At 44.2% G+C, this 144,179-nt stretch overlaps 3 protein-coding genes across 3 annotated transcripts in view; 1 reads left to right on the top strand and 2 right to left on the bottom strand.

The window, feature by feature from the left end:
• Nucleotides 1-12,001, bottom strand: part of LOC149440765 (uncharacterized) — a 77,219-nt gene extending 65,218 nt beyond the window's left edge. Inside the window, exon 1 of the mRNA XM_089658169.1 lies at nt 11,836-12,001. Within this exon, the coding sequence (XP_089514295.1) occupies nt 11,836-11,923 (88 nt within the window). The 5' untranslated portion in view covers nt 11,924-12,001. The remainder of the gene's footprint in view (nt 1-11,835) is intronic.
• A 19,477-nt stretch (nt 12,002-31,478) lies between these two features.
• Nucleotides 31,479-75,267, top strand: LOC149440764 (uncharacterized). Its single transcript, XM_089658168.1, has 6 exons — nt 31,479-31,765; nt 34,241-34,594; nt 41,956-42,285; nt 57,584-57,679; nt 60,516-60,944; nt 71,395-75,267. The coding sequence occupies exons 1-6, from the start codon at nt 31,684-31,686 to the stop codon at nt 71,448-71,450; spliced, it is 1,347 nt and encodes a 448-aa protein (XP_089514294.1). The 5' UTR covers nt 31,479-31,683; the 3' UTR covers nt 71,451-75,267.
• A 9,004-nt stretch (nt 75,268-84,271) lies between these two features.
• LOC149440763 (uncharacterized) lies at nt 84,272-139,692 on the bottom strand. Its single transcript, XM_089658174.1, has 9 exons — nt 139,555-139,692; nt 113,405-113,758; nt 111,599-111,925; nt 103,829-103,921; nt 97,667-97,967; nt 95,917-96,029; nt 92,490-92,825; nt 87,138-87,428; nt 84,272-84,482 (listed from the first exon to the last, which is right to left on the bottom strand). Exons 1-9 carry the CDS (start codon nt 139,637-139,639, stop codon nt 84,451-84,453), a joined length of 1,932 nt encoding a protein of 643 aa, XP_089514300.1. The 5' UTR covers nt 139,640-139,692; the 3' UTR covers nt 84,272-84,450.
• Nucleotides 139,693-144,179: the final 4,487 nt, after the last annotated feature.

Genomic DNA, 144,179 nt, shown 5'->3' with positions numbered 1-144,179 from the left:
GAAAGAAGGAAGGAAGGAAGGAAGGAAGGAAGGAAGGAAGGAAGGAAAGAAAGAAAGAAAGAAAGAAAGAAAGAAAGAAAAAGGGGGGGGGGGTTCTGGGGAGGAGAGAAAAAGAAGAAGGAAAGAAAGAAAGAGGGGGGAGGGAGAGAGAGAGAGAAAAAGGGAGAGAGAAAAAGAGAGAGAGAGAGAGAGAGAGAGAGAGAGAGAGAGAAAGAAAGAGAGAGAGAAAGGGGGGGGGCTGGGGAGAAGGAGAGAAAAAGAAGAAGGAAAGAAAGAAAGAGGGGGGGGGGAGAGAGAGAGAGAGAGAGAGAGAGAAAGGAGAGAGAGCAAAAGAAAGAAAGAAGGAAAGAAAAAAAGAAAGAAAGAAGGAAAGAAAGAAGGAAAAAGAAAGAAAGAAAGAAAGAAAAAGAGAAAGAAAGAAAGAAAAACGGGGGGATAGAGAGAAAGAAAGATAGGGGGAGAGAGAAGGGGGGGACACCTGCAGTGCTGCAGGAGATGAGGGGAGACGATTGCGGGGGGAGCATACAGGAGCCCAGAGCAGCAGGAGATGAGGGAAGCTGGTTGCGGGGGGGGGGGGGGGGGAGCATACAGGAGCCCAGAGCAGCAGGAGATGAGGGAAGCTGGTTGCGGGGGGGGGGGGGAGCATACAGGAGCCCAGAGCAGCAGGAGATGAGGGAAGCTGGTTGCGGGGGGGGGGGGGGGAGCATACAGGAGCCCACTGCAGCAGGAGATGGATAGGAGGGGCAGCCGGGCGGCACATAGAGGATTCAGACTGTGCATTTCTCTCCTGCAGCAACTGATTGCCTGCAGGAGGGAGAGGAGGAAAAGTGGGCATTCAGTGGCAGCAGTTGAGAAATGCACGGTCTGGTTCCTCTATGTGCTGCCCGCCTGCCCCTCCTGGTGGCCCCGACCCACCGGGCAAATGTCCTGTGTGCCCTATGGCCAATCCGGGCCTGTCACCAGGTCAGGGGGTTCCCTCTTTGTGCCTCTTGCCAGTGTCGATGTCAGCTGCTTTATCCAAAGCCGGGATCCCAGCTGACACTGCATGTTAACCCTTCCGTCAGTGTCTTAGGGGTCAGTTCACACCATTAATCACACTGGAAGTCGCTGTGTGCTGCTGTGCGATTCTAATGTGATCCTTTGAATGGTCTGAAATCTCTCTGGGCCACACCAAGCTTAGTGCATACAAAAACACACAGCAACCGGTATGCATGGTACTACTGTATCATCTAATCCAGTGCATGCAAACACACTACATTTGTGACACTGCCATCCACTGCAGACTGCAAATCACTCCGACTATGGCCTGCATAAGAACTTTGTGTTTTCTTTATGATGTTTGCGCTGAAGATAAGAGGATTTTTCTGTTATGTTTTTTCTGGAGTTGAGTGAATTTCATGTTGCTGCTTGGCTTGCATTTAAAGACCAATCAACAGTTTTATATTTAGTCCTCATGCACACTGGATGTTTCTACTGTGATGGATTTGGTAAAATGCCTATTCTGTTTCCTGTTTAAAATATACACTTTATACATATTTATTTTTATTCTTTTATACTTTTTCATATTTCTAAATATATGTGTTGTATATATATATTTTGTCTGCTGGGCTTTGCAGTCCTCCTTAACTTGTTTTGTTCAGAGTGATGTTCTCAACCCCTCCCTTCGCACTGAGAGGATTTTACTTAGATTTTGAGTATGTGAGGGGGAGTAAAAAAAAGATAACGGGCGAGAAGCAAGCTTCAAGTTTCTACATTTCTCCTATATTTCAGCCAAGCAAAATGTGCCTTTTAGAATGTGACTGTATTTACGTAATAGTGACGTAAACTCTATTGTTCTCTATGTATAAAAGGTTAAGCACCGCCCTGCAATAAACAGAGATGAGATGATGTGAAAGTGGTTGTACTGGACAGTTGTCCGTGTAATTATTTTCCGGTGTGCACACAATCCATATCTCAAAATTAGGAACAGCAGCAGAAATCCTACCCTGAGCCCGATTGTGGTTCTCCCAACCTTTTTAGCTGGCTGCCGAACGAGGGGTCCCAGGTTCTGACCGATGGAAGTCCGCGCGAGAGACTGAGCGGCTGGCCGGGACAGACCAAAAGGGATTTGCGCACCCCTGAGAGTACGGTAGGTACTTTTTATACTTACCACTGTACGATTTGTTTCTGTCCAGTCTTAGCTGCCAGTTTTGTCAGCTTCCAGAGGTCATCGAGAGCGGCAGGTAATTTTTATTTCTCGCCTGGGGCTGTTTAACGAACCTGCCATTGGATCTCTGCTGACTGTGTATTTGTTCAGTGTCTGTCGTCCTGTGCGACTGTGATAACTCAGTAGACTGAAAGATAAGTTGCAATGAGATTTCTGACCAGGTGAGCTGTCGGCCCCTGGAAGACGGAACCTTGAGATAAGCGTCTACAGACGGTGACTCGGGGTTGACGGTGTGAGACCCCTGAGGGTGTAGGTGTAATGTCCTGTTCTGAGTGTATTTGTGGATTACTGTTTGTTCTGAGATAAGACAGAAAGCAGCGGAGGAGGGATATTAACCTAATAGTTGCCCACGCTGCCTCTGAAACCGTTAGCTGAGACTACGGTGAAAGAACAGAACAGAGTGAGAAGAGCTTGGATACGAATTGGGTGGCCCAGAGAGAGGGGGGGAAGATGGGTCAGAAGACAGCCAAGCCAGAAAGGATTGCTAGCATGTGATATTGTGAAGAGGAGAGAAGGAAGTGAAGCAGTTAAAAAGTCATCTAAAGTAGCGAAAGTTTGTAAGCTGAAGGTCAGCGTTGCCTGACTTCAGCCGGAGGACTGGCATAAATTATTGCAGCAACAGAGAGGAATGTTATGTGATAAAGGTTTGCTGAACGTGACAGAAGTTTGGTACAGAACTGGAAAACTGTTGCATAAAGAAGGATAGTTGGAAGAAATTCAAGAAAATGGTGATTGTACATTGTATGTGTATCACAAAATTAAAAATGGAAGTGTGCTAAAACCACCGCCCTATGTTGGAATGTGGGGCGGAGGAGGGGAGGGACAGCACTGCCCTTCGTCTAACGCCTACTTTATTCCCACCACCCCAGCCCTGTCCAGTACACTTCCCACCAGCAGCCATCTTGCTGCACCTGTATTGTCACTTCCTGTCCAGCCCAGTGCACTTCTGCCTGGCGGCCATCTTGGTACACCCGGAAGGCCTAAATAAGGCATATACCCAGTTCTCCCTGTTCTAAACCAGGATGGTTCCTACCACACTCCCGTTTTCCCCAATATGGAAGTATCACCTTCACAAGCCGGATACATGAATGACAATGTATTCGAGTCGGATGATCAACAATTGCAAGCGACAAGGGCGCCAATAGATTTGACTCCCAAACCCATACACAGTGGGTTACAACCTAAACAGGAACAGTACACAAGACAGCCCCGACATTCAAGATTACCGAAAGGGGCACCGGTAATGTATGTCGCTTTTACTCCATCACAAGCAGCGGCTTTAGTGACGAGTCTGCCTGACCCAGAGAAACAGCCAATGCCCTTTTATCACAGGGTAGTGCAGATACAAGAAACTTACTCAGCTGCTTGGAAAGACCTGCTCAGTCTATGCCAAATTAAAGCAGGACATGTTTTCTGGCCAGTTATGCAGACGGCCTTCAATGATGCCTGCCTGACAAGTGTTATTTCCTATTCTTCAGGCGTGGAGTTCTGTGCCCAGCTCCACGACTGGGCAAAGGAGAAATTGGCGGATCAGACTACCACAATTCAAGACATCACCCAAGATAAAGGGGAGTCTGTGGAAAAGTATTATGCCAGACTCATACAGGCCTTTGATGATCTGGGCTTCTCTCAATATGAAAAGGCACACACACACATGCTCTCAACTGCTTTTGTCTCAGGGCTCAAAGAGGATATCAGGAAAAGGTCTGATGGTGGCCCGCCCTGAATACCGCTCTATGAAGATGTCTGACTTACTGTTGGTGGCCAGAGGCATAGAAAACCAAAAAGGGTAAAAAACCAGCGCCCCTTATGGTGGTCAGTGACGAAGATCCCACCTACACTCGTCCACCACCATTGTCCAATAAGAGGGAAAGGATCACCTGTTATAACTGTGGGAAACGGGGACACTTTAGAAGAGAATGCAGAGCCCCAAGATATCCCAGAGAAGACAGGGACCCCCGGGAAGGGCAGCGCGAACATCAACCACCACGCCCCAACTCTCGTTAGGAAATGGGCAAACCCGTGTCACCCCTTATGGCAGTATCCTCGAACAAGACTGGGGGACCGTGTAGCTGTAATCCAGGATATTCCCCAACCTAAAGCAGCTAAACAACTGCATGCCTTTCTTGGACTCATATCCTACTGCAGGGCATGGATCCCTGATGCATTGGTCCTTATGCAACCACTCTATGATGCTCTCAAGTCTGTGCCATTTACCTTGTCAAGCGAGGCCCTGGACAATTTTATTCTGCTGAAGCAAGCAATATCCACCGATCCTGCCTTGGGAATTCCAGATTATGAGAAAGCTTTCAAACTGTTTGTCTCAGAAAAGCAAGGTCAAGCCACGGGGGTCCTAGCTCAAGAATATGGAGGGCAAACCAGACCCATTGGGTTCTATTCTTGCCATTTGGACCCCGTAGCTAGGGGTGGTTCTTCATGTCTAAGAGCTGTCTTCGCTGTTCAAGCACTGTTGGACAAAACTTCAGACCTCGTTTTAGCACACCCCCTGCTTCTTCTGGCACCGCATGACATTGCTGCCATCCTGAATCAGGTACAACCCCAACACCTGTCCACGGCCAGACATCTACGGTTGCAAATCTCCCTCCTCATTCCTGACAATGTGACCCACCAAAGGTGTCTCACCCTCAACCCAGCCACCCTTCTGCCATTTTTCGAGGGGGGAGAAGAAGGCGAAGGTGAAGAAGGAGACCCCTGCACTACTCCACATGACTGCCTTGAAATGATGCGTATGGAAACCACACATCTCCCTACAGTGAGTGAAATTCCTCTGGAAAACCCTGATTACACACTTTTTGTGAATGGCTCCAGATATGCAGATGAAGGAGGCAAGTACCACACAGGTTATGCTGTGACCTCGGAATTTGAAATTCTACAAGCAGGAGCATTATCACCAACTTTATCTGCCCAGGAAGCAGAGCTTCAAGCCCTCACTACAGCGTGTAAAATGGCAGAAGGAAAAAGAGCCAATATTTACACAGACTCAAGGTACGCCTTTGGAGTAGCTCATGACTTCGGTATCATCTGGAAAGCCAGAGGCTGGAACACCGGTAAAACAAGGCCCAGCCATCAAGGATTTAATGGATGCACTGCTCCTGCCTGACCAAGTGGCTGTCTTGAAGGTTAAAGCACATGGTAAACTGAATTCTCAAGAGGCCAGAGGGAACCACTTGGCGGATGTAGCTGCCAAAGAAGCAGCAAAAAAACAACGAAAAACGTCCGAGGTGGCCGAAGAGGAGAGTGAGACCTCAGCACAGATACGTTTGGTGGTGCATGTGCCATCTGACAAGCAATACCTGATCTCTATGCAAATGGCTGCTTATACAGAAGAAAGGCTGGAATGGAGTGATAAAGGAGCAGACTACGATGGAGAATTGCATTCGATGAAAGGAAAAACTTGTTTACCGAAACATATGTATCCAGCAGTTGTCCAATGGGCACATGGACATGCACATCTCTCTAAGAACTTAATGAATTTACTGATCAGCAAGTATTACTGGGCTCCAGGGATAACTACTTTAACCAGAAATTACTGCGCCTCGTGTGTAGTATGTGCAAAATGCAACCCAGGGAGGACGGAAAAGACACCGCAGAAACATCTGGCAAAACCCCTTATCCATTCCAGAGGGTACAGATTGATCATATACAGATGCCAAAAAGTGGCCGATATGAATATGCCCTAGTGGTGGTGGACATGTTCTCTGGTTGGCCGGAAGCCTATGCTGTTACAAACATGACAGCCAAGGTCACGGCTAAGAAACTACTGAGTGAGATAGTCTGTAGATTTGGGGTCCCAGAGGTGATAGAGAGTGATCAGGGTCCAGCTTCATAGCAACCCTTACAAAAGAGATTTGGACAGCACTGGGGGTCGTGTTGGCCCTACACACCCCATATCACCCTCAAAGCATTGGGAAGGTAGAAAGGATGAATGGGACTCTAAAAAACAGGATTCTAAAGATGGCCCAAGAGACTAACATGAGTTGGCCAGACAGTTTGCCCATTGCTCTGTTTAGTGTCAGACACACCCTCTGGGGGAAACATGCCCTGTCCCCTTATGAGATTTTGTTTAGCTCAGCCCCAAAACTTGGCTGTTACTTTCCGCAACAGTTGCAATTACAATCTGATGTGTTAGCTGATTATGTGACTGCATTATCACGTGAATTAACCCGTATCCATGTCCAAGTGTTTTCTCCATTCCAGATTCTGAGTCAGATACAGGAACTCACAGCCTATTACCCGGAGATTGGGTATTAGTAAAGACATTTATGAGGAAACATTCCCTTGAGCCAAGATATGATGGTCCATTCCAAGTTCTGCTGACCACAGCCACTTCTGTCAAAGTGGCCGGGAAGAACACTTGGATACACGCCTCCCACTGCAAGAAAGTCCCAACCCCTGAGGAAAAGGTGTCATCTACACCATGACAACTATGTTGTATATCCTTTTTCTTATGAGTCTGACAGAGGCTCAACAGGTGAATTTCACCGAAATAGGTGACACCACTATATTTTGGTACAACTCATCCAACACTCATGTAGCTATTTTCATCTTTGATTTCTGTAGTATAGATCCCATGTGGTGCTATGACCATAATCCATATGATCTTGACACAACGAGCATGTTCCGATAGTAGTGACCAGGTATACATATGTGTCATGGATGATTACTGGGGACCAAAAGATTAGAACCAGATTGGAAGGGATTTGGACTGGTGAGTATGTTCTTGCAAAGGTCATTATGCCTCTCCATATCCTAACAGAAAATACCCCTGACACACACTGACTCAGCATCTAGGCACAGGAGGAAGCGAACAGCTCCCTCCGGAAGTTTTGATCCACATGTGTATATAGATGCCATTGGAGTCCCAAGGGGGGTGCCTAATAAATTTAAAGCCAGAGACCAAGTAAAAGCAGGCTTCGAATTTCTGATCCCCATAATAACTGTTAATAAAAATGTAGATTGGATAAATTACATATATTACAAGCAACAGAGGTTTTTGAATTACACCAGAGATGTCCTCCAAGGAATCGTTGACCAGTTAACCCCTACATCCTATATGATAAAGGAGGTGTCTGTAAAATGATAGAAGGAACCGAAACATGTTGTACATATATTCCTGACAATACTGGCTTGAATGGTAAGGTTACTCTGGCTATAAAGAAATTAGAAGATCTGTCAGTGGAGCTGAAGAAGAACTCAGGTATTACAGACCCGTGGGATCAATATTTTAGCTGGATGAGTGTTTGGCAAAAAGTGCTCGCCCAAATAGGGGTAACGGTAATAATAATTCTAGTTCTTTTCGCTCTGATTGTATGTTGTATTCTACCATTTGTAAAGGAGTTAATAAGCAAGGTTGTAGACAACAGCACACCTATATTTCTCCATCAAGAAGAGGAGGACCCTTTTGTGATGGAAGAGGATAAACCTTTTCACTCCTCTACGGTCCCTCCCCGTCAACAGCAATTTCACAATTTTGTAGGCATCTGACTTCCTTATGTACAAAGTCTGTGGCAAGGGAGGTGATGAAATAGTCATCATCTGTCAAACGTGCAGCATAAAAGAGTTCCAAGGACAGATGAGCTAGGCTTTATAGGGACAGAATAAAATAGTCATTTTAAGGGGGGACTGTGATGGATTTGGTAAAATGCCTATTTTGTTTCCTGTTTAAAATACACATTTTATACATATTTATTTTGTCTGCTGTGCTTTGCAGTCCTCCTTAACTTGTTGTGTTCAGAGTGATGTTCTCAACCCCTCCCTTCGCACTGAGAGGATTTTACTTCGATTTTGAGAATGTGAGGGGGAGTGAAAAAAAGATAACGGGCGAGAAGCAAGCTTCAAGTTTCTACATTTCTCCTATATTTCATCCAAGCAAAATATGCTTCTTAGAATATGACTGTATTTACGTAATAGTGACGTAAATTCTATTGTTTTCTATGTATAAAAGGTTAAGCACCGCCCTGCAATAAACAGAGATGAGATGATGTGAAAGTGGTTGTACTGGACAGTTGTCCGTGTAATTATTTTCCGGCGTGCACGCAATCCATATCTCAAAATTAGGAACAGCAGCAGAAATCCTACCCTGAGCCCGATTGTGGTTCTCACAAACTTTTTACTACAGCGGCTGTTTTTGGCTTTTGGCATTTTTTTTCTACAGCCAGTAAACTCCCCAGCATGTTATCCTACGTGTCCCTCTCCAGCATGTTATCCTGTGTGTCCATCCCCGGCATGTTATCCTACGTGTCCATCCCCAGCGTGTTATCCTGTGTGTCCATCCCCGGCATGTTATCCTATGTGTCCATCCCCAGCGTGTTATCCTATGTGTCCATCCCCGGCGTGTTATCCTACGTGTCCATCCCCGGCGTGTTATCCTATGTGTCCATCCCCGGCATGTTATCCTACGTGTCCATCCCCGGCATGTTATCCTACGTGTCCATCTCCAGCATGTTATCCTATGTGTCCATCCCCGGCATGTTATCCTACGTGTCCACCCCCAGCATGTTATCCTATGTGTCCATCCCCGGCATGTTATCCTATGTGTCCATCCCCGGCATGTTATCCTATGTGTCCATCCCCAGCATGTTATCCTATGTGTCCATCCCCAGCATGTTATCCTATGTGTCCATCCCCGGCATGTTATCCTATGTGTCCATCCCCAGCATGTTATCCTATGTGTCCACCCCCAGCATGTTATCCTAAGTGTCCATCCCCAGCATGTTATCCTATGTGTCCATCCCCAGTATGTTATCCTATGTGTCCATCCCCAGTATGTTCTCCTATGTGTCCATCCCCAGTATGTTATCCTATGTGTCCATCCCCGGCATGTTATCCTATGTGTCCATCCCTGGCATGTTATCCTATGTGTCCATCCCCGGCATGTTATCCTATGTGTCCATCCCCAGTATGTTATCCTATGTGTCCATCCCCAGCATGTTATCCTATGTGTCCATCCCCAGCATGTTCTCCTATGTGCCCATCCCCGGCATGTTATCCCATGTGTCCATGCGCACATAGGCTTTAATTGGCGTTTTATGGCTGGGAAAAAAACCAGGACTAGTGGGTTTCAAGAGGAATTTTTTAGCTGTAAAAATGCTCTACCACTAAAAAACATGGTAAAATGCAGCAAAAGGTGGTAAAACACATCAAACCGGCATTTTTGGACCATTTTTTAGAAATTTTTTAGGGTTAAAAAACTATAAAAGCGCAAACGCTGCAAAACATAGCTAGACATGAATGCAAAGATGCTAAAAAACGCTGAAAAACTTGCATTTTTAACGTGACTTTAACAGCGTTATTAAAACACCCCGTGTGCATGAGGACTTAAAGCGGAGTTCCACTCATTATGTAAAAAAATAAAAGTCACTGGTGCGACTTTGATTTGACTTTACATTCACTGGACTAAAGTTGAATCAATTTACGTACCAATGCAGTGCAGGAACTACTTTGAAGTCACACAGATTTGAATGGTACTCATTGGGAAACGTGGGGTGGGACTTGTCATGCGACCCCCCCAAAATCACATGGCAAGTCGTACAAGTGTGAATGGACTCCAAGTCACCGGTCACACTGCTGCGATTTAAAATCACGCAATTCGTGTGCAATTTCAGTACGATTTTAGGTGCGATTTCTGAAGACTTTATTGCTACTTGTGACGATTTCTTGCAATTTGCAGTGCGATTTCCATTACATTCTATGTATGTGAAATCCCAACAAAACTGCAGAAAAAGTAAGGCAAGAACTACTTTAGAAATCACGCCGCAGCAATTCGCACATGTTAAGACACCGACATTCACATTCATTAGATTTCAATTCGCAAATCGCACAGGTTTGACCGGGCACTAAGTCTTGGTTCACACCACTGTGACCTGGAAGTTGCATGACTTAAACTGCGACTTCCTGACAACTTGAGTACTACTTTGATGCAACTTTGAAGTGACTTTGAAGCGACTTTCAGGGAATGCCTGGGTAATCTTCCTGTAATGTTGTATCCAAATCACATCAATATAGATGGGGAGCCAACTTAAAGGTGACTTCCATTAACCACTCCCCGTCCGGCCTATGTATATAAATGGCTGGACGGTGGCAGTGCAGGAGCGGGTTGCTGTTCATAAACGGCGCCCAATATTTTGGATTGTGCACACTCCCTGGGAGCGCGCAGCACCGCAATCCAGACACAGCGGAACACCAATCGCTGTACAGGACCTTTGTGTTAGGTCCCGATGATATGATCACTGATTGGCCAATCAGTGATCACATAAATAGGTGTAAGCAAGATGTCACTTCTAACATCACTGCTTACTACATGTGAAATTTGTGAATGATTACAGAGATCACGTGGTACAGGGCTATTCACAACAGTCTTGTACCATGTGACAAGCTGTGACCAATCACAGCTCACACAGTATTTCTCAATGGCTGCAAGAATGCAGCCAGAGAGAAGGAGAAATGATTGCTTTTACAGCCTTTATGGGTGTAAAAGCAATCAGTGTAAAAAAAAAATCTTCATTACCTCCCACAAGTAGCACAGTGTCACCATGGTGACATTGTACTGCTAGGGTGACAGTATGATAAAAAAAACCCCCATAAATAATAATATAAAAAAAAAATAAAAATGTAAAAACTTTTTTTTGAAAAATTATAATTTTTATAAACTAATTTGGGTTTTTTTTTTTACTAAAAAGATAATTGAATACATTTTGGCCAAGATTTATAAGAAAAGATTATTTATTTGCTAAATCTTATAAGAAAAACACAAATTGTTTTCAAAATTTTTGGACTTTTTTATTTATATAGCAAAAAAAATAAAAACCCCAGTGGTGAATAAATACCACCAAAATAAAGTTTTATCTGTCTCAAAAAAATGCTGAAAAAATTCAAATGGGTACAGTGTTGCATGACCGTGCAATTGCCATTCAAAGTGCGACAGCGCTGAAAGCTGAAAATGTGCCTGGACTGGAAGGGAGTAAAAGTGTCCGGACATGAAGTGGTTAAAGTCTATGGGCACACGTCGGATAGAAGTCGCCTTGAAGTAGTACAGGAACCTTTTCAAAAGTCGGAGTGACTTCAGTAGTGCTAAGATGGTTCTCATTGACTAACATGGGATGTCGTGCGACTTGGGGGTCTCGCAAGCCGGATCCTAAGTCGTGGCAGTGTGAACCGAGTCCCTAGTCACGCCGATCCGACTTCCAGTGAAGTCACATGATTTTAAAGTCGGATGTCATACCGACCTGAGGGGCAACTTGCAAGACATCTGCGGCTTGCAAGACACAGAGATCTATGAAAGTCGCACCTGAATTAGCGCATTCACTACTTTATAAATTGGTGCGGCAAAGTCGGAATCGCACCGATATGACTGCTCTAATGGGGTGTGACTTGCCATGTGATTTCAAACTCGCATGGCAAATCGCCTGGCAAGTCACACTCGCTGTAACTGAGCACTAAGAGATTTAATGTTTCTAGTTACAGATCTTTTCTTTTCTTTAAAACGGATATTTACTTACTTCAAGCCTGAAAGCAAACAGAACAAGTTCCAACAAAAAGTGACATTGTAACTCTTCACGATTGCTTGCAAATTGCTGAGCTCAGACAAGAAGAGACGGAATATCACTTACCTGCTTCTGAGCAGAAGAACAGAAAGAAGAAGAAAAGAGTCCCAAATACTCGTGAGACTTGAGATCTCTGTTTCTTTTCGTTGTCCATTTTGGCCAAGGATCTCCTCCTAAGGAGTCCAGATTAAATCGCAGTCGTGGCACTTCTCATCCTAACACGATCCTTCATGAACATGATGTTCATGTCCAGCTGGAAATAATCTGGAAGGAGTTTTACTTTCACTTACAATGTAGTTACTGAGTGACTTCTGATAACCAACAGGCAGCATTAACCGCAAAGAAATATTTCCTCATAGCTGTAACTATAACTACGAAAAAAAAAATTCCCAGATGTCAGAAAGTAATGTTAGGTAAGGATTTTGTGATGCACCTAGCTCAGGGCTAAATATCTGACCTACCCTGCCCCGTCCCTAATTCATCAAAAATTGTCTCATGAAATGACACTGCCTCACTGAGAGTGGTACAGGGCACACAGCAGGGCACAGGGCACACAGTACGGCATGGGGCACACAGCAGGGCACAGGGCACACAGCATGGCATGGGGCACACAGCAGGACACACAGCAGGGCACAGGGCACACAGCATGGCATGGGGCACACAGCAGGGCACAGGGCACACAGCAGGGCACGGGGCACACAGCAGGGCACAGCAGGACACACAGCAGGGTACAGGGCACAGCAGGACACACAGCAGGACACACAGCAGGGTACAGGACACACAGCAGGGTACAGGGCACAGCAGGACACACAGCAGGGCACACAGCAGGGTACACAGCAGGGTACAGGACACACAGCAGGGCACACAGCAGGGTACAGGGCACAGCAGGACACACAGCATGGCATGGGGCACACAGCAGGACACACAGCAGGGTACAGGGCACAGCAGGACACACAGCAGGACACACAGCAGGGTACACAGCAGGGTACAGGACACACAGCAGGGCACACAGCAGGGTACAGGGCACAGCAGGACACACAGCATGGCATGGGGCACACAGCAGGACACACAGCAGGGCACGGGACACACAGCAGGGCACAGCAGGACACACAGCAGGGTACACAGCAGGGTACAGGACACACAGCAAGGTACAGGGCACAGTAGGACACACAGCAGGGCACACAGCAGGGTACAGGGCACAGCAGGGTACACAGCAGGGTACAGGACACACAGCAGGGTACAGGGCACAGCAGGACACACAGCAGGACACACAGCAGGGCACAGGGCACACAGCACGGCACAGGGCACACAACAGGGCACAGCAGGACACACAGCAGGGTACAGGGCACAGCAGGACACACAGCAGGGCACACAGCAGGGTACAGGACACACAGCAGGGTACAGGGCCCAGCAGGACACACAGCAGGACACACAGCAGGGTACACAGAAGGGTACAGGGCACACAGCAGGGTACACAGAAGGGTACAGGGCACACAGCAGGGTACACAGAAGGGTACAGGGCACAGCAGGACACACAGCAGGGTACAGAGCACAGTAGGACACACAGCAGGGCACACAGAAGGGTACAGGGCACAGCAGGACACACAGCAGGGTACAGAGCACAGTAGGACACACAGCAGGGCAAGGGGCACAAACCAAACATATTGTTTAGTGTTGAGGCCAAGTCATTCCATTTTATTCTCATCTGACCAGAACACCTTTTTCCATGTGGCCTCAGAACCTTTACGGTGAATTTTTGCAAAGCTCAGTGGTGACGGATGTGGCTTTTCTTGAGGAATGGCTTTTTTCTTGCACCCTCCTATACAAGCCACATTTGTGGAGGATTTGTGATATTGGTGCCACGTGCACATAATGACCGCTTTTTGTCCTCAATTCCTGCAACTGCTTCAGAGTTGCTGTAGGCCGCTTGGTAACCTCCCTGACCAGCTTCCTCCTGGCTCTTTCATCCAGTTTGAAGCGATGTCCTGATCCAGGGAGTGTCTGTGTTGTACCAAATTCCTTCCACTTTTTAATACTAGATATCACTGTGCTTCTAGGCAGGGATAAAGCCTTTGGCATTTTTCTGTATCCATCTCCTGACTTGTGCCTGTCCACAACTTTATCCCGGAGGTCGTTTGACAGTGCCTTGCCACCCATAGTTGACTGTTCACTTCAACTGCATTACCAGGGACTGAAATGCTCCAGGAAAGCTCTTTTCATGCTGTACTAATCAAAATGACCAGAGCTGATCACAGTTGAAAGCCAAATGGCTTTGTGTGCCACTGATAAGGTGATTAGCTACGGCTGGAAGTCATTTTTAGAAGGGTGGTGGGGGGATCCTTTTTCCATCTCAGTGATTCTGTTTTTGATTTTTTTTTCTGAAATGTTGGTGTTCTATCTTTCACTTGGATTTTATAAAAATACCACTGGATAAAACAAAAACTGTGTCTGTCTTCATTTCAAGCTGCAAAGCAACATAATGTGATTGTTCTAAAGGGGGGTGATTCTCTTCTATACCCACTGTACACCCAATTAACAACCTTTTGTAAGAAAGTAAAAAGAAGAAGCAAATGAAAGTCTCCAAAACAGCTGTTCTGTGAAGCCCTCAGAGGATTGTTAGAGAACATTAGTGAACAAACAGCATCATGAAGGCCAAGGAACACACCAGACAGGTCAGGGATAAAGTTGTGGAGAAGCGGAAACACCTAAATACTCCTGCACTTGGAGAGTAGGTCCAAAAAGAGTGGACTGCAGTCAAACCCTGGCCCTCATGGGATGCACTTGCCTTGCTGTCCTTACAAGACTGGGGAAGTCTACAGGTACTGCAATGATAAACAAACAGAGGGCACACTGGCCTTGTGCATTATCCTTTAAAAATGAACTTTAATGTATAGAATAGTAAGTATTATACTCACAAGTGGATAAAAGTATATGTTTATACATGTAAAAGCAGCACAAAGCAATCTGCAAAACATTAAGATGTAACAGAATGATGGAATCTCAACAGGTTGACACGTTTCGAGGACTTATCTTCTTCCTCAGAGCCCACAAGACTGCTGGCTGCTCCCAGACTGATATAAGGTGTATGGTGTCAAACACACCAATCAGTGGGGGGGTGTTTCCAGACCGCCCGTGGACGGGGATGAACCCTGTGTATCCCATAGCATTAAATGACGGTTCCTATGGGTATTTCTCTTGCAGGCTGTGAGGAGCAAACCTGGCCCCAAGACAATGACACCATCATCCAATCTAAAAGTGATGCACAATAAAAAAAATAAAATAATACAACAAAGAAAGATTGGTCAAGTAAATTGGGCTTATCCATGATCTGAGTGCAGCTCATCCTTGCCAATATTCGTATTGAGCCTATGACCCTTCTGATGTGGTGATGGTTTAGTGGAGCGGTCTCGCTAACACGAGACCGCTGGGTCATGGTGCCAGGATTCCAAACCGGGGGTGGCCAGATATGCTCATAGACAGATTTAAGGAAAAGTGATACAACCCAGAGGAACTCAGCAAAGTGAAAGAGGAGGTAGGTCTTCTAAATAAACAACATATACTGCAAGAGAAAAGAAAAACATCAATTAAAATGGGGGAGAAAGCCTATATCACAGGGTTTAATAAACAATATAAAATAGAAGGGTATTTTAGAAAGCACTGGCCCATCCTGTGCAAAGACCCCACACCTAACGCTATACTTCCAAAAAAACAGCATTCATATACAAGCAAAGTCCCTGGTCTCAGAACCAAGCTGGTACATACAGTTGCAAGAAAAAGTATGTGAACCCCTTGGGATTACGTGGAGTTTTGCATGAATTGGGCATAAAATGTGCTCTGAACGTCATCTAAGTCACAACAATAGAAGAACACAGTCTGCTGAACATAATACTACACAAACATTAGATGTTGCCATGGTTTAATTGCACATAACATGTAAACATTCACAGTGCAGGGAGGAAAAAGTATGTGAGGCCCTAGCTTAATGACTTCTCCCAGAGCTAATTGGAGCCAGGAGTGAGCCAACCTTGACTCCAATCAGTGTGATGATATTGGATGTGTTGCTGACAGCTGTCCTGCCCTTAAAAAACACACACCTGTTTTGGGTTTACTGGTTTCAAGAAGCACAGTCTGATGTGAACCATGCCTCGCAGAAAAGAGCTCTCAGAAGACCTACGATCAAGAATTGTTGACTTGCATGAAGCTGGAAAGGATTACAAAAGTATCTCCAAAAGCCTTGATGTTCATGTGTCCACGGTAAGACAGACTGTCTACAAATGGAGAAAGTTTAGCACTGTTGCTACTCTCCCAAGGCGTGGTCGTCCTGTAAAAATGACTGCAAGAGCACAGCGCAGAATGCTGCATGAGGTAAAGAAGAATCCCAGAGTGTCAGCTAAAGACCTACAGAAATCTCTGGCACATGCTAACATTTTTGTTGACACATCTACAATAAGGAAAACATTAAACAAGAATGGAGTACATGGGAGGACACCACGGAGGAAGCCATTGCTGTCCAAAAAGAAGATTGCAGCACGTTTGAAGTTTGCAAAAGAGCACCTGGATGTTCCACAGCACTACTGGCAAAATATACTGTGGACAGATGAAACCAAGATTGAGTTGTTTGGGAAGAACACACAACACTATGTGTGGAGAAAAAAAGGCACAGCACACCAACATCAAAACCTCATCCCCACTGTGAAACATGGCGGAGGGAGCATCATGGTTTGGGGCTGCTTTGCTGCCTCAGGGCCTGGACGGATTGTTGTCATTGATGGGAAAATGAATTCCAGAGTTTATCAAGACATTTTGCAGGAAAACGTACGACCATCTGTCCACCAACTGAAGCTCCGCAGAGGATGGGTGATGCAACAGGACAATGACCCAAAGCATAGAAGTTATTCAACAAAACAATGGCTGCAACAGCACAGAATACACCTTCTGGAGTGGCCCAGTCAGAGTCCTGACCTCAACCCGATTGAAATTCTGTGGCATGACCTTAAGAGAGCGATTCACACCAGACATCCCAAGAATATTGCTACACTGAAACAGTTTTGTGAAGAGGAGTGGTCCAAAATGACTCCAGATCGTTGTGCAGGTCTGATCTGCAACTACAGGAAACGTTTGGTTGAGGTTATTGCTGCCAAAGGAGGGTCAACCAGTTATTAAGTCCAAAGGTTCACATACTTTTTCCTCCCTGCACTGTGAATGTTTACATGTTATGTGCAATTAAACCATGGCAACATCTAATGTTTGTGTAGTATTATGTTCAGCAGACTGTGTTCTTCTATTGTTGTGACTTAGATGATGTTCAGAGCACATTTTATGCCCAATTCCCAAGGGGTTCACATACTTTTTCTTGCAACTGTAATATTCCAAACCCTCCCAAAAAGCTCTCCTTCTTTCAGGAGGGTTTTTTTTAATAGATGTGGTAAATGTGTCCCAGGTAGACATACTAAAAATCTGCCAAAGAAAATTACCACATTTATGTCCCACCAGACCTATAAGCAATATAACGTGACGTCACCACGTGAGCGTAATCCTGCAAGAGGGGGCGGTCTGACGAAGAAGCTGATGCTTTGATACGCGTTACTGCCCCCTCTTGCTGCATTATGCTCACATGGTGACGTCACTTCCGCCCGGCCACCATTTGTGTTCCAGCCTGGTTTCCATCACAGCTGCGGGACTCTGGACACTACCAGCATGGAACCAGGAGACCAGGTCCCCACAGCAGCCTTGGCTCCTAGATGGTATTCTGCCCTCTCCACCAGCCTTTGAAGGATGACGTCTATCCTAAGATACATGCCTTTTCTCTATTGCTATCTAGTGAGTTACCTCAGTTACCTTACTTAATAAAAATAACCTTTTAATACTGCACTTAGTATGGCGCCCCTCTCTCCTTTTCTTCTCCAAAGCTGCAGTTTAGCCAATTAATTGGATAAGCGACTGTAAGGTATAAATACCATCTTCAACATGGTGGATTTTGTACATCCTGAAGACGATCTATGATCGAAACGCGTCGAGGGTTTGATGATGCAACTTCCGCCGAAGTCACATCCGCCCTGTGGAACGCACGCCGCTTGGAGGATTAACCACCATAGCGGCAGCCATTTTCTTACTGCACAGCAACACCAGGTGCCGGATTATGGGCACTTTTTTTTGTGAGTGTAATTTTTGCAGTAATTTCCCCATAATTAAAGTAAAAGCAGTTTTGCAGTTTTATACTACGGGATGTCCCCTTTTGTTTCTTTATACATGGTGACTTATTATCTACTCTGCTTGTGGAGGAGAGGAGAAAGTTGGCATCAGATACATTTCACTCTGAGGAAAAGTGGCTACCAATAGCAACATTGTTTCACTGGGATAGTCCCAAAAGTGCGAATGACCATTCTAGAGATAGATGGACGTTGGATGATGGTAGGTGACAGTCCATGTGGGGCATTATTCTGAGCACAGTGGAGCACCTGTTGTGTTGCGAAAAGAGATCACAATGAAGAAATTGACAGTTGAACATCAGCACTTTGCACTATTTTCACTGATTGGGACTGAGTTTATTTCATTTTGGTTATATATTTTATACATTTCATGTTGATTTTTGCACTTATGCGAGGTCCATATGGCTATTTAGAGCAGAGAGGAGAGCAGAGTCCCAGTGTCCAGGAAGCCACATAGACAATATGAAACTACAAGTCCCAGCAGTTTAGAAAATGAAGCACAGCACATACAAGACTATTTTTCTCAGCAGTTCTAACTTCCTTCTAGGAAGACTTGCAGCCCTCAGCTCCTGTGTGTCCATCACAGGAGTACACTTAGAAAAAGGTCTGAGCCTTTCTGCCAGCATAGGGGAAATATATTGTCCCTTCAATTCAACCAAATCTCAAAAGAGAGAGAGAGAGAGAGAGAAGGTAGAGGAGAGAGAGAGAGAGAGAAGAAGGAGGGGGGAGAGAGAGAGAGAGTGAAGAAAGGGGGGGAGAAGGGAGAGGAGAGAGAAGAAGGGGTAGAGAGAGAGAGAAGGGAGATGAGAGAGAGAGAGAGAGAGAGAGAAGAAGGGGGAGAGAGAGAAAAGGGAGATGAGAGAGAGAAGGGAGATGGGAGAGAGAAGGGAGAGGAAAGAGAGGGGGAAGGAGAGAGAGGGGAGAGAGAGAAGGGAGAGATAGAGAAAAGAGAGAGGGTAGAGAGAGGGAGAGAGAGAGAAGAGAGAGAGAGGAGGGAGAGGAGAGAGAGAAGGGAGAGAGGAGAGAGAAGGGAGAGGGGAGAGAGGAGAGAGAAGGGAGAGAGAATAGAGGAGAGAGAGAGACATGGGGGGGGGAGAAAGAGAGAGGGGGGAGAGGAGAGAGAGAGAAGAGAGAGAGGAAAGGAGAGAGAAGAGAGGGAGGGGGAGAGGAGAGAGAGAGAAGGGAGAGGAGAGAGAGAGGAGAGGAGAGAGGGAGAGAAGGAGGGGGGGAGAAGTGTGAGGGGGAGAGAGAGAAGGGGGGGGGGGGTAGAGAGAGAATATATTCCAGGGAATCAACACAGAGCTGGCAGATAAAGTCAGGTCAAAGCCTTCCATTCACCTGGAACAAAACACTCCATAATGCCCCAACACCTCTATGACAACAAACACCTCAACAAACAAGGGGTCAGTCACCTGGCAAGAGAATTCAAAGACATAGTACTGAATAGAATAAAACAATTACCTATAGTCAACCCTTTGATTGCACCAGAATTTTTAACCCCTTCCTGCCCAGTGCCATTAGTACAGTGTCAGTGCTTTTTATTAAAAACATATAAAGTAAGTGAGCGCCTTCCAGTCTATCAATTCCCAGATTACAGCAGCTGTACACAAAAGGCACCATATAAGACCTCTAAAACAGATAAAAAACATAAACGTGCAGCGCTGTTAAAACCAATAAATAAATACATATATAGACATGTAAAAAAGTGCACACAAATATATAAAGTGACACTGTGCATCTATGTATGTGCCACTAGAATATGTGGCCAATAAAAACGTGAAAGAAAACACTGTGTCTAAAACATATGTCCAGAGTGCAGGCGTGAACGAGATCTCAAATGATCTTCTGGTATCCAAAAGACACAGATTGTGGATAAGGTGAGACAATTAAAGTGTAGATTGCGCACTCACCAGATACGCAACCTTTTTGCGCATTTGTATGATAATAAGGACATCAGACATCTCATCAAAAAGGTCTGGTCAGATCTGGTCAATGCCTCCTTCGCTATCCCACGGTTTGCACTTAGCCTTCCTAAATGGTAACCACTCTGCGCATGTACCCGGCTCCCACAGGAGCTCAGAAAGAAACAACAGAGGAGGCCAGTAGTGCAATATTGCCTTAGGATGTTTATTCCACACAATGGGTATGTATACAGCAAGAAAGCAAATAAAATAGATTACTGACCGATTGTCAACAGCTCATGGCCAGGACACCCTATGACTAAGAGCACTTGCTCAAAACGCGTCAGGGTCGGGCTGTAGCTGTTTTGACGCCTTACCGCCGGCACCACAAGGGGTCCCGGCGGCAGCTTGCAATCGGTCAGTAATCTATTTTATTTGCTTTCTTGCTGTATACATACCCATTGTGTGGAATAAACATCCTAAGGCAGTATAGCACTACTGGCCTCCTCTGTTGTTTCTTTCTGAGCTCCTGTGGGAGCCAGGTACATCCGCAGAGTGGTTACCATTTGGGAAGGCTAAGTGCAAACCGTGGGATAGCGAAAGAGGCATTGACCAGATCTGACCAGACCTTTTTGATGAGATGTCTGAAGTCCTTATTATCATACAAATGCGCAAAAAGGTTGCGTATCTGGTGAGTGCGCAATCTACACTTTAATTGTCTCACCTTATCCACAATCTGTGTCTTTTGGATACCAGAAGATCATTTGAGATCTCGTTCACGCCTGCACTCTGGACATATGTTTTAGACACAGTGTTTTCTTTCACGTTTTTATTGGCCACATATTCTAGTGGCACATACATAGATGCACAGTGTCACTTTATATATTTGTGTGCCCTTTCTTACATGTCTATATATGTATTTATTTATTTATTGGTTTTAACAGCGCTGCACGTTTATGTTTTTTATCTGTTTTAGAGGTCTTATATGGTGCCTTTTGTGTACAGATGCTGTAATCTGGGAATTGATAGACTGGAAGGCGCTCACTTACTTTATATGTTTTAGTACTTTTATTTACCTATTAGAGTTGAGCAGCCTTTCCTTCATTCTACTAAAATGGTAGATATATTTGAAATGAGGTCATTAAGACCCAATATATCTGACGATGTTTTTACGGTTGATGAGGAGGTTAATGATATAAAAGGGATGTTTATACAACTTCGTAATCTGACCTCGGCGGAGGTCAGAACACTTTGGGACATATCCTTTTTAGATAGGTATATTAAGGAACAGATGGTCCCTCGTTCCTTAAGATGGAATATTTCCCCTGAAGTAGGAGATACCAATGGCATATCAGAATGGTCCCAGTATTTCAACCTAGCAGGACTAGATCTGCTCAGATTTTTAATTACACGAAAAAGGAAAAAATTGAATTATTTGGACGTAGAGATTAATAAAATTAGAGAAAAACTTGTTCCATTTAAAGAAAAGGACGAGTATAAATCAGAGTCCAATAAACTTAAACTTTTTCTGGAACATATAGAAAAAGAGCAGAAAATAAAAAAACGAAAGAAATACATACGTGACCACAAAGATTACGCTGAGAACAAAATCTTTAAATGGCAAAAAAAAATGGATGAATTGGACGGGGGATCCTCTATACCCATGGATACCACGCCACATACATCCAAACCTAAAAAGAAGCAATATGGATGGCAGGGTTCTAAAAAACGGAAACAAACAAATTACAATCAATACCAGCCACCTGCGAGGGTGCAATTTAACCAGAGAACCAGTATACCTGTCTCTAATCGGTATGAACCTCTGAGATCCATATCAGACGACAATATTGGATCCAGGGGTTACGAATGGTATCCTAACCAAGGACATAGGAATAACCAATTCAAGAAACCGAATAAATCCCCTTATTATAACAATAATAATAAATTCCCAAACAATAACCAAGGAGGATCTTACAGACAGGATAACTGGAGGACACAAGAACCCAGAACACCAAGGAATAACAATGGACGGCAGCAATATGCCTCACCATATAGAAACACTTACCGTATTTTTCGCCGTATAAGACGCACTTTTTCTTCCCCAAAACTGGGGGGGAAATGTCAGTGCGTCTTATAAGGCGAATATGGAGCGGCCGGTCCGGTATTTCCACCGCGGCCGTGTCAGAATACCGGGCCGGCCGCTCAGCTCTGCAGCGGGACCTTACCTGTTCCTCTATCCAGCGGCGTGCTGTCTTTCCGGCTTCTGTAGTGTGGGCACTGGGCATGACAGCCGGGTGTCCAGTGCGCATGCCCGAGAAGTGGTGCGCTTTGTGAATGGTAACGCGGTACCTGGGACACATGACAGATCCCAGAAGCCGCCGGACCAATCACAAAGCGCAAGTGCTTCTCGCTCATGCGCACTGGGCACCCGGCTGTCATGCCGAGCGCCATTACAGAAGCCGGGAAGACAGCGCGCGGCTGGATCGAGGAACAGGTAAGATCAAAAACTCTGCGGAAGTAAGAGCGGGTACCTGTCAAATTCAGGTACCCGCTCCCCACCTCCCCACCTCCCCAAAGGTCAGCAGTCATCTGTACTGTCCGCAGTCTCTGGTCATCCCTGTGCTGTCCGAGTCTCTGGTCATCCCTGTGCTGTCCGCAGTCTCTGGTCATCCCTGTGCTGTCCGCAGTCTCTGGTCATCCCTGTGCTGTCCGCAGTCTCTGGTCATCCCTGTGCTGTCCGCAGTCTCTGGTCATCCCTGTACTATGTCTACAGTCTCTGGTCATCTCCTGTACTGTGTCTGCAGTCCATTAGTTCAGAATTTTTTTTCCCTGTTTTCTGCCTCTAAAACCTAGGTGCGTCTTATGGGCAGGTGCATCTTATACGGCGAAAAATACGGTACCATCCCCCATTGGCTAATAATACACCACATCAGAATGGAAATAGAAATAATGCTCCGGTTCATTTTTTAGAGGAAGGGAGCTCACGCAAAAGAAGCGTTCGAGCAGAGGAAAAAGGGGAGGAAAAAGGGTCAACAAACCCAAAAAAGAGGAAGTTTTGAAAGGTAAGGGGATTTTTAACCTGAGTGGAAAAACTTTAACCACACAGGAATTGAATATCCTAGACAAGGGATTAAAATATGCACCGGATAATAAGCTAGATAAATTCCGAACATATATAGATCTACACAAAATTTGTTAGATCAATATCCCTAAAAAAACACTTTTTCCTAAATCCTATAACCAGGAGTACCTTAAATGTAACAAACTATTCCAATTTGAGTAATGCATCCTTGTTCAATCCTCCTCCACAATCACAAAATTATATAAATGCATTTAAGGAAACGACATTGAAGGATTTGGCAGCAGTTAAAATAAAAAATTATGGGAATCATCAAGGGTCTTTTAGAGCTATAGACTCTCTCTTAAGTCAGAAGGACTTAGTTATAAGACCTGCCGACAAAGGTGGCGGAGTGGTACTTCTGAGTAAAGAAAATGATGTTAAGGAAGTCTATAACATTCTTGGGGATAAAGATACATATTGCCCCTTGCCAAAGAGTCCTTTGGTAGCATATAAGAAATCCTTGAAAGATATTATTGCTAGGGGCTATCAGGATAACGTAATAAATAAAAAAGAAAGGGATTTCCTGTGCCCCTCAGCCCCAAGATTACCTATAATGTACATTCTCCCAAAGGTACATAAGAACCCCGAAAATCCCCCCGGAAGACCAATCATCAGCGGGATTGGTTCTCTGTGTTCGAGAGCCGGGGAATAATGTCAGGGCAGGGCTGTGGAACAGACAGGTAGGCCTAGTGGCAGGGTAACGCACTGGCTGACGACAACCACCACCAACAGACTGAAGTCCCTCAGGGCGCGGAGTCTAAGTCCCAGGCTGCCCTTCACCAGGGCCCCTGATGGTGGGGATGGACTTGACGCAACCAGGGACCAGGTCGCGGCCCCCGAGACACCCCAGCTGCGGTAATGGCCGCCGCCAATGGCGTGTAGCTGGTGAGAATGACAATAGCGTAGTCAGACAAGCCGGGTCAATAACAACGGGACAAAACAGTACAGAACAGTAGACAGAGAATCACAGGTCACGGGCCGGGTTCAGCAACGGAAGGTCAGATCAAAGGGAAACACAGAGAATGGTCTTAGTACAAGCCGAGTCAAATACCAGAAGAGTCACGAGAGTATACACAGAGCTGTAGCAAGACAAAGACACAAGACACAAGTGCAAAGAGCATGTGCAGATCCCAGGCTTATATGTACTCAGCCACACCCCTCTGGGGGATGGACCTCAGAGACCTGAAGGCATAAAAGATTCCCATCATGCTCAGCAGAAATCCAAGATGGATGCTAGCACATGGAGTAACATAACCTCTGGGAAAAGGTAGGACCTTGACAAATACATAGATTATTTCTTACAGCCGTTGGTATGTAAAACACCCTCATACCTGAAGGATACCAAACAGGTTTTACAGGATATAAGAGGCCTCTCCATAGACAGTGATACATTTCTAGTTACCGCTGACGTAGCGTCTCTATACACCAGTATTGATCATGTGGAGGGTATGCAGGCTGTTAAGTTTTATCTGGATGAGTCCACTTTATCAGTTTTACACCAGGGTTTTATTTTAATGCTTTTAGACTTCGCCATGACCAGAAACTACTTCTGGTTCGACTGTATTTTTTATCTACAGACAAGAGGTGTGGCTATGGGAGCCAAGTTCGCTCCGAGTCTGGCCAACCTATTTATGGCCAGATGGGAGGAGGATGTCATATATGCCAGGGATTGGCCAGAACTGTGCTTTTATAAACGATATATTGATGACATCCTCCTTGTATGGAAAGGAGATGAACAAGCCTTAACCTCTTGCCGTCCGCCTGCTGTTTATAAACGGCAGGGCGGTGGCAGTCCAGGGTCGGGTTGCCGTCCATAAACGGCACCCGCCTTTTCTAGCTGTGCGCGCTCCCTGGGAGCGCGCACCACCGCGATCCGGTGCCCGCTGTGTCCTCCGGACACAGTGAAACACCGATCGTCGGACGGGACCTCTGTACGAGGTCCTGATCATGTGATCACTGATTGGCGAATCAGTGATCACATGCAAAGTAGTAAGCAACATGTCACTTGTGACATCATTGCTTACTATGTGTGAAATCTGTGAATGATCACAGAGGTCACATGGTACAAGGCTATTCACAACGGCCTTGTACCATGTGACAAGCTGTGACCACTCACAGCTCACTCAGTAATTCTCAATGACTGCAAGAATGCAGACAGAGAGAAAGAGAAATGATTGCTTTTACATCCTATATGGGTGTAAAAGCAATCAGTGTAAAAAAAAAAAAAAAAAAATCTTCATCACCCTCCACAAGTAGTACAGTGTCACCATGGTGACAGTGTACTGCTAGGGTGACAGTATGTAAAAAAAAATAAATAAATAAAAAATAATAATATAAAAAAAATAAAATAAAATGTAAAAAAAAATGTTTAAAAATTATAATTTTTGGTTATAAACTAATTTGGATTTTTTTTTTTTTACTAAAAAATAACGGAATAAATTTTGGCTAAGATTTATGATGAAATATTCTTTATTTGCAAAATTTTATTTAAAAAAACACTTTTTTTCAAAATTTTTGAACTTTTTCATTTACATAGTAAAAAAAATAAAAATCCCAGCGGTGAATAAATACCACCAAAATAAAGCTTTATCTGTCTCAAAAAAATGGTAAAAAATTCATATGGGTACAGTATTGCATGACCGCGCAATTGTCATTCAAAGTGTGATAGCGCTGAAAGCTAAAAATTGCCCTGGACAGGAAGGGGTAAAAGTGTCCGGACAGGAAGTGGTTAATAAACTTTTTTGGGACACTCAATAACAATACCCTGAACATCAAGTTAACATTTGAATATAGTAAGACCAGTGTCAACTTTTTAGATTTAACATTGATGAACCTGGATGGTGTGATTGTAACATCATCTTTTTTTAAAACAACAGATAGAAATGGGTATATTCCCATTAATAGTTGCCACCATCCCTCATGGCTTTCTAATATACCAAAAGGACAATTTCTTAGAATAAGACGAAATTGTACCTCCTTAGACACCTACTTAACCCAAGCCAATATTCTAAAAAGTAGATTTTTGGAAAAAGGATATGAGGAAACGCACCTCACTCATATCATTCAAGATGTGGCACATATGAATAGACAGGTGTTATTGACTAACAATGTATCACAAAAATCATCAAAAGTCTGTCCTTTTATAACCACATTTTCCAGGCAGTATAAAACAGTATCTAAGATAATACACCAGAACTGGAAGATTTTAAAGGCTGACCCGGTTTTAACAAGAATTCTACCAGAAAAACCAGAAATAGTCTATAGAAAGGCACAGACTTTGAGAAATCTGATTGCCCCGAACATTGTTAACCCTCCACAACCGGTCTCTTTGTTTGGTGATATGAGAGGTTTTTATCCATGCAATAGGTGCGTTATATGCACCTATAATGGAAAAAGGAAGCGTAAAATTGAGAACTTTACCTCCACTACTACAGGAAAAACCTTTCTAATTAGGAACTTCATTTCTTGTTATAGCAAGCATGTGGTGTATCTCTTACAGTGCCCATGTAAAAAACAGTACATTGGACGCACGACTAGAAGATTGAGAGATAGACTTAAGGAACACGTTAACAATGTGAAAAAGGGCTATAAAGATCATTCATTGTCCATGCACTACAGGACACATCACAACAGAGACCCGTCATCCCTAATATTTATAGGTATTGATATGGTACAACCCCATTGGCGGGGTACTAATAAGAAGAGAGCAGTGTCCCAAATGGAAACCAAATGGATTTTCCAGATGGATTCCATGCGTCCAAAAGGGTTGAATATAGAACTAGATGTGAATTGTTTCATCGATAACAGCTGATGAATTTTACACATACTTACATTTATTACAATTCCATATCTTTATATATGAACATAGAAAATTTGAAACATGTTTTGATTTTGAATTTGGTATTGAATCTGTCTGGTGATTTCTAATCATGGCGAAGTCTTTTTTATAAATTTTTTATATATTTTATGTTTTTTTATATTTTTTTACATGTTTTTATATGTATCATTATACGTTTACTTCTATACGTTTACAATTGACAGATTTTATATATGCATGTATATATGCATTTTTACAAGATATTATAAGATATGGGATATTCATATTTATCCTTTTTTATACACTGTTCAACAAATTTTTATTTTTTGCCAGTTTTGGAAACAAAAGGATCCATTTCTTAATGAATTTCACATTCTGAGTTCAAATATAACAATGAAATTTGTCAATTGGCTCTAGTTTTTCTGTAAACGGAAAGTTTTCTACTATAGGCGTAATGACTACATAATGCACAATAATTATATAGATAGATGTCTTTCCACAAATATAAAGCAAGTGATATTGACTACATAACAAAGCCTAAATGGCATAATATATTGCATAGGATTACCAAGAAAAATTATAGCCATAAGCTAAGTTGAATCATTTTAATACTTAGGATTCTCACTAGTTTTGTCTTCAGTTTGTGTCGGTTTTGCTTCTCTTGGCTTTTCTCTTGTATTCGAGGAAAGGGCTATCTCTTACAACTGCACGTGACTACACGCTTCAGGTTCTTCCTCACTTGACTCAACCACAAAGGATTCTGGTGCTTTAGGAATTGGTAGCCCCTCTCCATGAGGAACTGGACGTATTGCCAATGGAATATTTGGATAGTGCACAGATAACTTTTTCTTCTTATTTAGCCCTTTTACAATTGGAGGCACCATACAAAAGTAACAATTACTAACATGATCTGTTGGCTCTCTCCAAATCATTGGCACAGCAAAAGGCATAGATGCCTTTTTTCCATTCAACCATTGCTCCAGTGCCGTCCCACAAGAATTGCAGCATATATCTGGTGCCCAGCTCTTGTCCTGGTCTCCTATCTTGCAGCCAAAATACAAGTTGTAGGCTTTCTTAATCATTCCTGTTATCCTCCTTTTTTGTGAGATAAAAGTTATTTCACCGCAGATATAGCAGAAATTATCTGCTTTATTCACACAAGTTCGAGGCATTACTGAGTAGCCTATATAAGCATAAAACGAAATGTAAAGACGAACTACAATCAGCTACAGATACTGCAGCTTTTATGCAGTGAAGTGATGCAATTAAAGGCTAATATTGCATCATCTCAGTATACATGCAATTTTCTATTGGTCACCAGTATCAATTGCGCAATATGCAGCTGAAGTTGCATCATAATTTTGAATGGCTTACGTCATTAGATGAGTGAATATATCATGGAAACTAGAGCCAATCAACATTTTTTACGGTCATTTTCGTTTTCAGCACCCCAAAATTATGTAAGATTAGCTAATTTTATGCCCAAAACTTTTTACCTGTTGAACAGTGTTATGTATCTTATTTTTATTTTTATATATCTTATAATCAATGTGCTATAGATCATAAATAATAGCATACATGCATATACATATACTATTGTAGTATGCCTATAGGTACTGCATAGTTACATATGTAGTTTTATTAGATAGATAATATTTTCAAATCATACGAATGCCTTTCTGAAATGCCACACAATAAGATATTTAGTGTGACATATATCTCTTTGCTTTGATGTATTTATGAATATCCTTTATATCAAGTACGATCATGTTGCAATAAGTCATATAAAAAAATCTTTTTGCAAGGTGTAATAGGTGTAACATTACCAATATAGGATCACCTGTGCTATACGTAGCTATATGCTTAGATATAATTTTAATTTTAAAGTATTATTTTATCCTTGGACCGGAACAATAAAGTCCTTTTTAATAAGGATAAATTAAGTTTTCTTTTATGTAGCCATACATGAGAGAATTGCCGTTTAATTGGTATACCCCCCTTTTTCGGTATTTATTTATTTATTTGAAATTGGGTCCAGGACTTACACTGAATTGTAATATCTCCATGATAACATGCTTTTATCTGGTGATCCTATATGATGGTATAGCGATGTTTCCGGGATCTGACACACGCTCGCACATGTGCAGTCAGTCCGGACTACGCCAAAATGGCGCCGCTAGTAAGGACACTTATCTCTGGGAAGATGGCGCGTGGCAATGATACACCCACCACTCCCACTATTTAAAGGACAGTGCGGCGTCAACAGCTCATGGCCAGGACACCCTATGACTAAGAGCACTTGCTCAAAACGCGTCAGTGTAGGGCTGTAGCTGTTTTGACACCTTACCGCAGGCACCACAAGGGGTCCCGGTGGCAGCTTGCAATCGGTCAGTAATCTATTTTATTTGCTTTCTTGCTGTATACATACCCATTGTGTGGAATAAACATCCTAAGGCTGGCCATACATTATACAATTATCTGCAGATTTTCTGCCCAATTTCCTTTAGATTTACCTTCAACTATGTAGTGCAAGGGCCGGCCTAATTGGATACAACTGAAAGTGTTGTTTAGGTTTGTCCTCCTATTATATGGTTTTTGGTAAATCTAAACCAAAAATCTGCAGATAATTGTATAATGTATGGCCAGCCTAAGGCAATATTGCACTACTGGCCTCCTCTGTTGTTTCTTTCTGAGCTCCTGCGGGAGCCAGGTACATCCGCAGAGTGGTTACCATTTGGGAAGGCTAAGTGCAAACCGTGGGATAGCGAAGGAGGCATTGACCAGATCTGACCAGACCTTTTTGATGAGATGTCTGAAGTCTGATGTCCTTATTATCTTACAAATGCGCAAAAAGGTTGCGTATCTGGTGAGTGCGCAATCTACACTTTAATTGTCTCACCTTATCCACAATCTGTGTCTTTTGGATACCAGAAGATCATTTGAGATCTCGTTCACGCCTGCACTCTGGACATATGTTTTAGACACAGTGTTTTCTTTCACGTTTATATTGGCCACATATTCTAGTGCAGTGGTTCTTAACCTGGGTTCGATCGAACCCCAGGGGTTCGGTGAGTCAGTCTCGCGGGTTCGGCGGAGGTGAAGACCCACACCCGACTCATATGATTCGTGATGACATGCCCCGCTTGTCCATCATTGGCTGCAGGTGGTCACGCAACATTGCTTAGCCCAGTGGTCGGCAAGCCGCGGCTCACGAGCCACATGCGGCTCTTTACACGCTTTAATGCGGCTCTTGTGTGCCGGGGCGCCCGCTCCCCTCCCTCCTCTCGGGCAGCAGGGACTCTGCAGCGTGATCCAAAAAAAAAAAACAGCCAGGGCAGCGCGCTCAAATGCAATGATTGGCCAGTCTCGCTGCCACTCACATCCTGATAGCCAGTGATTGGCTGTCAGGATGTGTGTAGGCGGGGCAGCGTGACGAACGTGAGAGGAACTAGGCTCCTCTCACAGTCCGCCCTGAAGACCGGAACGGCGCGGGAATACAGCGAGAGGAACGCGCGGAGCAAAGGTAAGTGAATTGACACAGGGGGGACTTGGCTTACTACTTGCTACTTACTTACTACTACTATATAAGGGATTAATTAATATGGGGGATGAATTACTATATGGGGGATGAATTACTATATGGGGGATGAATTACTATAGGGGGGATGAATTACTATAGGGGGGATGAATTACTCTATGGGGGATGAATTACTATATGGGGGATGAATTACTATATGGGGGATGAATTACTATATGGGGGATGAATTACTATATGGGGGATGTATTACTATATGGGGGATGAATTACTATATGGGGGATGAATTACTATATGGGGGATGAATTACTATATGGGGGATGCTGGACATTTCGAGGATGCTGGACATAAAGACGAAGAAAAGGAACAGACTTTGTTGCGAAAATGACATGAGAGTGGCACTTGCCAAGGTAATGCCGCGCATTTCTGAACTGGCCTCTGAAAGACAACAGCAGAAGTCACACTGATTTGCGGTAAATATTCATTATTTTGTTTTTGTGTGAAAATCATGTTTTAATGGTTTTGTTCATTTTGTGCACCTATGTATAAATATATACCTATGTTTTGAATTTTAAAAATCATATTTTATTTTTCCAATTAAGAAGGGTTCGGTGAATGCGCATATGAAGCTGGTGGGGTTCAGTACCTCCAAAAAGGTTAAGAACCACTGTTCTAGTGGCACATACATAGATGCACAGTGTCACGTTATATATTTGTGTGCACTTTCTTACATGTCTATATATGTATTTATTTATTGGTTTTAACAGCGCTGCACGTTTATGTTTTTTAAGTGCTTTTTATTATAGCACTGATCACTGTATTGGTGTCACTGGGGATGTCAGTGACACCAAGTCAGCCCCCCCCCCCCAGTGTCAGAATGTCGCAGTCCCGCTATATCTATAAAATAATAAAATATTATTTATTGTGTGTGTGTGTATATATATATATATATATATATATATATATATATATATATATATATATATATATATATATATATAGATAGACACACAGGTGTCACACTGGCTGCCCTCCAAAACTACAAGTCTCATGAGGCATTGCAAGATTGACAGCTACAAGCGTGATTTCCAAAGGCAGAGGCATGATGGGACTAGTTTCGCAACAGATGGAGGGCCACCAGTTTGACACCCCTGAGGGAGTGTAATCTTTGCCACTCATCTGAATTTCATTTGCTGTCTGTTGTCCAATCCTTGTACATTTTCTTAAACGAGGAAATAAAAGTAGGATGATATTGCACTTCCTGATCGACCTCCAGTCATCGTGGTGGCGGGTCGGTCTATAGCTGAGCTCGGCAAAACGCTTTCAGCAGGATGAGATCTGCAGAGACGTTAAGAGACGTGATTGCTCTAGGATTAATATTGGCAACCTGCTCCCTCCAAGAGAGTCCAAGAGGTACAATGTGTAATCTGTCTCTGATTGTTAGAGTGCGGTCACCATGGGCCACCAGGCTGGCCATACACTACACAATCTGATTGTACAATCTTCTTTAGATCTACAGTCAGCTTTGTAGTGCAAGCATCTGCCTGATCTGATAGCAAGTGAATGAATTGTTTAGGTGATTTCTTCTATTAGGCTTGTTTTTTTTAGATAGGTGTTAGTGCTTATGGAACGTTGAAAAGCAATCTGTGGCAGATCGCTTTTCAGAGGGTGGTGGACCAGCGGCTGGCAGGCATTCAGACACCTATTATTTTTCTTAAACTTTTTTCTTTAATGTCCGGTCAGCTCCCACCCTATCTGCCTTTGGGCGATCCTTGAAAAGGAATTTATTCAGGGAAGCCTACCCCTCCTCCACCTAAGAACTGTACTAGAATCACCTCTGCGAAATCATCCTCCGCAGCTATCCCCTCCCCCTTCCTTTAGATTGTAAGCTCCACGAGCCGGGCCCTCCTATTCCTTCTGTACCCAGGGGCGGACTGAACATTTGGGCACTCGGGCACTGCCCGAGGGCCTAGGGTCAGTAGGGGGCCCCATGAGATGCCCCTGGTACCTTTCATAGGCTTTTTTGGGTGTGGTTTGAGTGTGGGCGAGGACACAGGGGCCCCATGATCCCCTATTGCCCGGGGGCCCCATGAGCTGTCAGTCCGCCCCTGTTCTGTACTGAAATGTATTGTAATTGTATTGTCTCCCTTATATTGTAAAGTGCTGAGCAAACTGTTGGCTCTATAGAAATCCTGTATAATAATGTATAGGTGCGTATGGCCACCGTGAAGCTGGCCATACACTATACAATCTTATTGTACAACCTCCTTTATGGTGGCCACGCACGGTTCGATAAATAATCCATTTATTTTCACATCAGTCTCTTCCGCTCGGAATAATTGATCTGTAATTGGAAACCCATTCAATTGATATGTCACACACGGGGAAGGAGATTTCGATTGATAGCTAAAATAAGATCGGAACTTATATAAATATAATCGTTTTCATGAACAAAGTATCTTAGTGTTGCCTGATAAAAAAAAACGGTCAATAATTCATCTGGCTGGTCACCTCATTTTGATTTGGTTTTTTTTTTGGGATTTCATCATTTTGATCGAATCACAGAGCGAATGGATTAAAAAAACGAAGCATGTATGGTCACATAACTGTACAATGTGAATGGTCCACATTCTTACCTCCGATAACAAAGCTTTATAAGGGAGGGACTGGGAAGACCAACACAACAAACACCTTTCTCCTGCGCTAGGAAAGGACTCAGTAGACCCAATAGGAATGTACTGGAATTTTCTGGAATATGCACTGCTTGCTGCCCTCAACAGACCGGGGTGGTCCAAATACACTGGATACAAATGGAGAAACAGAAAAAGGGCGCACCGACCTAGTGCATTATCGTTTAAAATAATTTATTAAAGAAACAAAAATAAGTATCATACTCACAATGGACATAAAAACACAGTCATCTCAAACTGAACAAGATGTATGATCCAAACAACATCTGAGTCCATACGATGGAACCCTGGATGACCCTGGACCCTGGTTGACTCTGAGGAAGAGGTTGTGTCCTCTAAACGCGTTAGCCAGTTGGTCATCCAGGGTTCCATCGTATGGACTCAGATGTTGTTTGGATCATACATCTTGTTCAGTTTGACATGCCTGTGTTATTATGTCCATTGTGAGTATGATACCTATTTTGTTTCTTTAATAAATTATTTTACACGATAATGCACTAGGTCGGTGCGCCCTTTTTCTGTTTCTCCATTTGTATCCACTGGGAAGACCACGTAATATAATATGACCACGTTACATAATATGACCACGTTATATAATATGACCACATTACATAATATGACCGCGTTACATAATATGACCGCGTTACATAATATGACCACGTAATATAATATGACCACGTTACATAATATGACCACGTTACATAATATGACCACGTTATATAATATGACCACGTAATATATTATGACCACATTATATAATATGACCACGTAATATAACATGACCACATTATATAATATGACCAAGTTATATAATATGACCACGTTATATAATATGAACGCGCAATATAATATGACCACGTTACATAATATGACCACGTTACATAATATGACCACGTTGTATAATATGACCATGTTGTATAATATGACCACGTTATATAATATGACCACGTTATATAATATGACCACGTAATATAATATGAAAATGGGGACACAATCTGTTAACTGGGGATGAAATTGGTGACCTTTTTTCCAGGGACTCCAGAAACCAGGGACGTCTGGCCACCCTACCTTAGGGCCACTTGTGGGCCAAGACTGAGACATCCCAGAACTGCCCTGATTGGTGTATTATATCAATACGAAGGGGCAGCTGGATTGTAAGGATTTGTATGTCAGTTATACACTTTGTTTTATTGTTTAGAACTACCAACAGAGGAAATTCGATCGCCTATAGAAGCCTGTCTGGGGCAGAATGTTACAATCCCGTGTGTTCTGGCTAAACCTGCTAACCAGGATCTGGATCTGAATGTGTCCGCTGTGGCTGTCCGCTGGAGCAAAATATTACCAAATGGAAGTGAGCAGATTGTATCTACATATTCAAATCTCAATCATACACAGGAAAGACCCGGATCTTTAATAGACGAGAAAGAACTCAAAAGAGGAAACGCCAGCCTCACCTTACACCATGTGCAGGGAAATGATGGGGGAGAATATACCTGCACAATTTTTATCTTTCCTCATTATGCATCAGCTAAAAGCACTGTCACCGTATTAGGTAAGTGACATTTACACTGCAAAATCCAAAAAAGTACAGATACAATGTAATATGGCAGCGGGCACAGCTGACCTGCTTCTGAAATACTAATCTCCTGACAATCAGGGGGACTTCCCAGTCAGTATAAAAAAAATAAAAAAAGATAAAACCCAACCCCCCCCCCCCAGAAAAAAAATATAGCAATAAAGCCATTAGATCAGCCAGTTAGCTAGCATTTTCAAAGGGAGGAATTGCCAATGGCAGCCTGAAGGGAGAATGGTCCAAAAGTTCATATATTCCCCTTTAACCACTTCCAGACTGGACACTTTTACCCCCTTCCTGACCAGGGCAATTTTCAGCTTTCAGCGCTATCACGTTTTGACAATTGCGCGGTCATGCAACACTGTACCCAAATGAATTTTTTACCATTTTTTTGAGACAGATAAAGCTTTATTTTGGTGGTATTTATTCACCACTGGGATTTTTCTTTTTTTTGCTATGTAAATGATAAAGTCCACAAATTTTGAAAAAAAGTGTTTTTTTTTTAAATTTTGCAAATAAATAATATTTCATCATAAATCTTGGCCAAAATTTATTCCATTATCTTTTTAGTAAAAAAAAAATCCAAATTAGTTTATAACCAAAAATTATAATTTTTTTTTATTATATTTTTTTATATTACTATTTTTTATTTTTATTTTTTTGTCTACATACTGTCACCCTAGCAGTATAGTGTCACCATGGTGACACTGTACTACTTGTGGGGGGTGATGAAGATTTTTTTTTTTTTTTTACACTGATTGCTTTTACACCCATATAGGATGTAAAAGCAATCCGTTCTCTTTCTCTCTGGCTGCATTCTTGCAGTTATTGAGAAATACTGAGTGAGCTGTGATTGGTCACAGCTTGTCACATGGTACAAGGCTGTTGTGAATAGCCTTGTACCGGATCGCGGTACCGGATCGCCTTGTACCGGATCGCGGGGCACCGGATCGCGGTGCTGCACGCTCCCAGGGAGCGCGCACAAGCAGGGTGCGGGGAGGCCGTTTATAAACGGCCACCTGACCCTGCACTGCCACCGTCTGGCCGTTTATATACAACGGCCGGTCGGGAAGCGGTTAAAGGAACTTCTGAAAATGCATAATGTCTTCAATATTAACATAATTGGATAGAAGATTGAGTGTTGGCAGAAAAATTAAGAGTCTGCCCAAATTTTATGTATTTATTTTTAAATTTATTTTTCTGAGTTTAGATCTATGTTTCAGTTTACGGTTGACTGACTGCACTCCTGTCCCCTTTGCTCCATGTCATATACAGAGCATCCAGAAAGTATTCCCAGCGCTTAACTTTTGCCACATTTTGTTATGTTACAGTTTTATTCCAAAATGGATTAAATTCATTTTTTTCCTCCACATTCTACAAACAATACCCCATAATGACAACGTGAAATAAGTTAGTTTTGAAATCTGTGCAATCTATTAAAAATAAAAAATGAAAAAAAAACCCCCATGTACATAAGTATTCCCAGCCTTTGCTCAGTACTTTGTTGAAGCCCCTTTAGCACCAATTCCAGCCCCAAGTCGTTTGGAGTATGATGCTATACGCTTGGCACACCTATTTTTGGGCAATTTCTCCCATTCTTCTTTGCAGTACCTCTCAAGCTCCATCAGGTTGGATGGGGAGCGTCGGTGCACAGCCATTTTCAGATCTCTCCAGAGATGTTCAATCGGGTTTAAGTCTGGGCTTTGGCTGGGCCACTCCAGGACATTCACTGTTCCTTTGTTATGTGGGCTGTGTGCTTAGGGTCGTTGTCCTGTTGAAAGATGAACCGTCGCCCCAGTCTAAGGTCCAGAGTGCTCTGGAACAAGTTTTCATCAAGGATGTCTCTGTACATTGCTACATACATCTTTCCTTCGATCCTGACTCGTCTCCCAGTTCCTGCCACTGAAAAACATCCCCACAGCATGATGCTGCCACCACCATGCTTCACTGTAGGGATGGTATTGGCCAGGTGGTGAGCGGTGCCTGGTTTCCTCCAGATATGACACTTGGAATTCAGGCCAAAGAGTTCAATCTTTGTTTCATCAGACCAGAGAGTTTTGTTTCTCATGGTCTGAGAGTCCCTCAGGTGCCTTTTGGCAAACTCCATGCGGGCTGCCATTTGCCTTTTACTGAGAAGTGGCTTCCGTCTGGCCACTCTACCATACAGGCCTGATTGGTGGAGTGCTGCAGAGATGGTTGTTCTTCTAGAAGGTTCTCCTCTCTCCACAGAGAAATGCCGGGACTCTTTCACAGTGACCATCAGGTGCTTGGTTACCTCCCTGGCTAAGGCCCTTCTTCCTCGATTGCTCATTTTGGCTGGGAGGCTGGCTCTAAGAAGATTCCTGGTGGTTCCAAACTTCTTCCATTTATGGATGATGGAGGCCACTGTGCTCATTGGGTCCTTCAATTCTGCAGAAATGTTTCTGTACCCTTCCCCAGATCTGTGCCTTGATACAATCCTGTCTTGGAGGTCTACGGACAAGTCCTTGGACTTCATGGCTTGGTTTGTGCTCTGACATGCACTGTTACCTGTGGGACCTTATATAGACAGCTTTATGCCTTTCCTAATCATGTCCAATCAACTGAATGTCCCACAGGTGGACTCCAATCCACTGAATGTCCCACAGGTGGACTCCAATCCACTGAATGTCCCACAGGTGGACTCCAATCCACTGAATGTCCCACAGGTGGACTCCAATCCACTGAATGTCCCACAGGTGGACTCCAATCCACTGAATGTCCCACAGGTGGACTCCAATCCACTGAATGTCCCACAGGTGGACTCCAATCAAGATGTGGAAACATCTCAAGGATGATCAGTGGGAACAGGATGCACCAGAGCTCAATTCTGAGTGTCATGGCAGAGGCTGTGAATACTTATGTACATGGGTTTTTTTTGTTTTCTATTTTTAATAAATTGCAAAGATTTTAAAAAGAGCTTCTTTCACGTTGTCATTATGGGGTATTGTTTGTAGAATGTTGAGGAAAAAAATGAGTTTAATCGATTTTGGAATAAGGCTGTAACATAACAAAATGTGACAAAAGTTAAGCGCTGGGAATACTTTCTGGATGCATTGTATATACTCAAGTTTTAAACCCCCTCTCAATGTTTTGCCATATAATTTGCCGCCTACATTTTTTGGGGTCCTCAATGCTAAATCTCCCCCAGCAAGTAAAGAAGACACATCTCATGCTCATAAAATCTTAAGGCACCATGGCCAGTTAAGACCTCATAAATGCCTGCAATTGTTATTTAAAACAGGAATATTTAAAGTCCAACTCCAGGGGCACAATAAAAAAACCCCCAAAAAAAACCCTTGTAGTGACCCCATCTCCCCTACATGGGTTAAATGCTTGTTAAGTTTTTAGGGGGTTCCAGAAGATACTGTATTACTTACCTGACCAGGGGCAGACTGACAACTCAAGGGGGCCCCCAGGCAATAGGGGATCATGGGGCCCCTGTGTCCTTGCCCAAACTCAAAAAAGCCTATGAAAAAGGTACCAGGGGCATCTCATGGTGCCCCCTACTGACCCTGGGCCCTCGGGCAGAGCCCGAGTTTCCAAATGGTCAGTCCGCCCCTGTACCTGACTATCTGCTTCAGCAGATTCCGTGGTGCTGTCCTCCTCTCCCTGAAGCTCCAGTCTGTGGGAGGAACCTCGGCATCATCAAGTACAGTACAGGGCTATCAATCCTGTATGGTACATGGTGGGGGTAAGCGTGTGACTGCGGCCAGAGGCATGGATGGAGGCTACATTCATACAGCCTCTCCTGCCGCCCCCCGGCCTTAAAGCTGAACTCCACATATGGATATTAGTAGTGTGCAGAACAAAAAAAACTTGTTTCGGTTTTGTTTTAATTCGTTATTTAAGTAATTTTGTTTTATTAAATTAGTTTTCGGAATTCGTTTAATTTTCTAATTCGATTCTATTGTAATTCAATTCAACCAAATTAAAAAACGGCATTCGAATTGACATTCAAATGTATTCTATTAGAATTTCGGAAGACGGGTATATTCTTTCTATTCTATTTTATTCTATTCTATTTTTTAGCCTATTCTATTCTTTTCTATTCCATTCTAATCTATTTGAATTTCAGAATTTTATTCTATTCTATTTTTTTTCTATTCTAGTCTATTCTATTTGAGTTTATTCTATTCTAATTTCGGAAAACAGTTATAATCTTTCTGTTTTATTATATTGCTTTATTTCTGTTCTAATCCATTCTATTCAAGTTTATTCTATTCTAATATTGGAAGTCAGTTATATTCTATTTTATTTCATTCTATTCTATTTTTTTAGTCTATTCTATTATTTTCTATTCGAATTTCAGAAGACAGTTCTTTCTATTTTTATTCTATTGTATTGTTTTTTTCTATTATAATCCATTCGAGATTATTCTATTCTAATTTCAAAGGGGTGTTTTTTGTTTTTTGTTGTTGTTTATTTTCTTTTGCTGTTGTGCCAGGAGATGGGCTTTAACCACCTCCCGTCTGGCCATTGTATATAAACGGCCGGACGGTGGCAGTGCAGGGTCGGGTGCTGGTTTATAAACTGCCTCCCCACCCCCTGCTTGTGCGCACTTCCTTGGAGTGCGCAGCACCGCGATCTGGTGCCCGCTGTGTCCTCTGGACACAGTGGAACACCGATCATCGGATGGGACCTCTTTGTGAGGTCCCGAGCATGTGATCACTGATTGGCCAATCAGTGATCACATGCAGGACTATCACTGCTTACTACGTGTGAAATCTGTGAATGATCACATGACAAGCTGTGACCAATCACAGCTCACTCAATAGTTCTCAGTGGCTGCAAGAATGCAGCCAGAGAAAAGGAGAAATGATTGCTTTTACAGCCTTTATGGGTGTAAAAGCAATCAGTGTAAAAAACAAAAAAAAAATCTTCATCACCCCCTACAAGTAGTACAGTGTAACCATGGTGACACTGTACTGCTAGGGTGATAGTATGTAAAAAAAAAAATAAACAACCCACAAATAATATAAAAATGTAAAAAAAAGTTTAAAAATTATAATTTTTGGTTATAAACTAATTTGGGTTATTTTTTTTTACTAAAAATATAACGGAATAAATTTTGTCCAAGATTTATAATGAAATATTATTTATTTGCTAAATTTTATAAGAAAAACACTTTTTTTTCAAAATTTTTGGACCTTTTAATTTACATAGCAAAAAAGAAAAATCCCAGTGGTGAATAAATACCACCAAAATAAAGCTTTATCTGTCTCAAAAAAATGCTAAAAAGTTCATGTGGGTGCAGCGTTGCATGACCGCGCAATTGTCATTCAAAGTGTGATAGTGCTGAAAACTGAAAATTGGCCTGGACAGGAAGGGGGTAAAACTGTCCGGACTACAATTTTATTTTCTCATTTTGAATAGAGGATTATACATCCCAACTGTCCCTGATTTTGAGGGGCTGTCCCTCATTTGGAACAAGTCCCTTTGTCCCTCTTTCCTCCTCATTTGTCCCTCATTTTGGTCTGCTATACAGTATATACCTGCATTAAAAATGCAATTTGTCTATCAAAAGTGTTTCACAGTGTTAAAGTGATACTAAAGTATTGCTTTCTTTTCTTTCTTTTTTTAATATAAAAATGTTAAACTTACCTGCTCATCTTCTCAGGTCCCCCACCAGAGCTCCTGACTCCTCACTCCCATTGGCTGCCCCCATAGCAAATCGCTTGCTTATGGGGACACCTAAGCAGATGCACTCCCAAGCCACGGCTCTGCGTGTCCATCCACACACAGAGCCATGGCTTGGCCCCACCCCCTCCCTCTCCTGATTGGCTCACTGGTTGAGATTCACTGCCTCAGCCAATTAGGAATGAGAGTCCCTAGAGACATCGCTGGATTGTGAGGGGGCTCAGCTGTTGGGGGGGGGGGGGGGGGGCGCTGTGGAGGTTGCTGCATACAGAAGGTTTTTTTTTTTTTACCTTCATGCAATGAAAAAAACCTTAAGCCTTTGAAACCACTTTAAATCTTTCCTCCCATTTCTAAATGGTTGCATTTGTAAATTTCAAAACACAATATAAAGGAATAGTAGTGGTAAAAAAAAAAAAAAAAATTTTTGTGAATTAATTTTCCTTGTAAGGAGGGCGTGGCAGGGGGTGTGTGTCTTATGAATAAACCTTTCACCCAATTTCTAAATTGTTGCATTTATACATTTCAAAAGCCAACATAAAGGAATAGTATCTGTGGGTTTCACAAATCTATTTTTGTACAATTCTCCTTTAATGGGGCGTGGCAGGGGGTGTGTCCTAAGCCTACATACTTTTGCTTATAGGTGTCCCTCATTCCCATGTCAGAAAGTTGGGAGGTATGGGTTATAACTCTTGTCATATTTGTTTTTGGCATCGGTGTCCCATTGGGGAGATTTCCTTTTACTTCCTGTCACACAGCCAAAATAGGAAGTGAGAAGAAATCCCTTCAAAGTGTGGGAATTCCAGGTTATTAACAGAACTAGTGTCCCCATTGCAAGATTTCCCCTATCTGTTCTGGGGAAAACCCCAAATGTGGTGATTTTTTTTTTTACTTTGGTTTTCAATTAAAATGATAAACAGGACAAATGGGGTGAATCTCCCTAACGGGGCGCTGACAGGGGTTCTAATCCATCTCCACTATGCCCAAAACATAAAAGTTTTGTCTTTAGTTCCACTTTAAGATCTACAAAATACTTGGATAGCTATAAATTACAAATAAAATAGAAAGAACTGTCTTCTGAAGTTCTAATAGAATAGATTAGAATGAAATAGAAAATAATAGAATAGACTAAAAAAAATAGAATAGAAAAATAACAATAAAATAGAATAAAATAAAATATAACTGTCTTCCAAAATTAGAATAGAATAAACTCGAATAGAATGGATTAGAAATGAAAAAAGCAATAGAATAGAATAAAATAGAATAGAACTGTCTTCCGAAATTAGAATAGAATAAACTTGAATAGAATGGGTTAGAAATGAAAAAAGCAATAGAATAAAATAGAAAAACGTAAAACGTTTTGCCTTTAGTTACACTTTAAGATCTACAGAATACTTGGATAGCTATAAATTACACATAAAATAGAAAGTACTGTCTTCTGAAATTCGAATATAATAGATTAGAATGGAATAAAAAATAATAGAAAAGATTAAAAAAGAAATAGAATAAAATAAAATATAACTGTCTTCCAAAATTAGAATAGAATAAACTCTAACAGAATGGATTAGAAATGAAAAAAGCAATAGAATAGAATAAAAAAATTTAAAAGTTTTTCCTTTAGTCACACTTTAAGATCTACAAAATACTTGGAGAGCTATAAATTACAGAAATTTTGACCGTTTCAGGGAAGCCGAACATCACGATCTCTACAGCTAAACTTGCCATTGAACCTGGAAGGAAGGATTCTGTTATTTGTGAAGTCAGCAAATTCTACCCCAAAACGGTGAAGATCCAATGGAGGAAGCACAGCAGGCATTACAATACTTCGTCTTTATTGGAAAAACCATCTTGTCAAACTAAGCCAGAGGAGAACAGCGATGGGTCCTACAATGTGAGCAGCCTGCTGGTGGTGGCACCCTCCGGCCCAGAGGAGAATGGAGACACGTATCATTGTGTTGTCACACATGAGTCCTTCAGCCCTGACCAGAATGTCAGTGTTACTCTAATAGTAGAAGGTAAGCTGAACACCGGGATGGGCAAATATTATTTAAATCCATCAGTCATGTGTATTCTTCCTGAATCTCGGTGAGCTTTGTGTATTTCCTCCAGATCTGTGCAGTAATCCAGTCTGAGACTTCCTGTAATAAAGACCGCTCACTGCAGCCCTCTCTCCTTGTGCAGGGAGACTGATCTTGTCTCCTCCCCCTCCTGTAGTTTTCTGCAGGAAGCCTGTAGTAGGTGGAGCCTGCTGGGTCCCTCCCGCAGCTTTGCTTTCTCTCCTTGTGCGGGGTGACTGGTCTTGTCTCCGCCCCTTCCTGTAGTTTTCTGAAGGCATCCTGCAGTGGGTGGGGCCTGCTGGGTCCCTCCCACATCTCTGCTCTCTCTATGGGGGACTGGTCTTGTTTCCTCCCCCTCCTGTAGTTTTCTGCAGGCAGCCTGCAGTGGGCAGAGCCTGCTGGGTTCCTCCCACAGCTCTGCTCTTTGTACAGGCTATGTATAGCAGAGTGATGACAACATTGCTAATTTTTACAAAACAATAACTGGGTTTCCTTTGGTGCACACACAGTGGATTTATAGTCTTTGTGGCTATTGAGGAATAAATGTAACCATTTCAGCTCTGGTCCAGTTTTGACCTTTCTCACATATATGTACAGTTACAAGAAAAAGTATGTGAACCCCTTGGGATTACGTGGAGTTTTGCATGAATTGGGCATAAAATGTGCTCTGAACGTCATCTAAGTCACAACAATAGAAGAACACAGTCTGCTGAACATAATACTACACAAACATTAGATGTTGCCATGGTTTAATTGCACATAACATGTAAACATTCACAGTGCAGGGAGGAAAAAGTATGTGAGGCCCTAGCTTAATGACTTCTCCCAGAGCTAATTGGAGCCAGGAGTGAGCCAACCTTGACTCCAATCAGTGTGATATTGGATGTGTTGCTGACAGCTGTCCTGCCCTTAAAAAACACACACCTGTTTTGGGTTTACTGGTTTCAAGAAGCACTGTCTGATGTGAACCATGCCTCGCAGAAAAGAGCTTTCAGAAGACTTACGATCAAGAATTGTTGACTTGCATGAAGCTGGAAAGGGTTACAAAAGTATCTCCAAAAGCCTTGATGTTCATGTGTCCACGGTAAGACAGACTGTCTACAAATGGAGAAAGTTTAGCACTGTTGCTACTCTCCCTAGGCGTGGTCGTCCTGTAAAAATGACTGCAAGAGCACAGCGCAGAATGCTGCATGAGGTAAAGAAGAATCCCAGAGTGTCAGCTAAAGACCTACAGAAATCTCTGGCACATGCTAACATTTTTGTTGACACATCTACAATAAGGAAAACATTAAACAAGAATGGAGTACATGGGAGGACACCACGGAGGAAGCCATTGCTGTCCAAAAAGAAGATTGCAGCACGTTTGAAGTTTGCAAAAGAGCACCTGGATGTTCCACAGCACTACTGGCAAAATATACTGTGGACAGATGAAACCAAGATTGAGTTGTTTGGGAAGAACACACAACACTATGTGTGGAGAAAAAAAGGCACAGCACACCAACATCAAAACCTCATCCCCACTGTGAAACATGGCGGAGGGAGCATCATGGTTTGGGGCTGCTTTGCTGCCTCAGGGCCTGGACGGATTGTTGTCATTGATGGGAAAATGAATTCCAGAGTTTATCAAGACATTTTGCAGGAAAACGTACGACCATCTGTCCGCCAACTGAAGCTCCGCAGAGGATGGGTGATGCAACAGGACAATGACCCAAAGCATACAAGTAATTCAACAAAACAATGGCTGCAACAGCACAGAATACGCCTTCTGGAGTGGCCCAGTCAGAGTCCTGACCTCAACCCGATTGAAATGCTGTGGCATGACCTTAAGAGAGCGATTCACACCAGACATCCCAAGAATATTGCTACACTGAAACAGTTTTGTGAAGAGGAGTGGTCCAAAATGACTCCAGATCATTGTGCAGGTCTGATCTGCAACTACAGGAAACGTTTGGTTGAGGTTATTGCTGCCAAAGGAGGGTCAACCAGTTATTAAGTCCAAAGGTTCACATACTTTTTCCTCCCTGCACTGTGAATGTTTACATGTTATGTGCAATTAAACCATGGCAACATCTAATGTTTGTGTAGTATTATGTTCAGCAGACTGTATTCTTCGATTGTTGTGACTTAGATGACGTTCAGAGCACATTTTATGCCCAATTCATGCAAAACTCCACATAATCCCAAGGGGTTCACATACTTTTTCTTGCAACTGTATAGATCAACATTTTTTTTTGGGGGGGGGGTTAGATAATTGCTTAGAACCACCAAACATATAATAAATAAAATAAATTATTAATAATAATAATAATAATAATAATAATAAACAAAATATATATAATATATACAGTTGTGTTCAAAATAATAGCCGTCAGACATCACTAACTGGATCAATCACTGTTTTCGGTGGAAATGATATTTCTACATGGCAAATAATTTCCTAGCAGGTGTAGTAGAGTAATAGAAATCCAACAGACCCAACAGTCATGACATGCATGCTGCTGATTCTGTGTCATTGAATCACTCATTGAGGGGCGTGTTCAAAATAATAGCCGTGTGGAGTTCTATTAGTGAGGTCATTCATTCTTTGAAAAACAGGGGGAAATTATTGCCCTTATTTAAGGAAGGAAGGCAGCAAATGTTGGACATGCTGGTTACAGTGCATTTCTCTCTGAAATTCTCAGGAAAATGGGTCGTTCCAGACATTGTTCAGAAGAACAGCGTACCTTGATTAAAAAGTTGATTGGAGAGGGGAAAACATATAGAGAAGTGCAGAGAATGATCGGCTGCTCAGCTAAAATGATCGCAAATGCTTTAAAATGGCAACCAAAACCTGAAAAGACGTGGAAGAAAGCGAAAAACTACCATTGGAATGGATAGAAGAATAGCCAAAATGGCGCAGAATCAGCCAACAATCAGCTCCGGGAAGATGAAAGAAGGTGTGACGTTCCCTGTGAGAACATTTACAATTAGAAGACGCCTATGTGAAGCCAAGCTATCTGCAAGAAGTCCCCGCAAAGTCCAACTGTTGGAAAAAAGACATGTGCTGAAGAGGTTACAATTTGCCAAAGAGCACATTGACTGGCCTAAAGAGAAATGGCGCAACATTTTGTGGACTGATGAAAGTAAGATTGTTCTTTTTGGGTCTAGTGTCCGGAGACAGTTTGTCAGACGACCCCCAAACACTGAATTCAAGCCACAGTACACTGTGAAGACAGTGAAGCATGGTGGTGCAAGCATCATGATATGGGGATGTTTCTCATACTACGGTGTTGGGCCTATTTATCGCATACCTGGGATCATGGATCAGTTTGAATCCATCAGAATACTTGAAGAGGTCATACTGCCTTATGCTGCAGAGGAAATGCCCTTGAAATGGATGTTCCAACAAGACAACGACCCCAAACACACCAGTAAACGTGCAACATCTTGGTTCCAGACCAACAAGATGGACGTTATGGAGTGGCCAGCCCAATCCCCGGATCTTCATCCAATAGAAAACTTGTGGGGTGACATCAAAAATGCCGTTTCTGAGGCAAAACCAAGAAATAGAGAAGAACTGTGGAATGTGGTCCAATCATCCTGGGCTGGAATACCTGATCACAGGGGCCAGAAGTTGGGTGACTCCATGCAACACAGATGTACAGCAGTTCTCAGAAACAGTGCGACTACAACCAAATATTCATGAAGTCATGTTTTGATTTGGAATAGAATGTGTCGTGTTCCCAATGCATTTGTGTGGATGGAAATAAAAGCTATTAGAAGGATTTTGAGCTTTATTCACTTTTTTCAACACACTGCTATTATTTTGAACAAAACTGTGTGTGTATGTATATGTATATGTATATGTATATATATACACACACACACACACAGTACTCTTCATAAATGAGTACACTCCTTTCGAAAAGTAAGATTTTAATCAATATCTGTGTGTGTGTGTGTGTGTATATATACATTATCTCCCAGAAGTGAGTCCACCCCTCACATTTTTGTAAATATATTATTCTATCTTTTCATGTGACAACACTGAAGAAATGACACTTTGCTACAATGTGACGTAGTCAGTGTACAGCTTGTATAACGTAAATTTGCTGTCCCCTCAAAATAACTCAACACACCGCCATTAATGTCTAAACTGCTGGCAACAAAAGTGAGTCCACCTCTGTCACAAGGTGCAAATTGGGCCCAAAGTGTCAATATTTTGTGTGGCCGCCATTATTTTCCAGCACTGCCTTAACCCTCTAGGGCATGGAGAGCTTCACAGGTTGTCACTGGAGTCCTCTTCCACTCCTCCATGACGACATCACGGAGCTGGTGGATGTTAGAGACCTTGCGCTCCTCCACCTTTCGTTTGAGGATGCCCCACAGAGGCTCAGTAGGGTTTAGGTCTGGAGACATGCTTGGCCAGTCCATCACCTTTGCCCTCAGCTTCTATAGCAAGGCAGTGGTGGTCTTGGTGTGTTTGGTGTCGTTATCATGTTGGAATACTGCCCTGCGGCCCAGTCTCCGAAGGGAGGGGATCATGCTCTGCTTCAGTATGTCACAGTACATGTTGGCATTCATGGTTCCCTCATGAACTGTAGCCCCCCAGTGCCGGCAGCTATCATGCAGCCCCAGACCATGACACTCCCACCATGCTTGACTGTAGGCAAGACACACTTGTCTTTGTACTCCTCATTTGGTTGCTGCCACACACGCTTGACACCATCTGAGCCAAATCAGTTGATCTTGGTGTCATCTGACCACAGGACATGGTTCCAGTAATCCATGTCCTTAGTCTGCTTGTCTTCAGCAAACTGTTCGCGGGATTTCTTGTGCATCATCTTTAGAAGAGGCTTCTTTCTGGGACGACAGCCATGCAGACCAATTTGATGCAGTGTGCGGCGTATGGTCTGAGCACTGACAGGCTGACCCCCCCCCTTCAACCTCTGCATTCATGCTGGCAGCACTCATACGTCTATTTCCCAAAGACAACCTCTGGATATGACACTGAACACGTGCACTCAATTTCTTTGGTCAACCATGGCGAGTCCTGTTCTGAGTGGAACCTGTCCTGGTAAACCGCTGTATGGTCTTGGCCACCGTGCTGCAGCTCCGTTTCAGGGTCTTGACAATCTTCTTATAGCCTAGGCCAGTGGTCGGCAAGCCGCGGCTCGTGAGCCACATGCGGCTCTTTACACACTTTAATGCGGCTCTTCTGTGTGCCGGGCGCCCGCTCCCCTCCCTCCTCTCGGGCGGCCGCCCCAAAAGTCAGGACTCTGCAGCTAGCCCAGCAATGGGCAAACTACGGCCCGGCGGACCTTTTAATCCGGCCCGCGGAGCGTGATCCAAAAAAAAAAACAGCCAGGGCAGCGCGCTCAAATGCAATGATTGGCCAGTCTCGCTGCCACTCACATCCTGATAGCCAGTGATTGGCTGTCAGGATGTGTGTAGGCGGGGCAGCGTGACGAACGTGAGAGGAGCTAGGCTCCTCTCACAGTCCGCCCTGAAGACCGGAACGGCGCGGGAACACGGCGAGAAGAACGCGCGGAGCAAAGGTAAGTGAATTGACACAGGGGGACTTGGCTTACTACTTGCTACTTACTACTACTATATGAGGGATGAATTAATATGAGGGATGAATTAATATGGGGGATGAATTAATATGGGGGATGAATTACTATAGGGGGGATGAATTACTATGGGGGATGAATTACTATGGGGGATGAATTACTATGGGGGATGAATTACTATATGGGGGATGAATTACTATATGGGGGATGAATTACTATGGGGGATGAATTACTATAAAAACTTATTGAAACTAAAAACAGTGTACCATCCTATGTATTTTCAGTTTTAAAAATGTGGCTCTCAAAATTTCAATCGTGGTTTTGGCGAGATTTGGCTCAGTTGAAAAAAAAGGTTGCCCACCACTGGCCTAGGCCATCTTTATGTAGAGCAACAATTCTTTTTTTTCAGATCCTTAGCTAGTTCTTTGCCATGAGGTGCCATGTTGAACTTCCAGTGACCAGTATGAGAGATTGAGAGCGATAACACCAAATTTAACACACCTGCTCCCCATTCTGAGACCTTGTAACACGAATGAATGACATGACATCGGGGAGGGAAAATGGCTAATTGGGCCCAATTTGGACCTTGTCACTTAGGGGTGGGACTCACTTTTGTTGCCAGCGGTTTAGACATTAATGGCGGTGTGTTGAGTTATTTTGAGGGGACAGCAAATTTCCATGTTATACAAGCTGTACACTGACTACGTCACATTGTAGCAAAGTGTCATTTCTTCAGTGTTGTCACATGAAAATAGAGAATCAAATATTTACAAAAATGTGAGGGGGAGACTCACTTTTGGGATACTGTGTGTGTGTGTGTGTGTGTGTGTGTGTGTGTGTGTGTGTATATATATATATATGTGTGTGTGTATGTGTATATATACACATTGTATACAGTCCAGGGGAGGGGTGAACTCACTTCTGGGAGATACTGTGTATATATTTATGTCACTTGGTATTTGTGCAGCGTTTTTTCAAAACCCTTCTTTTTTTAAAAAAAAAAGTACACTTTAGTGAATTTTAATGCACAAAACATAAAACAATACCCAATTGTTTGGTAAAATATGAAAGATGATCTTACATAGAGTAAATAGATACCTAACATGTCACACTTTAAAACTACGCACGTTCGTGGAATGGCACCAAACTGCGTTACATAAAAATCTCCATAGGTGACACTTTATAAGCCTTTGCAGGTTATCAGTTTAGAGTTACACAGGAGTTCTGGCCCTAGAAGTATTGCTCTCACTATAATGTTCGGGGCGATACCTTACATGTGTGGTGCAATCACAGTGTACATATGTGTGCGCAACCTACATATGCATTCGCCTTTGCATGCAAGCAAGCGTGGGGGGGACAAGAGGCGCTTTACATTTTTTATTTAATTTTAATTATTTTTCTTTTTATATTTACATTGTCTCTTTAATTTTTTCATTCACTTTATTGTTATCACAAGGGATATGATAGCATGGGCAGTGACAGGTACTCTTTACTGAGAGAGCTGGGGTCTATTAGACCCCAGATCTCTCCTCTGCCCTTTTCACAGGCCAGTAATCACCTGTTTGTTTCATCCGAAACCAAACGTGACAAATACTTGTAGCTTTTTGTTTCTTAGTCCATAGAAATGACGGGGGATTTACCCCTTGGCCATCTCTATGGTCAGCAGGCGGACATCTGTCCCATCATCCTGGTATAACCCTTCAGCCTCAGTGATGTACGTGAGTCTGAAGTGGTTAATCTATGCCTAGCACTCCGCTATAATTCTTATATATGTAACCTCTATCTCTCTATCTATCCATTGAACCCAGAAGGACTGTCAGTGCAGAGCCAATCAGCTGCGGTTGTCTATGTGTAAATTAGACACATGTAACGTACGTAGCAGCTGATTGGCCCAGCATTGACAGCTTCCTTCCAGGTTTGGCCGAGCATGGGTTCAGACCAAATCCAAGCCAAACTCATGCTCATCCCGTCTGCATCTGCTAATGATCAAAAAAATTTGCAGCACCTTACAGGACATGGACTTAGGTGTTTTAAATAACTATCCGGCCCCCCTAGAAATGATTACAATTCAATATATCTATCCCAGGCGTAAAACGTACACAAGAGGGAGGGCATACACGTGACATCATTGAGCTAATGTGGCCATTTCTCTGGCAAATGCAATATAAAAGTGTCCATAAAGCTGGAGTAAAAAAAAATTAGTCCACAAACCTTGATGCATGGCCAGGCTTTATCTTTATTCTCCACAACCTTCATAATGGAGGTCCAGTTTGGAAAAATTAGAATAATATATTTCACTGGTGCAATTCCTGGAAAAGGAATCCAGTGGTGGTTTAGCCCATCCAAGAGCTTTCCTGTTCTTCAGGATTTATGGACCTGACTATGGGCAGCGGGAGTAGAAAATGCCCCATCATTGGTGTAAGTGGGAGGAAATGTGCCACATTTTTGGTGTCAGTGAAAAGAATAGTGCATTACCATTGGTGTCTGTGGGAGGAATAGTACATCATCATTGGTATCAGTGGGAGAAATAGTGCATCATCATTGGTGTAAGTGGAAGGAATAATGGCTCCATTGTTGGTGTTAGTGGGAGGAATAGTGGTCCATTACTAATGTCAGTGGTAGGAATAGTGCCCCATCATTGGTGTCATAGTGTCCCATTACTAATGTTAGTGTGAGGAATAGTGCCACATTGTTGGTGTCAGTGAGAAGAATGGTGGCCCATTGTTGGTAGCCATGATATAATTACTTGTTGGCAATACTCATATCTCACTAGCAATCATTTGAGAGTGCACTTTTTCAGTGGATAGGTTGGTCCCTGTTTATGTCTGAAGCTGCACATATCTGCTTGTTCACCGGTACCCTGATATCTGTAGCCAGTGAAAACTTCAATCGTTTCTAAAAGTTATACGTTACTCCACACTCCCCCCCCCCTCCCTCTGACCTTGAGGGTTGAGTGGTCTTAAAAATACATGCTCCCCATACCAGCAAATCCAGTGTTGTCTAGTGCGCTGCCTTAGATCCCCAGGTTTTGTGCAGAAATCTTCTCTTTTTATGCCATCAAGAGGCTGTGGGTGGGTCACTTCGCTTTCCACATGCGGGTACCTTTTACGTGCATGTGAGCTCATCAATGCCCAAGATCAGATGGGGACCGTGTTCATATGAATGTCAATCATCATGGTGGTTCCCCGATTTAGAGATGAGCCATACGCTGTGTGCAGGAGAAAATGTAAAGAGTTCCTCTGTGTGTCACTGCACACCTTTCTTGTTGATGCTGCATTTAGGAGAGCCACTGCTCAGCCCGTGCCCCCTCCACCAGTCTAGAGTTCCTCCGCCACCCCACTCCCAGAGACAGAATGGGGTCTTGCCATGCACCTAGTGTGGACCTCATGCATGCTTTCACTTAACTCCTTTAGCTTTCCCGTACTATGTGGCTAAACTATGGGTCCCCATAACATGGGTTCAGTCCCAATACCTTTAGTGAACTGACCACTAGGCAGGAAGATGGATCACCGACCGTCTCACTACCGAGAGAACCCTCAACCATGCCAGGTACCATGCTTCATAATTGGCTGCTTTTCACTTTGCATAAGTTTCATTTACTAGCAACTGCATTTCCCCTCCACTTGTCTTGTTGAGTTACCTTTTTGTAGTGACCTTGCTTCACACCCCACATGTGCCTTACAGACCCCATTCTTTCATACACCAAAGACCATCATGAACCCCTGACTTCAGATCAGGTTTGAGACAGTATAATAACTTTACTGTACTTCTCACGGCAGAACAGACAATGAGCATAACAAAGTCCAAACCTTAAAACTGAATAATGGAGGAGGCTGCCCAGGCATAGCAATACAGGTAGCGATCCCCATTGACTGGTAGTGTCTAACACCGGAACATTGGCATCTTGTGCCGTCACATGTTGGTTCTTGAGCTGCCTGTTCCAAGTACTGGTGTGTCCCCACGATCCCTCCAGGATTTCCCCAAAGTAGACCTTCCCCCTATTTAGGTTTTTCATCAAGTCTAAGGATGGCCCAAGACAAAAAGCACAGGAATCAAGGTATTGACAGCCCTTATCTGAGCCTAAACTATCAAACTATCTGGTTAATACAGAAAAACCCACACTGTAGACAACCTGCCTACAGCCGGACTGTCTTTTCCAGGTACTTTGAGTCGCTCTCCCCTTGACATGCAGTGGCGCATGCACAATGCAGAGAGGTTTAACCGGAAGCCTCCATGGATCCCAGAAGGCTAAATGTTGTTCTTTCTTAGGTGAGAGGCCAGAAATTGGCTGGCCTGGAGCCACTGGAAAGTTGACCCAACCCCCATCCTCCAAAAATGTACAAGAGGGGGCCAGGAGTCAAATCAAATATGAGGGTGGAGGTCTGCCTTAAACTAAAACTTTTATTAATTTTGGATAGAACATCGATGGGCTAGAAACCCTGACATGTTTTTTATTGCTTTCTGTGTCCCTGATTTAACGCCTTCCAGGTTAGCTAGATAGGCTTTTTTTTTTTGTTTTGTTTTTTTTTTTAGACAGAGGCTGGGTGGTAGCCTGAGATGAGTTAGCCTGGGAGTGAGGTAGTGAGTTCACCTCAGGACAGGCTGGGAGGATCTAACAGTTCAGGGCTTCTGGAGCACTCCCACCCTTACAAAAACCTGAGAGCTCTCTGGAACATAGGGAGAGGAGGCCAAGATCTGCATGTATGAGGGACATTGGCCAATCCCCTAGCAGGAGACTGGGCATGGCGACCAAGGCAACCCTTAAATGTGATAGAGCCTGGGGAGTAGTGTCGGGTGGAGGATGGAGTGAGGAGCTAGTGTGTCCAGCCTGGGAGGGAGCCAAAGGAAGGGGCCTACCTACCTGCAGATGCTGGAGAAGTTAGTTTCCACTATACCACCGTCTTCCAAGAGGGAACCCTGAGCAGCAGGGAAGGAGCCATCCCAGTGAAAAGCCTGAAGGCAGCCACCAACCAACTAAGCTGACAGGAAAGGATAGTGTAAGTACTCCTACACCCCATGGGATGGATAAGGCAAGAGGGCAGTCAGGTGGAAAACCCAACTAGCTTCTCATCTGGGACTGCTTGTTCTAAAATGGCAGATTCTGGGCCTCCTTCCCCAAGGAATACTCTCAATACAGCTGGGTGAAGAGGAGGATTAATTTGGGGTCTAAGGAGGTACCTCAGAGAGCTGTCAGGCTCTTTAAGGAGAGATTGATTTTGTCCATATTTGTACATAGTTGCTAAGGAGTTTGCCTTCAAAGTTCCCAGTTCCCTTGGACATCCCATACACCCCTCAACTCCATTCAACTCCATTCAACTTATCAACCCCTCAATAAAATCACAAAACCCACCTCAAGGACTGTTTACTGACTCCAATGTGTATGGTGTGAAGAAATGCATGTTGCCTGCCCGTGCAGAGCTTTAGAGTGGAACAAAAACTCAGCGACTCCTAAGGAGGTAGCGCTACACTACTAAGCCAAGTTTCCCTACCTATGTGTCCTGGGGACTACTATTCCCTGAACCGAGCGAAAACCCCAAATTTTGAGTTGTCACCAAAATAGGTACAGAAGGGTAATGTTCCAATGGGGACACTTGTTTCAATGAAGTTACCTGAATTTGGAGGGGCATTCACTTCCTGTTGTGTCTACAGGTCAGGAAGTGAAGGGAAATCTCCTGAATGGGATACAGATGGCAAAAAGACAGGGGCTTTATTCCTTCCCTGCTCTATCCACAATAAAAAAAAGGTTTTGGCTTTTTAGATATACTTTGGAGTGTATTTAAAACAAAATTCACAGAACTGCATGTGCATTCGTTCTGTGGGAATACCAGCAAAATCGATATCTATATTCTCTCCAGGTCAGATGTTATTCATTCATATGGAATAGAGTGAATCAGGACAAAAACTGCATTATGGCCAGTAGATGGAGCTGATGATTATGGGAAAAAAAAGTAATTATTTACTCTGTTGGCTCCATCTAGTGACCATAATGTGATATTTCAAGTGATTCTAAAGGCTTTTTATTTTTTTTAAGGAAAAAATAACAAATATGTCTATACTTACCTGCGGTGTGTAGAGGTATTGCACAGAGCAGCTCCAATCCTCCTCTTCTCGGGTCCCCCGCCAGCACTACTGGCCCTTCCCTCCTGTCAGGTGCCCCCATAGCAAGCAGCTTGCTACGGGGGCACCCGCTGCTCCATGTGTCCCTTCACACACATAGCCGCGGCTCTGCCCCATCCCCTTTCTCTTCCCATGTCTCTCTGGCTGTGATTGACAGCCAATGGCTCCCATTTCTGTCTCAGCCAATGAGAAGAGGGAGTCCCAGGATAGCCGAGACTCCAGTGCACATTGCTGGATGGAGAGGGGGCTTAGGTGAGTGTTGGGGGGGGGGGGTATGCTGCACCCCCCCCCCCTTGCATGTAAGAATGCATGAAGGTAAAAAACCTTGAGCATTTAGAACCACTTTAACTAATTCACGCTATTCTTATGAATGAACCATATCCAACCTGGAGAGAGAATATCCTAGTAATATTAGATATTGACAGAATTTGCACAGAACGAATGTACAGGACATACCGCTCTTCCATTTTTTTCTTTTTTCAATAATTCTACCTTCTTAAACCCTTCCAAGCTCAGATGGGTGGGAATAAAATTGCCCATGCAGTGTACCTACATCCTTGCAGCCCCAGTCACAGGCCTATGACTGCCTTATGACAGATACATTGGAGGCACATTGATTGTCCCAGCCTTTCACAGTAGAGCAGTGATCTCCAAACTGCGGCCTGGGGGCCAGATGTGGCCCTTTGCTTGTCTTTATTCGGCCCTTGAGGCACAGTTCCTCCCACTGAAACAAGACACTATTCCTTCCTCCCACCAACAATGGGGCATAATTACTGCTACTAACATAACAACAATGAGGCACTATTCCTCCCACTGATACCAATGATGGGGCACTATTCCTCCCACTGATACCAATGATGGGGCACTATTCTTCCCACTGATACCAATGATGGGGCACTATTCCTCCCCCTGACACAATGATGGGGCACTATTCCTCCCACTGATACCCATGATGGGGCACTATTCCTCCCACTGATACCAATGATGGGGCACTAATCCTCCCACTGATACCAATGATGGGGCACAACTCCTCCCACTGATACCAATGATGGGGCAATATTCCTCCCACTGATACCAATGATGGGGCACAACTCCTCCCACTGACACCGATGATGGGGCACTATTCCTCCCACTGATACCAATGATGGGGCACTACTCCTCCCACTGATACCAATGATGGGGCACTATTCCTCCCACTGATACCAATGATGGGACACTAGTCCTCCCTCTGACACCAATGATGGGGCACTATTCCTCCCACTGATACCCATGATGGGGCACTATTCCTCCCACTGATACCAATGATGGGGCACAACTCCTCCCACTGACACCGATGATGGGGCACTATTCCACCCACTGATATCAGTGGGAGGAATAGCGCCCCATCATTGGTATCAGTGGGAGGAATAGTGCCCCATCATCGGTGTCAGTGGGAGGAGTTGTGCCCCATCATTGGTATTAGTGGGAGGAATAGCGCCCCATCATTGGTGTCAGTGAGAGGAATAGCGCCCCATCATTGGTGTCAGTGAGAGGAATAGCGCCCCATCATTGGTATCAGTGGGAGGAATAGCGCCCCATCATTGGTACCAATGATGGGGCGCTATTCCTCTCACTGACACCAATGATGGGGCGCTATTCCTCTCACTGACACCAATGATGGGGCGCTATTCCTCCCACTAATACCAATGATGAGGCACTATTCCTCCCACTGATACCCATGATGGGGCACTATTCCTCCCACTGACACCAATGATGGGGCACTATTCCTCCCACTGACACCGATGATGGGGCACTATTCCTCCCACTGATACCAATGATGGGGCACAACTCCTCCCACTGACACCAATGATGGGGCACTATTCCTCCCACTGATGCCAATGATGGGGCACTATTCCTCCCACTGACGCCAATGATGGGGCACTATTCCTCCCACTGACACCAATGATGGGGAACTATTCCTCCCACTGATACCAATGATGAGGCACTATTCCTCCCACTGATACCAATGATGGGGCACTATTCCTCCCACTGATACCAATGATGGGGCACTATTCCTCCGACTGATACCAATGATGGGGCACTATTCCTCCCACTGATACCAATGATGGGGAACTATTCCTCCCACTGATACCAATGATGGGGAACTATTCCTCCCACTGACACCAATGATGGGGCACTATTCCTCCCACTGACACCAATGATGGGGCACTATTCCTCCCACTGACACCAATGATGGGGCACTATTCCTCCCACTGACACCAATGATGGGTCACTATTCCTCCCCCTGATACCAATGATGGGGCACTATTCCTCCCCCTGACACCAATGATGGGGCACTATTCCTCCCCCTGACACCAATGATGGGGCACTATTCCTCCCCCTGACACCAATGATGGGGCACTATTCCTCCCCCTGACACCAATGATGGGACACTATTCCTCCCACTGACACCAATGATGGGGCACTATTCTTCCCACTGATACCAATGATGGGGCACTATTCTTCCCACTGATACCAATGATGGGGCACTATTCCTCCCACTGACACCAATGATGGGGCACTATTCCTCCCACTGATACCAATGATGGGGCACTATTCCTCCCACTGATACCAATGATGGGGCACTATTCCTCCCACTGATACCAATGATGGGGCACTATTCCTCCCCCTGACACCAATGATGGGGCACTATTCCTCCCACTGATACCAATGATGGGGCACTATTCCTCCCACTGATACCAATGATGTGGCACTATTCCTCCCACTGATACCAATGATGGGGCACTATTCCTCCCACTGATACCAATGATGGGGCACTATTCCCCCCACTGATACCAATGATGGGGCACTATTCCTCCCACTGATACCAATGATGGGGCACTATTCCTCCCACTGATACCAATGATGGGGCACTATTCCTCCCACTGATACCAATGATGGGGCACTATTCCTCCCACTGACACCAATGATGGGGCACTATTCCTCCCACTGACACCAATGATGGGGCACTATTCCTCCCACTGATACCAATGATGGGGCACTATTCCTCCCACTGATACCAATGATGGGGCACTATTCCTCCCACTGATACCAATGATGGGGCACTATTCCTCCCACTGATACCAATGATGGGGCACTATTCCTCCCACTGATACCAATGATGGGGCACTATTCCTCCCCCTGACACCAATGATGGGGCACTATTCCTCCCACTGATACCAATGATGGGGCACTATTCCTCCCACTGATACCAATGATGGGGCACTATTCCTGCCACCGACGCCAACGATGGAGCACTATTTCCCTCCAATGACACCAACAATAGGACACTATTCCTCAAACTGACAACAATGAAGGGGCGCTATTCCTCCCCCTAATACCAAAGATGCGTTGTTTACTCCCAGTGATGCCAGGACAATTTCTACTCCCAATGGCCACAGTCCGGCATCCCAAACGTCTGATGGACAGTAAACTGGCCCTTTGTTTAGAAAGTTTGGAGACCCCTGCAGTAGAGTATGCTGAGGAACAATGGCTATTTCTAGTTATTCATTTGTTTCATAATTTTGTCTGTTTTTATATCTCTACAGAGCTGAATGGTAATTTATTCTTTGGACTAAACATGAAAGTTGTGCTGCCTGTACTTGTGGCTTTGGCAGTTGCATTAGCTTGCCTTTTCCTAACAGGTAAGCACCATTCTATTAAAAAAAAAAAAAAATAGTTGTTAAAACTGGAATAAGGAGAACTAGGGATTTTTTTTCTAAACTTTTAAAAACATTTATTATTAACGCAAGTAAAGCTAACAACGTCTCCAGATTTACTGCAGCTGTAGTTTTTCATAGATTAAGGGGTCTATTTTTATAATGAAGCTTCACAGTATTTCATGGGCAGCACAGTGGCTAAATGGTTAGCACTTCTGCCTGGCAGTATCACCCTAGGTTCACACCTAAGCGTTTCCTGCAATGTTTTGCAGAAATTTGCAGTCCATTTAACATTATTTTCTATGGGACATGTTCACACTTGTGCGTTTTCACCCGGTGCGTTTTTTGGAAAGGGTCAGGGACTTTTTTTTAACTCAAAACGTTGCGTTTTTGGTTCTATAGACTTCAATGGGAACACTGCAGAAAAGCATGTATTGTGTTTTTGCTGCATTTTTGCCAAATCTTTTAAATGCGTTTTGCGTTTAAAATCTGCCTAGCAACAAGAAAAATTTCAAAATGGAAAAAAGAACATAAAAAATGCAAGGGCAAAAGCCCAAAACGCAACGTAAAACGCAATGCAGAAACACATCAAACTCAACCTGCATAGGTGTGAACCTAGATGTGGCTTGAATCCCAGCCAAAGCACCACCTGCCTGGAGTTTAAAAGATTATGTAGGGTAGTAAGTGGAGGGTTGGAGGAGCTGGGCCAGTACAGACAGTAATTAGACAGTCCCAGAAGAGGAGAGAGCTCTGACATGCAAGGAGGGAGGGGAGGTGGGAGGAGCTAAGCCAGTACAGACAGTAATTAGACACTCCCAGAAGAGGAGAGGGCTCTGACATGCAAGGAGGGAGGGGAGGTGGGAGGAGCTAAGCCAGTACAGACAGTAATTAGACACTCCCAGAAGAGGAGAGGGCTCTGACATGCAAGGAGGGAGGGGGGTTTGGGAGGAGCTGGGCCAGTACAGACAGTAATTAGACACTGCCAGAAGAGGAGAGGGCTCTGACATACAAGGAGAGAGGGGAGTTTGCTTGGGAACTAATTTTTCCTAGAGTGTCAATTTCCTAGCAGATCCAGAGACACATTGCAAGTTAATAAAAGAAACAATCATGTAAAGAGAATTGCTACAAGTAAGTATAGAAAATAGTTGATTTTTCTGTGCTTTTATCTGCAACTTTTTAAATTACTGACAGGGTCTCTTTAAGGCCTTTTTTCAATGGCAGAGTTCATCACTTCCACCTGGCAGTACTCAGGTCGTTGGTTTGAATCCCAACCACGGCACCACCTGCCTGGAGTTTGCATGTTCTCCCTGTGCCTGTGTGGGTTTCCTCCGGGTACCTGCCACATGCCAAAGACATGCTGGTAGGTGAATCAGCACCTGTCTAAATTGTCCCTAGTATGTGAATGTATGAATGTGAGTTAGGGACCTTAGATTGTACACCCCTTGAGGGTTAGGGACTGATGTGAATGTACAATATATATGTAAAGCGCGGCATAAACTGACGGCGCTATATAAGTACCTGAAATAAATAAATAAATATTTTGTCTAATACATTTATTTTTGCTATAATTGCTAGCGCCATCTACTGGCCATGTTGTGATATTTTCATGGAATACCCTGAATCAGGAGAACACTGCATTATTCCCACTAGATCAGTGGTTCTCAACCTTCCTAATGCCGCGACCCTTTAATACAGTTCCTCATGTTGTGGTGACCCCCAACCATAAAATTATTTACCCAGTAATCATAATTCATGAAGTGTCGTTTTACCTCCAATACTGCTGCTTTCAGCACAGTAGCTGCTTTCTACACAGTAGCTGCTTTCTACACATCGGAAATATGCGTTTTCCCGATGGTCTTAGGCGACCCCTGTGAAAGGTTCATTCGACCCCCAAAGGGGTCGCGACCCACAGGTTGAGAACCACTGCACTAGATGGAGGTGATGATCATAGGAGATAAATGTATTGGGCAAATTTTATTCGTGACGGCTGTGCAAATGCTTGGCACAGTGACATAGTGAAATGTTTTATAAATAGACCCCTTAGAGTCTACTGATATTCTTGTGGTGTGCTACTGTACATGGTACTGCATCCAGTAGTGACTAGGGTTACATTAGTTGGTTCAATGCAAGGCCATTCATGGGCTTGGGTCACAGTGCACCACGAGGCTTCGTAGCGCACTACCATGCATGCGGTGTTCTGTTGCAAACCTTGGTGCAGGGCTCTAGGTGGGCTTTAGTACAGCTTGTGAGGTGTGTTTCCAGCCCATTCAAATAGGCTGGCACACCCACACAAGCAGGGCTGCTGTTAGAAACCACGGGGCCCCATACAGCTGGAGGTCAGATTAAAAATTTCAGGTGAGGTTCGAGAGAGGAGCTCAGGTTGGTTTGGGTCTGGTCCAGCTTACCAGCCATGCTTGGTTATACAGTTGCAACACATCCAATATCATCACACTTATTGAAGTCAAGGTTGGCTCACTCCTGGCTCCAATTAGCTCTGGGAGAAGTCATTAAGCTAGGGCCTCACATACTTTTTCCTCCCTGCACTGTGAATGTTTACATGTTATGTGCAATTAAACCATGGCAACATCTAATATTTGTGTAGTATTATGTTCAGCAGACTGTGTTCTTCTATTGTTGTGACTTAGATGATGTTCAGAGCACATTTTATGCCCAATTCATGCAAAACTCCACGTAATGCCAAGGGGTTCACATACTTTTTCTTGCAACTGTACAGTAAATCTACCTGTATATCGCCATCCACAGTCATTGGTCTTTACATTCTTCTTGCCAGCGTCCCGACCCTTGTTATCTCTTCCTGCAGGATCACCAGAGGTTTCTGAGATTTTCGGAGTGGATGATTTTGTTCATAGGAAGAGATCCACCCTGGTCTTCATGGTTTCAGGTTTCAGACAAAAAAATATTGAGATTCATCTATACATAAAGAGAGGTGAGAGCAAGGAAAAGCTCAGGTCCTGGAAATACCCGCTACCTCAACCGGCAATACAATATAAAGGAGACCATCAGAAGGAGAAAAGTTCTACCCCGGTCTACAGCAAAGTTGGCTTTTCCTTGGAAAGTGAAATACAGTCTCTCACATTAAGGGGATCCTGCTTGTCATACAGCTGTCTGTGTTCAACCCATATAACTCCTGACAAGGACAGAGATGAGGGGGCAGAACTCAGTGTAGACGTGATCCGTGCTACTAAAAGCTTTCATTTCATTGGATGCCAGAAGATGGAGATAAGCAAAGGTAAGCTTCAAAACATGAGAATTATGTATTTATTACAGGTAGTATATAGCACTGTCAATTTACGCAGCACTTTACTTATATATTGTACATTCACATCAGTCCCTAACCCTCAAGGGGCGTACAATCTAAGGTCCCTAACTCACATTCATACATACACATACTAGGGACAATGTAGACAGGACACAATTCACCTACCAGCATGTTTTTGGCATGTGAGAGGAAACTGGAGTACCCAGAGGAAACCCATGGAGGCACAGGGAGAACATGCAAACTCCAGGCAGGTAGTGCCGTGGTTGGGATTTAAACCAACAACTCCAGTACTGCCAAGTGGAAATGCCAACCATTTAGCCACTGTGCTGCCCTGAATATTTATAAAAAAATGTGTGAATGTCTCCAATCATTCTTATAACTGTCACAAATAATCCCCATAATTTCTCTAATAGATTTATTTTGTATGATCTTTAGGACCATCTAGTGGCCATGATTCAGTATTTTCCCGGTTGGAGTATTTTAGGAAACTACCGCATTATGTCCACTAGATGGAGCTGACATTCATAGGAAATATACATATTACACAAATTACTGGGATTATTCATGATGACTTTGGGAATGTTTGAGACATTCTCACAACAATTGTTTTTTTTATTAATAGACCCCTAAGTGATATAACGAGCTAACATTCTATACCTCATATGAAATCAGACATATTGTAACCACTTGACAACTAGGCTATAGCTGAATAACGGCTACAGCGTGGTTGTATAGTTCTGGGAGGGCTTCATATGACGTCCTCCCAAAACACACCCCCTGTGCGCTCCCAGCGGTGCGCACCTGGCGCTATCTGTGTCTTCGGATACAGCTTATCACATGACAAGGTAAAAGGCCAATCACAGCGGCTTTTTACCACGTGATCAGCCGTGTCCAATGACACAGCTGATCACAAAGTAAATACAGTTGCTGGTTATTGGCAGCACTTTCCTACCGCTGTCACAGGGTGAGGAAAGTACTGCTAATAACCGGCAAGTGTCAGAGGACATCTGCACTGATTATCAGTGCAGCCCCAAAAGTGCCCATCAGTGCTGCATATCAGTGCAGTATCATCAATGCAGCATCCATCAAGAGTTGGTTCTGGCCAGCTCAGTGGATTGCTTCAAAAAAGTCCTGTATTTTTTCTTAGATACACAGAATATAACTGGATACTAATATTTATTGGTAAAGTTGATCCAGGGAATATCCGATTGCCTCTCGGGGGATCAGGAAGGAATTCTTTCCCTGCAGGAGCAAATTGGATCGTGCTTTGCTGGGTTTTTTTTGCCTTCCTCTGGATCAACTGTGGATGTAGGATTGTAACTTTTTTTCAGCCAGACTAACTATGCAACTATGTAGCATCATCATTGCCTTCTCGTTTATTCCAACCAGTGCCGCTTTATCAGTGCCCATCAGTGCTGCCTATCAGTGCAGCCTCATCGATGCACATCCGTGAAGGAGAACCTGTTTGTAAAATGTTATAATGCAAACAAAGAAAAACTTTCCTTTTTTCAAATTTTTTGCTGTTTTTTCGTTTATAGTGCAAAAAATAACAAAATCCCCAGTGGCGATGAAATGCCACCAAAAGAAAACTCTATTTGTGTGTGTTAGACAAACTAAAAGCTGATATCACTGTCCCAGAGGTCCTAGCAGCAGTAAAAACGCTCAAGACGCAAAAAAACGCTGGACCTGATGGTTTTTCAACACTATACTATAAAAAATTTGCCGACTCCTTAGGTCCCCCCCCCCCCCCCGACTAACTTTTTCAACCACTTACGCTCCCATTCAGACCTTCATCCGTCGTCTAAGGCAGCTCAAATAGTGATGAAACCTGGAAAGGACCCCCAAGACCCCCATAACTTTAGATCCATTTCATTATTAAATGGCCTACATCAAAATTCTCGCCACTTGAATGAACTCCTTCATACATCATCTCATTCACAAGAATCAAGGGGGCTTCGTCCCCCTCTGACAGGCTTCAGACAACAACCGCAAGGGTATCCATCTAATCCATCTGCTACAACAACACAAATCCCCTGGCATGATTCTGAGCCTAGACATACATAAAGCATTTGACTCACTTTCTTGGGAATACATGTACTATGCTCTATAAAAATGGGGATTCCCACCCAGTTTCATATGCTGGGTGAGGGCTCTCTACTGCGTACCCTCCGCCACAGTTCGTTACCTCTTCGAACAATCCACCCACTTTCCTATTCATAGAGGAACACGCCAGGGATGCCCTCTTTCCCCGATACCTTTCGTTCAAGCCCTGGAACGCTTACTTCAGCATATAAGATCCAATCCGGACATCAAAGGTGTTACGTTCGCTCATCAAACCTTTAACGTTACCGCATTCGCTGACAATCATCTTCTGACTCTGACCCAACCACACACCTCTGTACCTACCCTCTTCTCCATTTTATGTAGATTTTCCAACATTTTGGGTCTCATAGTAAATGAAGACAAATCTTCGGCCCCGTAACGTTTCCCTCCCCATGGCGAACGTAAACTTACTAAAACAAAAATTACAACTTTACCTGGCCTCCACGCACACCTAGAATACCTAGGGATTACCCTTACAAACTCTTAGTACACCCTCTGAGGCCAATTATATCTCAACTTTCCACTCCCTCAAAACCCTCTTACAACTTTAAGATTGACGATTTTATTACCTGCACAAGTAAATATGTTTACCTAATACAATGCCCCTGTCATTTACAATATATTGGACGAACAACTAGACGGTTGAGGGATCGTTTAAAAGAACACGTGAATAATATCAGAAAGGGCTATAAGGATCACTCATTATCCCTGCACTATAAAACGCATCACAACCAAGATCCATCGTCATTAATATTCATGGGTATAGGAATGATAAACGCACATTGGAGAGGCCAAAATAAAAAAAGAGCTATCTCACAATTGGAGTCTAAGTGGATAAATGACCTTGGATCCTTATATCCAAAAGGTCTCAATATTGAATTTGACTTGAATTGCTTTATTGATGACAGTTAATGTGCGTTTACATTGCCCTGAAACTATTGATATTTTTGCCCTGTATTAATAGATGTGGTTGACAATACCCTATTTTTATCAACACCAACACAATTTGTCATTGTGAATTCTATTTTATATATGTTTTTTAGGTAGTTTTATAACGTACTATTCTTATGTATCATTATTGAAATTTATGAGTGTTTTTTTCCTGACCATATGAAATATATTATACCGTACTGACCTATTTTTAAATATATACTTAATAAAATATATTAAATTTTAAATGTATTGATATTACCTACATCTATTTATCACAGCAGAAATGGCTATCGCATAACTATTTTATAACCATTTATTCTTATAACCTTCTACTATCATGATTTTTCAATTAATATTTAATATTTATTAAACCTTTTTGCTGAGTTATCAGTGAGTAGTCACTGATTAACTATTGACATTTATATCGTAACGTAAAGCAAAATAATGGAGCAATCTCCCCCAATTTTATATTATATAAATTCTGCAACATGCATTTATATATACATATATATATTATTTGAATATATTGCAGTAAATTACCCAGTCCCATGTGGATATGCTTTTCCTGGTATGAAACCAATGTCACTGGACAGCATAATGCTCCTTTTAGTAATATTATTAAGGTTTATTTTTGTCAGCAGTTCGATCGATGTTTTTAAAAGACTTTGTTTTCCCCACCTACATCATGGCGCCTGCCTGGTATACTCTATATAATTCTAATGGACACTTGGAGAATAAGTGTATTTCCCCTTAACGATCTACGGCAAAATGGAGCCGATCAACTGCGCATGCGCGAGACGCCGGCAAAATGGCCGCCGCGACTAGCGCGATTGCCATTTCTTTGTATAAATAGATGAGGAAGGATGTCCTGCTGTAAGCCCTGACCCTCTGAGGACGTGCATCGCACGAAACTCGTCAGGAGGGGCTACAGCTTATGGACATCTAGCCACTTTATGTGGCCAACATTCTATGGTCAGTAATTTTTGTTATTTCACCTTTTTGACCATTAAACCTGAGTCAAACAGCATCACACTATGTGGCGTCCTTTATTGGGCTCTCTTTGAGAGCACCATCTCCCACAGTGCCTATCTGGACTAAGGAGTTCTTTGACGCCCACACGGTTGGATGAACCCTGGTTATTGCTCTTTGCGGTGAGACAGAGGATAGGACGCAGTACGATCTGACCAGAGCTCTGATGCTGGAGAGATCTTGCAGATTACTTTTCTCTACATGCGTTATTTTAACGCACCTCTGGTGAGTGCGCACTCTATCTGCTCCTAGGATTTTTTCACCTCTCTACAACCATTAATCTGGGACGAGGACTTTATGTGTGCTTCAACATTTTTTATTGATTAACGCACTGTTTACCATTGTGTCACATCTTTTTGACTACTGACATTCACATGTATATTTACCTTATAGAGAATTATTTGTATTTTGATTCTAGCGCTGCACCTATTTTTCTCTTTTTACCTCTTACAACTTTGTCACGCCAACCTCTCTCATGGATGGGCAGAATAAACGCAGTAAAAATGACCATCCTTCCTAAACTTCTATATTTATTCCGCACTCTCCCTGTCCCAATCCCTTCTTACGCCCTGAAATATTTTCAAAATCACGTTTTATGCTTTATTTGGTCCAATAAAAGATCTAGGGTCACTAAACATACAATGCTCACACACTGGAAACAGGGAGGCTTGGGAGTCCCTAATTTTCCCAAGTACTATATGGAAACTCAAGGCTTCACTTTTAATCTCATTGTATGCAGCACAACAAGCTCCCATATGGGTAACTATAGAAGTGCTCTCCTGCCAACCGATCTCGCTCTCTTCGCTCTTATGGCTCACCCCAAAATCCAGCCCCACATCTATCAGTCCTCTAATGGCCCACTCATTACGTATATGGGATTCCACAAAATATACTAGTGGCCTACTCTCCCCTCATTTACTGCTGCTCCCTCTTGTGGGCAACCCTCTGTTTCCACCCGGCCTCAAATTCCCCACCGCATTCCATTGGTGGATCTCCTACTACCTCAAATGTATTCACTCATTCCTCATGGGCCACTCAGTTTACACATGGGTAGAATTAAGTGATATACATCAAGCCCCCTCTACGGAACTTTTCCGATATCTCCAGATCAAACATTGGGTAAATTTGGTCCTTACTGACAAAGACCCGACCACACCATTATCCTTGTTCGAACACATATGCCACCGGACGCCTCTCTCTCTCCTAAACTTAGCTCTATTCTGTCTGTACTCACAATTAACTAACTTACAGAACCCCAACAATCACGCTTACGTTTCCAGATGGCAAAGAGACCTTAAAGGCACTAAAGATCATGCATGTCAGTCACAGATATGGTTAACTTTGATCTCATGTTCTACCAACGTCTTCACTATGGAATTGGCTTTCAAAATTGTGACAAGATGGTATCTTGTCCCATCCCACTTAGCATTTCTTCACCCATCCACCCCAATATCTGCTTCCGAGGCTGTAACACACCGGGCGATGTTCTACATACAGTTGCAAGAAAAAGTATGTGAACCCCTTGGGATTACTTGGGAGTTTTGCATGAATTGGGCATAAAATGTGCTCTGAACGTCATCTAAGTCATAACAATAGAAGAACAGTCTGCTGAACATAATACTACACAAACATTAGATGTTGCCATGGTTTAATTGCACATAACATGTAAACATTCATAGTGCAGGGAGGAAAAAGTATGTGAACCTTTGGACTTAATAACTGGTTGACCCTCCTTTGGCAGCAATAACCTCAACCAAACGTTTCCTGTAGTTGCAGATCAGACCTGCACAACGATCTGGAGTAATTTTGGACCACTCCTCTTCACAAAACTGTTTGTGTAGCAATATTCTTGAGATGTCTGGTGTGAATCGCTCTCTTAAGGTCATGTCACAGCATTTCAATCGGGTTGAGGTCAGGACTCTGACTGGGCCACTGCAGAAGGCGTATTCAGTGATGTTGCAGCCATTGTTTTGTTGAATTACTTGTATGCTTTGGGTCATTGTCCTGTTGCATCACCCATCCTCTGCGGAGCTTCAGTTGGCGGACAGATAGTCGTACGTTTTCCTGCAAAATGTCTTGATAAACTCTGGAATTCATTTTCCCATCAATGACAGCAATCCGTCCAGGCCCTGAGGCAGCAAAGCAGCCCCAAACCATGATGCTCCCTCCGCCATGTTTTACAGTGGGGATGAGGTTTTGATGTTGGTGTGCTGTGCCTTTTTTTCTCCACACATAGTGTTGTGTGTTCTTCCCAAACAACTCAATCTTGGTTTCATCTGTTCACAGTATATTTTGCCAGTAGTGCTGTGGAACATCCAGGTGCTCTTTTGCAAACTTCAAATGTGCTGCAATATTCTTTTTGGACAGCAATGGCTTCCTCCGTGGTGTCCTCCCATGTACTCCATTCTTGTTTAATGTTTTCCTTATTGTAGATGTGTCAACAAAAATGTTAGCATGTGCCAGAGATTTCTGTAGGTCTTTAGCTGACATTCTGGGATTCTTCTTTACCTTATGCAGCATTCTGCGCTGTGCTCTTGCAGTCATTTTTACAGGACGACCACGCCTAGGGAGAGTAGCAACAGTGCTAAACTTTCTCCATTTGTAGACAGTCTGTCTTACCGTGGACACATGAACATCAAGGCTTTTGGAGATACTTTTGTAACCCTTTCCAGCTTCATGCAAGTCAACAATTATTGATCGTAGGTCTTCTGAGAGCTGTTTTCTGCGAGGCATGGTTCACATCAGACAGTGCTTCTTGAAACCAGTAAACCCAAAACAGGTGTTTTTTAAGGGCAGGACAGCTGTCAGCAACACATCCAATATCATCACACTGATTGGAGTCAAGGTTGGCTTACTCCTGGCTCCAGTTAGCTCTGGGAGAAGTCATTAAGCTAGGGCCTCATATACTTTTTCCTCCCTGCACTGTGAATGTTTACATGTTATGTGCAATTAAACCATGGCAACATCTAATGTTTGTGTAGTATTATGTTCAGCAGACTGTGTTATTCTATTGTTGTGACTTAGATGACGTTCAGAGCACATTTTATGCCCAATTCATGCAAAACTCCACGTAATCCCAAGGGGTTCACATACTTTTTCTTGCAACTGTATATGGTAGACATGCCCTATGCTTTCCAGATTTTGGTCTAAGGTCCTCACACTACTCCAATCACTACTTACTCCTTTCTGAGAGACCCTTGGTATACTCTTACACTTAAAACCTCCGGGCATGTCTAAACACTAATTTAAGCTAGCCACCCATGTACCGTACTCTTGGCGGCCAAACAAACCATAGTGAAAGCCTGGAAACAGCAGTTTGTATCCTTTACAGAAGTTCACCGCCACCTTGACCTCTTTTTAATAAACGAGAAACTGTCTAGCATACTCTCCACGAGACGCCCGTGAGAGATTCCTCAAAACTTGGACTCCATGGATCCAACAGGTCCATCCCGAGATTTCAGTGAACAACTTCACCTCACTATAACTTTTTAAAACTTTCCAAATTGAACTCAAGCATTTTGGATATCTATCCTCTCCAATTTGCTTCTACTTCTCCTCTTTCTTCTTTTGATCTGTTTTTTGGCTCTTCCATGGGGATGTCCTACAACCTGTGAGATGTCCTACACATCTTCTTAGTTTGATGGCATATTAGTATATCTTAAATATTTTATACCCTTTGACCAGTGTCAGCGGTTAAGCTACAGACAGACAACCCTTTCTGGGCGTTGACTAACTAACCGACACAATAATGTATGTTCTATTTCTACTTTTTGACGTGTTGCTTAGAATGTTACCTATTCTAATTACGTTCCACTTCTATATGACCACTGTTGACTGCAGTTTATAGTTGCGATTCTGTTTTTGTACTATAGAATGGTTCAAATTGTACTTTAAAATACAAAAAAAATGTAAAATTATTGAAAGGAAAGCTCTATTTGTGTGAAAACAATTATAACAAATTCATATGGGTACAGTGTAGCATGACTGCACAATTGTCATTCAAAGTGCAACAGCGCTGAAAGCTGAAAATTGGTATGGGTAGGAAGGAGGTAAAAGTGCCCAGTAGGCAAGTGGTTAATGTGAAAGGCTCCATATACAGCATGCTTTCATTGAAAAAGGTGTCCTACATATAAGGTCTGGAGAACTTTCTTGAAATAGGGTTTGCACATATACTGTATAACAGCTTAGACACATGCTTAGGAATTAAATATACAATTTTTACTGGCACACTTGAGTTGCTGGTGGTCATGGGTTGCACCTTTGGACTGTGTATGATAAAAGCTGAAATCCCATTAGTTGAATATGAAATACATACAGTCAGGTCCATAAATATTGGGACATTGACACAATTCTAACATTTTTGGCTCTATACACCACCACAATGGATTTGAAATGAAATGAACAAGATGTGCTTTAACTACAGACTGTCAGCTTTAATTTGAGGGTATTTACATCCAAATCAGGTGAACGGTGTAGGAATTACAACAGTTTTCATATGTGCCTCCCACTTATTAAGGGACCAAAAGTAATGGGACAGAATAATCATAAATCAAACTTTCACTTTTTAATACTTGGTTGCAAATCCTTTGCAGTCAATTACAGCCTGAAGTCTGGAACGCATAGACATCACCAGACGCTGGGTTTCAACCCTGGTGATGCTCTGCCAGGCCTCTACTGCAACTGTGTTCAGTTCCTGCTTGTTCTTGGGGCATTTTCCCTTCAGTTTTGTCTTCAGCAAGTGAAATGCTCAATCGGATTCAGGTCAGGTGATTGACTTGGCCATTGCATAACATTCCACTTCTTTCCCTTAAAAAACTCTTTGGTTGCTTTTGCAGTATGCTTTGGGTCATTGTCCATCTGCACTGTAAAGCGTCCAATGAGTTGTGAAGCATTTGGCTGAATATGAGCAGATAATATTGCCCAAAACACTTCAGAATTCATCCGGCTGCTTTTGTCAGCAGTCACATCATCAATAAATACAAGAGAACCAGTTCCATTGGCAGCCATACATGCCCACGCCATGACACTACCACCGCCATGCTTCACTGATGAGGTGGTATGCTTAGGATCATGAGCAGTTCCTTTCCTTCTCCATACTCTTCTCTTCCCATCACTCTGGTACACGTTGATCTTGGTCTCATCTGTCCATAGGATGTTGTTCCAGAACTTTGAAGGCTTTTTTAGATGTCGTTTGGCAAACTCTAATCTGGCCTTCCTGTTTTTGAGGCTCACCAATGGTTTCCATCTTGTGGTGAACCTTCTGTATTCACTCTGGTGAAGTCTTCTCTTGATTATTGACTTTGACACACATACACCTACCTCCTGGAGAGTGTTCTTGATCTGGCCAACTGTTGTGAGGGGGGGTTTTCTTCACCAGGGAAAGAATTCTTCGGTCATCCACCACAGTTGTTTTCCGTGGTCTTCCGGGTCTTTTGGTGTTGCTGAGCTCACCGGTGCGTTCCTTCTTTTTAAGAATGTTCCAAACAGTTGTTTTGGCCACGCCTAATGTTTTTGCTATCTCTCTGATGGGTTTGTTTTGTTTTTTCAGCCTAATGATGGCTTGCTTCACTGATAGTGACAGCTCTTTGGATCTCATCTTGACAGTTGACAGCAACAGATTCCAAATGCAAATAGCACACTTGAAATGAACTCTGGACCTTTTATCTGCTCATTGTAATTGGGATAATGAGGGAATAACACACACCTGGCCATGGAACAGCTGAGAAGCCAATTGTCCCATTACTTTTGGTCCCTTAATAAGTGGGAGGCACATATGCAAACTGTTGTAATTCCTACACCGTTCACCTGATTTGGATGTAAATACCCTCAATTAAAGCTGACAGTCTGCAGTTAAAGCACATCTTGTTCGTTTCATTTCAAATCCATTGTGGTGGTGTATAGAGCCAAAAATGTTAGAATTGTGTTGATGTCCCAATATTTATGGACCTGACTGTACCAATACAAACCTGGAACCTGTTTTACCTGCCAAAGGATTTGTATTTTTGGCCATAATTAGCAACAACTAAAAAGATTATTGGCAAATGGCATTGGACATGGAGCAATGCACCTTCACATGGCAGGTCAATCAGATACAGCTCAAGGAACCCCTAGCAACCTCTGGAGGAACCCTGGCTTAGAATAGCTGACCTAGATCAACACCTTCCACGATTATTTTATGCTTGGAATCATGAATGGTTACATTTGTAGCCAAGTGTGAGAAATATTCAAATACAAGACAAAGGCATTGGGCTAAACAGGGACATATACAATAGGAGCTGCTGTATTTCTGATGACTTCTTAAAAGCACCAAAACAACCAGATATTCTCATTGTCTTTCTTTCTTTTTATATTGCAGATGAACCAGAGAAATCAAACCCATTCAGGCATGAAAAGCACCAAGATGGCCAGTAAATGGAGCTTAGAATGCACTCCTATCATCTACCTCCTTCAATTGTGTGAGCAGAATAAAGTCTTACAAACCTATGAATAGTGATAGGTCAAACACCCCCCCCCCCATTTGGTTCGCAGTCGAATATTCGAACCTAACAAAAGTTCAACTGCAAACTTCGAATCAGATTACAAATAATTGGCATTCACTAAAAAATGCTACTAAAATAGGGCATGAGTTATTTTAATAAGTCATGCAGTATTTTAGTAGGGAAAACATTATTTAATGTTTCAGCTGTCAGTGGGGTTCCCTGCTGACAGCTGAATGTAAAAAGAATGGTGTGGGCACCTCCCCCCATTCAAATCCGACCCTTATCCGAGCATGCAGCCCGGCAGGTCAGGAAAGGAGGGGGGCAAGTGAGCACTCCCCCCTCCTTAACCATACCAGGCCACATGCCCTCAACATGGGGGGGTGCTTTGGGGCAGGGGGGCTCCTCCCCAAACCACCTTGTCCCCATGTTGATGAGAACAAGGGCCTCCTGGTCTGTGGTTGTGCGGTCTCTGGGCAGGGGGCTTATCGAAATCTGGGCCCCCAGATCCCGCCCCCCCCCATGTGAATGAGTATGGGGCACAAGGTACCACTACTCATTCACAAAAAAAAAACTGTAGTGTATAAAATGACAGACCATCTTTGACAAGTCCTTTTATTAAAACAACAAAAAGTTTTTAAAAATATCCCCCGAAGTAGATCCAATGTCAATCACGATGCCCGTCTCCACCACAGACCTGAGGAAAAAAAAGGCTCCATTCTCACTGCTCCTTCCTTCTGCCAGCCTGAGAGTTTTTAAATATCTAAGGAGCGGGGACACCTGGTGACGTCAATTGGGTGACCCCACCCCCTTGTGACATCGTTGGCCCAGCTGGCCACAGTCGATGGCGTCACAAGGGGGCGGGTACATTTGTGCTATGACTGGCCAATGCATTGGTCAGGTGCATTGCTTTGACCAATCACAATGCACTGTCAGAGACAGTGCATTGTGGGGCGCAGCAGGCGAACAGCCTGCTAAATGCCCTTACCGTTTGTGTGTTCGCCGAACACACGAACGGCCAATGTTCAAGTGGAACTTACGTTCGACTCGAACATCAAGCCCATCACTACCTCTGAACATAAATTAAGAAGTGTTGACGATGAAATGTCAAGCACTGTGTCCATGCAGAAGTGAAACAGCAAGATGGAGGACACCAAAAAACATTCAAAGCCAAAGTTACCAGCAAAAGTCCTAAAATAAAAAAAGAATGGAAATCGGAAAAGATGAGCAAGTAAGAGCAGCCATCTAAACTGAAAGACAAGCCTACCCTTCCAACCTGTGCCAGCCCCAACCAAGACTACCCAGTTCTGGCTCACTCTATGGTCCAGAGGAGAAATGGAATTTCCCAGTTTTGTCACTGGATGCACTGCAAACCCTGGTTTGGGGCAAATTATCCAGATTTAGTATCCATCCAGGTTGGCATGAACCAGTTTCAGACTTCATTCTATATGGTTTTTTTTGTATAAAAAATCAAATACCTACAGAATTTCTCAGCAAGTCTACATAAATACATTTCTGACAAGTTGGAACATTCATCAACAGTATCATTTTTCAAACAAGTTCCACTTTTTAGTATTAAAAAGTTGTCCTTAAGCTCCAGGCTGTGACTAGGTTGAGATGACGTCCTCAGTCTGCTGCAGGCAGGAGGAAGCATTTTCTCACTCTCCGCTCCCCTTTCCCCCGTGATTAGACGGCACCATTGTAACTTTGCAGCAAGTCACAAGGTGAGAGGCTGCAGCAGAGGCTGATCTGGGTCAGACATTTGTGAACATAGCCAAGACCTGCACAAGCACCAGGATTTACATGATCATGTCATCTGAGTCCAGAAAGAAGATGGTGAGGCCTGAACAAAAATGTCTCTGTTCTTCTGGAAAGAAAAGCATAAAGGATAAATAACTCTTTACTTGTAATGACTCCTTCCTTGTCTTGCATGAATTTACCATGGAAGTATATATCTGACGCTAGGTCCATTTTTTAAAAGCAATGTGGTTTTATATATACTGTATTTGGTTTCTTTATTTTCATTCAGCAGGTGGAGCTTTTATTTTCACATTTTTCCAGGCTCTTCTTATCTGCTTTGGAAAAAAAATCCTTACTTTACAGAGCTAAAAAACACAAGCTGATTTTTACACGCTAAACTGAATAAAGCCGGCCATATACGGGTCGAATTCCTAAAGAATTTTCTTTCGAAAATCTTTTCTAAGAAGTTTCTTTCAAATTTTGCATCATTAGTGGGCCACAGCAACGGTCGATTTCCAAGCGCCCATCCAATTTGAGTGATCGGGCATATTGGAAATTTTTTGAAAAACAAATTTCTAATCAATGATGGGAGAATCGAAAAAGAAATAAACGTGAGCTGTGACCTGGAAAGAAAATTATTGGCTACGAATATTGTTTTCTGTAGCAACATGAGGTGAAATTGAAGGCTTGGTTGGTCGAATTTTGAAATCAATGGTGGCGCCATCGGATTTCAAAATGCACAAAATTTCTGATTTTTTATAAAGAAAATTTGTTTGGAATTCGACCCTTGTATGGCCTGCATAAGTCAAAGCATTGACTCCTCCCACCTGTCTGATCCGTTCAGACTGCTGTCTATAAGGTGAGAGTCTGAAGGTAAGCAGCCCCTGCTGTGTTCTCTATTATCTACGGTTCTTTGTTTTTTTTTATATTTTTAACTTTTAAGTGTTTTTGTATGAATCCCTTTTTTTAGAAAAACATTTAAAGCCTAACTACAGGCATTGCAAAAAAAAAAAAATGCCCATTGAAAAGGAACTTCAGTTTTTATTTTTTTTTTTTTAAAGGTCAGTTACTGTAGCTGCTGACTTTTCAAATTCAGGTAATTAGCATTGCCTATGTCCCTCGTCTTCCTGTAGCCAATTCCTTCATATTGCCAGGCCCCTGGCACCCCCATCATAGCTATGGGAGTCAGCTGTGGCTTCCTGAGAAACCATTGCCACATGTGCGAGTTTGCGTGGTGCACTCTCAATGGTCCTGCAGCCTCCTGGGACACATCACAGGAGGCTGCAGGACCATTGAGAGTGCACCACGCAAACTATGGGAGGGCAGGGGGTGAGGCAAGAGGCATTTGCCTTGACTAGGCAAGGATTGCAGAAGTGGGAGTGGGTACTGATGCTCTAGGACAGGGGTGTCAAACTGGCGGCCCTCCAGCTGTTGTGAAACTACAAGTTCCATCATGCCTATGGAAGTCACGCTTGTAGCTGTCAGTCTTGCAGTGCCTCATGGGACTTGTAGTTTGGCAATAACTGGAGGGCTGCCAGTTTGATACCCGTGCAGAACCCCTGACCTCTGTCTGGACAGTGCTGATCCCATGCATTCTCTAGCAATACACACCAAACTGAGCATGTGCAGAGTGACTCCACACAATGTTTTATCAGGAGATAAGAGGGGGGCACTGGAAGAAAGGGGGGGATCAGAGAAGACAGGATCAAACAGGCTTTTTACACAATGCAGAGGATTAACCCCTTAGGTTCCACAGTGAGTATAACAAGCATGCTTTACTGCATCTACAGACTGATTGTACTGTTGTAGGTTTAGTAACACTTTAAGTATTTTTTTTAATGTGTTTTGTATGATTCCGTTACTAAAAAGACATTTGAAGATATGTCCTCCTGGTGAATGGTTAATCAGCACATTGAAATGACCGTCAGTGTTCCAGTTGGTCACACAGTTAACTTTATGAATGTTACTATTTTTAAATTTTCAATAAAAAAAAGGTGCTATAAAAATTTCAATCCTCTAATCTGCCTATTTATCTATGATACATATGGGAGATATTGCTCCCCATTTCTTTGTGGTCTACTATTGGATGAGAAGTAAGGTATGGCCATCGGCGATATGGTTATAAGAATGCCAAAAACTCTGGGGAGGGATCTACATGGAATTCCCATGACATCACTTAACTACCATATTTGGTATTGATAGAAATATTGTCAACGACACAGACCCCTTCAGAGCAAACCCCTAACCCTTAGCACAGCTTTTACAGCCTATGTTCTACATGCAGGGGTCTCCAAACTATGGCCCTCCAGGTGTTGAGGAACTGCAAGTCCCATGAGACCTTGCAAGACTCTAAGAGCCACAGGCAAGACTCCCAGAGGCAGAGGCATGATGGGACTTGTAGGACTTCAACAGTAGGAGGGCCATAGTTTGGAGACCCCCCCGTTCTACTGGCCTGTACTGCTGGCTAAATCCACCCCCCAAGGTTTGTAGAACTGGTTCTGGCTCTCTGCATATGCTCTGCTCTGCCTTTAGCCATTTTGGAGGTCATGTGATGGGATACAATTCACCATACTCTATTTTTGACCTTCAGTCCATACATCTGCTTTTTCTTCAGATGATTATTTATATTAAGTGGAAATCTTTTGCTGAATCTCACACCCCCGGTCATCTACAGTTCACCTTGGTCTACTGTTGTTTGCCATTACCTTTCTAGATCTTTCAAAACGAAAAATTTCTAATGGTCTTTCTAGGCACAAAAACTCGGTACACAAAAGGTAAAACCTTAACATATCACTTTAAAACATATCTTGTATGTCATTTAAAAAAAAAAAAACGACATTGCGCACTTGAAACCCAGCTGATCCCCCACAACCAACCAACCATAAACGACTGATTCCAAAAAGAAGTTGAGTGACGATAGCACAGATAGTAGAATTCTTTTAGAAGGTGGGGAGTATTCAATCGTGTAGGGACGGTTATATGGTCAGAATTAGAAAGATTACACTGTTCAACAAATTTTTATTTTTTGCCAGTTTTGGAAACAAAAGGATCCATTTCTTAATGAATTTCACATTCTGAGTTCAAATATAACAATGAAATTTGTCAATTGGCTCTAGTTTTTCTGTAAACGGAAAGTTTTCTACTATAGGTGTAATGACTACATAATGCACAATAATTATATATAGATAGATGTCTTTCCACAAATATAAAGCAAGTGATATTGACTACATAACAAAGCCTAAATGGCATAATATATTGCATAGGATTACCAAGAAAAATTATAGCCATAAGCTAAGTTGAATCATTTTAATACTTAGGATTCTCACTAGTTTTGTCTTCAGTTTGTGTCGGTTTTGCTTCTCTTGGCTTTTCTCTTGTATTCGAGGAAAGGGCTATCTCTTACAACTGCACGTGACTACACGCTTCAGGTTCTTCCTCACTTGACTCAACCACGAAGGATTCTGGTGCTTTAGGAATTGGTAGCCCCTCTCCATGAGGAACTGGAATTATTGCCGATGGAATATTTGGATAGTGCACAGATAACTTTTTCTTCTTATTTAGCCCTTTTACAATTGGAGGCACCATACAAAAGTAACAATTACTAACATGATCTGTTGGCTCTCTCCAAATCATTGGCACAGCGAAAGGCATAGATGCCTTTTTTCCATTCAACCATTGCTCCAGTGCCGTCCCACAAGAATTGCAGCATATATGTGGTGCCCAGCTCTTGTCCTGGTCTCCTATCTTGCAGCCAAAATACAAGTTGTAGGCTTTCTTAATCATTCCTGTTATCCTCCTTCTTTGTGAGATAAAAGTTATTTCACCGCAGATATAGCAGAAATTATCTGCTTTATTCACACAAGTTCGAGGCATTACTGAGTAGCCTATATAAGCATAAAACGAAATGTAAAGACGCTGTCCAACTACAATCAGCTACAGATACTGCAGCTTTTATGCAGTGAAGTGATGCAATTAAAGGCTAATATTGCATCATCTCAGTATACATGCAATTTTCTATTGGTCACCAGTATCAATTGCGCAATATGCAGCTGAAGTTGCATCATAATTTTGAATGGCTTACGTCATTAGATGGTTGAATATATCATGGAAACTAGAGCCATTCAACATTTTTTAGGGTCATTTTCGTTTTCAGCACCCCAAAATTATGTAAGATTAGCTAATTTTATGCCCAAAACTTTTTACCTGTTGAACAGTGTTATCAGTCTCCTCAGTAAGTTTTTAAAAATTACATACAAGATACGTTTTAAAGTGATATGTTAAAAAAGCAAAATTAGTTTTATCTTTTGTGCCTAGAAAGTCCACTAGAAATTTTTGTTTTCAATCTCTATTAATAGGGATGTGGCACTATGGTATGGGTTGTGGTATGACCTTCTACCACCCGATGGTTCCCCCATTTTTCTCTTTCAATATATATTTCTAGATCTTTCACCTGTGCAGAGGGATCACTTGAGGGTCCTTTTGCCTATGCAACACCAGAGGATTACTATCAAGGTTTTATTTTAACTGACATATGGTTATAAGTCTCTGCTGTATTCCATTGCTCCCTGAAGAAGATTCAAAGTATGAACTGAAATGCATCGGGGTTAAAAAGTTTCTCCTGAATACAGTTGAAGTTATTCCCTTTGTCAGTTTTACTCGTGGATACCATATTGTCATGCCATGTAACAAGAATTTTCTTTGACTTTTTAAGAATGGATTCAATAAAAATGTACCGTATTTTTCGCTCCATAAGACGCACCTAGGTTTTAGAGGTGAAAAACAAGAAAAAAAAATATTCTGAACCAATGGACTGCAGACACAGTACAGGGGATGACCAGAGACTGCGGACACAGTACAGGAGATGACCAGAGACTGCGGACACAGTACAGGAGATGACCAGAGACTGCGGACACAGTACAGGAGATGACCAGAGACTGCGGATATAGTACAGGAGATGACCAGAGACTGCGGACGTAGTACAGGAGATGACCAGAGACTGCGGACAAAGTACAGGGGATGACCAAGAGACTGCGAACATAGTGCAGGAGATGACCAGAGACTGCGGACACAGTACAGGGGATGACCAAGAGACTGCGGACATAGTACAGGAGATGACCAGAGACTGCGGACACAGTACAGGGGATGACCAAGAGATTGCGGACATAGTACAGGAGATGACCAGAGACTGCGGACACAGTGCAGGGGATGACCAAGAGACTGCGGACACAGTACAGGGATGACCAGAGACTGCAGACACAGTACAGGAGATGACCAGAGACTGCGGACACAGTACAGGAGATGACCAGAGACTGCGGACACAGTACAGGAGATGACCAGAGACTGCGGACACAGTACAGGAGATGACCAGAGACTGCGGACACAGTGCAGGAGATGACCAGAGACTGCGGACACAGTACAGGAGATGACCAGAGACTGCGGACACAGTGCAGGGGATGACCAGAGACTGCGGACAGTGCAGGGAATGACCAGAGACTGCGGACAGTGCAGGGAATGACCAGAGACTGCGGACAGTGCAGGGAATGACCAGAGACTGCGGACAGTGCAGGGAATGACCAGAGACTGCAGACAGTGCAGGGGATGACCAGAGACTGCTGACCTTTGGGGAGGGAGGGGGAGCGGGTACCTGGATTTGACAGGTACCCGCTCCCACTTCCGCGGAGTTGCCCTCCCTCTTCTTCCCGGGCCGGCTTCTGTGACAGCCGGGTGCCCACTGCGCATGTGCGAGAAGCACTGCGCTTTGTGAATGGCCCGGCGCCTTCTGGGACCTTTCATGTGTCCCAGAAGACACCGGATCATTCACAAAGCGCAGCACATGCGCAGTGGGCACCCGGCTGTCACAGAAGCCAGCGCGGGAAGACTGTGCAGCGCTGGAGCGAGGAACAGGTAAGGCCCTGCAGGAGACAACAGCTAAGCGGCCGGCCCGGTATTCTGACATGGTGGCCGCAAAAATACCGGACCGGCCGCTTTATATTCGCTCCATAAGATGCACTGACATTTTCCCCCCTTTTTTGGGGGGAAAAAAGTGCGTCTTATGGAGCGAAAAATACGGTAATTTTATAATAGTTGTTGTCAAACTTTGGTGCTTGTAAAGTCCCTGTTTCCAAAAATGTATGCCCGTTTGTGTATTGATCGGAACCATAGAGACATTTTGCTGGGTTGGGGAGCAACTTTATAGGAGAGGGCAAGCTGAGTGCTGCCTATTGTGGCAACATCACTAGTGGCAAGCAACAGAATCACAACGGTGACCTAAACCTAAGGTTCTGTCATCTGACTGATGAAAGGTTGAACTTAATCTGAGCCTAAAGGGTTACTCCACTGTAATGTAACGGTTTCCCTGTATGGCTCTCTCTGCAGCAGCTGAAAGCCAGCGGGAGGGAGAGGGAAGAAGCCAGCTTAGAGCTGCTGCAGGGAGAGCCATACAGGGGATCGGTTCCAGTAATTGCCTCTCCCCCCCTCTGCTGTGCCGATCACTCTCCCTGCCCACATCCAATTCACCCAGCTGCCTGTGCCCCTCTGCTGACTTGGGCCCCTTACAGGAGGACTGGTGGTACCCTCTTATCCACGGCCCTGTTCAAGACTGTCCTTGTTGTTTGCGGTGAGGGGGGGGGCAATGTGTGATCATCGTTCTCTTACTTCATCTCAAATATATGATGTTGCTAAAGGGTTAGTTCACCTGTGGAGCAAGCCTGGTTGAGAAACCCTGATCTAATTGGCGATAGCCTATTCTTCTTGATATACCGAAATTTTATTTCAAGCTTTTTTGTGATGGTTTTGTTTAGTTAAGAGGTCCCACTTTTTTTTTTAAATAAAATAAGTTTTATTGGTGTGTATACATTATACAGATAAGGTTCATACAGCAAACATAAAAACCATGAAAACAGTGAAAACTGTTTACATAAGGCAACACAGATACAGAGTATATTAATACTAATTAATGGTTGAACTGGATGAACTTTTGTCTTTTTTCAGCCAGACTAACTATGTAATACTGAGTAGGTACACTGAGAATCTATCATATATGTGAACAGAATTAGAAAAGTGATACAATCTGTCCAGAAGGCTGTATTCAAGTTGGTTAGACCAGTGGTCTCCAAACTGTAGCCGAATGCGGCCCTCTGCTTGCTTGGGGTACTATTTCATCCACTGATACCAACAATTGGACATAATTCCCCCTATAACACCAATGAAGGGACACAACATGTCCCAATTACATCAATGATCACGCCCAATGACAACAGTAATGGGGGACAATTGCTCCCAATGACATCAACGATGGGGCCCAACGACAGTAATAATGGGTCACAATAACCTACTGACACCAAAGATGGGGCATTGTCTATTCCCACTGATATCAGGACCTTTTCTACTCCCAATAGCCAACATTTGGCCCCCCTAAATTCTGAAGGACAGTAAACTTGTCCTTTGTTTAGAAAGTTTGGAGACCCCTGGGTTAGACAATAATGGGATATCTCCACCAAAAACCCAGTAACAGCATCAGAAGTTGAAAGACATACATGTATGGTTAAAGTACGGAAAAGAGCCCAGTTCTGCAAGGCCGCATATTTGAGTGATGTCGGTATAAAGGGGTTAACAGAGTGCTGTTATGGATTAGTCAGGTCTGCTCTTGACTCTCTTGAGTTCCACCTGCCTTCAGGAAGCTATGAGAGTCTTCCAGAACATAGGTAGGGGCTAGGCAAATGAGCACCATGAATATGGATACAGTCCTGGCCAATTGCAGGGGAGGGTGGCCCCATTGCATGCTGGGAGTGGTATTTATGTTTTGTGAGAACATGGGTTCAGGATCTTTCCCAGGAGAGGATTGCACCAAGCAAGGCTGGAGGCAGGCTGCCTCGCCTGGCACTGGCTGCCATGCGGCCTCAGGTGGGTCGACCTGAGGGTCTGACATTAGAGAGAGTGACCCTGGTTTTAGAGTAAGACAACTGAGGGGAGCTGCCCGCCAAAGATCTCTCTGGTATTACTGGAGAGAGAGTCACTTGTAAGACTGGAAGGAATGTGTTCCGTCACATTCTTGTGACGGCACATGGCGCCCGACCCCTGCCCTTCTCACCAACTTGTGACCGAAGGACCAGCCAGTCTCACACTGTCACTTGCGTAACAATGCCACTCTCAGCTGCGCCCTGCACAAAGATTTTCCAGCTCGCGGGACTACAATCTATGCGCCAGCAGCCTGAGAGCAATTGTTACTGGATCAGGTTAATTACACAATTAACCCTTCACACTGCCACCACCACCTTTTTACAGAGAAGGAGGAAACTCACAAATCTTAGCAGTAACACTATGATATTAGCATAAGCGTCTGTAACACACACTGTCACCACAGACAAGTATGTTCAGAGGATTATTACATACAGTAGCACTCTTCAAGAGACAGGGAATCTTTAGTTTGCATTAGAAGCTTTAGAGACAGTTTCAACACTTTTCAAAAAATAGTATTTATTATTAAAAAGGTCAAAATGGTACAATTAAAATATTTACAGAAAAAATGGATCTACTTCGGGGACATTTTTTTATTTTTATTTTTAATAAAGGAATTGTCAAAGATTGTCTCCTGTCCTTTTTTACACTACACTTTTTTTTTGTGAATGGGTAGCAGTACCATGTACAGCACATGGGGAGGGGGCCGGGATCTGAGGGCCCCCTTGTTAAAGGGGGCTTCCAGATTCCGATAAGCTGCCCACACGTAGACCCCCACAACCACCATCCAGGGTTGTGTGGAAGAGGCCCTTGTCCCCATCGGCATGGGGACGCCGTCCCAATGCTGAGGGCACGGCCTGTTAAGACCCAGTGAGGGGGGGGGCTGGCGGCCCCCTTTAATGGCCTGCCAGGCCTGTGCTTGGATCAAGAGTCTGGTAGGAATTTAGGAATACTTTGTGCCTGGCTGCGAGGCAAAGTGAGACCTGGGCAAAAATACAAGTAGCTCCTCCGGGGGTAGCGCTACAAATGTTGTACATCCAAGGAGCTTTCATGGTGGGGGAGGAGGGGCTTTCTTAACTAAGCACACCCTCCTGTCTGCATGCCTGAGCTAAGGGCAGATGGATTCCAGGAAGTAAATGCTACATGAATCATCTGCCCTTACTCAAGATGGCCACTGCCAGAAATGCTAGGGGGGTGTTTTTCAAAGTGATTACTTGGATGGATGGGGGGGGGGGGATTGCTTTCAATATTAAAAATGAATTTTATAGAGTTTTCAGTTTGTAGCGCCACTTTAGGTCCGAACTCCCGAATCCATAGGATGTCTCATACAGGTGAAACTCGAAAAATTAGAATATCGTGCAAAAGTTAATTTATTTCAGTGCAGCAACTTAAAAGGTGAAACTAATATATGAGTCTCATTACATGCAAAGCAAGATAGTTCAAGTCGTGATTTGTCATCATTGTGATGATTATGGCTTACAGCTCATGAAAACCCCAAATCCACAATCTCAGAAAATGAGAATATTGTGAAAAGGTGCAATATTCTCGGCTCAAAGTGTCCCACTCTAATCAGCTAATTAAGCCATAACACCTGCAAAGGGTTCCTGAGCCTTTAAATGGTCTCCTAGTCTGGTTCAGTAGGAATCACAATCATGGGAAAGACTGCTGACCTGACACCATCATTGACACCCTCCATAAGGAGGGAAAGCCTCAAAAGGTAATTGCAAAAGAAGTTGGATGTTCCCAAAGTGCTGTATCAAAGCACATTAATAGAAAGTTATGTGGAAGGGAAAAGTGTGGAAGAAAAAGGTGCACAAGCAGCAGGGATGACCACAGCCTGGCAAGGATTGTCAGGAAAAGGCCATTCAAAAGTGTTGGGGACTTTCACAAGGAGTGAACTGAGGCTGGAGTCAGTGCATCAAGAGCCACCACACACAGACAGATCCTGGACATGGGCTTCAAATGTCATATTTCTCGTCAAGCTGCTCCTGAACAACAAACAACGTCAAAAGCGTCTTACCTGGGCTAAAGAAAAACATGCCTGGTCTGTTGCTCAGTGGTCCAAAGTCTTCTTTTCTGATGAGAGCAACTTTTGCATCTCATTTGGAAACCAAGGACCCTGAGTATGGAGGAAGAATGGAGAGGCCCAAGGACCCCGAGTATGTAGGAAGAATGGAGAGGCACAAAGACCCAGAGTATGGAGGAAGAATGGAGAGGCCCAAGGACCCCGAGTATGTAGGAAGAATGGAGAGGCACAAAGACCCAGAGTATGGAGGAAGAATGGAGAGGCACAAGGACCCCAAGTATGGAGGAAGAATGGAGAGGCACACACTGCAAGATGCTTGAAGTCCAGTGTGAAGTTTCCACAGTCTGTGTTGATTTGGGGAGCCATGTCATCTGCTGGTGTTGGTCCACTGAGCTTCATTAAGTCCAGGGTCAACGCAGCCGTCTACCAGGAGATTTTGGAGCACTTCATGCTTCCTTCCGCAGACGAGCTTTATGGGGATGCTGACTTTTCCAGCAGGACTTGGCACTGCCCACACTGCCAAAAGCACCAAAACCTGGTTCAATGACCGTGGGATTACTGTGCTTAATTGGCCAGCAAACTCGCCTGACCTGAATCCCATACAGAATCTATGGGGCATAGCCAAGAGAAAGATGAGAGACATGAGACCGAACAATGCAGAAGAGCTGAAGGCCGCTATTGAAGCATCCTGCTCTTCCATAACACCTCAGCAGTGCCACAGGCTGATAGCTTCCATGCCACACCGGTGAGGCAGTAATTGCTGCAAAAGGGGCCCAAACCAAGTACTGAGTACATATGCATGCTTCTACTTTTCAGAGGTGCGATATTGTTCTATGTACAATTCTTGTTTTATTGATTGCATGTAATATTCTCATTTTCTGAGATTGTGGATTTGGGGTTTTCATGAGCTGTAAGCCATAATCATCACAATGATGACAAATCACGGCTTGAACTATCTTGCTTTGCATGTAATGAGTCTCATATATTAGTTTCACCTTTTAAGTTGCTGCACTGAAATAAATGAACTTTTGAAATTTTTCGAGTTTCACCTCTATGTACAGACTGTGACTTGGTAAGTAAATACATCTCCTCTATTTTTACTGCAAATGCAGATCCTTCTTTGATGTCCATCGAATGGTCATTCTTCTCCAAGGAGGATCATGCCATCATCCTTCATAGAAGAACAAAGCAATCTCAAATATTCTTCATTTGTTTAACACTTTCGGCTATTCATGTAATTTTTTCCTGAGAAAACAAAAACAGAGTTTCCATATTATATCAGATGCAGAGCAAAACAACAGGCTCACTGTGACCTTTCCTCTGCCGGAGCCATTTTTGTACTTTTTGGACGCATGCTTATAAAAGAAAAAATACGCCTGAAGATGAATTATAACCCCCAAACATTATATATTTCACAAAAGCAAAAACCTTGGAGAATAAAATGGCGGTAGTATTATTTTTTTTCTGTCACACCATCAGGGGCGGAGTGACAACTCATGGGGCCCCCGGGCAATAGGGGATCATGGGGCCCCTGTGTCCTTGCCCAAACTCAAAAAGGCCTATGAAAAAGGTACCAGGGGCATCTCATGGGGCCCCTACCGACCCCGGGCCCTCGGGCAGTGCCCGAGTTTCCAAATGGTCAGTCCGCCCCTGCACACCATATACGCGCAACATAGAAATTAAAAATACACTAAATTAACTTAAAGGGCCGGCTCACACTATAGAAACGCAGTCCAGATGTGTTCCGGGTGCGTTTCTGCGTGCGTGCTTTTGACGCATTCTGGTGCGTTTTTTATGCATTCCAATTCATTTTTCCCCTTCTCTTTTTCTTCAATGTAAATAGAGACATGTGCGTTCCAGTGCATTTTTGGTGCGTTTTGGTGCTTTTTTTAATGCGTTTTACCGCGTTCCAGTACAGTTCTGTGCAGAACATATGCAGCATGTTCTACTCTCTTTACTGCACCCGGAACGCACTGGAACTGCAGGCACTGATGTGAACTATGACATTGACAACCATATCACCATGCATGGAGTGTGAACTGGCACTAAGGGCACACCAAAGCAGCATATTACTGTATTTTTTGATCAAATATGAAAGATGCGGTTGTGTTGAGTGAATCGATACCCAGCATGGGAAGGTTTAAAATCATGTGCACCCGTGAAACATCGACACACTTTGGTATCCTAAATCTTCCATAGGCAACGCTTTAAAAGCCCAAACAAGTCATTAGTCTACAGCAGGGGTCTCCAAACTTTCTAAACAAAGGGCCACTTTACTATCCTTTAACTTTAAGTGGGACGGACGCAATTGGGTAGGGGAGTGGAGCCTCTCCATACGTATATGCCGCCATGCATCAGGAAAGGAAAATTACAGTCAGGTAAGTATACATTTTTCCATTATTTTATACTGTAATTGTACCTGTGGCCTGCTCTATCAGGCAGCAGCTCAGCATCAGAAACTGGTCAATGAGAGGAGATGTAGGTTAATGTACCCGCAACATCTGCAAGATACTCTCGTTCCTAACTTCGGAAACCACTAAGCAACTTATTCCCTCCCTTGTTATATCTCGCCTCGACTATTGTAACTCCCTCCTCATTGGCCGACCTCATCGCAGGCTATCCCCTCTTCAGTCTATCATGAATGATGCTGCCAGACTCATCCACCTTACTAACTGTTCTGTATCCGCCACCCCTCTCTGCCAATCCCTCCACTGGCCTCCATTCAGTGTCTTCCACCCCTCTCTGCCAATCCCTCCACTGGCCTCCACTCAGTGTCCTCCACCCCTCTCTGCCAATCCCTCCACTGACCTCCACTCAGTGTCTTCCATCCCTCTCTGCCAATCCCTCCACTGACCTCCATTCAGTGTCCTCCACCCCTCTCTGCCAATCCCTCCACTGGCTTCTCGTTGCCCAACGGATAAAATTCAAAACACTAACAATAACGTATAAAGCCATTTATAACTCCGCCCCAAATTACATCACAGATCTTGTCTCTAAATATCACCCAAACCGTACTCTCTGCTCCTCGCAAGACCTCCTACTCTCTAGCTCCCTTGTCTCCTCCATCCATACTCGTCTCCAGGACTTCTCCAGAGCTTCCCCAATCCTCTGGAACTCTCTACCCCAATTTATCAGACTATCGTCTACTCTGCTCACTTTTAGGCGATCTCTGAAAACCTCTCTCTTCAGGGAAGCATATCCTGCCCTCAGCTAATAGTGGAATCTTCTATTCCTCCTACCAGTCCATCCCCCACAGTTACTACCTTTTGTACCACTAGCCCCTCCCTCCTAGATTGTAAGCTCCAAGGATCAGGGCCCTCAAATCCCTCTTGTATTGAACTGTATTGTTGCTGTATTGTCTCCCGTTATATTGTAAAGCGCTGAGCAAACTGTTGGCGCCATAAATCTTGTATAATAATAATACTAATAATGTACGCTCAGCATGGGCATCATGTAGGGGTATATTATACAGTTTGAAGGCAGGAGGGGCTTGAAGACTATATGTCACCAGGTAGGACAAAGAGACAGACTTTCTTGATAGGCCAGCCCCCCCATTGATACTTATTTTCACAGTATTCCCATGTTGCTCTATTCCCCGGTTGGAGATCTAGGTCTAATTCTTGTGTAAGTTCCATGTCAGACATTGCCAGAGCTTACACAGTATTACTGAACTTTTCTCCTCCACCATATAACAGTGTTTAGTCCTGGTGACTGACTGCTCAAGCGAGAGCACTGTATATTGAAAGGAGAGGAAGAAGGCATGTTCACTTATACCTGTAAGTTTGAGGTTTTTTTTTGGGTTCCTACATATGAATGCACTGATGATATTATAGTCATTAGGACATAACATTTGGCCACCCACCCCCCGCTCCCATGCCACTCCTGTCCCACTTCACTTACTCTTCTCTTCCAATTTCCATTCACGGGTTTCAGGATTTGGGAGACTTTGGTGGTCAACTCTACACCTGAATGTTTTGCCAATGCCCTCCATCTCTGGGACGTACATAATGGAAGTAGTGCTGAACAGACCGTCTTCACCTCTGCATAATTCCAAGTCAGTTGTAGGTAAGTCTTCTTTCTCCTTAAACCATTTTATCTCTATAGTCTGGGGGTGGAAGGAGTGGACTCTGCAGGAAAGCTTCATCTTTTGGCCAACATGTTCGGAGGTGATCTGTTCCACAACAGGCTGAGCTGAAAATATACAACAGCAGTGAGAATATTGGAGGGTTTTAGTAAGTGCAGTATGCTCTGCTGTTTTTGCATGTGAGGAACATTGCAAATGATAGACTACATGATAACATTTAGGCTGCTTTCACACTGATCAGTTTTTCTTCAAAATTTGCGTTAAAAAAAGTGGAAGAAAAATGTATGAGTAATAAATCCTATGGCTCACACTGGTCAGTTGCGGGTCCGTTGCATTTTTCTGTAAGTCCTGTAAACTGCATTTTTGGTGCATGTTTGGTGTGGTTAAAAAAAAGCACCAAAAACACATTCCCGTTGAAATGGATTGAAAACTCAGCAAAAATGCACCCGTGGTTGCATTTTTGGTGTGTTTTTATGAATCCCATTTTTTTTTGCAAAACACAATGGAAATGTAGCAAAAATGCATATGCACTTTTGCTGCATTTTTACAATCAGCTTTTCACTATTTGCTTGTGAACTGTAGGGATGTGTTTCCTGTAGCCAGATTAAACTGTGTGTGTTTACTGCTTTTGGTGTGTTAGATTTTGCTGGGCTATGATGCTTTCCTTTATATGATCTGCCAGCCTCTGTTGCAAAATCTAGAAGGCTGTGTAAAGCCGGCCATAGATGGTGCAATTTTCGTTCCTGCAACCACAGTTTGAAAATAGCTCAATTTCCCCATCCACACAGTCAATTTTGGTGGTGAAATCCCTCCCACATAGCTACTGTGTTCTCCTGGCAGGGGGCGGGGGAGCAGTACCTGCCGGCAGCACACGCAGTGATTATTACTAGCAGCTATAGCGTATTGCATGAAAAACTCAACATGTTGGTTGTACCCAAGTTGCTCAATTGATTAACTTGAGTACAATCAGCCTGCTCATATATGGTTCCAATGTCGGCCGGGCCTTGCTGAACCAGATGAGACTTGGACTGTCTATGGCCGGCTTAAGTGTATTATGGGTTAACATGTTTAAATTCAATTCTTGGTTTACAAGCTTTAAGAAGGGTCTTTAGTGTGGGATCATGGGACTAAGCCTAGGTCTTGAAGGTTATACCCCTTCTTGAGCTGAAGAAGTGGAGGGGTCCACGAAACAACCCCACTTTTACAGGAGACCACCATCCATTGAGTGCTGTCCTTGGAATTGAGCGACCCGAGACTTCTGGCATCCAGCCCAGCTCTTCACCTGTCAGCTGGCCACACCGTGGTCTGAACGCTGTGGCTGCTCATCCATCCTTTCCTTGTGACTCTGTTGTGTGTTTTTGTGGGCTCTTTCTCGTGGACTATGTGTGCTCTCTCACAGAAAGGTTTTTTTCACAGGGAGAGCTGTGAAAATGTGGAATAGACTCCCTCAAGAGTTGGTTTTGGCCAGCTCAGTGGATTGCTTTAAAAAAGACCTGGATTCTTTCTTGGATATACAGAATATAACTGGATACTAACATTGACCCCTAGTTCACATATATGCGGCCATGCGGGCCGTGTTTTGCGTGGGCACAAGAGCCCATTCATTTGAATGGACTCCCATGCTCCGTGACATGCAGGGAAGAAGTCCCTGCACTTCTGAAAACGCAGTTTGCACGGGAACCTTGGATCCCAGTACGTTTGCGGTCTCCAGTGCGGATGGCGTGCCATTAGAATTAATGGCACCCACCCGTGGGTCTGCATTCCTCTGTGCGAGTGGTGCGGCTGCACTGATTTTTGTGTACATCTGTAGCTGCACCACCCACACAGATGTGAACCTAGCCTTATAGGTAAAGTTGATCCAGGGAATATCCGATTGCCTCTCGGGGGATCAGGAAGGAATTTTTTCCCCTGCAGAAGCAAATTGGATCGTGCTTTGCTGGGATTTTTTACCTTCCTCTGGATCAGCTGTGGGTGTAGGATTATAACTTTTGCTTTTTTTTTTATGGTTGAACCGGATGGACTTTTGTCTTTTTTCAGCCAGACTAACTATGTAACCTAACCCATGCTTTTTTTGAGGAACAATGAAGTTGAAGATGTGACGAAACGTCATGCCAGACCCCTGTCCGCGCCTTACGCAACAATGGCACTCTCAACCGCGCCCTGCACAAAGATTTTCCAGCTTGCGGCGGGACCACAATCCTAGTCTCAACAGACTGAGAGTGATTTGCACTGGGTTAAGTTAACTAAGCAATGAACCCTTTTAAAGATAGCCTTCGGGCCTATTGTTTTAGAATAAACTTCTGTAACACGCACTGTCACCAGGACAGGTACTGTATGTTCAGAGCGCTCTTCAAGAGACAGAGATTCTTTTAGTTTGCATTAGGGTGTTAGTTTTGCCACTTTTCAAAATCTAGTTTAATAATGAAAAGGGTAAATGGTGCAAATAAAATATTTACAAAAAACAAGAAATTACAAAGTAACAAAAACAAGGATGCAATAGAGAAATAAGGAGCTGAGGGTGAGAATGCTTAATGTCCTGGTTTGCAGAGTCCAATGAATAAACAGAAACGATACAGTGGCTCTCTCAAGTCCAGTTGGGTGTTCCGTGGTTTGATGTTAAAACGAGAGCTGTCAACTTCAGGAGCAGTCTCCTTTTCTCTGATATCAAGGGGCTGTTGTCAGAGACCAGCTGACCAATTAAACGGCTGAGGAGTGGCCATGGGATGTCACCGGGTTTATGACTGTATCATGGTCCTCCCTTACACACAGATTTATACTAATATTAATATCTGCCAATATGTCCCGGATGCATTCTGGAAACTGGTAGTTTATTGTTCAGCATTGAATTTGTTTCCAGGGATACCAAACACACAGTATATCGTATGGGCCTATCACCCAGGAGGTATCTGACTGCTATCTCACGTTCTGTATTTGTCATGTATGATCTTGATTTGTTCGCTATGATACTCCCCATTCAAATATACAGTATACCTAATATTGATTTGTCTTGGTCCTGACTTTATGAATTGTGTGTAGATTTTTTGAATTTGTGAGTTGGGCGGTGGTCTCGGCAAGGTCACTTCAAGCCTGACTGCTTTACAATCCCCATTAGCCCTGGTTAAGACACTTTACTGCACAAGGTGTATTCCTAATGGGTTTTATTGCCTCAACAAACCATGGGTGACAGAACTGAAGGATTGTGCGACTGTTTATAATGGGTCAGAGGGTAGTGATACTCTGTAGATTTTAATGGTTAGCAGAAATTAACAGACATGGTGCCAGAACTTCAATTGCATATTTACATCTGCACATTTACATTGAAATGTGAGTTAAAATGCTATGGCGTTGCATTCCTAGGTATTTACTGCTACAAAGTGTAACTGCTCTACAAAAGTGTTATGGTTGACCTATGATTCTTGGATAGCATGGCTGCCAGATACAGCTTTCCTCTTGCTCAGTACATGATCATTACAGAGGACCCTGAAGCCAAACGGAAACATTTAATTGTCTTTTGCTTCAATTCCATACCCGGTGAATTAAAAAAAAAATAGGGACCCCGGATGGTAAAAATCTGAGCATTCATCCAGGAAGAAATACTGTAGATCACAGGTGTCAAACTAAATTTCATCATGGGCCGCATCAGCATTATGATTGCCCTCAAAGGGCCGATTGCATCTGTAAGAGTAAGTGTTCAGAGCAACCCATCCCCCTTACATCAGACGTCAAAGTTCCCTCCAGAGAAGATCTGTCCTCTCTGCTGCTGACAGCTTAGGTGGGGGGCAGATCAAAGATCAACCTCTCAATGGCATGGAGAAGTGCAGGATCTGGTGGAGGAGTTCTGTCCTCCTTTCTGCTAATGATTGCAGAGACAAGGTGGGGACGGAGATGAGGGGGGTGCTGCAGCTGCAGGAGAGGTGCGAGGGCCAAATGAAATGGCCTGGTGGGCCAAATTCGGCCCGTGGGCCTTCTGTTTGACACGCGTGCTGTAGGTGGTACAACATTGGGCATTCTATCTACTCTCTTCTGTTCTACAATAAAGTCAAAATATATATAAAAAGCCAAAATGTTTTTTTTTTTTTAGTTTTGGATGAAGTAGGGAATGGTTAAAAACCCTTCGGTTCTTTATTTGCTGTCTTTGTCTTATTGGGAAAACACACCAGGAAGGAAGGAGACATGTTTCCTAAGTGAGGGGAATTCCTCCCTTACCCCAGGTTCACACACAAGTGTTTTCTGCAGCATTTTGCAGAAACGCAGTACAGTCCATTTAACATGATTTCCTATGGGACATGTTCCATGGTCAGGGACTTTTTTGAATGCAAAACGTTGCGTTTTTGGTTCAATAGACTTCAATGGGACAGCTGCAGAAATGCATGTATTGCATTTTTGCAGGGTTTTTAATGTGTTTTGCATTTTAAATCTGCCTAGCAACAAGAAAACTTAAAAAAAATACGCAAAACACATAAAAAACGCACCAAAAATGCAAGTGCAAAAACGCAATGCAAAACACGATGCAGAAGAGCCTCAAATGCAACCTGCATAGGTGTAAACCAAGCCTTAGATTGTTATCACCAAACAGGTGTCCCCTTTGAAGGATTTCCCCTCTAGTTCTGTTCTAGCAACAGTTGAATATTTTGGATTTCTCATCACTTTTAGTTCTGGAGACAATGGCTACAAATAAAGGGGTGCATCTCCCCAGTGCAGACACAAACAAAACAAATCTGACATTCTAACCTTTCAATATTCTATCCAAAACATAAAGAAGTTGACCTAGAATACACTTGACAGGAAAGGTTTTCAAGCACTGGACATGTAGGGGTTGATTTACTAAAGGCAATTAGACTGTGCACTTTACAAGGGCAGTTGCTCCAGAGCTTAGTTAATGAGCGAGCAGAAGCTCTGCTGACTTCCATCATCCAATCACGTGCAAGCAAAAATGATGGTTTTTTATTTTTTTTTAATTGTCCTTGCATGTGATTGGGTATTTTTTGCAAAGTGAAGCTTTACCTCATTTACTAAGCTCTGGAGCAACTGCCTATTCTATTCTAGTCTATTTGCCTTTAAATCCACCCCTGTGCAGGCACTGTCAGAAAAGTTCTTACACAAAGGTCTTGTTCTTCCAAATTAACAGATGCTCACAACTAGAATTGTACTCTGACCCAACTCCTTACCTGTAATTAATGTCTTATAGCTGCGCTTTAACTTTTTTCCTATTTCAGAGTAGACGACAATGCAGGTGTACTTCATGCAGTGATCCTCCATAACCTTCGCCATGAACGTCAAGTTGCTGGATGTCTTGAGTGCATTACCCTCGCGTGGTTCATCTCTGGTTTCTTCATGCTTATATCTTGTGTCTTGTATCTTCCTATCTGTATATATAACTTGTTCCCCTTTCAGCCAAGTAATCGTTAGAGGTCCCGGATTACATTTAGTGATATCACAAATCAGAGTCACTTCTTCCCCGTGTTGTAGACATTGTGGGGCCATAATGTGAGCTGTGAAATGATCTATAAAATGAGAGAAATTAACTTAGAAGACACAATGTACAATAAACCACTCCACCTGAGGTATGTGAGACAGTCTTATGTCGGGTACTTATATAGCGCCGTCAATATTCACAGAGCTTTACACATATATATAGGGGCAGTACAGTGGCCAAATGGTTAGCACCTCCGTCTGGCAGCACTAGGGACATTGGTTTGAATCTCAACCAAGGCACGACCTGGCTGGAGTTTGCATGTTCTCCCTGTGCCTGCGTGGGTTTCCTCTGGGTACTCCAGTTTCCTCCCACTCTCCAAAGACATGCTGGTAGGTGAATTGGCTCCTGTTTAAATTGTCCCTAGTATGTGTATGTGTGAATGTGAGTTAGGGACCTTAGATTGTACGCCCCTTGAGGGTTAGGGACTGATGTGAATGTACAATATATATATGTAAAGTGCTGCATAAATTGACGGCGCTATATAAGTACCTGAAATAAAAATATATACTGTACACCCTCCCGCCTTCACGTCCTGTTGCAACCCCCGCAACTTAGTATCTGTCCCCCTGCTCCCTAAAATCTCCCCCCCGTTTTCATGTGCACTCCTGAACGCCCGATCGGTGTGCAACAAGCTTACCGCCATCCACCACCGCTTTGTTTCCCGCTCCCTCAACCTCCTAGCGATCACGGAAACCTGGATCCAGGCCACTGACTCTACCTCCCCTGCTGCACTCTCCTATGGAGGTCTCACCTGGACCCACTCACCCAGGCCTAACGGTTGTAAAGGTGGTGGGGTTGGTCTGCTCCTGTCACCACAGAGAGCCTTCCGAGTCCTCCCAAACCCCCCCTCTCTATCCTTCTCCTCCTTCGAGGCCCACTGCGTCCGACTATTCTCCCCAACCCCCCTGAAGATTGCTGTGATATACCAGCCTCCTGGATCCATATCCCGCTTCCTGGATGACTTTTCCTCCTGGCTACCCTTCTTCCTCTCCTCTGAGCTACCCACCATCATCCTTGGGGATTTCAACATCCCTGTCAACCTCGCACCCTGAAAACCCACCTCTTCAGGGAAGCCTACCCCACCCCCTGCTAACTTGCCGACCTCCTCCACTCTTCCTACCACTCCATCCCCCACAGCTATCTCCTCCTGTGCCACCATCCCCTCCCTCCTAGATTGTAAACTGGAAAGAGCAGGGCCCTCAATCCCCTCATGTTTTGCATTGTATTGGTATTGTTCTGTCACATGTTCTGTCCCCCTTTGTATTGTACAGCGCTGAGTGAACTATCGGCGCTTTATAAATACTGTATAATAATAATAATAATACATTCACATCAGCAGAACAGACACAGCTTGCTGTTTTCTATGGTGCGGTAAGATGGAAACAGACTACCTGTCCGTTTCCATCTGATTGTCATGGGATTTGCTGGACAGATGGGGACTGGATACCTACCCAACTGTTTAGAGTACAGGATCAGACTGGATGCCAGCAAGTGTCAGCAAACACATATCTGCTGACACCTGCAGCTCCATAGAGAGCAATGGATGGTCCAATTGGGTCTGCCTGATAAAACTGACAGGTGTACCCAATCTGACCCCCGGTGTGAAAGGGGCCTGCAACACTGTCTCAGATGGTCTATTTTTTTTTAAAGCAGCTAAAACAGCTGTTGTATTCACCTAGCAAGTGTGGAGAGTGAGGGGTTGCAGGGGGCAGAATGATAGAGTGCTCCCTGTTTTTCGAGTATGTTTTACTGAGGTGCTTCTAGAATGCCCAGTGCCCACAATTTGTTAAACATTCATTGGTTTTCAAAAAATGTAAAGCCCAATTCTAGTCCCACATGCCAGGGTGCTAGGAATATTCCATGGATTCTGAACTATCCTTTCAGGCCCACATCTAATCCCTGTCCAAATCATGCCGTCTCAACCTCCGCAACGTCTCCAGAATACGCCTCTTCCAAACCAATGACACCACAAAGCTTCTAAGTCACTCCCTGGTTATCTCTCACCTCGACTACTGTAACTCCCTCCTCATTGGCTTACCTTACATAGGCCACCCCCCTCCAGTCCATCATGAATACTGCTGCCAGGCTCATCCACCTTACCAACCGTTCAGTGTCTGCTACTCCTCTCTGCCAATCCTTCCACTGACCTCCATTTAGTGCCCTCCACCTCTCTCTGCCAATCCCTCCACTGACCTCCATTCAGTGTCCTCCACCCCTCTCTGCCAATCCCTCCACTGACCTCCATTCAGTGTCCTCCACCCCTCTCTGCCAATCCCTCCACTGACCTCCATTCAGTATCATCCACCCCTCTGTGCCAATCCCTCCACTGACCTCCATTCAGTATCATCCACCCCTCTGTGCCAATCCCTCCACTGGCTTCCACTCACCCAACAAATAAAATTCAAAATGCTAACAACAACTTACAAATCCATCCACAACTCTGCCCCTCAGCTACATCACCAACCTGGTCTCAAAATATCAACCAAACTGCTCTCTTCAATCCTCCCAAGACCTTCTGCTCTCTAGTTCCCATGTCACCTCCTCCCATACTCATCTCCAGGACTTCTCCCGAGCTTCTCCCATCCTATGGAACTCCCTACCCCAATCTAACTATCTCCTAATCAATCCACCTTTAGATGATCCCTGTATCCTTTCTCTTTAAAGAGGCCTATTCTGCTTCTAATTAGTAATCTGCCTTTTAATTCCTCCATCAGCACATCCCCCACAGCTATTACCTTTTGTATCACTCAACCCTTCCTCCTAGATTGTAAGCTCTCAGGGTCAGGGCCCTCTGTTTCCTCTTGTACCAAATTGTATTGTAACTGTAATGTCTACCTTAATTTTTTTAAACGATGCGCAAACTGTTGGCGCCATATAAATCCTGTATAATAACAATAGTCTTTTTTTTTAGTGTTGGATAAAATGCTTGAGAGAAATGGAGGGCTGGGGGGAGGGGGGGTTGGGAGTTATCCCTGGGACAAGAAGGCACAGACATTTAAAAAAAAAACCTTGTCAGGAGTTTTAACCCTCCTTCAATCCACTGCAAAATGTGGTTATGTTTTTGTGTGTGTCCCTGTTGGAGGGATCTATCACCTCCCGTCCTGATACATATAACTTACCTCCTTTGATGTTCAGTTTCATCTGTTTAATAAGCGAATGTTTCACAGCAGCGTGTTTTACTTGAATGACGAGTTCGGCCTCTTTATCATTCTTTTTGTTCGGGATTATATTTATACAGTCATGGCCGAAATTGTTGGCACCCTTGATATTTCTCCAGGAAATCATGTATTTCTCACGAAACGTATTGCATTAACACATGTTTTGCTATACACATGTTTATTCCCTTTGTGTGTATTGGGACAAAACAAAAAAAGGGAGGAAAGAAAGCAAATTCGACATAATGTCACACAAACCTCCAAAAATGGGCTGGACAAAAGTATTGGCACCCTTTCACAACTGCGGATAAATAAGAATGTTACAAGCATGTGATGCTCCTGTAAACTCACCTGGGGCAAGTAACAGGTGTGGGCAATATAGAAATCACACCTGAAAGCAGATAAAAAGGAGAGACGTTCACTTAACCTTTGCATTGTGTGTCTGTCTGTGCCACACTAAGCATGGACAACAGAAAGAGGAGACGAGAACTGTCTGAGGACCTGAGAACCAAAATTGTGGCAAAATATCAACAATCTCAAGGTTACAAGTCCATCTCCAGAGAACTAGATTTGCCTTTGTCCACAGTGCGCAACATTATCAAGAAGTTTGCAACCCATGGCACTGTAGCTAATCTCCCTGGTCGTGGACGGATGAGGAAAATTGATGAAAGATTGCAACGCAGAATAGTCCGGATGGTGGATAAGCAGCCCCAAACATGTTCCAAAGACATTCAAGCTGTCCTGCAGGCTCAGGGAGCATCAGTGTCAGCGCGAACTATCCGTCGACATTTAAATGAAATGAAACGCTATGGCAGGAGACCCAGGAGGACCCCACTGCTGACACAGAGACATAAAAAAGCAAGACTACAGTTTGCCAAAATGTACTTGAGTAAGCCAAAAGCCTTCTGGGAAAACGTCTTGTGGACAGATGAGACCAAGATAGAGCTTTTCGGTAAAGCACATCATTCTACTGTTTACCGAAAACGGAATGAGGCCTACAAAGAACAAAACACAGTACCTACGGTAAAATATGGTGGAGGTTCAATGATGTTTTGGGGTTGTTTTGCTGCCTCTGGCACTGGGTGCCTTGACTGTGTGCAAGGCATCATGAAATCTGAGGATTACCAAAGGATTTTGGGTCGCACTGTAGGGCCCAGTGTCAGAAAGCTGGGTTTGCGTCCAAGATCCTGGGTCTTCCAGCAGGACAATGACCCCAAACATACGTCAAAAAGCACTCAGAAATGGATGGCAAAGAAGCGCTGGAGAGTTCTGAAGTGGCCAGCAATGAGCCCAGATCTAAATCCCATTGAACACCTGTGGAGAGATCTTAAAATTGCTGTTGGGAAAAGGTGTCCTTCCAATAAGAGAGACCTGGAGCTGTTTGCAAAGGAAGAGTGGTCCAAAATTCCGGGTGAGAGGTGTCAGAAGCTTATTGATGGTTATAGGAAGCGACTGATTTCAGTTATGTTTTCCAAAGGGTGTGCAACCAAATATTAAGTTAAGGGTGCCAATACTTTTGTCCAGCCCATTTTTGGGGTTTTGTGTGACATTATGTCATATTTGCTTTTCTGCCTCTGTTTTATATTTGTTCCAATACATACAAAGGGAATAAACATGTGTATAGCAAAACATGTGTTAATGCAATACCTTTTTTGTGTGAAATACTTGATTTTCAGGAAAAATATCAAGGGTGCCAACAATTTCGGCCATGACTGTAGAACAAAGACAACTATAGGAAAACATTGATCTCCTTGGTTTGATAGATTTTACCCTATTTTCCTGCCTAAGAAGCTCAATAAATTTTCCTCTCCCATCACAATCTACAGTGTCATAATTCTGGTCTTCTGGTGGCGGGTATTTCCAGGAATCAATTACTTGCCGCTGATCACCTCTCTCCAGGTAAACATTTATCTCAATGTCTCTTGGTTTGAAGCCTGACACCATCCAGGACAGATTGGAGCTCCTATCATGAACCAAATACTCCATTCCAGTGATGTCCGAAATCTTCGGTGATACTGCAAGAGAGGAGAAATTGAGGATTCAGTAAGATGATTCTAAAGAGTGATTGCAACATAACCAGAGGTTTTCAGCCTACAAGGTATTGGCATTCTTCATACTAGAAGAAATGATAGAGAGATTGTGGACATGCTACAGGTTTGGTTAAAAATGAAAAACATGCTGCAATAGGCAGACAAACTGGTTACATGATATTAGAAGGGATCACTGCTATTACCCCATGAAAGAACGGGGTTTCTGGGGGAGGGACTGTTGGGTTCCAAGGACCACACAAGTACCAAATAGCTGCGGTTTGGGCATTCGACCACCTATAAGGGGCATCAAAGCCAATGTGCAGACCAGGGGTACCATATTGTATAGTCCTTTTTATGAGCCAGCCGAGCCTCAGTTTTCTCATACAATATAGCCTGGGTGATCCTGGATCTCTGCCTATCTTCTCTTTATTTGTTCATCCATCTGGGACTTTCTGCCCAACTGAATGAAAATAATCACGCTGAGAAGCATTCATGGTCAAAGACTAATTTCCCAGAATTCTGAAGAAACTTTGGGGTCTATGTATAAAACGTTTGCTGTGTGGATGTCTTACCCATTTTGCAAGGGCACCACGAATGTCTGCGTGCTGATTGCAGTACCGTTATCACCTATAATTGTCAGCGCCATCTAGTGCCCATAATGCTGTAGTCTTTTTAATTGAGATATTTTAGAAAAATACCATATTATGGGCACTAGATGGAGCTGATGATCATAGGAGATAGTCATAATACAGACAATCCGGCAGGCATTCATTTTGGCCATTCTAATGCTTAAGACACCTGCACAGTGAATGTTTCACATACAGACCCTTTAGTGTGCAACAAGACGCATTTCCATAAATTAGAAGGACAGCAGTACAAACTCTCCATAGGACTTAATGAAGATTGCTGGGTGCAAGTGGGAGGGAAAATGTTGACAGTAGGCTATGGTGCTGAGGAATGGAATCTGTATGCTGTGTTATTACAAAGCACATTCTATCTGCATCAGTACAGGGTCTCTTTATGTGGTGAGAACAAAAGTGTTGAAATTTATGTTCTGAATACAATGTAAGACTTCTCACCATAGGAGTCATTTCCAGACAAGAACTTTGGAAAGAAGAGGATTATTGCAGTGAGGATAATCAGTGATCTCCAAACTGCAACCCTTTGCTTGCTTTTATTTGGCCCTTGGGGCACTGTTCCTCTTACTGATACAAAACAGTGTTCCTTTTACTGACACCAACGATTGGGCACTATACTTCTCACTGACACCAATGATGGGGCACTATTTATCCCACTGATACCAATGATGGGGCACTATTCCTCCCACTGATACCAATGATGGGGCACTATTCCTCCCACTGACACCAACGATAGGGCACTATTCCTCCCACTGACACCAACGATAGGGCACTATTCCTTTCACTGACACCAACGATAGGGCACTATTCCTCCCACTGACACCAATGATGGGGAACTATTTATCCCACTGATACCAATGATGGGGCACTATTCCTCCCACTGACACCAATGATGGGGAACTATTTATCCCACTGATACCAATGATGGGGCACTATTCCTCCCACTGACACCAATGATAGGGCACTATTCCTCCCACTGACACCAACGATAGGGCACTATTCCTTTCACTGACACCAACGATAGGGCACTATTCCTCCCACTGACACCAACGATAGGGCACTATTCCTTTCACTGACACCAACGATAGGGCACTATTCCTTTCACTGACACCAACAATGGGGCACTATTCCTCCCACTACTACCAATGATGGGGCACTATTCTACCCAATGACACCAATGTCCAGTCCCTCTAAAGGCTGAAGGAAAGTAAACTGTCCCTTTGTTTAGAATGATTGGAGACCCCTGGTATAAAGGGCCATACACACGGGCCGAACATTGGTGGCATTGGCCGGTTCAATAGAAACTGACCAACATTTGGCCCTTTTGTACAGTGGCAGGTCTGACAGAAGCCTACCGTCTGGCTGGCTTCTTTCAAAGGGGCATGACCAAAAAAGGACTGCTGATCATCCGGTCAGCACTCTCAGCGACTTCTGGCTCTGGTGAGGGGAGGGGGGGGGGGTCGCAGTCGCCCTGTCTGAACAGAATAGCACAGCAAAGGAGATCACTGTACTAACATTGAAAAGTTAGTACAGCAGCTCTTCCCAAGCTTTGCAGCTTTTTGTTCGTTTAGCCTGCTGGGTTGAACAAAAAAAAAATGAAGTGTATACTAGGCTTAAAGGGGAGCTCCACCCAAAAGGGGAAGTTCTGCTTTAAGACTTTGTCCCCCGCTCCCTGTTAAGGATTGGCACCTTTGGGGAGCAGGTGGGAGGGGGTACTCGAATTTGACAGATACCCGCTCCAACTTCCGCTGCAATCGCCAAGGCGGTCGGAAGCGGAAGTTGTCCCCCACCCGCTACAGGACCATTCACAAAGTGCAGCGCTACCCACGCATGCGTAGTGAGCAGTGAAGCTACAGGTTGTCACAGCTGGGTGTCAACACTGAAGATGCTGAGGACACCGGCTGGTGTGAGGACACCGCGGGATTCAAGGACAGGTAAGTGTCAGTTTTTTTAACCTCCCTAGCGATCTGATTATGTCCAAATTTCTGTGCTCAAAGCGGTACATTTTTGTGCATGTAAATATGTATTTTTTCATTGTAGGCCTGTAATTTTTAGGAATAACTCACTGAAATCTGTCCGAACAAGAGTCTAGTAAACATCCCGGGTAGGATAAAATTTGAAACAGGAAATCATAAATTATAATTTAATAAATAATCATAAAAAATAATAATATAATAATAATAATACATTTAATTCAATAATATAATCAAACCAAAAACACTGAAATGTGAAATAGAGCGCCAAGTTCTCACATCGCTGAGCAAAGTCGCAGAATCGTTTTCAGTGTCTGATGAGGAATTTCCCCCTCGAATCATTATCACTCAATTCTGCAAGTGGTTCTGATTTACTATCGCTGTTCTCTAGCCGGTCTAAAACCGCTTTTGACCTAAAGGGACGCCTTTTGGACGCCATGGACGTTTCTCAGTTTCCAGGCAGAAAGAACAGTAAAAATGCAGGCAGGGCGCCGGACAAAGCACTCGGGACAAAATGTATGTGAAATGGTTTGATACAGGAATGTTATACTATGTGATTTTAGTGTATTTAGTGAATGTCACTTTTTGTCATTTTCAAATTTCCTGCCAGTTCCATCCCCCGTGCGTCCTGACGTCGCAGGGGACGGAACACAGAAGACAGATGCCGGCATTTGTTGGAGGACATTACAGAGGACACTGCAGGAAGGACATCGCGGGAGCGCAGGACAAAGTAAGTGATCGAGGGATCCCGGAGCAACGTTGCAATGTATTCCCGAGTGTAGATCAGGGTTACCGCTTGTGGTACTGAAACGTTACCCCGAGCTACACTCGGGAATACCGCCAGGGGGGTTAAATGTCAGCAGCTACAGTTTTTGTAGCTGCTGACTTATTTTTTAAAAATTTTGACTGGACCTCCACTTTAACCGCCTCCTGCTTGCCATACAAGGACATGACGAACGGACGGCAGTTATCTCGTTCTGGGAGTACGTCATATGTCGTCCTCCCACTCTAGCTGCGCAAACATGCCCCCAGGGGGTACGCATTGCGGCAACCAGTGGTGCACTGTGTCCCTGGGACACAGCAGATCACTGATCACATAAAGAGCCGATGATGAAGGCTCTGTCATGTGATCAGCTGTGTCCAATTACAGCCGATCACATGTAAATAGGAAATGCTGGTTATCGGCAGTCCTATGCTCATGCTGACAGCACGCTGACCAGGGCACTGATGATCAGTGTAGTCCCATCAGTGCCCATCAATGCCACATACCAGTACCCATCAGTGCACATCAATGCCACATATCAGTGCACATCAGAGCTGCCTTTCTGTGCCAACTATCAGTGCCAGTCAGTGCCATATATGAGTGCTGCCTTTCAGTGCTGTCTGTGAATGCCCACCAGTGATGCCTGTCAATGCCCATTAATGCCTCCTCATCAGTGCCGCCTATTGATGTCCATTACTGCATCCTCATTAGTGCACATCAGTGAAGGAGAAAAAATACTTATTTACAAAATTTTATAACAGAAACTAAGAAAAAACTTTTTTTTTCAAAATGTTCAGTCTCTTTTTAGTTTGTTTAGCAAAGCATAAAAACCAGAGTGGTGATTAAATACCCCCAAAAGAAAGCTCTATCTGTCTAAAAAAATAAAAAGTTAGTTTGAGTACAGTGTTGCATGACCGCGCAATTGTCATTCAAAGTGCAACAGCGCTGAAAGCTGAAAATTGGCCTGGGCAGAAAGGGGGTAAAATTGCCCGGTAGGCAAGTGGTTAAGAATAATTTCTCAAAATAATTTTTACCAAAATGATTATATAACCTCATTAAGTAATTATTCTACTATATTCAGGGGACATACAATAGTATTAGCAAATAGGAAGTTAGATAAATACTGTATTGTTTTACTATCAAATCAGCTAAGATGAACTCAGACAAGAAAGATACAAAGGAATGCAGATGAATACATCAGTAGATGCATGCAGTGTACTGTACCGGAACATGACGCAGAATCAGCTTTTTACAGCAGATTGGGGGAGGGAGAAGCACAGGGGTGTATCTGCCGCGAGGCAAACAAGGCGTTTGCCTTGGGTGGCATTTTACAGGAGGGTGGTGCAGAAGGGACACTGTGTGTCAGCGGCAGGGCCACCATGGGTGGGGGTACAGCCAAGCCGACACACAAGTAGGGTCATCTGGACCAAGGGACCGGCTGCAGAGGAGGGCTGAGTGGTGGGCGGATCCCCGGTGTGTGCTGAAAGTGCGTGAGTGCCGGGGCCCGCTGTCTGAGTGTGCCAGGATGTGCAAGAGGTGCCTGAGGAGGGCCTGTGGAGGAGGAAGAAGAAGAGGATGAGGTCAGGGTGGAGGAGCCCCCCTGCTCTTTTGCAGCTGCCGCCGGAGATCCTGGGGGAGATGGGACACAGGTACCCCTCCTGGAGTGATCCTGACACCATCTGGAGGAGCCACTGCTGGACAGGTAAGAGCTTGTAGGACTGTCGCACTGTCCCCCCCGACACACTGCCCTCCACCTGTCCCACTTCCCTCCCCACATCCCATTGCCCCCCATCCTTCATTCTGCCCCCTGTCATGCTGCCCCCACATGTTACCCTGTCCCACACCTGTTCCGCTGCCCTCTCCTTTCCTGCTGCCCCACACCTGTTCCGCTGTCCCCCACATGTCCCACTATCCCCCATCTGTCCCACTGCCCCTCACCTGTCCCATTGCGCTCCTCCTGTCCCACTACCCCTCACCTGTCCCACTGCACTCCTCCTGTCCGACTGCTCCCCCTACTATACCACTGCCACCCTCCTGTCCTGCTGCTCCCTCTTGTCCTGTGCCCCCCCCCCCCAATCATGCTGCCCTCCACCTGTCCCCCTCCCTCCCCACCCATTATGCTATCCCCCGTCATGCTGTCCCCCGCCATCCTGCTCTCCATCACACTGCCCCCACCCATCACGCTGCCCTCCCCGTCTCACACTGCCCCCCTCTCGTCCTGAACCCCCCCACCTGTCCCGATGGCCTACTCATGTCCCGATGCCCCTCCTGTCCTGTGGCCCCCATCATGCTAAATGAATAATCTGCCCTAATGCAACGCTTATTAATGCGAGACACATCGCAGGTTAATGTGCATGCGTTTAATGCATGGCAGTGGACATGACTGATATCAATGGGACCTAAATTTTCAAAGAAAAAATAAAACTGACATCATTTATAATTTAACTTTAAAAATATAAAAATTGTACTTACATTTCAAGAAATACAAAAATAATGGTATGACAAAACTCATAACCAAAATCAGAGCGGTTATTGTTATTGCAGGAATAAGATTTGCAGGTGTCTCTGTAATGACATAAAATAGACCATCAATAAAGATTACACACAGAAATGTTCGGAATTACCTGAGAAAAAGAGAGCCTTGTGACTACTCACACTCATTTTGTTTACAGCTAAAAATCTGTATTTTTTTGCTAGAAAATGACTTAGAACACCCAAACTTTAAAAATAATCACATTTTGGTGCTTTGCAGCCTGAAATGAAGACAGACAGTTTTTATTTTATCAGTGCAACTTATCACATCCAAGTGAAAGATATAACACCAACATGTCAGAACAAAATAAAAAAAATTCAAAAACAGAATCACCGAGTTGAAAAAAGGATCACCCCCTCCTAAATATGACTTCTAAACTCAACCAGGTGTAGCTAATCACCTTCTCAATGGCACACAAAGCCATTTGACTTTCAACTGTGATCAGCTGTGGTCATTTTGATTAGCTCAGCATGAAAAGAGCTTTCCTGGAGCATTTCAGTCCCTGATAGTGCAACTGAAGCAAACACTCAACTATGGGTGGCAAGGCACTGTCATAAGATCTCCGGGATAAAATTATGAACAGGCAAAAGTCAGGAGATGGATACAAAAAAATGCCGAAGGCTTTATCAATGCCTATAAGCAGAGTTAATTCTATTATTAGGAAGTGGAAGGTATTTGGTACAACACAAACACTCCTTGGATCAGGACATCGCTCCAAACTGGATGAAAGAGCCAGGAGGAAACTGGTCAGAGAGGCTACCAAGCGGCCTACAGCAACTCTGAAGCCGTGTCAGGAATTGATGACAAAGAGCCGTCATTGTGTGCATGTGACAACTACAGTATATCACAAATCCTCCACAAATGTGACTTGTATGGGAGGCTGCAAGGAAAAAGCTGCTCCTCCAGAAAGGCCACATTCACCACTGAGCTTTGCCAAAACGCACTTTGAAAATATGTTCTGGTCAGATGAGACTAATTGGAATGATTTGGCCTCAACTTGAAACAATATGTCTGGCGGATCCAATCCAGATCACCATCCAAATCCCATCATTCCTATAGTAAAGCATGGAGGAGGGAATATCCTGGTATGGGGGGCAGCTCTCTGCAGCAGGGACTGGAGTGTTTGTCAGGATAGAAGGAAAAATGGATGGGGCAAAATACTGTCACATTCTTGAGGACAATCTGCCGCCCTCTGCCAGAAAGTTGTCAATGGGAAGAAGGTTTACCGTCAAACATGACAATGACCCAACACACACAGCAAACAAGAGCCCACAGTGGTTGGAGGAAGAAAAGGTGAATGTCCTTGCATGGCCTAGTCAGAGCCCAGACCTCAACACCATTGAAAATCTGTGGAATGACTTGAAGACTGCAGTCCACAAACGGTCACCATCAAATTTAACTGAACTTGCGCAGTTCTGCAAAGAAGAGCGGGCAAATATTGCAAAGTCTAGATGTGGAAAGTTAGTAGAGACATCTCCTAACAAACTAAAGGCTGGAATTAAAGCAAAAAAGGGTTCAACTAAATACTGACACAAGGGGGGATCCTTTTTCCAATGCAGTGATTCTGTTTTTGATTTATTTAATTTTTTTTCTGACAAGTTGGTGTTATATCTTTCACTTGGATGTTAACAGGTGCACTGAGTAAATTTAGCTGGATAAAACAAAAACTGTTTATGTCTTCATTTTAGACTGCAAAGCAACAAAATGTGATTACTTTAAAGGGGGTGATTATTTTCTATACCCACTGTACATTTTTTTAGCAGAGGCCCTAGTGATCAAAATGGTGGGTTTTGCAAATATTGGCCCTGATTTACTAAGAATAATGTTCAACAGGAGACGCTGAACATTCAGCCAGACCCCATTAAATCAATTAAGACCTGTCAGTGGTCAGAAAAACGTCTAGCAGGTAGACTGAAAAACGTCTAGCAGGCAGACAGAATTCTCTTTGTAAATATCTGCCCACAGTAGACGCAATTGTAGGAGCAATGCCAGATATGGTCCCTAGGTGGCGCACAAGCAGGAGCTTTGTCCCATTCGCGTTTATTTGTGTGCCAGATGAGAAAACTTGTTTTAATGGCTTTTAGTTTTTTTTTTATCTGTGTTTGCTGCTATTATTGTTGCCTCTATGAATTGTCTTGCCTTTTTTTTCTCCAAAAATGATCGGCCAACTAATGCATTTCCTAATGAATGTTACAAAGTCATACATCCTATTTTCGAATGTCAAACATTATGAAACTTATATCTCAAATAATGATTTTCCCACCTGAGCTGTGGATCTCTGCAGCTCCTCCAGAGTTACCATGGGCCTCTTGTCTGCTTTTCTGATGAATGCTGTCCATGCCCGGCCTGTCAGTTTAGGTCAGGGGTAGGCAACCTGCGGCTCTCTAGCTGTTGTGGAACTACATTTCCTATGAGACATTGCAAAATTGACAGTTACTGCTATGACTTGCGGGGGCATGATGGAACTTGTAGTCCTGCAACAGCTGGGGAGCAGCAGGTTGCCTACCCCTGGTTTAGGTGGACGGCCATGTCTTGGTAGGTTTGCAGTTGTGCCATACACTTTCCATTTTCGGATGATGGATTCAACGGTGCTCCGTGAGATGTTCAAAGCTTGGGATATTTTTTTACCTAACCCTTCTTTAATCCTCTCCACAACTTTATCCCTGACCTGTCTGGTGTGTTCCTTGGCCTTCATGATGCTGTTTGTTCACTAATGTTCTCCAACAAACCTCTGAGGGCTTCACAGAACAGCTGGATTTTTACTGAGATTATATTACATACAGGTGGACTCTATTTACTAATTAGGTGATTTATGAAGGCAATTGGTTCCACAAGATTTTAGTTAGGGGTATCAGAGTGAAGGGGGCTGAATGCAAATGTAAGCCACACTTTTCAGATATTTATTTGTCAAAAATGTTGAAAACCGTTTATCATTTTCCTTCCACTTCACAATTATGTGCCACTTTGTGTTGGTCTGTCACATCAAATCCCAACAACATGACAAAATGTGGAAAATTTCAAGGGGTATGAATACTTTTTTCACGGCACTGTAATAACCAGTTTTTGGGTAAATTATAAAAATAGTTACCTAACATGTCATGCTTTAAAATTGCACATGCTCGTGGAATTGTGACAAACTACGTCACCATAGGTGACACTTTAAAAGCCTTTACAGGTTACCAGTTTAGGGTTACAGAGGAGGTCTGCATGTGTAGGCAGGCATTACTGAGGTATTATTTGGCGACTTAAGGGTTAATATGTGCTGTGGTGAAACTTCCTGTTTTGGGGTATATATGCCAGACTGGATCTAGCCAGTCTGATGTGGTGGCACAGTAAAAAATGTCAAGGGGGCAGAGAATGGGAGGTCAGAAAGGCAATGTACAGGGGTCAGTAGGGCACAGGATAGAATCAGCAGTTTGTAGGACAGTATACAGGGGCTATTAGTTTGTAGGACAGTATACAGGGGCTATTAGTTTGTAGGACTGTGTGCAGGGGTCAGCAAGGCAGTGTTCAGTGAGTCAGCAGGACAGAAGATGGGAGGTCAGCTGAGGAGTGCACAAAAAATTGTAAGGAAGTGTACTGGGGATCAGTAGAGTGGAGGACAGGGATCAGCAGGGCAGAAGACAAGGGTCAACAGGGCTAAGGATAGGGGTGAGTTGAGCTGAGGATAGGGGTCAGCAAGGTGGAAGACAGGGGCCACTGCTGGCAGGGCAGAAGGCAGGGGTCACTGCTGGCAGGAGAGAGGACAGTGGTCATCACTGGCAGGAGAGAGGACAGTGGTCATCACTGGCAGGAGAGAGGACAGCGGTCATCACTGGCAGGAGAGAGGACAGGGGTCATCACTGGCAGGAGAGAGGACAAGAGTCACCACTGGCAAAAGAGAGGACAGGGGTCACCGCTGGCAGGAGAGAGGACAGGGGTCACCGCTGGCAGGAGAGAGGACAGGGGTCACCGCTGGCAAGAGAGAGGACAGGGGTTACAGCTGGCAGGAGAGAGGACAGGGGTCACAACTCCCAGGAGAGAAAAGGGGTCACAACTCCCAGGAGAGAAAAGGGGTCACTGCTCACAGGAGAGAGGACAGGGGTAACTGCTGGCAGGAGAGAGGACAGAGGCTGGCAGGAGAGAGGACAGAGGCAGCACTGCAAGGAGGGGACAGGGGTTACTGCTCGCAGGAGAGAGGACAGGGGTTACTGCTCGCAGGAGAGAGGACAGAGGCTGGCAAGAGATTGGACAGGGGTACCACTGCAAGGAGAGGACAGGGGTTACTGCTGGCAAGGCAGAGGAGAGGGGTCACTACTGGCATGGCAGAGGAGAGGGGTCACTACTGGCATGGAAGAGGACAGGGGTCAATGCTGGCAAGAGAGAGGACAGGGATCACTGTTGGTAGGGCAGAGAACAGGGGTCACTGCTGGCAAGAGAGAATACAGGGGTTACTGGTGGCAGGAGAGAGGACAGGGGTCACAGCTGGCAGTAGAGATAACAGGGGTCACCGCTGGCAGCAAGGAGGACAGGGGTCACCTCTGGCAGGGCAGAGGACAGGGATCACCTCTGGCAGGAGATAGGGCGGGGCACCACTGCCAGGAGAGGACAGGGGTCACCGCTGGCAGGAGAGAGGACAGGGGTAACAGCTGGCAGGAGAGAGGACAGGGGTCACCACTGGCAGGAGAGAGGACAGGGGTCAGGACAGGTGTCACCTCTGGCAGGACAGAGGGAGGGGTCACCTTTGCAAGGCCAGAGGACAGAGGCTGGCAGGAGATAGGACAGGGGCACCACTGCCAAGAGAGGACAAGGGTCACTGCTGGCAGGGCAGAGGACAGGGATCACTGCTGGCAGGGCAGAGGACAGGGATCACTGCTGGCAGGGCAGAGGACAGGGATCACTGTTAGCAGGACAGAGGACAGAGATCACTGCTAGGAGGGCAGAGGATAGGGGTCACTGCTGGGAGGGCAGAGGACAGGGGTCACTGCTGGGAGGGCAGAGGATAGGGGTCACTGCTGGCAGGGCAGAGGATAGGAGTCACTGTTGGCAGGAGAGAGGACAGAGGCTGGCAGGAGATAGGACAGGGGCACCACTGCTAAGAGAGGACAGGGGTCACTGGTGGCAGGGCAGAGGACAGGGGTCACTGGTGGCAGGGCAGAGAGATAGGGGTCAGCACTGGCAGGGCAGAGGACAGGAGTCAGCGTTGGCAGGGCAGAGGACAGGGGTCACTGCTGGCTGGGCAGAAGACAGGGGTCACTGCTGGCAGGACAGAGGACAGGGGTCACTGCTGGCAGGACAGAGGACAGGGGTCACTGCTGGCAGGGAACTCAGCAGAGTTCTTTCTCCCATCCCTGCACTGCACACAGACTGGCAGCAAGATCTCCTTCTTTTCTCCTCCCCACACAGCACATAGCTGAAACTGAAATCGTATAACACAGTGCTAGGATCTGTACAGTGTATAGCTGGGTACTGTGTTACAGTTCTGACCGGTGGAACTCTCTGTTCAGAATGGCAGCACGGATGCAGTGACCAGCTACACACACTGCATCCTATCCCACACTAGCAGCTATGTGCTGTGTGGGGAGGAGACAAGGAGGAGATCTTGATATCTGTGCTCAGGGATGGGAGACGAATAGGCACAGGGCCACGGGTGGAGGGAGGTTGTGAACGGTGGGGGCCCAACTGCAATCTGCTGGGGTGCAGCCCACCACCATCTGGGAAGGGGTCAGGCCTTGTTCACTTTTTGGCCTGTGGGAAGTTGGAAGCAGGACCGTACACTTCAGATGTAATCGTTTGACCAAGTTTGGGGCTACTCTGAAGCAGGACCCTGGTATGGGACCCTGGACTGAAGTTATATGACCATTTTATGGAAAAGAAGTTTATTTACAGAGGTATGGAACACCACAGCACAGCTTAAAGAGGATCTTCACTGCTTCAAAAACACTAATTCATTTTTAATATTCAAAGCAAACCCCCCTATCTATGTATTTGTTCTTTATTTTGTTAAGAAATCACTTTGAAAAACCACCCTCTAGCATTTCTGGACGTGGCCATCTTGAGTAAGGGCAAGTGATACATGTAGCATCTACAGTTAGGTCCATATATATTTGGAGACAGGCACAATTTTCATTCTTTTGGCTCTGTATGCCACCAGAATAAATTTAAATTAAATAATCCAAATGACTTTGAAGTGCAGACTTTCAGCTTTAATTCAAGGGGTTGAACATAAATATCAAGTACAAAGTTTAGGAACTGCAACCATTTTTATACACAGTCCCTCCATTTTCAGGGGCTCAAATGTAATTGGACAAATGAATATAATCACAAATAAAATGTTCCTTTTTAATATTTTGTTGAGAATCCTTTAGTGGCAGTGGAGGCCCACCATGTTTTACAGATGATGTTGTGTTCTTTGGATCATGAGCTGTTCCAAGCCTTCTCCACACTTTTTTCTTCCCGTCATTCTGGTACAGATTCATCTTAGTTTCATCCGTCCAAAGAATGCTTTTCCAGAACAGGTCCGGCTTTTTTAGATGTTTTTGGCAAAGTCTAATCTGGCTCCTCTATTCTTCAGGCTTATAAATGGTTTGTAACTTGTTGTGAACCCTCTGTATTTGCTCTCGTGAAGTCTTCTCTTGATTGCAGACTTTGAGAATAATATGCCCACCTCCTGGAGAGTGTCCTTCACTTGTCTGGATGTTGTGAATGGGTTTTTCTTTACCATAGATCATGATGATCCTGCGATCATCCACCACTGTTGTCTTCCGTGGACATCCATGCCTTTTTATGTTGCTGAGCTCACCAATGCATTCTTCTTTCTTCGGAATGTACCAAAGTATTGATTTGGCCACGCCTAATGTTGCTGGGATCTCTCTGAGGGATTTGTTTAGTTTTTGAAGCCTTACAATGGCCTGTTTCACTTGCATGGACAGCTCCTTTCAACGCATGATGTAGGTTCACAGCAATAGATTCCAAATGCAAATCCCGCACTTAGAATCAACTCCAGTCCTTTTACCTGCGTAACTGATGAAGAAATAATGAAGGAGTAGCCCACACCTGGCCATGAAACAGCTTTTCATTCAATTGTCCAGTTACTTTTTGTCCTTTGAAAAAGGGGGGATAGCTACTCTTAAGAGCTGTAATTCCTAAACCCTTCCTCCAATTTGGATGTACATACCCTCAAATTAAACCTGAGTGTGCATTTTCCGCCCATATCCATTATATAACTATAGCTTGAATATATTTTGGTAAATACCTGAAAAAAAACTAAAATTGTGCCTGTGTCCAAATATATATGAACCTAACTGGACTTCCTGGAATCCATCTGCCCTTAGCTCAGGCATGCATGCATGCAGGAGAATGTGCTTAGCTGAGACAATCACTCCCTTCCTGAATACTCCTTGGATGTATGACATATTTTGCCTAGGCAAGAAACCAGGAAGTAATAAAAATAATTAAATACGATATACTTTCCTACCTATTTACTAATGCTAGCAGCATGGGGATTAAAAATAATCAATGTTCACAGCATTCAGTTCCCCATGCTTTCACGAGAACACAGCTGCTGCTCACAATTTGGCAGCCTTGCGAAGCACTGAATAGGACTGCCTGCACAAGGATGCTTTATATTGTCTATCAACAATTGAATATAATAAACAAAATGGAATTAAATTAGACCCATGCAGGGATCCTGTTATTTTCTTTGAACATATTGAAGTGCAGTCAGTTACCTTTCACTGTAACAGTAAAATTCTGGGCATAGTCACGCTCCAAGGATCTGTGACTGACGATGCAGGAATATTTGTCTCCATCTTCATGTAGGCTCGATGGTTTCACAGACATACGGCTGGTTACATCAAACGTCCCATCATCCGCCTCCGTGGGCACGCTGTTACAAGTCTCTCTGTCCAAGGCTGTTATCTCAGAGGAGGCACTGCGCTTCTCCCATCGAATTTTCACAGATTCGGGATAGAACTTGTGTATATCACATGTAACAGATTGTTCATTGCCAAGTTCAATCATGATGTTGTAAGAAGACAAGGACACAATTGGCCTCGCTGGGAAAATCAAATAATCAAAATTAGCCATACTCATTGCACACATGCATCATAAGTAGTGTAATGTACGCAAGTAAAATCATATTGATGCCCAGAATTGGACTTGGTATAGTCCATATTATAAATTAAAAAAGTAGAATGGATCCCCTTCCTCCTTCTTGTGACCATGAGTCCTAGCCATCTTGATCTTGGTAAAGGGAATTCCTTTCCTCATCTAATGCACACAGCAGGAGTCACTCATGTACAAAGTCACGGGCTATTATGAACCTTTGTGCATTTTCTGCATTGGGCCAGGGCTGTCCTAATAGCATTACGGGCTCCTGAGCAGGGCTGCTGTTAGAAACCACGGGGCCCCATACAGCCAACCTGACAGTGCCTCCTCCCCCCAAATAAAACAGTTTACTATGCTTCAGTTATGAATGAACACAGTGAGTGATCAGCACCACAGATCAGGTGCAATGCTTTGACCAATCACAGCGCGTCATGATGTTACAAGGGGGCAGGGTAACCCCGACCCCTTGTGACATCATGACCGTATATAAGAACTGTCATTGTGGGCACAGCTGTCAGATGGCGAGAGTTGGCATCACGAGTGAAGCCTTTTTTTTTTTCTTTGGTAGCGGCGTCGGCGTCAGACATAGTGAATGACGTTGGATCAACTTCGGGGGACATTTTTTTAATTTTTATTAAAGAACTTGTCAAAGACTGTCTCCTGTCTTTTTTAATACTACACTTTTTTTTTGAATGGGTAGCGGTACCATGTACCCCATACTCATTCACATGGGGGGGCGGGATCTAGGGCCCCCTTATTAAAGGGGGCTTCCAGATTCCGATAAGCCCCCTGCCCGCAGACACCCACAACCACAGGTGCTTTGGGGGGGAGCCCCTCGCCCCAAAGCACCCCCCCATGTTGAGGGCATGTGGCCAGGTATGATTCAGGGGGGGCGGGGGAGCGCTTGCTCATCCCCCTCCTTTCCTGACCTGCTGGGCTGTATGCTCAGATAAGGGTCTGGTATGGATTTTGGGGGGGACCCCCACACCATTTCATTTTAAACTTTGGCATGGGGGTTCACCTCAAAATCCGTACCAGACCCGAAGGTCTTGGTATGGATGGGAGGGGGAACCCCAAGCTGTTTTTAAAAGTTTTTTTTTAATTGCCGGGCAATGCCGACACTTCGTTTGACATTCAGCTGTCAGCGGGGAACCCCACTGACAGCTGAAACAATAATGAATATTTCACTACTAAAATACCACATGACTTAATATATAACTCATGCCGTATTTTAGTAACTGAGCAGTATCTTACCACATACTCAGATGCGGTAAGATACTGCTCAGTTGTTCGGTTCGTGTTCGAAGTTCGCGGTCGAATATTCTGTAGGTTCGGATGTTCAACCACGAACTGAACAGGGGGGTGTTCGGCCCAGCGCTAGTTTAGGGAATAATTTCATGCATATTGTATTTAGTGTTCTCACCTACCTGATATCTCCACCTTGCGAACAGCTGTGAGCAGGTTCCCTGCAACAAACACATTACAGATGTATTTCCCTTCATCACTTTTCTGAACATTGTACAGGGTGAGACTGGCATTGCCACTTTTAAATTCAATCTCTTCAACATGAGACTTTTGTCTATATGGTGCATGGCGGCCATTTCTAAGCTGATATACTTTTTGTTCACTTCCACGCAATGAAATCATCTCCCAGAGCAAGTAATCCATAGACAGATCCAGATCCTTTTTTGGTTGATCTTTGTCAATTAGCACACAAGAGATTGTCACATTCTCTCCTAGGAGCGCTTCAATAGGTGATGGACTATCGATGATCTTTAATGCTGAAAACAGACAAACATGAACATGCTAAAGCAAGCTAGTGACATGAAGGTGGCTTTCAGATTTGTAATAAGCAATGTAAAAAGCCAAATGGTCTTCCTCCACTGTGATGTCCATAAAAGCATGCAAAAATACATTGGCGCCTCATCCCTCTTACTTCTTGGACATAAGTGTTTATGTTACATAGTTAGTCTGGCTGAAAAAAGACAAAAGTCCATCCAGTTCAACCATAAAAAAACAAAAAACACAAGTTATAATCCTACACCCACAGTTGATCCAGAGGAAGGCAAAAAAACCAGCAAAGCATGATCCAATTCCTTCCTGATCCCCCGAGAGGTGATCGGATATTCCCTGGATCAACGTTACCTATAAATGTTAGTATCCAGTTATATTCTGTGTATCCAAGAAACAATCCAGGACTTTTTTAAAGCAATCCACTGACCTGGCCAGAATCAACTCTATTATGACTCAGATTGTTGTGGTAGCAATTTATCCCTTGTGAGACCTCTCTGCCTAGCCTGTATAAGCAGATATAATCACTGTGGACAATCCTTATCAGATAGCTGAACTCACCAATACTGTGTTCATCCAGAAGTTGCTTTATTCTGTACATGTGAAACAGGATACAGCAGAATGAATGGTTTCCAGTATTATGCGGTCAAAAGATGATACTTTCTGTAGCGTACTATGCAGAATACATGTGTCCCTGTTACATGTGGTCTGTTAGCTGCATCCATGACACAGGAAGTGCTGTACTCAAGAAGAAGGGAGGAGCTTCATATACAAAGGAACTGTGTCATAGATCTCAGGAAGGCAATATGAAAAACAATGCATTACCAAATAACTGGATGGCAGCATATAACTAACTATAGAAATATCCATAGGAAATGGTACAAAGAATAAACTATATGAATTCTCATGTACATTAACATAAATATTAACTGTGTAACAGCATACTCCCTGTCTGGCATTGTAAATGTCACTATTTAAACCATAACGGTAGTTATACAATTGCAAATAAACAACAGTGCAATTTGCTTGATGTCTTGAAGAGCTGAAAGACATAAAAAAAAGAGAACATGCATATAGTGCAACAATTATAACGTAAGGCTTCAAGTTGTATCAATTAAAGTTCAAGACACTTCCTTCTTGAAGTCACAGGTTTCTAGCAGCATACGCAAGCAAGTTCATTCTCCAAAGGGCAAGAGCAGAACAAGTTCCGTGATAGGTCTGCTGAAAGTCTTTACAGTCCCTTGTCTTGCAACTTTCACCTCCACCTTGCGTACCTTGCCGTCATCACTAGGAATGCTCTTTACAATGAGTCCCATAGGCCACTCGATTATTTCAGCTTGCTGGTCCCTCAGCAGAACAAGATCTCCAACTTTAATGTTAGGGTTCAGGCGTTGCCATTTTCTGCGTCCTTGCAGAGTAGAAATATACTCCATTCTCCAACGATTCCAGAAGCGGTTGGAGAGGTGTTGTACTCGCTTCCACTGGTCATAGCACAGATTTCCTGTTTTAAAGTTTCCAGGTGGAACAGGAACGGACCCAAGCTTCTGGGTAAGTAGAGTAGCTGGGGGATAGTTGGGGTCTCTGGATCTGTAGAAACTGGAACAAGTGGTCTTGAATTGATTATGGCAGATGCTTCTGCCAGGAAGGTGGTTAGCATCTCATGGGTAAGTCTTGTGTGGTTCAAGTCCATAAGCATAGAGTCCACTATTTTTCGTGTGATGCCTATCATTTTCTCCCAAGAGCCACCCATGTGGGAAGAATGAGGAGGATTGAAAATCCATGTACAGCCCTTTTCAGCTAAAAGGTCTTGGATTGGCCTAGAGTTGAGCTGTAACTCTCGACAGGCTCCAACGAAATTAGTTCCACAGAGTTCAAGCCTAGGAATTGTGTGCTCAGACTTAGGTGCTAACTTAGCTTTCCCAAACAGAAACCCTATGTGGGTTTGATTAGAGTCTATTACCTTGAGGTAGGCAACAGCTGCTATGGCCTCAGTAGATGGATCTGAGAAGATGTGAAGCTCTTTCCTCTGACTTGTAGCAAGGGAAGCTGAGGTGTAACAGCGTGGTATATTGATTCCATCTAAGGCATGTAGAGATTGTTTCCAGGACTCCCACTTTGGAAGCTTGTCTGTAGGCAGAGGAGCATCCCAATCTTTAATAGACTCTGAGAACTGTCTAAGTAAGGCTTTACCTTGTATGGTGATGGGAGCCACAAATCCCAATGGATCGTATAAGCTGTTCACCACCGACAGAACACCACGCTTGGTAAATGGTTTGTCTGCAGAGCTGACTTGAAAGCCGAAGGTATCTTTTAATAGGTCCCACCGTAGGCCCAGACTTCTCTGTACAGGTGGCATGTCCATTCCAAGATTTAAATCTTTAAACCCAGTGGCATGATCGCCAGGTTGAAAGGCTTTCATAACAGCGACACTATTCGAGGCAATCTTGTGTAATCTGAGGTTAGCCTCGGAAAGCATACCTTGTGTCCTTTGGAGCAGGTTTATGGCTTCTTCGTTTGTAGGTAAAGACTTAAGTCCATCATCAACATAAAAGTCTCTCTCAACGAAGTGTCGAGCATCCGCACCATAGTCCTTTTCTCCATCAAGGGCAGTCCTTCGTAAACCATATGTTGCAACAGCGGGTGAGGGACTATTTTCAAAAACATGCACCTTCATGCGGTATTCAATTAACTCATTGTCCATGTTGTTGTTACGGTGCCACAGAAACCTTAGGAGGTTCCTATGGTCTTCACGTACAATGAAGCAATGAAACATTTGCTCAATATCAGCAGTTATGGCAACTGGTTCTCTTCTAAATCTCATAAGTATACCTACAAGGTTGTTGGTTAGATTCGGGCCAGTGAGAAGAACATCGTTCAGGGATACGCCTTGATGCTTGGCACTGGAGTCAAATACTACCCTGATTTGTTTTGGCTTATGTGGATGATACACTCCAAAGAAAGGCAGGTACCAGCACTCATCGTGTCTTTGAAGTGGTGGCGCTGGTTCGGCGTGATCATTGTCAAAGATCCTTTTCATAAAAGCGATGAAATGTTCCTTCATTTCAGGCCTGTTCTTTAGTGTTCGTTGAAGTGAGTTGAGTCTGGATAGAGCCTGTTCACGATTGGTTGGGAGTGTGGCCCTTGCAGCACGAAGAGGTAATGGTGCGATCCAGCTGTTCATCCTGGAAGAATTCTTCGTCCATTATTTTGATGAACTCTCTATCTTCCACTGACAAGGCTATTTTGTTGTCATCACTTGTAGTACAAAACACTGTGGTACCTACAGTCAGGTCCATAAATATTGGGACATGGACACAATTCTAACATTTTTGGCTCTATACACCACCACAATGGATTTGAAATGAAACGAACAAGATGTGCTTTACCTGCAGACTGTCAGCTTTAATTTGAGGGTATTTACATCCAAATCAGGTGAACGGTGTAGGAATGACAACAGTTTGCATATGTGCCTCCCACTTGTTAAGGGACCAAAAGTAATGGGACAATTGGCTTCTCAGCTGTTCCATGGCCAGGTGTGTGTTATTCCCTCATTATCCCTATTACAATGAGCAGATAAAAGGTCCAGAGTTCAAGTGTGCTATTTGCATTTGGAATCTGTTGCTGTCAACTCTCAAGATGAGATCCAAAGAGCTGTCACTATCAGTGAAGCCATCATTAGGCTGAAAAAACAAAACAAACCCATCAGAGAGATAGCAAAAACATTAGGCGTGGCCAAAACAACTGTTTGGAACATTCTTAAAAAGAAGGAACGCACCGGTGAGCTCAGCAACACCAAAAGACCTGGAAGACCACGGAAAACAACTGTGGTGGATGACCAAAGAATTCTTTCCCTGGTGAAGAAAACACCCTTCACAACAGTTGGCCAGATCAAGAAAACTCTCCAGGAGGTAGGTGTATGTGTGTCAAAGTCAACAATCAAGAGAAGACTTCACCAGAGTGAATACAGAGGGTTCACCACAAGATGTAAACCATTGGTGAGCCTCAAAAACAGGAAGGCCAGATTAGAGTTTGCCAAACGACATGTAAAAAAGCCTTCACAGTTCTGGAACAACATCCTATGGACAGATGAGACCAAGATCAACTTGTACCAGAGTGATGGGAAGAGAAGAGTATGGAGAAGGAAAGGAACTGCTCATGATCCTAAGCATACCACCTCATCAGTGAAGCATGGTGGTGGCAGTGTCATGGCGTGGGCATGTATGGCTGCCAATGGAACTGCTTCTCTTGTATTTATTGATGATGTGACTGCTGACAAAAGCAGCCGGATGAATTGTGAAGTCTTTCGGGCAATATTATCTGCTCATATTCAGCCAAATGCTTCAGAACTCATTGGACGCTGCTTCACAGTGCAGATGGACAATGACCCAAAGCAGACTGCAAAAGCAACCAAAGAGTTTTTTAAGGGAAAGAAGTGGAATGTTCTGCAATGGCCAAGTCAATCACCTGACCTGAATCCGATTGAGCATGCATTTCACTTGCTGAAGACAAAACTGAAGGGAAAATGCCCCAAGAACAAGCAGGAACTGAGGACAGTTGCAGTAGAGGCCTGGCAGAGCATCACCAGGGATGAAACCCAGCATCTGGTGATGTCTATGCGTTCCACACTTCAGGCTGTAATTGACTGCAAAGGATTTGCAACCAAGTAATAAAAAGTGAAAGTTTGATTTATGATTATTATTCTGTCCCATTACTTTTGATCCCTTAACAAGTGGGAGGCACATATGCAAACTGTTGTAATTCCTACACCGTTCACCTGATTTGGATGTAAATACCCTCAAATTAAAGCTGACAGTCTGCAGTTAAAGCACATCTTGTTTGTTTAATTTCAAATCCATTGTGGTGGTGTATAGAGCCAAAAATGTTAGAATTGTGTCGATGTCCCAATATTTATGAACCTGACTGTACATATTTTTGTGACATCTCTTTGTAAATATTTTATCGCACCTGCTTTGACCCTTTTAGTAATAAATCTTTCTTTCTGAAAGTGTTAAACTGTTTCTAAGCGCTTACTTGCAATTCACGAATCCCTGCCTTTGAAGAGACGCTACTGTTTGGTATAACTCTGTATAGCAGGTCCGCGGGCCGTGCTATATAGATCAATATTTCAATCATTATAGTGTATATTTGATAACGGGAGTTTCCCAGTCTCCGACAAAAGTGGTGGTGGCAGTAGAGGGTTAGCTGCGTAATTAACCCGACCCAGTAACAAGCGCATTTAGGCTGCAGGCACCGATTGTAGTCCATTAGCTGGGCAATCGCTGTGCTGGGTGCAGCTGAGTGTGGCCTTGTTACGCGCGTCACACCGCGGTTTTAGATCGGCCGGTCCTTCGGTCACGAGTTTGGTGAGAAGGTCTGGGGTCTGACGCCGTGGGCGTGACGTATTACTGTTAGTCGCGGTCGTGCGACTGTCGCCTGTTGGTGGCGGCGATCGTGGATCCGTGACATATTGTTGGCAACGTACGTGGGATAATTGCATTAAGAGCTTCAGTGCAGTGTTAAAAGTTGGCTCTGCACTGAAGGATTGTAACCTTTATGGCAACAGTCCTTAGAAACAAGTGGTGCATATTTTATTTTATATATATGTGTGTATAGAGAGACACATAGCAACAGTTATTTTCTTTTCCTACTTTTCTCTTCTATCTTTGCTTGCAATTATGCCTGGTGAAGCAAATTACGAGAAAATGAGCAAAGGTAATTTGAAAGTTGAATGTGCCTCACGAGGATTGGACGTCGGTCGCAAAACTCGTGAAGATTTGATTAGTGATCTAGTGGAGTATGATATCCAAGCAAATCAGAACATGGAGGGGTTCCCATTACCCACATTGCCAGTGGCTCAAAGACGGCCTCACAGGATGGGCATACAGAGACTGACACTGGAGGATCACCAAATGTTAGCGTCACACCACCGCATCAGCGCGCTAGCACCGTGGTACCTGTAACCAGCAGGGACTCTTCTCAGATGCAGGAAGCCCTGAAACGTGTTATGGATATGCATCCTATGGCATACTTGCAGTTCCTTGAACGCCAAGCAGCAGCTGACAGAGAAACTGCGGAACGCCAGGCTAACAGAGAAACTGCGGAACGCCAAGCAGCGGCTGACAGAGAAACTGCGGAACGCCAAGCAGCGGCTGACAGAGAAACTACGGAACGCCAGAGGGAAGCTGATCGTCGGCACGAGCTGGAGATGGCAAGGCTCCAGCCACAATGACCGGGTCAGAACCTCGGGGCCCTAGATCACAGGGAAGCCACTCTGGCCATAGGCGCAGCCAAGTTTCCAGTGATGGACAAAGACAGTGACATTGACACCTACTTACTGTCCTTTGAAAAAACGTGCCGTCAGTACCATGTGCCCCAAGCTCAATGGGTTCGGTACCTGACACCAGGGCTACGAGGCAAGGCCCTGGACGCGTTTGTTGAATTGCCAGTGGGGCAAGATGATGATTATGAACTTTTAAAAGATGCCATTATCCAGACGTACCAGATGACCCCGGAAGTGTACCGCAAGCGGTTCAGGTCCATGCAGAAGGGACCTGGGGACTCTTACACGGATGTGGCAAGTCGCTTAGGCACCACATTCCGACAGTGGACTAAGGGACTGAAAGCTGATTCCTATGAAGCTTTGGAGGATCTCATGATCCGAGATCAACTCTTGCACATTTTCGCCCAGCAGACGTCAAACAGTTCGTCTTGGAGAGGGAGCCAGCATCTACTACAGCTGCAGCAGACCTGGCAGATACCTTCATCCACACGTGAGTGCCTGATCCTCACAAGGCTCCTCCAAACAGCTGGAAAGGGGGGAAATCGTCCCTAGCAACCTCTCCTACTTCGGTGAGTCAAGCTTCACCTCCGCCCAACCCTGCAGCGCTTGGAGCCAAGCCATTCCTGCCTGACACCCGCAGATGTTTCACCTGTGGGAAAGCCGGACATCTCAGGACGCAGTGTCCTGAGCAGAAGCAGATGACATCATCTGGCCAGCAACTCTTCTTCTGTGCTGTTCGTTCGCAGGAAGATGCGGGTAACCCCCGCCAACTTGCAACCCGTTACCGTGGGCAACCAGTCTGCAATTGGTTTCCGGGACACCGGGGCAGAAATCACCTTGATCCGGCCAGAGCTGATTGAGCCACAGAACCTCATCCCAGGAAAGTTCCTGACCCTCACAGGAGTTGGGGGGACCCGTTCACGCATACCCTGTGCAAAGGTATTCCTAGATTGAGGTGCAGGGAGGGGAATGAGAGAAGTGGGGGTCTCAGCTGAACTGCCCACACCTGTTTTTTTGGGTGCTGACCTAGGCACTCTTGTTTCGTATTATGCTCCTGCCGAGAAGACCCTCTGGAACTCTCTGGACCAGCCAAGGTACTGTGGACAGATACTGGGGTAATGTCTGGGCCACCGGTGGATGGACAGAGGGAGGGGGCTGGGAATGGTGCGGGGCTGCAGGAGTCTCCATTAGCTGGAGAACAAGAAGAAATCCCCTTGCCTGGGGAGGTATTGAACTCATGTGTCATTGATATTATGAACGTGACTGTTGAGGATCGTTGTGGTGACACTGAGGGTAACATTACTAATGTTAATAACATTGGGAATAACATTGATAGTAATGTCATTGATAATGTTTGTATTGTTGACGGCAATGTTGGTAATGCTAACAATGAGATTTGTGATGAAACAAAGGATGCATTTTCAGAGTTGGGGGCTGGGGTACAGTCTCTGGGGGCTGAGCAAAGGGATGGTCTGGATAGGCCTGTCCCTTGCCCAGGCTCAGAAGATTGTGCCTTGATAAGTGCCCAGCCGTTGGCCTTGCGTAGGACTAGGCAGCTGGCTGGGACTTGTAGTTCCACACCTCAGGCAGCACTGAAAAGCGATTCCCAAAGGAGCTTCAGAGGTCCGCTAGCTGTGAGTTGCCCTGCTAAGGAAGGCACACCACAGCTGGCTGGGACTTGTAGTTCCCCACTTCAGGCAGCCCTGAAAAGTGAGTCCCAGAGGACCTTCAGAGGTAAGCTGGCTGGTACTTGCAGTTCCACACCTCAGGCAGCCCTGAAAAGTGAGTCCCAGAGGACCTTCAGAGGTAAGCTAACTGAGATTTGTAGTCCCACAGGGAAGATGGCTCTGGCAAGCCATTCATATGGGAATTTAAGTCCAGGGCTAGGTGATGACCCCCCTGCTGGGGAGAATAAACAAAAGACTGGCCTAGTCACTGGGGGTTGGGAGCCTGAAAGCCTGACAGTTAATCTCACTTGCCAAGGTGTGTTCACAGGCAGACAGACAAAGGTCAGAGGCAGCAGGCCTGGATTACGAGTGGAAGGAAGGTTGATGCTTGGGTTACAGAAAGAGGGCCGCCGGGCCCAGACCCAATCACCCTTCCATGGCACCCGGGTTCCAGAGCTGCTGCCCAGGCCTTTGATAAATGGTGTCTGGATTCAGAAGGTGCCGGCTGACTGAGCCACAGAGGCAAAGGGAATGGCACAGTCAGGAATCCAGGGGTCAGCTAGAGTCTGGGCGACACTGAACGCCAGCCCTGTGTTTGTGGCCTACCCCATGCCCAGGAGCCATGAGGTAATGGAGCATCTGGAAGGTGCCTACTGTTTTACCATCATGGACCTGAGCAAGGAGTATGGGCCACCTTCTCTAACCCAGCAAGCTCAAGACGAGGCAGCCTTCACTACCCCATGTTGCTTGCCTGAATCCACGGGAAAGATAGTTGGGGTTGAGAATGCACCGACCGCCACTCCAGCGGTCAGGAATGGCCCACAATGCGCAGTGGACCTGGGTGCAGTTGTGCACCTTAGGGGCCTCGCGGTGCTCGGTCCTGTCTGGGAAGAGCCCCTTGGGCCCCTGTCGCTAGTCCGGAACCAACCGCCCGTGCCCAGTCTGACAGTCAAGAAGGGTAACTGTCAGAGGGGCATGTCAGTGGTTCAGTTTAGGAACCCGTCAGTAAGAAGAGACCCCCAGAGGTCTGGACATGGGGAGACTGAGGCAGTTGAGGCCTGGTCTGCTCCTCAGGCCAAAAAGCAGGTTACGTCAGTCACGGGTACAGCTGGCTACGGTAAGACGCCTGGATGCGATGATCATGGCTCAGCTGGACCTTTGACTGACCTAGCAGACAGGAAACTGGAGGAACTGGTGTCCTGGATGCTAGCAGGGAACGAGGACTGTCCATCTTGGATGAAGTTACCTGTGGACACCACTGGGAGGCGAGGCCCAGAATTCGCCTGTCCGGTTCTGGTGCACACGGACGCTACTACCTTCAGGCCAGATGTAGTCCTAAGCCTGAGGAAGAAGGTAGGAGAGGGAAATCTCCTTCTCTACCTCAACAAGCTACATATTAATATGTTAGCAAAGGACACCCCTGAGCCGAAGTGTTTTGTGAACAGGTGGGCACCCCGGCAGTTGCCACGGGATTCGGATAGCCACAGCCGACTGGTACCCACCCGTGACCACTCACTTGGTCGGCCCAGCAGTGCTGCCGGAGAGAACGGCTTCCTGTTTAGACGGAATTCGGTTCTCCCGCAGTACAGCGGTACCAGGACGTCCCAAGAGGAACCTCTGGGCAGAGGTCGGTGGCGTCAGGAGGGAACGTGTAGCTCCCTCCCTGGCCACCACTTAAGGGGGAGGTGTATTTTTGTGACATCTCTTTGTAAATATTTTATCGCACCTGCTTTGACCCTTTTAGTAATAAATCTTTCTTTCTGAAAGTGTTAAACTGTTTCTAAGTGCTTACTTGCAATTCACGAATCCCTGCCTTTGAAGAGACGCTACTGTTTGGTATAACTCTGTATAGCAGGTCCTTGGGCCGTGCTATATAGATCAATATTTCAATCATTATAGTGTATATTTGATAACGGGAGTTTCCCAGTCTCCGACAAAAGTGGTGGTGGCAGTAGAGGGTTAGTTGCGTAATTAACCCGACCCAGTAACAAGCGCATTTAGGCTGCAGGCACCGATTGTAGTCCATTAGCTGGGCAATCGCTGTGCTGGGTGCAGCTGAGTGTGGCCTTGTTACGCGCATCACAACGCGGTTTTAGATCGGCCGGTCCTTCGGTCATGAGTTTGGTGAGAAGGTCTGGGATCTGACGCCGTGGGCATGACGTATTACTGTTAGTCGCGGTCGTGCGATTGTTGCCTGTTGGTGGTGGCGATCGTGGATCCGTGACAAGGGGGATGGAAAAACACTACATCCTCATCGAATGTAGCCTACCTTGATGACATTGCTATCTTCAGTACAGACTAGGAGACTAATTTTCCAGAGTTCAGGCTGTGTTGGACTCTTTAAAGGAAGAGGGGTTGGCTGTCAAAGCTGAGAAATGTGCCATTGGGATCGGAGTGATCGAAAAACCTGGAGTATATTGTGGGTAGTTTGGTTTAGCCTCAAATGAAAAAGGTAGTGGCTATTCAGGTTTGGCCCCGTCCCATCACAAAGAAACAGGTCTGAGCATTTCTGAGCATTGTTGGGTACTACCCCTGGTTTGTCCCCAACTTCCCAACAATTGCTGCACTACTGCAGACTTCATGAAGGGTATTAAGTCATGGTCAACTGGGATGACAATGCTGAAGAGACTTTTCTGGCGCCTAAAACAGCTTTGTACCAGTATCCAGTGCTGGTTGCTCCAAACTTCACTAGAGTTTTTTATTCAAACTGATGGCTCCAGTGACGGCTTTGTAGCTGTTTGGTCCCAAGAGGTCAATGGGCAGAAACACCCCATAGTCTTTCTCCGTACAAAGTTGACAGCCGCCAAGAGAAATTACGCTAAAGTGGAGCGAGAGTGCCTGCCCATTGGGTGGGTGTGACGGGAGTCACTTTGGATGAGGGGCCCATGGAACACAGCTCACTTTGGAGAGGTGGGGAGACCTGTCTCAGCTCCCCATATCCCTATTATGTGTAAGTCACCCTGTGCCTGTTAGGGGTACAGGGTGATATGTCTTAATATTGTGTAGACATGTCTAGGAGATAGGTGAGGTAGGGGGTTGTGGATTGTTTGGTGCCATGTGGTTGCATCCCATTGTTCTATGGTGTGTCTTGCTTGGGAGCAAACTATTATGGTATGTATGTGTTTATGTGTATTGGCTTGGTGGTGGTGTTTCCAGCAGCCCTCCTGATAGGACTGCTGTGCGTGCTCCCGCTGACCCAGCTGTGCTGTGATTTGTGACAGCACATGTGGATCACCGGGTCCTGGCTAACCCTAGGTTCACACCTAAGCGTTTTTCTGCTGCGTTTAGCATTTTGCAGAAACGCAGTACAGTCCATTTAGCATGATTTGCTATGGGACATGTTCACATCTCTGCATTTTCACCCGATGCATTTTTTGCAAAGGGTCAGGGACTTTTTTGAAAGCAAAAAGTTGTGATTTTGGTTCTATAGACTTCAATGGGAATGCTGCCGAAAAGCATGTATTGCGTTTTTGATGTGTTTTTGCCACATTTTTGATGCGTTATGTGTTTTAAGGGCCAGTTCACATTTTTGCTTATAGTTCATGCCACATGCAGTTCCGGTGCAGTTTTGATGTAGTTTGCTGTGTTCCAGTATGGTTCTCTGCAGAAAAAATGCAGAATGTTTTTTTTCTGCTCCGGAAACTGACTACACTGGTGTGAACTAGGGCCATTGCAATACATGGAAAACACTGTGGAGTGAACCTAGACTAATGATGGATTGCCGGCACCCGGTGATCGACTCTAATCTTCACTGAACACAGCTCTGTGAATGTAAACAACACAGAGCTGTGTTCAGTGACAGGGGATCTCGTGATACCTGCTTAGCAGTAAATGAAAACAACTAGATCCCCAGTAAAAGCAGCACATATTGCACACATAAACAGGCACACATTTAACCCCTTGATCACCCTAGATGGTAACCTATTCTTGCCCAGTGTCATTAGTACCGTGCCAGTGTATATTATTACCACTGGTCACTATAATAATGTCAGTGGTGATGTCAGTGGCAGTCAGTGTGAGATTGCCCGCCACTCTATCGCAGTCCCGTTATAAGTCGCTGATCGCCGCCATTATAAGTATTAAAAAATAAAATAAATAAAAATTCCAGTATATATACCATAGTTTGTAGATGCTATAACTTTCACACAAACCAATGAAAAAAAACTTTTTATTTTTTACCAAAGACGTAACAGAATACATTTTGACCAAAATTTATTAAGAGATTTTATTTTTTTTCTATTATTTATTGGATATGTTTTATAGCAAAAACTAAAAAAGTTTTTTTTTTTCAAAATTGTGGGTCTTTTTTTTTGTTTATGTGATAAAAAAAACAATGGAGACCAAATATTACCAAAAGAAAGCTCTACTTGTGTGAAAAAATTATCTAAATTTAAAGGACTGCACAATTACCAGTTAAAGTAGCGCAGTGCCGCATAGCAAAAAATGGCCTGGTCGTGAACAAAGTTTATATCAGGCTTTGTTTATACGTGCGGCTAGGTGGTGAGAAGGCATTTTGTCGCTCCCCCTCGCTGTCAGATTTAACACTGTAAATGCTGCACTACATACTACAATCACGGATGTTGGCTTGCAGTTGCATGGCGGTTGCAGTGTGGCCCCATAGACATTGGTCATGTTCAGTGGCAGTAATGTTCTGTAGTTTTTGCCATAGTTATGAAGCACAGCATAGCAGCTGCGGCATGTTTACAGCCCTGAGCAGGGTCACAGAGGTTCTCAACTCAACTCAAGAGTGATGCGTGATTCTTTTCCGCACATTGTGTGCACAATTGTGCGACTTTGCACATGTTCACGAAAGGCTAAGGAGTTGATTTACTACCGGTACTCCCTCCTCATTGGCTTACCCTTACATAGGCTATCCCCCCTCCAGTCCATCATGAATACTGCTGTCGGGTTCATCCAACTTACCAACCGTTCAGTGTCTGCCACCCCTCTCTACCAATCCCTCCACTGACCTCCATTCAGTGTCCTCCACCCCTCTCTGCCAATCCCTCCACTGACCTCCATTCAGTGTCCTCCACCCCTCTCTGCAAATCCCTCCAATGGCTTCCATTCAGTGTCCTCCATCCCTCTCTGCCAATCCCTCCAATGGCTTCCATTCAGTGTCTTCCACCCCTCTCTGCCAATCCCTCCACTGGCCTCCACTCAGTGTCCTCCATCCCTCTCTGCCAATCCCTCCACTGGCTTCCATTCAGTCTCTTCCACCCCTCTCTGCCAATCCATCCACTAACCTCCACTCAGTGTCCTCCATCCCTCTCTGCCAATCCCTCCACTGGCTTCCATTCAGTATCCTCCACCCCTCTCTGCCAATCCCTCCACTGACATCCATTCAGTGTCCTCCATCCCTCTCTGCCAATCCCTCCACTGGCCTCCACTCAGTGCCCTCCATCCCTCTCTGCCAATCCCTCCACTGGCCTCCACTCAGTGTCCTCCATCCCTCTCTGCCAATCCCTCCACTGGCCTCCATTCAGTGTCCTCCATCCCTCTCTGCCAATCCCTCCTCTGGTTTCCAATCAGTGTCCTCCACCCCTCTCTGCCAATCCCTCCATTGGTTTCCAATCAGTGTCCTCCATCCCTCTCTGCCAATCCCTCCACTGGCTTCCATTCAGTGTCCTCCATCCCTCTCTGCCAATCGCTCCACTGGCTTCCAATCAGTGTCTTCCACCCCTCTCTACTAATCCATCCACTGGCTTCCATTCAGTGTCTTCCACCCCTCTCTGCCAATCCCTCCACTGGCTTCCACTCAGTGTCCTCCATCCCTCTCTGCCAATCCCTCCACTCAGTGTCCTCCATCCCTCTCTGCCAATCCTTCCACTGGCTTCCATTCAGTGTCCTCCACCCCTCTCTGCCAGTCCCTCCACTGGCTTCCATTCAGTGTCCTCCACCCCTCTCTGCCAATCCCTCCACTTGCTTCCACTCAGTGTCCTCTATCCCTCTTTGCCAATCCCTCCACTGGCTTCCATTCAGCCTCTGCTACCCCTCTCTGCCAATCCCTCCACTGGCTTCCATTCAGTGTCTGCAACCCCTCTCTGCCCATCCCTCCACTGGCCTCCATTCAGTGTCCTCCTCCCCTCTCTGCCAATCCCTCCACTGGCCTCCATTCAATGTCCTCCATCCCTCTCTGCCAATTCCTCCACTGACTTCCATTCAGTGTCCTCCACCCCTCTTTGCCAATCCCTCCACTGACCCCTGAAAACCTTTCTCTTTAACAGCTTCCCGACTGCCCTATAGCAGAACAACTTGATACAGAGCAGCAGTGTAGCTGGCCAGCTAAGACCAGTCCTAGGTTGCTAATATGGTTCACATATATGTGTATACCAAACCTGCCAATAACCTCAGTACAGTGTATATGTGCACATGTTAAAGCCAAAAGCAGAATCATTGCTGTAATTTATGTCTTTGATTGTTATATGACATTTATATATTCATTGTGTTAGTAGAAGCAGAAAAGGAAAATATGCCTTTAAGAGTTAGTATAAGGTGAGCCAATCACAGACAGCCTCACACTGTACAGAGCCTTAACCAATCCTAGCCAGTTTCACATTTATGCCTGTGTAAAACTCCCTGCTAGAATAGTTTAGAGACACATGCTCACCAGACAGAAGAGGAAACAGACAAAGTTCCAGTCAGAGAAGCTTCATGGAGGCAGAGAAGGCCAAATAGGTATTTAATGCACTTGTGTGTTCCTCTGTTGTTTAACAGTGCAGGTAGATCTGTGTCTAAAAACTGTTGTATGTGTTTACTTGTAGTTCCACCAAACTTACGAACTTACGAATCAAGTCACTGTAGAGTAATCTAACGAATTTATAAATCCAAGTGAATTTATCAATCTATCGAAATATACAGAACGAATTTATCAAATCTATTGAACCTATCGAGATAAGCTATCGAATCAACCCAATGTAATACGAATTAAACCATTGTAATATGAAAGAAATAAGCCATTGTAAGCAGTTATATGAAGAAGATTGAAGTTATTAAAGAAGCTAACTAAAGTAATCGGTGTGCTCTTTAAACCTACTGCATCCATAGAGCAGCATTGGAGGAATTACAGAGTAAAGTCAGTCTAATCAAACAAAGAAACAGCAATTGCATAATTTTTCTGATGCCACAGCGCACAAGGCACTACAAGTGCTGCGCCTGCCACAGTGGAACTATTACCCTCAGAGGTCAAGCAACAGCGCTCCTCAACTTGCACAGTAAAGAGTACACTAGAGAAACAGAGCGCCAGCATATACCGCCACGCGGAGACACCTCAGCGGAACAATAGTACAGGCCATAGTACGTGCTCATTAGTCAGACTGCAGCCGACTCTTAAAGTGGCATAATGGCAAAGGCAAGACAGTCAGAGAAAGAGCGCCAAACCTCCTGCACCCCTAGAGAGAGAAAGAGATGCATGGGGGGAGGGCCAGAGTCCAGAGCTAGAGTGCCCGCACCGCTATCCATCAAGAGACCACGTGTTGCATCTAGAGAGTTCACGATACTAGTTGCAAAGTCACCGTAGAGCATCGTATAGTCACCGCAGAGCATCGCAGTCACCGCAGAGCATCGCAAAGTCACCGCAGAGCATCGTAAAGTCACCGCAGAGCATCGCAAGTCACCGCAACAAGAAAAGTCTCCTTTAAGACTGACATTTGTTTCTGCAACCTTCAGATCACGGTATCCTGCTTTCCAATTAAGGTCAGAGCTTTCCTTTATTACTCACTTATGCACATAGGATTCTGCAAGAGACATTTTTGTGCTCAAGAGAATACAGACTTTTAATAAAAGAGAGACAGTTATAGTATATGACTCTGAAGTATTTAAAGTGAAAGTAATTTATTGCCTGTGTTTTGGTGCTATTACATGTAAAGTGAAAGTCATTTATTCTTGCATTTGTTAGTATTGCATTTAAAGTGACAGGTCCTTATTATTCATATTAATTGTTATAGCATTCAGAAATGGCTGAGCCTAGCATTGCCACCCCACTGTTAGCAGATGCAATGATAGATATGGTAGAAGGTGAAGAGCAAGAGAACCTGTCTGAATCTGAAAGGTGCAATGTAACGGTAGTCTCGCCCCAAACAAATATAGCTGAAACAGGTGAACTAAGACGTTCATCACGGGACAGAAAACCGACCCAAAAGGTGCTAGAAAATTTGGAGCAAGAGGCAGCACTAAAAGGAAAAAAGTTCGCCTGAATGTATGAGAGGTGGAAAGCATACATCAAAGACATTCGCAGAAAGCTAAAACAAGAAAGCATAAAGGAGAATTTGAGTGAAATAATAGAGACAGTAGAAGATTCTGAGTCTGAGCTTATGACAGCATATGTCAACTTGCGGTCGTCCTTGACACCCTCCCAGGATATTGTAAGGAACATGGATACATGTACCGCAGTCACTAGGGATTTAGTGAAGCTTATTATGAGAGAACTATCATCTGCAGCAAATTATGATGAAGTCAAGGCCCGAAAGGGAATGAATGAGCTCTTCATGAAAGACTATGCTAGGTCCATAGGAGGAACCACAATCTCAAGTGTGACTTCCATCACTAGCAGAAGCGCCAGCCACATAACAGAGTTCTCAAGTACGTCAGCCAAAAGAAAGGAATTAGCTGAACAACTCGCTGCCAAACGAGCAGAAGTAGAGATGGAATCTGCCATTGAGGCTCAGCGCCAGGAAATGGAAGCTCAGCACCATAAAATGGAGGCTCAGCGCCATAAAATGGAAGCTGAAATGAAAAGTCTGGAAAGGCAGAAGGAAGTTAAGATTATAGAAGCCAGACTCAGAGTGCACAAAGAGGATACGAATCAGGGTAGTCATAGATCCAAATCAGTACTAAGTGGAGAAGCTGACTGCTACGATCTTCCTTACGCCCAGGAAAATGGAAGGAAATCTCCAGCATGTAGTGAAGAAATAAGTCACAGTCCTTCCATCCCTGCTCAGAAAAGAAGAGAGACTCGCCTGATTCAGAACCAAGAGAAAAAAGAAAAACAAATAATTCAACTCCCATATGTTATGGCAGTGGTCACGAGAATGTTGCAACTGCTGACCCGGCGAAACCTGAGAGAAGCTTTCTCACTAGACTTCCTGTTCCGGAACCTACTATATTCTCCGGAGACGTATTGAAGTTTATAGAATGGAAGGCAAGTTTTGAAATGATCATTGAACATAATTGCTCCCGTCCAGTGGACAAGTTATTTTACCTCCAGCGGTATACTGGCGGAGAAGCAAAAAAGGTTCTTGAAGGTAACTTCTATAGGAAAGATGAAGAAGCCTACAAGCAAGCTTGGGAAAAATTAAATGCAAGATATGGTCATCCTTTCTTAGTGCAAAGAGCTTTCAGAGAGAAGTTGATAAACTGGCCCAAAACAGGTCCTAAAGAACACTTCAAGCTCCAAGAGTATGGCGACTTCCTGCAAGCATGCAGCAATGCTATCCCACATGTTCAAGGACTAGAAGTATTGAACGACTATCTAGAAAACCACAGGATGCTAGCCAAGCTACCAGAACAAGTGGCTTCTGGATGGAATCGCTATGTGACTGAACAGTTAGATAACGGCAAAAACTTCCCAAGTTTCAAAGAGTTCTCTGAATTTGTCAATAAGGAAGCACGGATAGCGTGTAATCCAGTAACAGCATCTTATGTCTTAAAACCCTTAGAAGAAAGGCCTGCAAGAGAGATAAGACACACAAGAGCAACTAGCTTTGCAACCAACACAGCTACTAAAGGTCCAGATGCCCAGGAAAGCAAGTTCAACATCACTACTGGGATCAGTAGAGTTTGAACCGACAAGTCTTCAGACTACCTTTAAGTGTATGTTCTGTGAAGAGAGTCACTCCATACATAAGTGCCAACGATTGAAGGAAAGGTCTCCAGACGAAAAGAAGAAGTTTGTGTTTGATAATCAGCTGTGTTTTGGATGTTTAAGAAAAGGCCATATTACTAAAGAATGCAAGAAAAAGGCCACTTGCAGCGTTTGTAAAGGACGTCATCCTACACCACTATATGAAGAACGTCCAAAGAAAGAGAAACCCTTAATGCCCAAGGACACTGAGGAAGAAAATAAAGCAACAGTATTCTCTTGCAGAGTGAGAGAAAGAGAAATCAATGGCACGTCAATGGTTGTACCAGTGTGTATTTCAAATCCTAAAAGGAAGAACAAGAAGGTATACGCCTATGCGCTACTGGATGCCCAGAGTGACGTCACCTTCATTGATCAAGAAATCTGCAAGAAATTACAAGTGGCCACAGAACCAGTGAAACTCAAACTCACCACAATGACAGGAAGAGACACATTGGTGAACAGTCAAAGAGTCAAAGGACTGAGAGTTAGAGGACTCCACTCAAACTGCATATTAGATCTACCTCCAGCTTATACAAAAGACGACATACCTCTGGATCGAGATCGCATACCTACCTGTGAAACAGCCAACAAATGGGAACACCTATCTGTCATATCTCATGAAATGTCCCCGCTGAAGGAATTTGGTGTTGGACTGTTGATAGGCTACGATTGTCCCGAGGCGTTGGTGCCACGAAAGATAATCACAGGAGGAAAGGGTGAACCCTACGCAGTCCAAACTGATCTAGGATGGGGTGTTGTTGGAGGAAAACGACAGATTGCAGATTCAGGACAGGTGACAGGATTGTGTCATAGAATATCTATCCAAGAGTTACCAACTGTAAGTCCAGCGAAAGTACTCAAAATCCTAGAATCCGACTTTGCAGACGTAAGTTGTAATGAAAAGAGTGTATCCCAAGAGGACATAAAGTTTGTACAAGTTCTAGAAGATAATATTCAGCAAAATCAACAAGGTTATCTTGAAATGCCCCTACCTTTTAGAGAACGACCTCATCTGCCAAATAACAGATCTTGCCCTGGCAAGATTGAAAAGCTTAAAGAAAAGGATGGGAAGAGATCCCAAACTGAAAGACGATTATTTGAAATTCATGAAAGAAATCCTCAAAGAAGGGCACGCAGAGAAAGTTGATGGTCAGCCTAAAAATGGAGAAGTGTGGTACATCCCACATCAAGGTGTCTATCACCCAAAGAAACCGGATAAGATCAGAGTAGTTTTTGATTGCTCAGCAAGATACAATGATGTTGCATTGAACGATCATCTACTTAAGGGACCAGATCTTACAAACACTGTACCTGGAGTACTCTGTAGATTCACAAAGTATCCCATAGCAGTCATGTGCGACACTGAAAAGATGTTCCACCAATTTCATGTGAAGGAAGAAGATAGAGACTTCCTGAGGTTCCTATGGTGGGAAGACGGAGATACAGATACAGAGCCAGCGGAATACAGGATGAAGGTACACTTGTTTGGAGCAGCATCATCCCCAGGTTGTGCTAATTATGGTATGAAGTATCTGGCCAATCAGAATGAAAAGGATTGTCCATCAGCAGCAAATTTTTTGAAGAAAAACTTTTATGTAGATGATGGTCTTATAAGCCTAGAATCCTCAGAATCGGCAATTCGGTTGGTGAGAGAGAGCCAAGAGTTATGCGCAAAGGCAAACCTGCGTCTTCACAAATTTATCTCAAACGACAGAGAGGTACTAGAATCCATCAGTGACTCCGAAAGTGCATCAACAATGAAGAGTGTGGATCTTAACTATGATCCTCTTCCAGTTCAGAATGTACTCGGATTGGGATGGAATGTAGAAAACGACAATGTTTTCTTTGAAATATCCATGGAAGAGAAAGTTCCAACTAGACGTACCATTCTTTCCACAGTAGCCTCAATATATGATCCGTTGGGATTCCTATCACCAGTAATCCTCAGAGCAAAAGAAATACTGCAAGAATTATGCAGACAGAAGCTGGGATGGGACGAACCCATACCTGCAGGCTTGAGGCCAAGGTGGGAGAGTTGGATAAGAGACCTGCAAAATTTGAAAGAATTTCGGATACCCAGATGTTTTGTACCTCCTGATTTCGGAAAGTACAAGAAAATAGAACTTCATCACTTTTCAGATGCCAGTAGTCATGGTTATGGTCAGTGCTCCTACATCAGAGTAATAGGAGAAGAAAAGATACACTGTGCCCTAGTTATGGGAAAGGCCAGAGTAGCACCCAACAATATTCAGACAATACCAAGACTCGAACTAACGGCAGCCGTCGTTTCAGCATCAGTAAGTCAGTTTCTGAGAAGAATTGGAATTGAAAATAGACGAAGAGCATTTTTGGACAGACTCACAAGTTGTCCTAGGTTACATAAACAATGAAGCTCGAAGATTCCACACCTTTGTCGCTAACAGAGTTCAAAAAATTTGAAAAGCAATGAATCCAGAACATTGGCACTATGTTGACACAAAGCAAAACCCGGCAGATCATGCTTCAAGAGGCCTAAATGTAACAGAATTGAAGAATTCAAACTGGTTCACCGGTCCAGAGTTCCTTTGGGAAAGGGAAATCATACCCAGTGAAGGTTATACAGAACTGTCTATGGGTGATCCAGAAGTAAAGGTAGTTCAAACATTGAGCACTGCTGCCAAGTGTCAAGATGACATACTTGAACGACTAGCCAGATGTTCAAAGTGGAATACAGTCATAAACATTGTAGCTCGAATTCAACGCTTAGCAAAAGGAATCAGAAAGAAAGAATTGTTGAATGTAGAGGAAAGAGTGAAAGCTGAAGAAACGGTTATAAGACTCATTCATCAAAGATTCTACAGTGAAGAATTGAAGAGACTTAGTCAAGAACCTAAAAGACTTCCAAACAACCACCCATTGTACAAGCTTAATCTTATTCTGCAGGATGGTATACTGAAGGTGGGAGGGAGGCTGGAAAATGCGTCGCTACCTAACAGAGTTAAGCATCCAGCAATTCTACCCAAAAATTCTACCTTCACAAGATTGATTATCAATCACTACCACAACAAATCCTTGCATCAAGGAAGAAGCTTTACTCAAAGCTGTTTGAGAGAAGGTGGTTATTGGATAGTGAAAGGAAGCAAAGTTATAGCGAAGTACATAAGTAAATGTGTAATCTGTAGAAAGGCACGTAGACCTACAGAAGAACAAAGAATGGCTGATCTACCAGCTGATCGTGTAAACCCATCACCACCATTTCTTTATAGCGGAATGGATTGCTTCGGCCCATTTATCACCAAACAAAACCGCAAGGAGTACAAGAGATATGGACTGATATTTACGTGTCTAAGCTCCAGAGCAATTCACCTGGAAATGTTGGAAGATATGTCAACCGACGCATTTATCAACGCCTTAAGATGTTTCATAGCCATTAGAGGTACTGTCAGAGAACTTAGATCTGACCAAGGATCTAATTTTGTTGGAGCAAAGAACGAATTGAACAAGGCTCTAAAAGAGATTGATAAAGAAGTTCAGTGTTGAAAAAGAACGCCGGAAGATTAGATGATGCTTCACTTAGGACACTATTCTATGAAGTAATGTCTATTGTTAACAGTCGTCCACTTACAGTCAACAACATCAACGACCCAACAAGTTTGGAACCTCTAACTCCCAACCATCTACTTCACCTTAAGTCTGATTACATACAGCCACCACCTGGCAACTTCACCAAAGAGGATTTATACGCAAGGAAAAGATGGCGAAGAGTTCAATATCTATCAGAGCAGTTTTGGAATAGATGGAGCAAGGAGTACTTAGCTCATCTCATACTAAGAAGTAAATGGCAAACGCCTAAAAGAAATGTTCAAGTTGATGACATAGTGTTAGTAAAGGAAGACGACTTACCTAGAAGTCAATGGAAATTGGCCAAAGTCCTAGAAGCTCGAAAGGATGAAGAAGGACTAGTAAGAAGAGTTTTGTTACAAATGGGAGACTCAAAACTGGACAAAAAGGGAAAACGTCTCACAACTCCACTCAAGTTGGAACATCCAATACAAAAGTTAGTTGTTCTGCTTGAGAGTAGCAAAGACACTTGAGAGTTGAGAAACTGATGGAAAATTCCTCAAATTCATGTTCAAATCCTATTACTGAGAACATAGAATTATAGGTAATTTTGGTGGGAGTGTAGCTGGCCAGCTAAGACCAGTCCTAGGTTGCTAATATGGTTCACATATATGTGTATACCAAACCTGCCAATAACCTCAGTACAGTATATATGTGCATATGTTAAAGCCAAAAGCAGAATCATTGCTGTAATTTATGTCTTTGATTGTTATATGACATTTATATATTCATTGTGTTAGTAGAAGCAGAAAAGGAAAATATGCCTTTAAGAGTTAGTATAAGGTGAGCCAATCACAGACAGCCTCACACTGTACAGAGCCTTAACCAATCCTAGCCAGTTTCACATTTATGCCTGTGTAAAACTCCCTGCTAGAATAGTTTAGAGCAGCAATGGGCAAACTACGGCCCGGCAGACCTTTTAATCTGGCCCACGGAGCGTGATACATTGGCTGTCAGGATGTGTGTAGGCGAGGCAGCGTGACGAACGTGAGGGGAGCTAGGCTCCTCTCACAGTCCGCCCTGAAGACCGGAACGGTGCGGGAACACGGCGAGAGGAACGCGCGGAGCAAACGTAAGTAAATTGACACAGGGGGGACTTGGCTTACTACTTGGGGGGGAATAGTACTATGGGGGATGAAATACTATATGAGGGATGAATTAATATGGGGAATGAATTACTATATGGGGGATGAATTACTATGGGGGATGAATTACTATATGGGGGATGAATTAATATGGGGGATGAATTAATATGGGGAATGAATTACTATAGGGGGGATGAATTACTATAGGGGGGATGAATTACTATGGGGGATGAATTACTATATGGGGGATGAATTACTATGGGGGATGAATTACTATATGAGGGATTAATTACTATGCTTACTATGGGGGAATATTACTATACTTACTATAGATGACACATACACATCATTCATCTACTCTTGGTCCGGCCACCGGGTCCAATATATGAACCCATTGCGGCCCTCAAGTCAAAAAGTTTGCCCACCCCTGGTTTAGAGACACATGCTCAGCAGACAGAAGAGGAAACAGACAAAGTTCCAGTCAGAGAAGCTTCATGGAGGCAGAGAAGGCCAAATAGGTATTTAATGCACTTGTGTGTTCCTCTGTTGTTTAACAGTGCAGGTAGATCTGTGTCTAAAAACTGTTGTATGTGTTTACTTGTAGTTCCACCGAACTTACGAATCAAGTCACTGTAGAGTAATCTAACGAATTTATAAACCCAAGTGAATTTATCAATCTATCGAAATATACAGAACGAATTTATCAAATCTATTGAACCTATCGAGATAAGCTATCGAATCAACCCAATGTAATACGAATTAAACCATTGTAATATGAAAGAAATAAGCCATTGTAAGCAGTTATATGAAGAAGATTGAAGTTATTAAAGAAGTTAACTAAAGTATTCGGTGTGCTCTTTAAACCTACTGCATCCATAGAGCGGCATTGGAGGAATTACAGAGTAAAGTCGGTCTAATCAAACAAAGAAACAGCAATTGCATAATTTTTCTGATGCCACAGCGCACAAGGCACTACAAGTGCTGTGCCTGCCACAAGCAGGGCTGCGAAAAATCGTGTATATATACGTGATTTTGCATTTCCGGGTAGGGGGAGCGCGCGCCGCACCCGCGCCACTATTGGCGGCTAGAGATGTCGATCACTGGGTCCCGGTATTTATATCGCCATTTGGAGATGCTATAACTTTCACATAAACCAATTAATTTACACATATTGGGATTTTTTTTAGCAAAGACATCAAGCAGAATACATGAACTAAATTTAGGATGAAATCTGATTTTTTTTAATTTTTTTACTGGATATGTTTTATAGCAAAATAAGTAAAAAATATTGGATTTTTTTTCAAAACTATCAGGTTTTTTTGTTTATAGCACAAAAAAATAAAAAATGCACAGGTGACCAAATACCAGATAGCTCTATTTATGGGAAAACAATTTAATTTGGGTGCAGCTTTGCATGACCGCGCAATTGTCAGTTAAAATAACGCAGTGCAAAAAATGGCCTGGTCAGGAAGGGGGGGGGGAATCTTGTGGAGGACGAGGGGTTAAGAATCCTATTCTGTTTATAACTAGTAAACCGCCTTTCATTTCATCCCTCAGCCCATCCCCCACAGCTGTTACCTTTTGTATCACTCAACCCTCCTTCTTAGATTGTAAGCTCTCAGGATCAGGGCCCTCTGTTTCCTCTTGTACCAAATCGTATTGTAACTGTAATTGTTTATAATTTATTTCAGGTACTTATATAGCGCCGTCAATGTACTCCACGCTTTACATATATATTGTACATTCACATCAGTCCCTAACCCTCAAGGGGTGTACAATCTAAGGTCCCTAACTCACATTCATACATACACATACTAGGGACAATGTAGACAGGAGCCAATTAACCTACCAGCATGTCTTTGGAGTGTGAGAGGAAACCGGAGTACCCGGAGGAAACCCATGCAGGCACAGGGTAACGTCCACATTGATTTTGAAAAGTGCTGTGAAAACTGTTGGCACTATATATAAATCCTGTATAGTAATAATAATACTTTAATAAAATTGGAGCACTCAGAATCTGGTGCATCTGTGCATGGCAGCCAATCAGCTCCTAGCTTCAGCTTCTTCAGTTAAGCTTTGACAATAAAACCTGGAAGCTGATTGGTTTCTATTCATCGGATTTTCCACTCAATTTTTAGTAAATAACCCCCAATGCGTGAAAGTTCTATCACCAGAGTTCCTAGTAGTATACTGACTAACCCTCGGTTCACACCTAAGCGTTTTCTGCAGCGTTTTGCAGAAAGGCAGTACAGTCCTATGGGACACATTCACATCTGTATGTTTTCACCCGGTGCTCTTTTGGAAAGGTTCAGGGACTTTTTTGAACGCAAAAAGTTGCGTTTTTGGTTCTATAGACTTCAATGGAAACGCTGCAGAAAAACATGTAGTGCGTTTTTGCAGCATTTTTGATGCGTTTTTGCAGCATTTTTGATGAGTTTTAAATCTGCCTAGCATCAAGAAAAAAAAGTGAAAACAAAAAAAAATCATCAAAAACACAGCGCAGAACGCAATGCAGAAACGGCTCAAATGCAACCTTCATAGGCAGTGGCGTATTTAGGTTTTGTGCTGCCCTAGGCAAATTGTTTGCCCCCACGGACATGGGCCAATACCCCCCCTTCCCTTTCCCTCGGACAGAGCCTGACATTGACCAACAACACCCTTGCCCCCTCCTGGGAGAGCCTTCCACTACCCCCCCACAACCCCAAGACACTCATCTTCACAGCTCCAGACATCCCCAGGAATGAAAGTCAGGCTCTACATACACCATCAAGCAGCCTGGAGCCTCTCTTGGATCCTACCTGGTTCCCATGGCATGCATGTCCCTTCTTCCATCCCTTCTTCCGAGGGGAGGTGCTGCCCCCCTGAAAAATGCTGCCCTAAGCAAATGCCTTGTTTGCCTTGTGGTAAATAGGCCCCTGTTCATAGGTGTGAACCTAGCCTAATACTGACAGTTCTCCTGCTGCCTGTCCGTAATTTAGGAATACGTTATATTATTATTATACAGGATTTATATATTATTATTATACAGGATTTATGGCGCCAACAGTTTGCTCAGCGCTTTACAATATAACGGGAGACAATACAGCAACAATACAGTTCAATACAAGAGGGAAAGGAGGGCCCTGATCCTTGGAGCTTACAATCTAGGAGATTACTGTAACCGATCCCCTGTATTAAGATCAATGATAGGTATTGTCACAGTTGATGTTGACATCTGCTACAGAGAAGGCCCCATTGAAATTTTGCTATGGGGCCCTATGATTCGTAGGTACGCCCCTGGCTCTGATCATCAGGAAGACAAAAGTTGACATACCTTGTGAACGACCCGTGTGAGGACAGCAACTTGTCATCATGAAGCCAATAACAATGACTTTTCTGAACAGCTGTCCCCACTCCATTCTCTGCGGCTATGGATCAGCTCGACTCCCTGCTCCTGCAGCATGGGCACAGCTGTTCCAGGAAGTGCAGTGCAATTTTACTTTCATTTTGAACAAGAATGCTGATACACTGGTTAAATGAAAAAAAAACCCCAAATATGAACAAAACAACCCACACCCACAACGACATTAAAAAAAAAAAAGTTAACCTTTGTATACACTAGTACAGGAGTCTCCAAACTTTCTAAATAAAGGGCCAGTTTACTGTAGTCAGTGGAAGGAGGAATAGTGTCCAGTCATTGGTATTAGTTGGAAGAATAGTGCACCATCCTTGGTGTCAGTGGGAGGAATAGTGCCCCATCATTGGTGTCAGTGGGAGGAATATTGCCCGATCATTGGTATCAGTGGGATCAATAGTGCCCCACCAATGGTGTCAGTGGCATGAATAGTGCCTCATCATTGGTATCAGTGGGAGGAATAGTGCCCCATCATTGGTATTACTGGGAGGAATAGTGCCCCATCATTGGTATCAGTGGGAGGAATAGTGCCCCATCATTGGTATCAGTGGGAGGAATAGTGCCCCATCATTGGTGTCAGTGGGAGGAATAGTGCCCCATCATTGGTGTCAGTGGTTGGACTAGTGCCCCATCATTGGTGTCAGGGGCAGGTATAGTGCCCATCCTTGGTATTGGTTGGAGGAATAGTACCTAATTGTTTCTATCAGTGGGAGGAATTGTGCCCCATCATTGGTGTCAGTGGAAGGAATGGTGCCTCCTTGTTGGTGTCAGTGGGAGGAATAGTACCCTGAGGGCCAGATAGAGGTAAGCAAAGGGCTGCATTTGGGCCACAGGCCTCAGTTTGGAGACCACTGCACTAGTACACTGTGCAGGAGATTAACCCGTTGTGCTGCACAGACAAGCAAAGGAGGAACAGAAATAGGGTCATCATATATGTTACAATTGCACAATCAACATGAGATTTACCAGAACTATGTAATATGAGGACATGTCTACTCTAACCGATCGATTTGTATCAAGTCAGATAGACCCTTGCCCCAAAAAGGTTTTGGTAAGCTTAATTGTACAATCAGATTGTAAGGTGTGTGGTGAGCTTTAGAATTTTATGAAACAGATTTATGTAAGTAACGATTTTTCTATAAGGGAGGGTCACCCCCTTGGGAATCCCTCGCTGACTACTCCTGTAGAGTTTTAATGGGTAGCACTACCACCTTAGGGGCCGCTGAGTTTTTAGGTCCCCCTATAGTCCTGCACAGCCAGGCAACATGCATTTTTTTTTACACTTGCACTCCAGAGACAGTAAATAGTCCTTGACCTTGTTTTTTATGGCTTATTAGGGGTATTGAACTTGGATGGGGTTGAGGGGTGCATGGGATGCCCAAGGTACAGCAAACTGAGGACAACTTCTTAACAGCTATGTACAAGTCCAAAGACAGAAAATTCTCTTCTTGGAGCGCTCTCCAGCTTCTCCTGGTGTACCACCCCAGACCCCAGATGAAGCCTCTTCTTCGCCCAGCTACCTGGGGGAATCCTTGGGCAAGGGGATCCAGAAGATGACACTTTAAAGTTTAACAGTCCCAGGTAAGGCGCTAGTCAGGTTTACCCACCAGAAATCCCTCTCCCCTTATCTTGCCCAGGGGGTGTAGGATTATTCGCTTAGTCCTTTCTTGTGACTTGGCTCGGTGGGTGGCTGTCTTCAGGCCTTCTGCTGGGCTGGCTCCTTTCCAGGCAGGTGGTCCTCCCTCTGGAGACCATTGAGGCTGAGTGATCCTCCTCTCCAGGTCCAAGCCTGTAGGAAGGCCTATTCCCACTGGGCCCCCTCCCAGGCTCCTGCATCTCAGCCTCTCACTCCATCTTCCACCTGAACTCTCCTGTTGCTGAGCAGGCTCAGTAACAATTAAAGGCTACCCTGGCCCCATGCCAACCTTCCTTCTTAGGGATTGGCCAGAGTCCCTTAAGTGTGCATATCAGCCGCTCCTCACCCTCACCCATTGAGCTCTAGAGACTTCTCCAAGTATCTAGATCAGGGGGAGGTATCAGGAACTGATCTGCAGAGCCTTCAGCCCTGACCTAAAATTGACCCTGCTAACTCATGCCCAGGCTGCTACTCAGCCTTTCTACCAAATAAAAAAATATCCTAGCTAGCTCCCCCTAGCTACTAGAGGGGTGCTACAAATGTACTGTAGAAGGCGGCAAGGGAGACGCTGCCTTGTGAACTATTCTGGAGCACAAGGGTGCCTTATAGCAGCTCTTTTACACTATTAAAGAATATGTAAACCTACTATTTCCTATTCCTGATATGTGCCTGCTGTACCATGCAGGGAAAAGTATTCCGTTCACTTTGTATTGCTTCCTTTGTATGAAATCCCTGGTGTTCCTGCCAGTCCCTTTGCTTTCCTATTGAAAACTGACCACACTAGGCATTACAGCACAGCGTGGTCAGTTCTCTAGCTGTGCTGGGAACTCAGCCTGCTCTCCTCCAATGATCATACTTCCCCTGACCCCTCCCTTCCACCCAACACAAACACAGAGCCATTCACTGGGAAGATCCATGTGCTGCTGTTTTTCTTCCTCCAGCTCTTATGCAGCTGAGAACAGCGGGTATGTGATTACTTCTTAAAAACGAGGGGAGGGAGGTATTTATAATATTTGTTTATATCTATACACAAATGTTTTACTTTTCACTTCTATTTTTAACTGAATGGGTTGTTTTACAAGGTGAAGGTTTGCAATCACTTTAATATTACTAGCAATTTTAAAGGCATGACAGTCACTGACAGCACACAGGCAACTGTTATTATCTTAGTCACACTAATAAAACGGCTAGGGATGAATAACTGATCACAGCGATTAATTGCCACACAGTGAGACCAACTGTTAGGCCTCGTTCACACCATACGTGCAAAAAAAAAGAAAAAAAGAAGGAAACTGATGTGCAGATTTCACGTGAGGGGCGCTCAAATGGTTAACTGTGTGCATAGAGTGTTTTACTAGGGGGTGGTGTCTGTATGCTTCACTATAATCACACTGCTCTGCATGGCTGTGCTGTGCAGTGTGCCCCAGCTGACAGGGAGGAGAACTGTTAGTAAACAAAACAGTCCTCCTCCCCGTCAGAGATGCTCGATAATCACCGGGCACCGGTGGGAAATCACTGGTCGGGACCCGGTGATTGACAGTCATGGCAGCGTGAGTAGGGTGTGCGCGTCCCCTACCCGGAAGTGTAAAATCATGTGTCTGTGTATATATACAGTTGCAAGAAAAAGTATGTGAACCCCTTGGGATTCCGTGGAGTTTTGAATGAATTGGGCATAAAATGTGCTCTGAACGTCATCTAAGTCACAACAATAGAAGAACACAGTCTGCTGAACATAATACTATACAAACATTAGACGTTGCCATGGTTTAATTGCACATAACATGTAAACATTCACAGTGCAGGGAGGAAAAAGTATGTGAGGCCCTAGCTTAATGACTTCTCCCAGAGCTAATTGGAGCCAGGAGTGAGCCAACCTTGACTCCAATCAGTGTGATGATATTGGATGTGTTGCTGACAGCTGTCCTGCCCTTAAAAAAAACACACACCTGTTTTGGGTTTACTGGTTTCAAGAAGCACTGTCTGATGTGAACCATGCCTCGCAGAAAAGAGCTCTCAGAAGACCTATGATCAAGAATTGTTGACTTGCATGAAGCTGGAAAGGGTTACAAAAGTATCTCCAAAAGCCTTGATGTTCATGTGTCCACGGTAAGACAGACTATCTACAAATGGAGAAAGTTTAGCACTGTTGCTACTCTCCCTAGGCGTGGTCGTCCTGTAAAAATGACTGCAAGAGCACAGCGCAGAATGCTGCATGAGGTAAAGAAGAATCCCAGAGTGTCAGCTAAAGACCTACAGAAATCTCTGGCACATGCTAACATTTTTGTTGACACATCTACAATAAGGAAAACATTAAACAAGAATGGAGTACATGGGAGGACACCACGGAGGAAGCCATTGCTGTCCAAAAAGAATATTGCAGCACGTTTGAAGTTTGCAAAAGAGCACCTGAATGTTCCACAGCACTACTGGCAAAATATACTGTGGACAGATGAAACCAAGATTGAGTTGTTTGGGAAGAACACACAACACTATGTGTGGAGAAAAAAAGGCCCAGCACACCAACATCAAAACCTCATCCCCACTGTAAAACATGGCGGAGGGAGCATCATGGTTTGGGGCTGCTTTGCTGCCTCAGGGCCTGGACGGATTGTTGTCATTGATGAGAAAATGAATTCCAGAGTTTATCAAGACATTTTGCAGGAAAATGTACGACCATCTGTCAGCCAACTGAAGCTCCGCAGAGGATGGGTGATGCAACAGGACAATGACCCAAAGCATACAAGTAATTCAACAAAACAATGGCTGCAACAGCACAGAATACACCTTCTGGAGTGGCCCAGTCACAGTCCTGACCTCAACCCGATTGAAATGCTGTGGCATGACCTTAAGAGAGCGATTCACACCAGACATCCCAAGAATATTGCTACACTGAAACAGTTTTGTGAAG

The sequence above is a fragment of the Staurois parvus genome, unplaced genomic scaffold, assembly GCF_062004578.1.
Source record: "Staurois parvus isolate SC_StPar_1 unplaced genomic scaffold, SC_StPar_1.0 ptg001054l, whole genome shotgun sequence".
Taxonomy (NCBI): Eukaryota; Metazoa; Chordata; class Amphibia; order Anura; family Ranidae; genus Staurois; species Staurois parvus.
The sequence above is the reverse complement of the archived record's forward strand: the minus strand, read 5'-3'. Positions and strand labels throughout refer to the sequence as shown.

Bases quoted from the DNA above. Each gene is read 5' to 3' on its own strand.
- LOC149440764 (XM_089658168.1), top strand. From the start codon at position 31,684: ATGAGATCTGCAGAGACGTTAAGAGACGTGATTGCTCTAGGATTAATA. The intron at 34,595-41,955 runs GTAAGTGACATT...TGACCGTTTCAG, and splicing joins AAGCACTGTCACCGTATTAG to GGAAGCCGAACATCACGATC. The intron at 42,286-57,583 runs GTAAGCTGAACA...ATATCTCTACAG, and splicing joins TGTTACTCTAATAGTAGAAG to AGCTGAATGGTAATTTATTC.
- LOC149440763 (XM_089658174.1), bottom strand. From the start codon at position 139,639: ATGGAGTGGGGACAGCTGTTCAGAAAAGTCATTGTTATTGGCTTCATG. The intron at 97,968-103,828 runs GTAAGTACAATT...CCTCTCTTGCAG, and splicing joins ATTTTTGTATTTCTTGAAAT to TATCACCGAAGATTTCGGAC. The intron at 84,483-87,137 runs GTAAGTGAAGTG...TTGTTTTCTCAG, and splicing joins ATGGAAATTGGAAGAGAAGA to GAAAAAATTACATGAATAGC.